The sequence below is a fragment of the Bufo bufo genome, chromosome 2, assembly GCF_905171765.1.
Source record: "Bufo bufo chromosome 2, aBufBuf1.1, whole genome shotgun sequence".
NCBI classification, from domain to species: domain Eukaryota; kingdom Metazoa; phylum Chordata; class Amphibia; order Anura; family Bufonidae; genus Bufo; species Bufo bufo.
The window spans coordinates 448,656,415-448,800,593 of NC_053390.1; the positions used below are offsets into that span (position 1 = coordinate 448,656,415).

General features: G+C 44.6%; 1 protein-coding gene across 7 annotated transcripts; it reads right to left on the reverse strand.

Moving 5' to 3' along the window:
• Positions 1-24,121: 24,121 nt before the first annotated feature.
• DAZAP1 (DAZ associated protein 1) lies at positions 24,122-66,974 on the reverse strand. 7 transcript variants are annotated; one of them, XM_040417540.1, is made up of 13 exons: positions 66,837-66,974; positions 54,549-54,589; positions 50,448-50,614; positions 47,977-48,042; positions 47,754-47,867; positions 47,427-47,475; positions 44,452-44,534; positions 41,914-42,067; positions 39,143-39,172; positions 38,907-39,038; positions 38,638-38,811; positions 38,263-38,324; positions 24,972-25,108 (listed from the first exon to the last, which is right to left on the reverse strand). In XM_040417540.1, exons 1-12 carry the CDS (start codon positions 66,863-66,865, stop codon positions 38,287-38,289), a joined length of 1,077 nt encoding a protein of 358 aa, XP_040273474.1. In that variant the 5' UTR covers positions 66,866-66,974; the 3' UTR covers positions 24,972-25,108; positions 38,263-38,286. The 7 variants fall into 7 exon arrangements, with proteins under 7 accessions (XP_040273472.1, XP_040273471.1, XP_040273476.1 ...); XM_040417539.1 differs by having other exon boundaries at positions 38,907-39,050; XM_040417538.1 differs by lacking the exon at positions 38,263-38,324 and having other exon boundaries at positions 24,122-25,108.
• Between the last annotated feature and the right edge of the window lie 77,205 nt (positions 66,975-144,179).

Genomic DNA, 144,179 nt, shown 5'->3' on the forward strand with positions numbered 1-144,179 from the left:
CATCCAGAATGTGGGCCTCCATGGATTCAGAATATACCAAGATGTCATCCAAATAGACCACCACACACTGCTGCAACAGGTCACGGAAAACATCGTTGATGAATTCCTGAAAGACTGCGGGCGCATTGCACAACCCAAAGGGCATAACCAAGGATTCATAATGACCGGTCCTGGTGTTAAACGCGGTCTTCCACTCATCGCCCGCCTTGATCCTTACCAGGTTATATGCCGCCCTCAGGTCGAGTTTGGTAAAGACCGTGGCCCCTTTAAGGCGATCGAACAGCTCGGAAATCAAGGGTATCGGGTAAGGGTTCTTGATCGTGATGCGATTGAGACCCCTGTAATCGATGCAAGGCCTCAACTCACCGCCCTTCTTTTTCACAAAGAAAAATCCAGCCCCTGCCGGGGACGAAGATTTGCGAATGTGTCCGCGTGAAAGCGCCTCCCTCACGTACTCCTCCATGGCCTCATTCTCCGCTACCGACAGTGGATAGACTTTGCCACGAGGAGGAACGGCACCAGATTGTAACTCTATGGCACAATCGTATGGGCGGTGCGGAGGTAGGGCAACCGCGCGCACCTTATCGAATACATCCCGGTACTCCTCGTATTCAGGAGGCAACAGAGAGTCCGAGGAAGTACACAGCAACTTGACAGACCCATGGATGCAACTAGCCCCACACTGCGGTGACCACGAGAGGATCTCGACCGATCTCCAATCGAAAGTCGAAATATGCTTCTGGAGCCAGGGGTACCCCAAGACCACCGAGTAGTGTGGAGACGAAATAACCTGGAGGCAGACCGACTCTCTGTGAACGGCACCAATGGCTATCCCCACTGGAAGGGTCTCATGAGTCACGTGTGGCGGCAGAAGGGGTCTGCCGTCTATCGCCTCAAGAGCCAGTGGGGAACCTCGAGCCTGCAGAGGAATGGAATTGGCGGCAGCGAACACACTATCAATGAACAAACCACCAGCACCAGAGTCCACCAACGCCTGGGTCGTCACCGAGCCCCCGACCCAGGAGAGGACAACAGTGATCAGTGGTTTGTCAACACGGGAAACCGGGGACGAGGAGACTCCACCCAAGATCTGCCCCCGACAGGATCTCAGGTACGAGCGTTTTCCCGGACGGTTCGGACATGCCAACCGAAAATGCCCACCGAGACCACAGTACATGCATCGGCCCTCGCGTCTCCGGAGTGCCCTCTCCCCCTCGGACAGGCGAGCAAACCCCAGCTGCATGGGTTCACCCCCAGACAAGTCATCCCCAGGAGGCGTGGGAGGAGAGGGAGGCACGGGTGGGACAGCAAACGTAGGCACCAATCTGTTAGAAGACCTCCGCAGGTTCTCCTTAAAGGAAGGTCTCTCCCTGAGTCTGGTGTCAATCAAAATCAGGAAAGAAATAAGAGACTCGAGCTCAACTGGTAGGTCCTTAGCTGCAACCTCATCCTTCAAGGCATCCGAGAGACCATGAGAGAAAGCAGCGACCAGAGCCTCATTATTCCAGCCCACCTCTGCTGCCAGGGTACGAAACTCAATGGCGTATTCAGCTACGGATCGTGAACCCTGTCTGATGGACATAAGGAGCTTCGCAGCAGAGGCAGCACGAGCCGGCACATCGAATACCTTCCGAAGAGAAGCAACAAAACCGGAAAACTCGGCAACCACCGGATTGTTGTTCTCCCATAAAGGGCTGGACCAGGCCAAGGCCTTGTCCGAGAGCAGCGAGATCAAGAAGCCCACCTTTGATCTCTCAGTAGGAAAGGCATGTGGCAGCAACTCGAAATAAATGCCCACCTGGTTAAGGAAACCTCGGCACTGAGTTGGCTCTCCCCCAAAGCGCTGTGGAAGAGGGGCAGAACCGGTCATACCCCGAAACACCGCAGGCGCAACAACAGGTGTCGGGGTAGACTCTGGCGCAACAACCGGAGCGGCAGTAGGAGCGAGCCCAGGAGCGACAACCGACCCATCGGCAACGGGAGCGAAATGAGCCGTGCGTTCAAGCAGGGTTTGCAACGCCACAGCGAACCGACCCAACAGGTGATCCTGCTGATCAAGTCTGGCAACCAGCGTGGGTAGCGAGGATGGCCCTGTACCGTCAGAATTCATGGCTTGGTCCTAATGTCACGGAACCATGAACCAGACGTACAACAAGAGATAAGTGAAAATAAGAAGGCTTTATTGAAAATAAAGCTGTAAAGCAAAAGTCCAAACGGATGGTGAAACCGAGCAGAGTCTTTGCGCAGCCAGAGGTCAGGAACCAGAAGGGTAGTCAGACGAAGCCAGGATCAGGAACCAGCAGGGTAGTCAGACGAAGCCAGGATCAGGAACCAGCAGGGTAGTCAGACGAAGCCAGGATCAGGAACCAGAAGCAGCAGCAGTCTTAGAAGCATGTGAACACAAGAGGACCAAGCAAGGAACTGAAGCCACAGACCTCCTATATATATGAGCTAGGCATCCAGCTCCTCCCAGTGGGAAGGAGGAGCCGCAGGGTGGAAGGCTACAAGAAACCCAGAAACCAAGATGGCCGCCAGCACATGTCAAACGAAGGAGAACAGCAGGAAGGTAAGACCATGACAGAGGGGCATGGCGAGTTCCTAGAATTTTTTATTTTTTGTCACAAGTTAGTGGAAAATGATGATTTTTTTTTATTTTATTTTTTTTCATACAAAGTCTCATATTCCACAAACTTGTGACAAAAAATAAAAACTTCCATGAACTCACTATGCCCATCAGCGAATACCTTGGGGTCTCTTCTTTCCAAAATGGGGTCACTTGTGGGGTAGTTATACTGCCCTGGCATTCTAGGGGCCCAAATGTGTGGTAAGTAGGTAAATGACCTGTGAAATTCGAAAGGTGCTCTTTGGAATGTGGGCCCCTTTGCCCACCTAGGCTGCAAAAAAGTGTCACACATCTGGTATCTCTGTATTCAGGAGATGTTGAGGAATGTGTTTTGGGGTGTCTTTTTACATATACCCATGCTGGGTGAGATAAATATCTTGGTCAAATGCCAACTTTGTATAAAAAAATGGGAAAAGTTGTCTTTTGCCAAGATATTTCTCTCACCCAGCATGGGTATATGTAAAATGACACCCCAAAACACATTCCCCAACTTCTCCCGATTACGGAGATACCAGATGTGTGACACTTTTTTGCAGCCTAGGTGGGCAAAGGGGCCCATATTCAAAAGAGCACCTTTCGGATTTCACAGGTCATTTTTTACAGAATTTGATTTCAAACTCCTTACCACACATTTGGGCCCCTAGAATGCCAGGGCAGTATAACTACCCCACAAGTGACCCCATTTTGGAAAGAAGAGACCCCAAGGTATTCGCTGATGGGCATAGTGAGTTCATGGAACTTTTTATTTTTTGTCACAAGTTAGTGGAATATGAGACTTTGTATGAAAAAAAAAATAAAAAAAAAAATAAGCATTTTCCACTAACTTGTGACAAAAAATAAAAAATTCTAGGAACTCGCCATGCCCCTCACGGAATACCTTGGGGTGTCTTCTTTCCAAAATGGGGTCACTTGTGGGGTAGTTATACTGCCCTGGCATTTTCCAGGGGCCCTAATGTGTGGTAAGTAGGTAAATGACCTGTGAAATCCTAAAGGTGCTCTTTGGAATATGGGCCCCTTTGCCCACCTAGGCTGCAAAAAAGTGTCACACATGTGGTATCGCCGTATTCAGGAGAAGTTGGGGAATGTGTTTTGGGGTGTCATTTTACATATACCCATGCTGGGTGAGAGAAATATCTTGGCAAAAGACAACTTTTCCCATTTTTTTATACAAAGTTGGCATTTGACCAAGATATTTATCTCACCCAGCATGGGTATATGTAAAATGACACCCCAAAACACATTCCCCAACTTCTCCTGAGTACGGCGATACCAGATGTGTGACACTTTTTTGCAGCCTAGATGCGCAAAGGTGCCCAAATTCCTTTTAGGAGGGCATTTTTAGACATTTGGATACCAGACTTCTTCTCACGCTTTGGGGCCCCTAGAATGCCAGGGCAGTATAAATACCCCACATGTGACCCCATTTTGGAAAGAAGACACCCCAAGGTATTCAATGAGGGGCATGGCGAGTTCATAGAAATTTTTTTTTTTTGGCACAAGTTAGCGGAAATTGATATTTTTAATTTTTTTCTCACAAAGTCTCCCGTTCCGCTAACTTGGGACAAAAATTTCAATCTTTCATGGACTCAATATGCCCCTCACGGAATACCTGGGGGTGTCTTCTTTCCGAAATGGGGTCACATGTGGGGTATTTATACTGCCCTGGCATTCTAGGGGCCCTAAAGCGTGAGAAGAAGTCTGGAATATAAATGTCTAAAAAATTTTACGCATTTGGATTCCGTGAGGGGTATGGTGAGTTCATGTGAGATTTTATTTTTTGACACAAGTTAGTGGAATATGAGACTTTGTAAGAAAAAAAAAAAAAATTCCGCTAACTTGGGCCAAAAAAATATCTGAATGGAGCCTTACAGAGGGGTGATCAATGACAGGGGGGTGATCAATGACAGGGGGGTGATCAATGACAGGGGGGTGATCAGGGAGTCTATATGGGGTGATCACCACAGTCATTGATCACGCCCGTGTAAGGCTTCATTCAGACGTCCGGATGCGTTTTGCGGATCCGATCCATCTATCAGTGCATCCGTAAAAATCATGCGGACATCTGAATGGAGCTTTACAGGGGGGTAATCAATGACAGGGGGGGTAATCAATGACAGGGGGGTGATCAGGGAGTCTATATGGGGTGATCACCACAGTCATTGATCATGCCCCTGTAAGGCTTCATTCAGACGTCCGGATGCGTTTTGCGGATCCGATCCATCTATCAGTGCATCCGTAAAAATCATGCGGACGTCTGAATGGAGCTTTACAGGGGGGTAATCAATGACAGGGGGGTGATCAGGGAGTCTATATGGGGTGATCACCACAGTCATTGATCACGCCCCTGTAAGGCTTCATTCAGACGTCCGGATGCGTTTTGCGGATCCGATCCATCTATCAGTGCATCCGTAAAAATCATGCGGACGTCTGAATGGAGCTTTACAGGGGGGTAATCAATGACAGGGGGGTAATCAATGACAGGGGGGTGATCAGGGAGTCTATATGGGGTGATCACCACAGTCATTGATCATGCCCCTGTAAGGCTTCATTCAGACGTCCGGATGCGTTTTGCGGATCCGATCCATCTATCAGTGCATCCGTAAAAATCATGCGGACATCTGAATGGAGCTTTACAGGGGGGTAATCAATGACAGGGGGGTGATCACCACAGTCATTGATCATGCCCCTGTAAGGCTTCATTCAGACGACCGGATGCGTTTTGCGGATCCGATCCATGTATCAGTGCATCCGTAAAAATCATGCGGACATCTGAATGGAGCTTTACAGGGGGGTGATCAGGGAGTCTATATGGGGTGATCACCACAGTCATTGATCATGCCCCTGTAAGGCTTCATTCAGACGTCCGGATGCGTTTTGCGGATCCGATCCATCTATCAGTGGATCCGTAAAAATCATGCGGACGTCTGAATGGAGCTTTACAGGGGGGTAATCAATGACAGGGGGGTGATCAGGGAGTCTATATGGGGTGATCACCACAGTCATTGATCACGCCCCTGTAAGGCTTCATTCTGACGTCCGGATGCGTTTTGCGGATCCGATCCCTTTATCAGTGGATCCGTAAAAATCATGCGGACGTCTGAATGGAGCTGTTATCAAAACAGCGTCTAATATACCTGTTAGGGGTTAAAAAAAACACATCTCCAGCCTGCCAGCGAACGATCGCCGCTGGCAGGCTGGAGATCAACTCTCTTACCTTCCGTTCCTGTGAGCGCGCGCGCCTGTGTGCGCGCGTTCACAGGAAGTCTCGCGTCTCGCGAGATGACGCGTATATGCGTGACTGTGCGCAGGGCTGCCACCTCCGGAACGCGATCCTGCGTTAGGCGGTCCGGAGGTGGTTAAAAAATAAAAATTCTTAAATTTTACTTTATTATAAATATATTCCCAAATACCTTTCATTAGTTATAATGGTTCGTTTTGTCTGGGGAGCAATCATTAGGAGAAACAAAATGGCCACCGTCTTATTAGTACACACAAAACCTGTCCTAATAACACAGCAGCACAAGTTACTTTGGAGCAATGTGGTAATGGAGACTGCATACAAGTGCTGCTGCTCATTATCCACATCCCCTCATCCTCATCTCTGCTCTACTTGTCAGGGATTATGAACAAGAATACAGTTTATTAGGAGACATGATGTACAGAGAGGAGGGTAGGGGATGTGGATAATGAGCAGCAGCACTTGTATGCAGTCTCCATTACCACAGCCCCACATTACCACATTCTGTCCTGTCCATCATCTCTGTACTTCATGTCTCCTCATGAACTCTATTCCCACAGAGATTCATTTGAAGATTTTATCATCTGTATTCAGGATTCTAAACCTTCACAAGTAGGAGATGAGGGTAAGGCAGATCTCCCTCTCACTAAACTCTTCCCCCTCAGTCTGTTCTAAATGCTGCAGCCAGGCTCATCTATCCATCCAACTGGTACACTGATGCTACTAGTCTGTGCCAGTCACTTCACTGGTTGTATCCACGACAGAATACAGTTCAAACTTCTCACCCTCACCCACAAAGCTCTCCACAGTGCTGCACCTCCATATATCTCCTCCCTCATCTCTATCTAACACCCGACTCATGCTCTCCGTTTTGTTAGAGACCTAAGATTAATAACTCCATAATTCGTACCCCTCACTCCTACTTCAAGACTTTTCTCGAGCTGCACCTACTCTCTGGAATACTCTGCCCCAGAATATTAGGTCAATTCACAGCTTCTCCACCTTTAAATGTGCCTTAAAAACACATCTTTTAAGGCAGGCTTTTCAAACTACCTAAAATAACTTTTCCCCGACTAAACTTCTCCCCCACCAACTCCTCTGGCCTAAACTCGATCCTCTAGCAGTCCCAAACCCGAAGCAGATCGGCCTGTACCATTCCTGTCAGTTCAATAATGGCTCGAATACTTCTTATCACAATCAACTACCTTATGTGTCACCCCCAATTCCTCATAGATTGTAAGCTCTTGCGACCAGAACCCTGACACCTAGTGTTCCAGTTGTATATTAGGCAGTTACTTTTGTTTTGTACATGAACCCTATGAATTTGTGAAGCGCTGCGGAATATGGTGGCGCTATATGAATAAATATTATTATTATTATCTTTGGCTCAGAGTTGTGAAGTAACTTGTCCTGTGTGATTAGGACAAGTTTTGTGTGAACTAATAGGATGGCGGCCATTTTATTTCCTCTAATGATTGCTCCCTAGACAAAACGATCCATTATAACTAATAAAAGGTCATTGGGAATATATTTATAATAAAGCAATATTTAGGTATTTTAATTTTTTTAATTTCTTGAGAACCCCTTTAACAAAATAGACAGAAAAAAAAGCTTGTGTGTCCTGTGTTTCTTATTACCCATAGACTTACAACTAACATCTGGTGCAAAAAACACCAAACCTGTGTCTGAACCCACTCTAATTGTGGCTGGTCAGTACAGCCACCAAACCTTGGATATGACATAAGAATTTCAACAGCGGTGTGAATGGGCATGTCATTATGAAGAAATGGGCCAGTCTTGAAGTGTTCCATCAAAAGGCTGGTGGCACAGTTTTTTTTTTCTGGTGTTATGGAAGGGTAATGTGTACACTGCGTGCAGAATTATTAGGCAAATGAGTATTTTGACCACATCATCCTCTTTATGCATGTTGTCTTACTCCAAGCTGTATAGGCTCGAAAGCCTACTACCAATTAAGCATATTAGGTGATGTGCATCTCTGTAATGAGAAGGGGTGTGGTCTAATGACATCAACACCCTATATTAGGTGTGCATAATTATTAGGCAACTTCCTTTCCTTTGGCAAAATGGGTCAAAAGAAGGACTTGACAGGCTCAGAAAAGTCAAAAATAGTGAGATATCTTGCAGAGGGATGCAGCACTCTTAAAATTGCAAAGCTTCTGAAGCGTGATCATCGAACAATCAAGCGTTTCATTCAAAATAGTCAACAGGGTCACAAGAAGCGTGTGCAAAAACCAAGGCGCAAAATAACTGCCCATGAACTGAGAAAAGTCAAGCCTGCAGCTGCCAAGATGCCACTTGCCACCAGTTTGGCCATATTTCAGAGCTGCAACATCACTGGAGTGCCCAAAAGCACAAGGTGTGCAATACTCAGAGACATGGCCAAGGTAAGAAAGGCTGAAAGACGACCACCACTGAACAAGACACACAAGCTGAAACGTCAAGACTGGGCCAAGAAATATCTCAAGACTGATTTTTCTAAGGTTTTATGGACTGATGAAATGAGAGTGAGTCTTGATGGGCCAGATGGATGGGCCCGTGGCTGGATTGGTAAAGGGCAGAGAGCTCCAGTCCGACTCAGACGCCAGCAAGGTGGAGGTGGAGTACTGGTTTGGGCTGGTATCATCAAAGATGAGCTTGTGGGGCCTTTTCGGGTTGAGGATGGAGTCAAGCTCAACTCCCAGTCCTACTGCCAGTTTCTGGAAGACACCTTCTTCAAGCAGTGGTACAGGAAGGAGTCTGCATCCTTCAAGAAAAACATGATTTTCATGCAGGACAATGCTCCATCACACGCGTCCAAGTACTCCACAGCCTGGCTGGCAAGAAAGGGTATAAAAGAAGAAAATCTAATGACATGGCCTCCTTGTTCACCTGATCTGAACCCCATTGAGAACCTGTGGTCCATCATCAAATGTGAGATTTACAAGGAGGGAAAACAGTACACCTCTCTGAACAGTGTCTGGGAGGCTGTGGTTGCTGCTGCACGCAATGTTGATGGTGAACAGATCAAAACACTGACAGAATCCATGGATGGCAGGCTTTTGAGTGTCCTTGCAAAGAAAGGTGGCTATATTGGTCATGATTTGTTTTTGTTTTGTTTTTGAATGTCAGAAATGTATATTTGTGAATGTTGAGATGTTATATTGGTTTCACTGGTAAAAATAAATAATTGAAATGGGTATATATTTGTTTTTTGTTAAGTTGCCTAATAATTATGCACAGTAATAGTCACCTGCACACACAGATATCCCCCTAAAATAGCTAAAACTAAAAACAAAGTAAAAACTACTTCCAAAAATATTCAGCTTTGATATTAATAAAAGTGAGTCTTGATGGGCCAGATGGATGGGCCCGTGGCTGGATTGGTAAAGGGCAGAGAGCTCCAGTCCGACTCAGACGCCAGCAAGGTGGAGGTGGAGTACTGGTTTGGGCTGGTATCATCAAAGATGAGCTTGTGGGGCCTTTTCGGGTTGAGGATGGAGTCAAGCTCAACTCCCAGTCCTACTGCCAGTTTCTGGAAGACACCTTCTTCAAGCAGTGGTACAGGAAGGAGTCTGCATCCTTCAAGAAAAACATGATTTTCATGCAGGACAATGCTCCATCACACGCGTCCAAGTACTCCACAGCCTGGCTGGCAAGAAAGGGTATAAAAGAAGAAAATCTAATGACATGGCCTCCTTGTTCACCTGATCTGAACCCCATTGAGAACCTGTGGTCCATCATCAAATGTGAGATTTACAAGGAGGGAAAACAGTACACCTCTCTGAACAGTGTCTGGGAGGCTGTGGTTGCTGCTGCACGCAATGTTGATGGTGAACAGATCAAAACACTGACAGAATCCATGGATGGCAGGCTTTTGAGTGTCCTTGCAAAGAAAGGTGGCTATATTGGTCATGATTTGTTTTTGTTTTGTTTTTGAATGTCAGAAATGTATATTTGTGAATGTTGAGATGTTATATTGGTTTCACTGGTAAAAATAAATAATTGAAATGGGTATATATTTGTTTTTTGTTAAGTTGCCTAATAATTATGCACAGTAATAGTCACCTGCACACACAGATATCCCCCTAAAATAGCTAAAACTAAAAACAAACTAAAAACTACTTCCAAAAATATTCAGCTTTGATATTAATGAGTTTTTTGGGTTCATTGAGAACATGGTTGTTGTTCAATAATAAAATTAATCCTCAAAAATACAACTTGCCTAATAATTCTGCACTCCCTGTAGAGTTGAGCGGACACCTGGATGTTCGGGTTCGACGAGTTCGGCCGAACTTAAAAAAAAAAGTTCGGGTTCGGGACCTGAACTTGACCCCGAACCCGAACCCCATTGAAGTCAATGGGGACCCGAACTTTTGGACACTAAAATGGCCCTAAAATAGTCCTGGAAAGGGCTAGAGGGCTGCAAAAGGCATCAAAATGTGCTTAAGAGCATGGCAACTGTTCTGCAAACAAATGTGGATAGGGAAATGACTTAAAATAACAATCTGGATCTAGGAGTAGGAGGTTGAGGAGGCGGTGGATGTGGCGGTGTAGGTTGACGTGGTGGTGTAGGTTGACGTGGTGGTGTAGGTGGAAGCGGCAGTGAAGGAGGAATAGGTAGCCAACACTGATTTGTGTTATTTATTATTTTTAAATTGGGGTATCCCCCAAAATATTGGGACATATAACAAAATAAAACAAAGAATAAGTGCACTTGAGTACAAGAATGGATGGTTGAGGCTGGTATAAATGTCTATTCTGCACAAGGTACGGACAAGTCCTGTGGGATCCATGCCTGGTTCATTTTAATAAACGAAAGCTTGTCCACATTGGCTGTGGCCTGTGATAATGCTCTCTGCCGTGCTAAACACACGTTCACACTATACACTGGCTGCAGGGTAGGTCAGCACCTCCAAGGCTGACAAAGCTTTTCCACATTTTGGCCATGCTAACCCTGCCTTCTCAGGTGCTGGTGGTGCCCCAGCTGCGTTGGCGACCTCTTCCTCTGCCTTTGCCTTGTGCTTCCACTGTGCCCCCGCTGTCAGGTGGGAATGCTATCATCAGCGTGCGCTTGTAGTCGCGCATCTTCCGATCAGTAACAGATGTTTTCACTAAATTTAGTTCCCTGTCAGCAATGCAGAGCAGGGGTTCATTCACGTCAAAAGGGGGTTCATGTCACCCAACAATAGAACAGAGGATTTTGAGAGATTTAGGCCCCTGTCACCCAGGCACAGCAGGGGTTCATTCACGTCAAAAGGGGGATCTTGTCACCCAGCAATAGAACAGAGGATTTTGAGAGATTTAGGCCCATGTCACCCAGGCACAGCAGGGGTTCATTCACGGCAAAAGGGGGTTCATGTCACCCAGCAATAGAACAGAGGATTTTGAGAGATTTAGGCCCCTGTCACCCAGGCACAGCAGGGGTTCATTCACGGCAAAAGTGGGTTCATGTCACCCAGCAATAGAACACAGGATTTTGAGAGATTTAGGCCCCTGTCACCCAGGCACAGCAGGGGTTCATTCACGGCAAAAGGGGGATCTTGTCACCCAGCAATAGAACAGAGGATTTTGAGAGATTTAGGCCCCTGTCACCCAGGCACAGCAGGGGTTTATTCATGGCAAAAGGGGGATCTTGTCACCCAGCAATAGAACAGAGGATTTTGAGAGATTTAGGCCCCTGTCACCCAGGCACAGCAGGGGTTCATTCACGGCAAAAGGGGGATCTTGTCACCCAGCAATAGAACAGAGGATTTTGAGAGATTTAGGCCCCTGTCACCCAGGCACAGCAGGGGTTCATTCACAGCAAAAGGGGGTTCTTGTCACCCAGCAATACAACAGACGATTTTGAGAGATTTAGGCCCCTGTCACCCAGGCACAGCAGGGGTTTATTCATGGCAAAAGGGGGATCTTGTCACCCAGCAATAGAACAGAGGATTTTGAGAGATTTAGGCCCCTGTCACCCAGGCACAGCAGGGGTTCATTCACGGCAAAAGGGGGTTCATGTCACCCAGCAATAGAACAGAGGATTTTGAGAGATTTAGGCCCCTGTCACCCAGGCACAGCAGGGGTTCATTCATGGCAAAAGGGGGATCTTGTCACCCAGCAATAGAGCATAGGATTTTGAGAGATTTAGGCCCCTGTCACCCAGGCACAGCAGGGGTTCATTCACGGCAAAAGGGGGTTTATGTCACCCAGCAATAGAACATAGGATTTTGAGAGATTTAGGCCCCTGTCACCCAGGCACAGCAGGAGTTTATTCACGGCAAAAGGGGGATCTTGTCACCCAGCAATAGAACAGACGATTTTGAGAGATTTAGGCCCCTGTCACCCAGGCACAGTAGGGGTTTATTCACGGCAAAAGGGGGATCTTGTCACCCAGCAATAGAACAGAGGATTTTGAGAGATTTAGGCCCCTGTCACCCAGGCACAGCAGGGGTTCATTCACGGCAAAAGTGGGTTCATGTCACCCAGCAATAGAACAGAGGATTTTGAGAGATTTAGGCCCCTGTCACCCAGGCACAGCAGGGGTTCATTCACAGCAAAAGGGGGTTCTTGTCACCCAGCAATACAACAGACGATTTTGAGAGATTTAGGCCCCTGTCACCCAGGCACAGCAGGGGTTTATTCACGGCAAAAGGGGGATCTTGTCACCCAGCAATAGAACAGAGGATTTTGAGAGATTTAGGCCCCTGTCACCCAGGCACAGCAGGGGTTCATTCACAGCAAAAGGGGGTTCTTGTCACCCAGCAATACAACAGACGATTTTGAGAGATTTAGGCCCCTGTCACCCAGGCACAGCAGGGGTTTATTCACGGCAAAAGGGGGTTCATGTCACCCAGCAATAGAACAGAGGATTTTGAGAGATTTAGGCCCCTGTCACCCAGGCACAGCAGGGGTTCATTCACAGCAAAAGGGGGATCTTGTCACCCAGCAATAGAACAAACGATTTTGAGAGATTTAGGCCCCTGTCACCCAGGCACAGTAGGGGTTTATTCACGGCAAAAGGGGATCTTGTCACCCAGCAATAGAACAGAGGATTTTGAGAGATTTAGGCCCCTGTCACCCAGGCACAGCAGGGGTTCATTCATGGCAAAAGGGGGATCTTGTCACCCAGCAATAAAACATAGGATTTTGAGAGATTTAGGCCCCTGTCACCCAGGCACAGCAGGGGTTCATTCACAGCAAAAGGAGGTTTATGTCACCCAGCAATAGAACAGAGGATTTTGAGAGATTTAGGCCCCTGTCACCCAGGCACAGCAGGGGTTCATTCATGGCAAAAGGGGGATCTTGTCACCCAGCAATAGAACAGAGGATTTTGAGAGGATTTTGAGAGATTTAGGCCCCTGTCACCCAGGCACAGCAGGAGTTTATTCACGGCAAAAGGGGGATCTTGTCACCCAGCAATAGAACAGACGATTTTGAGAGATTTAGGCCCCTGTCACCCAGGCACAGTAGGGGTTTATTCACGGCAAAAGGGGGATCTTGTCACCCAGCAATAGAACAGAGGATTTTGAGAGATTTAGGCCCCTGTCACCCAGGCACAGCAGGGGTTCATTCACGGCAAAAGGGGGATCTTGTCACCCAGCAATAGAACAGAGGATTTTGAGAGATTTAGGCCCCTGTCACCCAGGCACAGCAGGGGTTCATTCACGGCAAAAGGGGGTTCTTGTCACCCAGCAATACAACAGACGATTTTGAGAGATTTAGGCCCCTGTCACCCAGGCACAGCAGGGGTTTATTCACGGCAAAAGGGGGATCTTGTCACCCAGCAATAGAACGGAGGATTTTGAGAGATTTAGGCCCATGTCACCCAGGCACAGCAGGGGTTCATTCACGGCAAAAGGGGGTTCTTGTCACCCAGCAATAGAACAGAGGATTTTGAGAGATTTAGGCCCCTGTCACCCAGGCACAGCAGGGGTTCATTCATGGCAAAAGGGGGATCTTGTCACCCAGCAATAGAACAGAGGATTTTGAGAGATTTAGGCCCCTGTCACCCAGGCACAGCAGGGGTTCATTCACAGCAAAAGGGGGTTCTTGTCACCCAGCAATAGAACAGAGGATTTTGAGAGATTTAGGCCCCTGTCACCCAGGCACAGCAGGGGTTCATTCACGGCAAAAGGGGGTTCATGTCACCTAGCAATACAACAGACGATTTTGAGAGATTTAGGCCCCTGTCACCCAGGCACAGCAGGGGTTTATTCACGGCAAAAGGGGGATCTTGTCACCCAGCAATAGAACAGAGGATTTTGAGAGATTTAGGCCCCTGTCAACCAGGCACAGCAGGGGTTCATTCACGGCGAAAGGGGGTTCATGTCACCCAGCAATAGAACAGACAATTTTGAGAGATTTAGGCCCCTGTCACCCAGGCACAGCAGGGGTTTGTATACGCCAAAAATGGTAAAATGTCACCCGACAATTGAAAATAAGATTTTTTTCAATTTAGGGGACTAAAATTGGCACTTTTTTGCATTAAAATGGCTATAAAATAGTCCTTGAAAAGGCTAGAGGGATGTAAAAGGCAGTAAAATGTCCTTAAGAGCATGGCAACTGCCCTGTAAACAAATGTGGATAGCGAAATAACTTAAAATAAAATAAAATAACTAAAAATTACAAATTATTAACCTGCAACTGAGAGAAGGAGGTGGATATGGAGTCGGAGGTTGAGGAGGCGGTGAATGTGGTGTTGTAGGTGGAGGCAGCAATGGAGGAGGAGGAGGTAGCCAACAATGTTTATTTTTTATTGGGGTAGGTAGCCCCCAAAATATTGTGACAAATAAAAATAAAGTAAACAAAGAATCATTGCACTTGACTTGAGTACAAGAATGTATGTTTGATGGTGGTATAAATGTCTATTCTGCACAAGGTACAGACAAGTCTGGTTCATTTTAATGAATGTGAGCTTGTCCACGTTGGCTGTGGACATGCGGCTGCACTTGTCTGTGATGACGCCCCCTGCCGTGCTAAACACACGTTCAGATAATACACTGGCTGCAGGGCAGGCCAGCACCTCCAAGGCGTAAAGGGCAAGCTCAGGCCATGTGCCCAATTTGGAGACCCAGAAGTTGAAGGGGGCAGACCCGTCATTCAGTACGTGTAGGCGTGTGCACACATACTGCTCCACCATGTTGGTGAAATGCTGCCTCCTGCTAAGACGTTCCATATCAGCTGGTGGTGCTGGTTGTTGTGGCGTGCTGACAAAGCTTTTCCGCATGTCGGCCATGCTAACCCTGCCTTCTGAGGTGCTGGCGGTGCCCCAGCTGCGTTGGCGACCTCTTCCTCGTCCTCTGCCTTCGCCTTGTGCTTCCACTGTGCCCCCACTGTCAGGTGGGAATGCCACCAGCAGCGCGTCTACCAGCGTGCGCTTGTACTCGCGCATCTTACGATCACGCTCCAGTGACGGAATTAAGGACGGTACGTTGTCCTTGTAACAGGGATCCAGCAGCGTGGCCACCCAGTAATCAGCACAAGTTAGAATGTGGGCAACTCTGCGGTCGTTGCGGAGACACTGCAGCATGTAATCGCTCATGTGTGCAAGGCTGCCCAGAGGCAACGAAAAGCTGTCCTCTGTGGGAGGTGTATCGTCTGTGTCCCATGTATCCCCCCATCCACGCACCAGTGATGGCCATGAGCTGGTCTGGGTGCCACCCTGCTGTGAACATGGTTCCTCCTCCTCCTCCATCTCCTCATCCTCCAGAACTGTGCCCTGGCTGGACAATTGTGTACCTTGGGTTTGTGGGTGCAGGAACCCACCCTCGGAGCCACTGACTGTCCGGAAACCCTACGAAACGATCCCTCTTCCTCCTCCTGTGCCACATCCTCTTCAATCATCGCCATGAGCGTTTTTTCAAAGAGGCATAGAAGTGGGATAGTAACGCTGAGAACGGCGTTATTGGCATTGGCCATGTTGGTGGAGTACTCGAAACAGCGCAACAAGGAACACAGGTCTCGCATGGAGGCCCAGTCATGGGTGGTGAAGTAGTGCTGTTCCGCCGAGCGACTCACCCGTGCGTGCTGCAGCTGAAACTCCACTATCGCCTGCTGCTGCTCGCACAGTCTGGCCAGCATGTGCAAGGTGGAGTTCCACCTTGTGGGCATGTCGCATATGAGACGGTGAGCGGGAAGGCCAAAGTTACGCTGCAGCGCTGACAGGCGAGCAGCAGCAGGGTGAGAACGCCGAAAGCGCGCACAGACGGCCCGCACTTTATGCAGCAGCTCTGACATGTCGGGGTAATTTTTAAGGAATCTCTGCACCACCAAATTCAGCACATGCGCCAGGCTAGGGATGTGCGTCAAACCGGCTAGTCCCAGAGCTGCTATGAGATTTCGCCCATTATCGCACACCACCAGGCCGGGCTTGAGGCTGACTGGCACAAACCACTCATCGGTCTATTGTTCAAGGCCTGTCCACAGCTCCTGCGCCGTGTGGGGTTTGTCCCCCAAACAGATACGTTTTAAAACTGCCTGCTGTCGTTTACCCCTGGCTGTGCTGAAGTTGGTGGTGAAGGTGTTACGCTGACCGGATGAGGAGCTGGTAGAGAATGAGGAAGCAGAGTAGGAGGAGGAGGAAGCAACAGGAGGCAAACTGAAGCGCCCTGCAATCCTCGGTGGTGGAAGGACATGCGCCAAACTGCTATCTGCCTCAGGCCCAGCCGCCACTGCATTTACCCAATGTGCTGTTATGCAGATATAACGGCCCTGACCGTGCTTACTGGTCCACGTATCCGTAGTCAGGTGCACCTTGCCACAGATGGCTTTGCGCAGTGCACACCTGTTTTTGTCCCCAACTTGGTTGTGAAGGGAAGGGATGGCTCGCCTTGAAAAGTAGTGGTGGCTGGGCACGACGTACTGTGGGACAGCCACCGCCATAAGGCCTTTAAAACTATCCGTCTCCATAAGATGGAATGACAGCATTTCAAAGGCAAGTAATTTAGAAATGCTGGCATTCAGACCTAGGGATCGCGGGTGGGTAGGGGGGTACTTCCTCTTCCTCTCCAGCATTTGGGATATGGAGAGCTGAACGCTTCCGTGGGACATTGTGGAGATGCTTGGTGACCCAGGTGTTGGTGTTGCTGGCAGATCCTTTGTTTGTGGGGTGCCAGGTGGCACTGTCACTCCAGAGGTGGATGAAGAGGCCGCGACTGCAGCAGGAGGAGCCAGAGACCTTTCTTGGTTTTTGAGGTGTCTACTCTATGCAGCTCGTGCTTTGCACTTAAATGCCTGGTCATGCAGGTTGTGCTCAGGTTGAGAACATTTATGCCTCGCTTCAGGCTCTGATTGCACAGCGTGCAAACCACTCGTGTCTTGTCGTCAGCACATTGTCTGAAGAACTGCCACACCAGGGAACTCCTTGGAGCTGGCTTTGGTGTGCTCGGTCCCTTGCTGTGGTGGGCAGTAGGAGGCGTACTGTCTAGAGGACGGCCGTTCCGCTTTTGCACCCTGCTCCCTCTTCTGCTATGCCGGTTGGTTCTGTGCGACCACCGCCTCTTCCTCCGAACTACATCGGTCACTCGCATGAGCTTGATTCCATGTGGGGTCGAGGACCTCATCGTCCTCCACATCATCTTCCACCCAGTCTTCACCCCTGACTTCCTTGTCGGTCGGCACGCTTTCGAAAGCCCCAGCAGTTGGCACCTGTGTTTCGTCATCATCCGAGACGTGCTGCGATGGTCCTCTCATGTACTCATCTTGAAAAATAAGTGGTTGGGCATCGGTGCACTCAATCTCTTCCACTTCTGGGGCAGGGCTAGGTGGATGGCCCTGGGAAACCCTGCTAATAGAGTCATCAAAAAGCAGACGAGACTGCTGCATGACTTGGGGCTCAGACTGCTTGGCTGATTTGCAAGGGGGTGAGGTGAAAGACTGATGGACATCGGCTGCAGGTGCCAACTGTGGTCTTTTAGCGGGAGACTGGGTGGGAGACAATGTGAAGGAACAGGATCCACTGTCAGCAACCCAATCTACTATCGCCTGTACTTGTTCAGGCCTCACCATTCGTAGAGCAGCATTAGGCCCAACCAAATACCGCGGCCGGTTTTGTCGCCTACTCGCACCTGAGGAAGGGGTTTCACTTGTGCGTGTAGCTGGCACAGATCGACCACGTCCTCTCCCTGCAACAGGAGCTCCACCAGCAGCACCACGACCTGGGCCACGTCCCTTATTTGACGCTCTCCTCATATTTTTTTAATTTAGGATCTTGCCCTAAATGGGTGTTTAATTAATAGTAAAAAAGAACGACAGTATGTAAAGGGTGTATCTCACACGGCCTGAACCAGACTAGGCCTCAATTAAAGATTTCTTTGCACAAAATGGCTGTATTTCAAATGCCTGATTCAAACCCCTGTATGTAGGGGGGTATCTCACACGGTCTAAACCAGTGTAGGCCTGCCCTGAAGTAAATATATCTTTCCACAAAAAGGATGTATTTCAAATGGCTAATTCATACCCCTGTATGTAGGGGGTATCTCACACGGTCTGAACCTGTGTAGGCCTGAAGTAAATATATCTTTACACAAAAAGGCTGTATTTCAAATGGCTGTATTTCAAATGCCTGATACAAACCCCTGTATGTAGGGGGGTATCTCACATGGTCTGAACCAGTGTAGGCCTGAAGTAAATATATCTTTCCACAAAAAGGATGTATTTCAAATGGCTAATTCAAACCCCTGTACGTAGGGGGGTATCTCACACGGTCTGAACCTGTGTAGGCCTGAAGTAAATATATCTTTGCACAAAAAGGCTGTATTTCAAATGACTATTTCAAATGCCTAATTCAAACCCCAGTATGTAGGGGGGTATCTCACACGGTCTGAATCAGTGTAGGCCTGAAGTAAATATGTCTTTGCACAAAATGGCTGTATTTTAAATGGCTGATTCAAACCCCTGTATGTAGGGGGGTATCTCACACGGTCTGAACCAGTGTAGGCCTGAAGTAAATATATCTTTCCACAAAAAGGCTGTATTTCAAATGCCTAATTCAAACCCCTGTATGTATAGTGGGGATCACAAACGCCCTGAATCAGTGTAGGCCTGAAGTAAATATATCTTTGCACAAAAAGGTGGTATTTAAAAAGGCTGTATTTCAAATGCCTAATTCAAACCCCTGTATGTATAGGGGGGGATCTCACACGCCCTGAATCAGTGTACGCCTGAAGTAAATATATCTTTGCACAAAAAGGCTGTATTTCAAATGGCTGTATTTCGAATGCCTAATTCAAACCCCTGTATGTAGAAGTGGTATCTCACAGGGCCTGAACCTCTGTAGGCCTGAATTCAATATTGGTGCACCAAATGGCGGTATTTAAAATCTCTGAATGTAACCCAAATGTATTAAGGGTGTATCTCACAATGACATCTGCATCAAAGGCTGCCAACTAAATTTTTGGAGCCCAAATGACTGTTTGTTTAACAATTGAATTTGACAGCAGTATATAAGCCTGTAATTTCACACGTGCTGATGCTGCAAGGCCTGAAAATAGTGTTTTTTTGTCAAATAAGTGTGTTTTTCAACCCCCGGAAAATGATGGGTGTATTTCTAGCTTAAATTGCACATTGACTAATACAGATGTTGTAGATTGCCTAAAAAGTCTTTTTTTGCTAACAGAATATGAATGCTGTATATATTAAACTTGAATTTAACACTTGCAGATCTGTCAAATACTGTTTTTTGGGGAAAAAAGTGTGTTTTTCAAACCCCAGAAAATAATGGGTGTATTTCTAGCTTAAATTGCACACTGACTAATACAGATGTTGTAGATTGCCCAAAAAGTATTTTTTTGCTAACAGAATATGAATGCTGTATATATTAAACTTGAATTTAAGACATGCAGATCTGGAAAATACAGGTTTTTTGGGGGAAAAAAAATTGTTTTTCAAACCCCAGAAAATGATGGGTGTATTTCTAGCTTAAATTGCACACTGACTAATACAGATGTTGTAGATTGCCCAAAAAGTCTTTTTTTGCTAACAGAATATTAATGCTGTATATATTAAACTTGAATTTAACACCTACAGATATGGAAAATACTGTTTTTTGAAGAAAAAAAAAGTGTGTTTTTCAAACCCCAGAAAATGATGGGTGTATTTCTAGCTTAAATTGCACACTGACTAATACAGATGTTGTAGATTGCACAAAATATGAATGCTGTATATATTAAACTTGAATTTAACACTTGCAGATCTGGCAAATACTGTTTTTTGAAAAACAAAGTGTGTTTTTCAAACCCCAGAAAATGATGGGTGTATTTCTAGCTTAAAGGATAACTGTCACACTTAGACCCTAATTTCAGTTTTCATATATGTAGTTACTAATAACATGATATTCCAGAATCAGTTACTATTAGACTGACTTACCCCATATTTAATAAGATTCAGCCCTTAGCAACCAGTCTGCATAAAACTACAATTTCACTATTCAGTTAAGATGGCCGCCACTGCCCTCACCCTGAGGCTAATCCCACCTGCCCTCACTAGCCAGTAACAATAGCCCCCCTAAAGTGTCAGTAACCAGAGCCATCCCCCCTAAAGGGTTAATCTCCTGCAGCACAAAGGGGTCCTCTTACCACATGTTGCTTTCATTTATACACTGAGCAGACGGCAGATCTCCCTTCCCTGGTCTGCGCTGCACCAACTCTGCATTCTCCAGCTCTGCTGAGTGAGGGAGCGTCTGCCAAGCGCAGGGACAGGGAGAAGTGCCCACAGCCCAGGCACTGCTATCAGCTGCTGGGGAGGACCTGGCTTTAATCATTTACTTACAGTCCCTGGCTGTCAGTAATCTGACCTTGCACATAACCTGCTCCCGCATCCTCTGTCCTTCAACAGATAGACGGACCATGCCTAGCAACCCTATTTTAAGCACAGGTAAAAGTAGGCAGTACTGGGAACAAAACTGTGGAATTAAGGGGTAATTGAATACACAGTGAAAAGTTGAAATAGGGCCACCAAGGAGATATTAATCACCACAATCCAATACTCCAAAAAAAAAAAAATACGACAGTTATACTTTAAATAGCACACTGACTAATACAGATGTTGTAGATTGCCCAAAAAGTCTTTTTTTGCTAACAGAATATGAATGCTGTATATATTAAACTTGAATTTAACACTTGCAGATCTGGAAAATACATATATATTTTTTTTAAATGTGTTTTTCAAACCCCAGAAAATGATGGGTGTATTTCTACCTTAAATTGCACACTGACTAATCCAGATGCTGTAGTTTGCCCCCAAAAAATGGTGATTTTCAATATCCCAAAAGCTCAGATGCATAAAATGGCCGCCGCCACCCACCTAACTAACAGAATTCTAAAAATTAGTATTTTTGGTCAATGAGCTCAGGGCAGGGTAAAACGATAGTGCCCTGCACCCACACAACTATTTGTCTGTAGATCGCTGAGTTAGATTCTCTCCTATGCTCTCCCTGAAATCACAAGTCCAGCAGCATCCTCTCCCTACACTTGTAACAGCAGAGTGACGTGCAGCGCTACGTGACCCAAGCTTATATAGAGCCTGGGTCACATGCTGCTCTGGCCATGGCATGGCATGGCTGTGATGGCCTCTTGGGGCAAGTAGTATGACGCTTGTTGATTGGCTGCTGTACAGTCTTTCAAAAAGCGCCAAAAAAGCGATGAACCCCGAACCCGAACTTTTACAATAATGTTCGGGTTCGGGGTCCAAAAATCCTACAGTTCGGGTTCGCTCAACCCTAGTAATGTGTCTTCAGGTGCATTTTTTCTGGCTTTATTTACACCATTTTTAACGCAAATAAGCCTGCTCCTGATGTTTTAGACAAATTTTTTTACCCTTGGCACTTTGTCAAATTTATTTTATTTTTTCCTGACTACAGGACTTTTTTTCTGTACAAAACAACTGAATAAGCAGCCTTAGGGTCCATTCACACGTCCGTTGTTTCTTTCCTGATCTGTTCCATTTTTTGCGGAACAGATCTGGTCCAGTTCTGTACCCACTCATTTTCAATGGGTCCTGAAAAAAAATCTGACATTGAGCTGTCCGAATGCAATGCACATGCATTAGCAAAGCGCGGACAAGAATAGGACAGGTTATATTTTTTTGCGGGGCCGCGGAACGGAGCCATGAATGCGGACAGCACACGGCGGCTCGGATGCGGACCCAAACAACGGTCGTGTGCATGAGGCCTAAGAATGATTTTTACAAGTATTTGCAAATACATCATCTTTTATCCTCTAAGTCCCCCCATCAGGTGATTGCTAATAAGGAAATCCTAGAGTTTTGGTCAGCGTCAACCCATTCTCAAAAAGAGGTATCAAACCCCTATACTTAGCCCTAGGGGCAAAAGCTGGATTTTCTAAAACCTCACCCCTCCTGGCATAGGACAGGGAGCTCCAGTGCATTATCTCGGTGGCTGAGTGTCTGTCATCCTTTACGTTTATAGCAAATACTTTTCACAGTACCTCTCTATTGGAGGCAGCCACTAAAACTTGTCTGAGATGGTACTTTACCCCTGACAGACTAAGCGGAATGTATCCTGGAGCTTTGCATCTCTGTTGGAGAAGTTGTGGTGGGAGAGGCACTCATACATATCCTGTGGTCTTGCCCTCTCTTAACGCACCTATGGGATGAGATTTTCAGAATAGCCTCAAAATGCAGTGGGGTAACCTTTGACAAATCCCCAAATAGAGCTCTCTTCTTTAAAGATATTAACTCAGAACAGGATCCCAGTGGCATATATGTTTTTGACGACCAAATTGGTGATCACTAAATACTGCAAGTCTTCTACCATTCCCACTGTAGCGGAGAGCCTGTCCAGGGTGCATACTACTAGCTCATATGAAAAGGTCCTGGCTTATAAAGAACACAATATAGACAAATTTAAACTCCAGTGGAGCTTGTGGTTATTATATTTCGCTCCAAACAATTTTGCCCTACTTGAACTACATCAGTAAAAGCACCTGAGACCCTGTTTTTTGTTTGTTTTGTAGGTTACATCATGTTATGTTTTGTTACATTTCCTATCTTTATAGCTTATCGTATGACAAGTCAACACGCAATCGGATTTGACCATACCATGCTTACGTCTGTACGCCTGCCATTATAGGCCTCTTCCCAGCACATTTATAAAGGTGTACAATGTATGTACTATACTAATTATCCGTGTATGACTGATCATATGTATACTTTTATGTAAATTTCAAATAAAAATTATTGAAATATAAAATCTAGGGTAAACTAAACATTTTATTGGAAATTTTTTTAAATTTCACAGTCAAGTGTTTCTAAGTTGTATGAAACGCCTGTGGGGTCAAAGCACTCAGTACACCCATCTATAAATTCCTTGAGCAGTATAGTTTCCAAAATGGGGTCAACGGTTTCCACTGTAGTGATAATCCAGGGTCTCTTCAAATGTGCCATGGTGCCCGAAACACATTGCAGAAAAATCTGCCCTCCAAAAGCCATGTGTCGTTTTTTCCTTTCTGAGCTTTGCTCTGTGCCCATACAGCAGTTTATGACAACATATGGAGGAACAAATAGGTAAAATTGTGGGGTGAAAAATGTTCTAATTTATATAAAGTGACATCAGATTTGCAAAATTAGGCTTAGTCAGGAAGGTGAAAAATGGCTGTGTCTAAGAGAAATTATGGTAGCTGGGAAAACAAATACTACTTACAGGATTCATACAGATTATGTGGAATAGAAGAACAGGTCAGATGGGAATTATGTATGTACTGTATTTTTCACCCTATCAGACGTATACCCTTATGTGGCAAATACTAATAAGGAATTCCATTATGGAAGTGCTCATTAGTACACAAGGACAGGGAAGCAGCGACTTCAGCGCTCCACAGGCTCTGTACAGACTGCTTCCTGCTCCTTGGCCACCCACTGTACTGTTGACTGCACACAGTGCGAGGACGTCGGCGCACTGTGACCTCACAATGTGCTCGTCGGGTCACAGCATGTGGCAGACTGAACTAGAAGAATGTAGGTGAGGAGCAGGAGGTAAGTTAATTGTTTTAGTCTGTTCTGAGGTCTGCCTGGGGGTGTCATTCACATTGTGGCTGTGATCTGAGGTCTGATTGGGGGTCTGGGCTGAGGTCTGCTGAAATTTTTTTCTTATTTTCCTTCTCTAAAATCTTAGGTGTGTCTTATGGGCAGGTGCATCTTATAGGGAGAAAAAAAAAATAGGGTATATGTTTTATGCATGTTAGCACCCTTGCTTTTTATCTTTATCTTATTGATCCTGGTAAGAATTACACTTAAAAAACCTAAATGAAAGACACCACAAGTTTTAATCCAAAAGGATTTTTTTCTTTATTCAAACCAGGAGGTATTCACCAGTTAGTGCAAAATGCACTGCAAACCTTCAGCCTGAGGAATTTACATCGAGAGATGGCTCCATTTGCCCTGGAATATCTGCAAAAAGGATGCGACAGCCACGGGGCATAAATCAAGTCTCTACATAGGTGACTTTGGAGCAGGTGGCTGTTTCCTGCACTTTGCCTCATGTCAAGTAACAAAATTAAGAACTACACTCAGTAGGAACTCATTGGGTAACTCGGAGATGCTGACTTATTGCACTCAACAACCCACAACCCCCAAAAATAAAATTAAGGAAAATATATTCAGAAGCAAGGAGTTAAACGTTGTCTGAACTCCAGTGTCACCGGAAACCCTGCAATTAAATTAAAAAATAAACCTGCATACATAGTAGAAAATTTCCTTTTAAAAAATTCACAATCTTTAAATGTATATACTTTATATCTTTAAACATAAAAGTTTACAATGCATGGTAAAACAAAGGCTCAGAAAAAATATTTCCCCCAAAAAATAGGAAAACAAAAATGAACCAATAAACCTGAAGAGTTCTGTTAAAGCTGCAGATGTTTTGAAAACCCTGTTTGGAACCAGTGACTCATTGGCTTTATTTGTGCTGATGGGTCAAAAAAAGATGTAAAAACTGTAGTCCAAACACCCACAGCTTCTCCTTCAAACTTAGAATCTCCAAAAGTCTCTAGCAGGATGTGTCTTCACCAGGTGATTGTCACAAGTTCAGAGGTGGATGTATCCTCTAGTCTCCTCTGTGTATACGCTTCCCTGATGTTAACGTCTGTAAGGGTGGAATTGCACATTGTGATTCTGCCCTCGTCCCGCGCCACTTCCCCCAGCGGCCGGGCCTGCCGATGCTGGTGCAGTGGGTCCTGTTGTATAAGATTGGGGCTGTTGGCTTACGTCCGTGAAACTCTGTCCATACCCACTCATGTCCTGTCCATACCCTACAATAAAATAAATGGACAGGATTAGGTTACACAGAATCAGTATAGGGTCTTCAGCAGGCTGTTTTTTTTTTTTTTTGCATTTATCTGCCCAAGCTCTGAGATTTCAAGCTCCATGTCATTAGGAGTATCATTTTAAAATGTCAATGTAAGGAAAGTAAATACATGAAACCATTTAAGGGCTCTTTCACACTTGCGTTGTTGGGATCCGGCATGCACTTCCGTTGCCGGAGGTGCCCGCCGGATCCGTAACACCGCAAGTGAACTGAAAGCATTTGAAGACTGATCAGTCTTCAAAATGCGTTCAGTGTTACTAAGGCAGCCAGGACGCTATTAAAGTCCTGGTTGCCATGGTAGTGGTGGGGAGCGGGGGAGCAGTGTGCTTGCCGCCCGTGCGGCTCCCGGGGCGGCATCGGGGCGCCCCATGCGCATGATCCATGCGATCGCGTGGTCTATGCGCGTGGAGCGTCCTGGGGGCGGCGCGGACGGTGGGTGTGCTGCTCCCCACTACACTTTACCATGGCAGACAGGACTTTGGTTACCATGGCTGCCAGGACACTATTCAGAAAAAGCTGAACGTCGGATCCGGTAATGCGCCGAAACGACGTTTAGCTTAAGGCCGGATCCGGATTAAGCCTTTCAATGGGTATCAATTCCGGATCCGGCCTTGCGGCAAGTGTTCAGGATTTTTGGCCGGAGCAAAAAGCGCAGCATGCTGCGGTATTTTCTCCGGCCGAAAAACTTTCCGGTCCTGAACTGAAGACATCCTGAACGGATTTCTCTCCATTCAGAATGCATTGGGATAATCCTGATCAGGATTTTTCCGGCATAGAGCCCCGACGACGGAACTCTATGCCGGAAAAGAACAACTATATATATATATATATATATATATATATATATATATATATATATATATATATATATATATATATATATATATATATATATATAAAAATTCTCTCCCTGCCTTGCAAAAGCCCAAACATTTTTTGCTTTTCTGCTCACATAGCTTGTTCTTAGCGCAGCAGGTTGAATTTTTAAGGGAAAAACTTATCCTTATCATTTACTGTAAAAAAAAAAAAAAAATGGAATAAAATATAAAAAATAAACGCAATTCTGTCAGCGTTTTTTGAATATACGGCGTACACTGTGCAAAAAATGACACAATGACCTTATTCTGCAGGTAGGCACAATTATGGCGATACCAAATTTATATAGTTTGTTTTACTACTTTTAAAATAAAAAACCTTTGAAAAAACATTCAAAGGTTTAAATCTTTGGGACATTTTGGACACAGCTGTGGTAACTATTTGTGATTTGAATTTTTAATATTTGATTTATTTATTTTAAAAACTATTTACTTTCATTTTTTGTCTCATTAGGGGACTTGAATGTGTGATCCTCTGATCGCTTATACCATTGACTTCAATAGTATATCATTGCAGTCTATGGGATTTTTTTTCCAGCTCCCCATTTACAAGGTCCCAGGCTGCCATACCAGCTTATCGAAGCTCCATAATTTCACTGTGTGGGCTCCAAATGGAAGACAGAGGGAGCCTCCCCCTTCTGTTTAACCTCTAAGATTTTGCTGTGCCATTGACCCGACCATGAGTGGTTAATAGACCAGGATTGGAGATATGTCCGACTCCAGTCATTGCAGTCGGGTGTGAGCTTTAATACACAGCAGGCACCTGCCAAATGTGGTGCGGGCTCAGCTTGTGAGCCTGCTCCATACGTTTACAGCACACTAATGACATACAGTTACACTGTGGTGCGTGTAAGGGTTTATACCAAATACCCCACCGGATAATGGTAGTAAGCATGACCCAGGATGTTTAAGAGGAAGGAACTGTATTTAGGTGGCATGCTTTTAGGGAATGTGGCCATTTTGTTGGTTGGGATCTCTTAGTTACCAGTAGTAGTATGAGTACCAAGCAGCAGTATGCATAGTGGAATCAGCTGGCTGTACCTCACCGACTTTCAGTGGCACAGTGGAAGGCATTTCTGTGGCAGAACCATTGTACAATGGAAGAATGTATGTACCAAGTCTGGCCTCTGCTACAACTATGCAGAGGTTGCCAAATATCTTACCCAGACTACCGAATTCCAAATTAGCCTATTTATGTAGCGATAAATCTCCCCATATAGCTAAACTGACTTGAAGTTGGGGGTCCTGAGAAGGCTGGTTGATAACCGTGGTGACCATAGACCATGTTTTCCTGATTATACTACACACAATGGTCCACATTTACTAATGTGAGCACACCTAGGGTTCGTAGTAAATTGCACCAAAAAAGGTGTAATTGGGTGCACCTAAGAGTAGAGAAAGTTTGAGCCTAAAAAGAGGGCACGGCCTAAGATGCAATATATTGCACCTAAATTATGGTGCGAATTTCTGTCTCAAAATAATCCAACCACTAGCTGGTATGGAGTCAGAGAAAAGTGTGTATCCCTGTATTAATAGACACTTAGCTGTGGTTCACCTGAACAAAATACAGTTTTTTTTTGTTTGTTGATGCGAGGCTCTATCCCTTAGTAATGATACTTTTTCTTAATATACAAATTTGTCCTTTGGTGCCACAGCTGCTGTTGCACCCAAGCACCACTTCTCTGTGGTCAGCCCACCCTGGCTGCTTTGCCACTGCCTGCCCCCGTCAAAGAAGCAAGGGAGGCGCTGGCCACAGAAAGGAGCAGAGCTTGGTTGCAACAAGAGCAATGGTGATGCCCTCATTGCACCAAAGGCCTAGTTTTCATATTAAGAAAAAGGATCATAACCCAGGAATGATGCCTCAGATCAAAAAAAGAAAAAACCACCACACCTATGTGTCTATGCAAACATTTGGATAGGAGGTCGCCGGTGATAGACTTCCTTTAATATAAAGAGCCTGGGATTGTTGGGTCAGAATCGCTGTGGAGCTGTAATATGCTCATCTGCCTAACTATGCAATGATACCTCTTTCATACTGGAGCATAGCTAGGTAGCTGGGTAACAAACCACATGGAGCTGTAAGAGATCTGCAGGATACTAAATCTATCCAGATAAATCTCCCCCTGCCATAACTATGCAGTGTTGCCTTTCAGGAACATAGAAAAACTGAATATTCTTCCTCAAGATGTACAAAAAAAACAAAAAACAAACACACTGAACATATAACACTGCCTGTCCAAAAAAAAAAAGTCGCCACAAAAAAAAAGTCTTTATCTTTGATTACAGCACGCAGCATTCGCTGTGGCATTGTTTCGATAAGCTTCTGCAATATCACAAGATTTATTTCCATCCAGTGTTGCATTCATTTTTCACCAAGATTTTGCATTGATGATGGTAGAGTCTGACTCCTGCGCAAAGCCTTCTCCAGCACATCCCAAAGATTCTCAATGGGGTTAAGGTCTGGACTCTGTGGTGGCCAATCCATGTGTGAAAATGATGTCTCATGCTCCCTGAACCACTCTTTCACAATTTGAGCCCGATGAATCCTGGCATTGTCATCTTGGAATATGCCCGTGCCATCAGGGAAGAAAAAATCCATTGATGGAATAACCTGGTCATTCAGTATGTTCAGGTAGTCAGCTGACCTCATTCTTGGAGCACATACTGTTGGTGAACCTAGATCTGACCAACCCCAGATCATAGCACTGCCCCCACAGACTTGTACAGTAGGCACTAGGCATGATGGGTGCATCACTTCATCTGCCTCTCTTCTTACCCTGATGCGCCCATCACTCTGGACTCATCAGACCACATGACCTTCTTCCATTGCTCCAGAGTTCAATCTTTATGCTCCCCAGCAAATTAAAGCCTTTTTTTCTGGTTTGCCTCACTGACAAACATAGTCCTGAGTTCTACAGTTTTTCTTCGATTTGATTTCACCAAACGTTTAAGTGATCGCTGATCACCATTCAGGATTTTTTCCCCGCCACATTTCTTCCTCGAATACGATGGGTCCCCACTATTCTTCCAGTTTTTAATAATGCATTGGACAGTTCTTAACCCAATTTTAGTAGTTTCTGCAATCTCTTTAGATGTTTTCTCTGCTTGATGCATGCCAATGATTTGACCCTTCTCAAACAGACTAACATCTTTTCCACGACCACGAGATGTGTCTTTTGACATTGTTATTTAAGAAATGAGAAGCAACTCACTGCACCAGTTGGGGTTAAATAACTTATTACCAGCTGAAAGATAATCGCCCATGCAGTAATTATCCAATAGGAGGCTCATAACTATTTGCTTAGTTAAATCCAGGTGGCGACTTTTTTTGGCGGGACAGGCAGTGTATATAGCAACAGTTACCCAAAAGAAACTACACAAAGTAATCCCAGGTGAAATTTATCTCATGGAGCTGCACTTATTGCTAACTTCAGGTCTATTTATCATTGCCATGACTCCATTATATTCAACGTGGTCTAAGCCCCGCCCCTTTCTCCACATTATGTTAGTGTTCACTGCTGAAACCAACCAGTCTCCAGGAGGTGGAGGAGGCTGAGCGGAAAGTGCTCCTTTTTGACTGCAAGAAATTAAAATTATGTAGTGCTGGCTTATTAATGTGGGACATTTTTATGAATGCATTTAGTTTTCATGATTTTTGATTTAAAGGCTTAACATTGTGTGCAAAGTCTTATATATCTTTGTAACGTCCAGAGTTCAATTTTACTGATCAAGCACACAAACTGCTGCATATAAATATCCCAATTCTGGCTGCAGTCACTAGGGGGAGCACAGTCCTGCAAATTATTTATATTCTGAGATTAAAGTATAATTTGTTAATACAAGGGTGGTACAAGGGTTTGTAAGTGGTCCAGGGTTCGCTATAGGGACCACTGGTCATTTAAGTTCCCACATGGCATAACTGATGCAGATTTTGGTAGAGAATTCGGTCATGAAAATTCATAACAATTTACAGCACAATGCAAGTTAATAAAAATTTTTTAAAAAAATCTGTCAAGACCGCATGTAACATATGGTTCTATTTTTGCCATAAAGTGTAACTGTCATTTCGGTTTATTTGTAAGATACTGTAAATACAGGCATGTGAAACATTTGCGGAGTGTAGGCACAAACCTGGGAGCCCACAGAATGGGTCCTGTGCGTTTCCATGGGCTTCTGGGTCCATGCCTCTGCTCCACAAGATAGGACATATCCTGTGTTTCTGTATCTTGCAGATCGTGGAATCATTTGAGTCAGTGGGTCCGCACTGCGATACGAAGGTCACATGGCCGGTGCCTGTGTTTTGAGGACCGCGGTTTGCGTCCGAAACACGAGTACGGTAGCCCTATGGTGTGAATGGGGTCTTAGAAGAGCCCATCTTAAGTGTTCTAACTCCCCAGCCCCTTTACATGTGCCCTAACTAGCCCTGCCTATCTGAACTGATGCCAGTGCTGAACCCTGCTACCACAATTCTATAGCTATCTTCCCAGCACTAAACATATTGAGAAGATAAAACGAGGCTTGGGACTGCTGCACTTAGTCTGGATAGTAAGCATACAGGAAGATAGTAAGTATCCTATCAGAGGTAAGCACTGAAGATGGATTCTCCTTGGCAATGCTCAGAGACTTGCTAAGGAGACTATGACTGTAGCTATGACTGAATATATTATATTATAAATTAAATTTGGGCCTATTTAGATTTTGAAAAAAATATATTTTACGTCAGATGCACAAAGCTGTATCTTATTTTTCAGCCTGCAAAAAAATATAAAAAAATAAAAAGGATCCTTGAAAAATGAATAGCTTCCTCTGGCATTCAATTTTTTTCTCATTCCCATAAACCCAGATATAAGCTCCTCTTTATTCTTTTACTATATATATGAGTAGAACTCCCCTTGTCACACTGCATTGCAAGCTGGAGATGTACCGGGCTTCACATCACTATGCTAAGCAGAGACTCCTGCCTAGCAGTGAGGCCGGTGATGTTACCGACACAGATGCCTAGTCTATAGCACTGCCAGAGACTCTTTCTTAGGCAGGTACTATGCAAAGTAGCATAGTACCCACCTCCAAAACACCCTAGGGCAGCGCTATAGACCACACATCTGTGCCGGTGACATCACCGGCCTCACTGCTAGGAGGAGTCTCTGCTTAGCATAGTGATGTGAAGCCTGGAAAAGAATAACTTAGGGCTCAACCCGGAGAACCCCTTTAAATAGAAATAAACCAATACAAATGTGAAGTTTTTTTTTTCCTTGCAAGCTTCAATGGCAATAACTTTGTGGGCAAAAACGTGATTCAACATAAAAATAAAAAAAAATCCAATTTAAGTGACAGGACTTTTGACTTGTGCAACAAACATACAAGAAAAATACCTGTTAACATTGAAGGAAGTGGACATAGGGTACAATATAGTAACCAACTGTAAAGTGAAGTTGATACCAGTGCTGGTTTCTTTTCCATATATAGACAACCAACTACATCAGGGATCAGCCAAAATCACACACTCTCATGGGTACTTTCACACTAGCGTTGAAGTTTTCCGGTATTAAGTTCCACCCTAGGGGCTCAATACCGGAAAAAAATGGATCAGTTTTGTCCCAATGCATTCTGAATGGAAAGCAATCCGATCAGTATGTCATCAGTTCAGTCACTTTTACGGTATTTGGATGGAGAAAAAACCGCAGCATTACCTGAATGCCGGATCCGGCATTAATTTCCATTGAAATGTATTAATGCCAAATCCAGTATCAAGTGTTCCGGTAAAACTGATCCGGTTTCCAGGTCTGCGCATGAGCAGACCTTTAAAAATGTGAAAAATAATACCGGATCCGTTTTTCTGGTGTAATGATCAGGATCCTGATCAGTCTGCAAATGACATGCGTTTCCATACACAGTCTTCCTGATCAGGCAGGCAGTTCAGGCAACTGATCTGCCTGCCGGAATCAAACGCAAGTGTGAAAGTACCCTCACATATTATATTGACATGTTACCTGCACTTATAAAGTGAAGCTCCAGCTTTCAGGAATATTGAGTATATACACAAATACATAACAAAGGTGCAGCATTTTATATCTATTTTCTTTTGAGGTTACTACTTATATTTTAGTTGGCTCTAAGGTCTTACAAATAAAAAGAAAATATCCTACGGCTTTGTACTGCTAGCGCAGGCTCTCTGTGTATCTTTGTATGGTGCCATAAGACAGTTATTTTAGGCAGAAAACCCCCATAACATAGCATTTGATAATGTGACAATTTGTGTCATTCCTAAAGCAAGTGGATACAAATGGAGATATAGTAAGGTCCCATACACGTACAGTATGTGCTGAGCAGTAATTCCACTGTGCATAAGACCTCATTGTGTAGAAAACAGTCATTGTATTGTGGGCCTGTCCTGCATTTTGAATGCAGGGAGTTAAAAAAATATATATATTAAAAAAAATGCTAAAAAGAACCGGCACTGTACTCTAACAACGGGATCTGATTATACCTGGCCTTAGCCACTGCTGTGTTTTACCTTATGTGACACGGTGAGAGGTTTGGTCTGGGAAAACAGGTATTTTCCTCCCAGAATGTGCTGCTGGGCTGATTTACAGCCAGGTGAGGTCAAATACCGGACAGTATTTTAAGTGTCGGTTCGGGTTTTGGCAGCACCTGGCCGTCCTTAAATAGGCAGCTGGGCTCAGAAGTGAGGTCTCTGTGTTGGGATCTGGGAGCCTTGTGTCTGGATGAAGGCTTGCTACCTGTTTGGCATTTCAACAGGTTGGTGCTGCTATGCTCAAAGACCGAGGCAGAATTGCTGCATGGTGTGAATTACAACCAACACCGCAAGGTGACTTTTTGTTTGTTTATGACTGCTTGTTTTGTCACTTGCCTAAAGTGTGAATAAAACAACCATTTGATCCAAATAACTTGTTGTTGCCTCTATACTGCGTCCGCTAATCCCGTCTACCAGAGCGAAATCCCCCAATTGGTGGAGGATGCGGGCAAGAGCAGTGAGGCTGGCGTGAACTCCGATATTTTTGGGTTCTGCATTTTTCAGGTACGGTTGTATGTCCTACATTAAACCAGCTGTATTACAACCAGTGCCCCACGTCAAAATGGAGGATGTTGTAAAGGCCCTCATGGAGGCTAATCAGCGAGAGACAAACCTGCAGCAACGCTAATAAGTAGCAGCAGGAGACTAATCAGTTGCTGCTACAACACGTGATGGCTTTGCAGACAGCAGGAGCAATCCCGAGTGTCCACGATGACCGGAAAGCAGTCCGTGCCGCGATTCCTAAGATGACCCCCGCAGACGACATTGAAACCTACCTGGCGACGTACGAGAAAGTGGCCATCAGGGAAAAGCTACTTCATGACCAGTGGGCTGAGGTCGTCGCTCCGTTCCTCGCATCAGATTCCCAGCGGGTGTATTTCGTCTTGCTGGACGATCCAAGCGGCCGACTACCAGAAAGTCAAGGGTGAGATTCTGGCAAGACTGGGGGTGAATATGTTGGTCCGGGTGCATCAACTCGGCTGAGTCTGCAAGACCCCAGTATTATAACTTACTTCACCTCTCACAAAAATGGCTACAGCCTGACGTGCCGAGTCCCACTGCTATGCTGGATCGTTTGTTAGCAGATATGTTCTGGAGGGCTTTGCCATACTCTCTCCAGCACTGGATCGGTCAGCTGTCTCTTGACAATGCCCTTGAGATTGTGGACCTGGTGGAACGCTATGAAGCTACCAGGAATCTAAAGGAAGGTTCTGTCGGCGGGGGGGGAGGGGGGGTTGGCAAACCCGGGAAATCTCCAGGCCCGGATATTTGAGATGATAAAACCCGCCCGGGATGTACCCATGGCGGACCTGGCTCCGATAGTCTGCTGGCGGTGTCAGGGGCCCGGCCATGTAAGGGCTGACTGTCCCCATCGGGTTGAGCCCATGGACACTAACTATGGCTACTGTCAGTCGCTATATGCCAGGAGGCTGTGTGCAACAGGTACCCCAGATCATTTGTGCCAGGTGGAAGTGGGAGACACTCCGGCGGAGGCTTTGCTGGAATCAGGGAGTCTGGTGACCCTAGTAAGAGCTACCCTGGTGCGGTCCACTGAGTATACTGGCCGGAAAGTGGGGGTGATGTGCATCCTTGGAGACTTAAAAGACGACTCCACCGCGCTGGTATCTCTAACCACAGTGGCCGGTAGATGGACCCACGATGTGGCTGTCGCCCCAAATCTACATTATGAACTCATAATAGTAAGAGACTTCCCATGTTTCCCGGCACTGTGGCCTGCTATGAAAGTGACCGATACCCATGAGACCGGGGTAACCCTAGCAGAGAGGACCGGCTCAGGGGGGAGACCAGAACCCTGGGAACCTGAGAGCGAAGGGCCAGCGGTAGGGGTGACCGCCACTTTAGTGGAAGAGGGGGAGACAACCCCGCTAAGTGTGATGGTGGGAGACGTGGTGGACTTGCAGCCAGGTCATGAATTAGCAGACCTCAATGCCCAACGTCGGGACCCCACCCTATCCCGCACCTATTGTGTTAATAGTAGATGGTGAACCACAACAAACTGGGTCAGAGTCAGTGTTTCCCTGTTTTGTGGTTTATCAGGATATGTTTTACCGGGTAAACCAGCTACGGGGTGAGCCTATTGAAGAGTTGGTGGTCCCCAAGGCTTATCGCAAGCTTTTGTTAGATCTAGCCTACGAACACGTTCTCGGGGGTCACCTGGGGCTGCAGAAAACTCAGGAACGTATTCTACAGAGGTTTTACTGGCCCAGCATATTCAAAGATGTGGAAGTTTTGTAAGTCTTGCCCGACCTGCCAGATAACTAGCCCCCAACCACATTTCCCCCAACCTCTCCTGATTACCGAAGTACTGTTTGACTAAAAAGCTATGGACCTCATAGGCCCAGTACCGAAGTCCGCCAGAGGGCATAAACACATCTTAGTCATTCTAGAGTACGCCACTCGGTACCCAGAGGCGGTGCCACTGCAACATACCTCGGCCAAACTCATAGCTAAGGAGTTAATGGAGATGTTTTCCCCGAGTGGTACTACCTAAAGAGGTTCTGACCGACCAAGGGACCCCTTTTATGTCCAAGATGAGGGAACTGTAAGTTGCTGCACATAAAACTACGGACGTCCGTTTACATCCGCAATCGGGCGGTCTGGTAGAACGGGTTAACCAAACATTAAAAAATATCTTGAAAAAGGTAGTGTCTAAAGATGGGAAGGACTAGGACCTCCTTGTGCCCTACCTCATGTTCACAGTGAGAGGTACCCCAGGCCTCTACTAGGTTCTCACCCTTCAAACTGCTACATGGCAGACACCCTCACGGTCTCTTGGACGTGGCCAAAGAGTCGTGGGAACAACCAACTCCACCTAAAAAAGTGTCATTGGGTACGTTACCCAGATGCAAGATCGGATAGAGACAGTGTTGCCTTTTTGTGAGAGAGCATATGGAGGCAGCTCAGCGAGCCCAGAGTCGGGTCTATAATCGGCAGGCTCGGGTCCGGATCTTTAACCCGGGTGATCGGGTTTTGTGCCGACTGTGGACAGTACGTTCTTCGCTAGGTGGCAGGGGCCCTATGAGGTACTCAAGAAAATTGGAGATGTAAACTACAAGGTACACCAGCCAGGGTGCCGAAAGCTGGAGCAGGTTTACCATGTGAATTTACTCAAACCGTGGAAAGATAGGGAAACCTATACAGAAGAATGCCCACGGCCGGGTTTTCTAGAAGAGGCACCGGCCAATCTGTCTAATGCAAAAGAGCTGCCACAGTAAAAATTGCTGACAGCCTCTCCTCTGAACAGACTAAGGAGGCCAGGGAGTTCGTTAGTCAGAACACGGATGTGTTCTCGGACCTCCCCGGACGCACTTCCATAATCTAGCATTACATTGTCACGGAACCTCAGGCAAAAGTCTGATTAAAACCATACTGGGTACCCGAGGCTCGGCAACAAGCCATATCGGAGGTGGAGGAGGTGCAGCTAGACGTCATTGAGGAGTCAAAAAGTGAGTGGGCCAGTCCTATAGTATTGATACCCAAGCCGGACGGGACGTTGCGGTTTTGTAACTACTTCCGAAAACTATATCTATGCCCGTATATGCTCCTGATGACAAACTAGCTACAGATAGTTTAGAAACGCGTCGAGCAGGGCCAGTTGTGCTATATGAGATCGCAGTTTAGCGGGGGGGGGGGGAGTCCTGGGAGATCTAGATACCATAGATTTTTTTTTTACTCAGTGATTTGCCCTGAGTATAAGGTTTGTTTAAATAAATAAAATTGTGCAGGAATACCCATTTAACCCTTTGGCTACCGGAGGTTTTTTCATTTTCATTTTTTCGTCCATATCTTCCGTGAGCCATAACTTTATTTTATTTTATTTCCGGTCACATAGCTGTATGAGGGCTTATTTTTTGTGGGACAAGTTGTACTTTCTAATGCCACCATTAATTATGGCATAAAATGTATTGGGAATTGAAAAAAAAAAGTTCCAAATGGGGTGGGAATTGAAAAAAAAAAAAAAAAACACGCAATCCCTCCACCGGTTTTGTTCCCACGGCGTTTCGTTTACGGCAAAACTGACCCATGCCCTTCATTCTCTGGGTCAGTACGATTACAACGATGCCCCATATGTATAGATTTTTATGTCTAAATAGTGTAAAAACAAATTTTTTATTACACCACCATATTCTGACCCCCATAACTTTTTTATACTTATGTCTACTGAGCTGTTTAGGAGCTAATTTTTAGCGGAACAATCTGAACTTTTAATTGATACCATTTTGGAGTATGCATGACTTTTTGATCACCTTTTATAAAAAATATTTGGGGGTAAGAGAAACAATGAAAAAAATGGCAAATCGGCCATTTTGACCCTTTGTTTCCCCCCGTTACACCATTCGCCGTATTGGAATTTTTTCTTATTAATAGTATGGGCATTTTCGGTTGCGGTGATACCCATTGTGTTTATATTTATTGTGGTATTTATTTTTTAATTATACGGAAAGGGGGGTGATTTAAACATCTTTTTTTTATATATATTTAACATTTTTTATTTATTTTTATTTTGGTCTATCAGGAATTTTTTATTAGCTTATATTACTTACTTTTGCTCATTTCTTATCATGGCCTGCCATCTGGTGGCCAAAATAAGAATTGCAGCTTAAATACTGTTAGCCTCATAAGTAAGGCTTACAGTATTCAGCGCAAATGCCTATGTCCGGATTGGACACACGGGGCATCAGTAGGTTTTTGTGCATTTATTTGCCGTGATCTCACTTGATCACGGCATCTAAAGCATTTAATTACCGCGATCGGCATTATTAAAACAGCAGAGATCTGCCGGCCATGATGTCCGCTGCACATGCGAGCAGGCGCCATGTTTACACATCACACCAGCGCCGTACATGTACGGCGCTGGTAGTGAAAGGGTTAAAAGGGGTTGTGCAAGAATGGGGGGGGGGGGGGTTGACAAACCCCCTCACTTGACTGGACCTGTAAAGGAAAGATTGTCTGCCTCCTGAAGCTGGCTCCCCGCTCCTTCTCCTCCCGATCTGCGATGTTCCACTGGGCTCCCACGTTTAAACATCTGGTTTGACCAGGTCTGTGGCGGTGACCAGATCCCCTTGCGTCATGTGACCAGCTGTCATGATGTTAAGTGAGCTGGTCACCGCCACAGCCATTGATTGGCTGCAGGCGATGTCAAACTGGATGTATATAGCGAGGGAGCCCAGCAGAGCAGCCCAGGCCTGGATGAGATGGAGCGAGGAGCCCGTGCCAGGAAGCAGACCATCTTTCCTTTACAGGTCCAGCCAAGTGGGGGGGATTTGCTAAACTCCTCCCCCATTTCTAGCATAACCACTTTAAAGTATAGGATCACTATAAAAATGCTTCTGTATTAAAACAAGTCTCACAGGCAGTCCACAGTGGTAACTTGAAGTCTGAGGAGGAGACACACAAGATACCTAAGCTACCATAGTTAAAAGGCATTATACAGATACCAGCTATTTATAAGAAGCCATTTTAAAATGAAAAAAGTAAAAAGTAACTCTGTAAACGAATATTATGGTCTGATTTTAAGCAAAGGGTATAACTTTAAAAAAAAAAAAGAAAAAACCTGTGTGAGAAGGGACACAGCTGTAGATGTCCAAAAATATCAGTATCACAAACTGACTGGAACTGGCCTCCGAAATTGAGATGGAGGCTCTAACTCTACCTACCATTTCTTACCTTTTTATGTCCTTCACAGTGAGCTCAAATCCACTCGGACAATTTCACAAAGCAGGCATTTCCTGGAAAGAGTGATTTCTTCAGGCTTTTTAAGTGGGAGGGTTAAGGCATGCACTACTACCCCAACCTGACATCCCACCCAGCCAGGCAATAGGCATGTTTGTGCATGGCAAGGTTAGACACAGAGGTCCACTGGATGGGACATGGGAGTGTGGATTTCATATGAAGATGCAAGGAGATTACCATTACTTTGTAGAGACACTGAACATTCCAGTCAGTAGGTCAATGGGACATATTTCTAAAGACTTTGAACCCCCCTCCCAGGCACCCTCAAATGACATAGTGGGACAAAACTTGCACAAGGACACCACTTACCAAACTGGCTAAAAGCAAAGTCTTGCTGACCACCAGGGGGTTTACTGAGATCCTGAGCTGATTGCCCTTGTGGAGGGAACGCCAATGGCGCTGCTCCGGGAGTTCCAGGTGACGTTGGAACTCCTGATGTGACGAACTGATCAGGAGGGGGAGGGGGTGGGCCATAGCCATAGCCTGCAATAACATATTAAAAATATATAGGGATAGCTGGGGATTAGTTCTATTAGAAGAGCTCGAGGTAAATAGGTCTATATAAAGGTATTTCTTACCAAATGGAGGTGGTGTTGCATACCCTGGTGGAAAGCCTTGTGCAGGAAATCCTCCTTGTGGTGCTGACACTAGGAAGGAAAAAGGCGGAGGTGGAGGAGCAGCACCCCGGCCTGCAGGAGGCCCATAACCGCCTGTGGAGAAGACTACATTAGGAAGAACCAAAAAGTAGGAGATATTGAAGTGAACTGCCCCTGAGTAATAGAGTAGTTACAAAGACATATGGCCAGTAACTCACCAATTGTCTGCCCAGCTGGCATCCACATACCTAAAGACAAAACAGTTTACAAGCACATTAGACCAAGTAACAAAACTTCCATGTAGTAAATCTCTCAATTATACCTGTAGCAGAAACATAATAAAGGCCAGTGATTTTATAACTTAGGGTGGGGGGTTGCATAGTGGTGCCAATGCACCCAGAAAGGTTCAGCACATGCTGTTTAACCCGAACAATCTGGACAACAGAAGCTCTTAATGCCCAGTAAATTACCTTTGTAAACATTAAGATTGTGTGTCTTTATGGTTATTGGCTCCTGCTAGCTAGCTGCTACTAAACAAGCTTTGACAATTGCAGGTTATATGTTGGCCCAAGAAATCCTGCCAAAAATGCTAGAACAGGACAACTAGTTAATACTAAGGGCTTAAAGAACACCATCCATTTTACATGGTCAAATTTGGGTGAAGTAAGAGAACACTATTAGGACTAATAATATCAGTGTCAGACAGGAAGAGGGAGAAGTGTGCAGACGCAGCGCTCTTCCGGATCAGTAAAAAAGCAGTCAGGGAAGTCTGGCACTGCTGTCCTTGCTAAAAAGTGCATCTTGTACTCCAAGTAATCTAAATTAGATAACCTCTAAAGTTCATCCTACACCATCCTCACATTATTAAAAAATAAATGTGCTCATATTTCTATTAAACACAGAGGAAAATGTCAGCAAAGGATCTGACAAGATGCCGATTGCAGAAAAACAGATGACCTACATCTTTATAAAACCTCCCTCCGCCTCCACTATTCTTTGGGTTGTGAAGAGTTTTCGCACATGTGAATAGAGGTTAATTGGACATTTAAAGAGGACCTGTCGCCTCTCCTGACATGTCTGTTTCAGTAACTACTCGCATTCCTGATGTAATAATTCTACAGCAGTTATGAAGAAATTACCAGCAGTTTCCAATCATGGTCCAGATGGGCATTACCAGTCCAGGGGGGTGTACCTGCACAGTCTGACACTATCCAATCAGTACTGCCAGTGTCAGACTGTGCAGCCACCACCCCCCAACTAGTAAGACCCATGTGGACCTTCACTGCAAATTGCTAGTGTTTCTCTCATAACTTCTAGAAGAAATGACAACAAAGAGTCATAACAGATGCGCCAGAATTATTACAGGTCCTCTTTAAAAGGGTATTCTCGTCTCAGACATTTAGGGCATATTCACATGATGTGCTGCAAGGTGACCAGGTTTAGCTCACCAAGCTATACTATTCTATTGGAGCTATGGAAACAGTGTAGCACAGCAAGTTCAGCTGTTTCCATGAAATGAGCCACCTCTGCAAGCCTGGATGTGGCAGCCAGAGAGACTGGGTAAGATGGGACAGGGTCAGGAGACAGATATGGGTCCCAAAGGTCAGGACATGCCATAAGTGTCTAAGAGGAGAATACCCTTCAATAACATATTTCAGCGTCAACCCTATTAAGATACAATTTTTCAGGTTACAATTTGTACACAAAAGTACCTCCAAATGCATATTAAAAGAATGGAGAAGCATCTCATCGTAAAATGTACCTCCATCAACACTTCCAATTGAGGCTACTTTCACACTTGCGTTTGGTGCGGATCTGTCATGGATCTACAGACTGATCCGTTCAGATAATACAACCATCTGCATCCGTTCAGAACAGATCAGTTTGTATTATTGTCAACATAGCCAAGACGGATCCGTTACAATAATACAACCGCATGCATCCGTCATGAACGGATCAGTTTGTATTATCTGTTACATAGCCAAGACTGATCTGTCTTGAACACTATTAAAAGCCAATGGAGGACGGATCAGTTTTCTATTGTGCCAGATTGTGTCATAGAAAACGGATCCATCCCCATTGCCTTACATTGTGTGTCAGAACGGATCCATTTGGCTCAGTTTCGTCAGACACCAAAACAGCGTTTTGGTGTTCCCCTTCGAAAGCGGAATGGGGACGGAACGGAGGCAAACTGATGCATTCTGAGCGGATCCTTTTCCATTCAGAATGCATTAGGGCAAAACTGATCCGTTTTGTGCCCTGAATAGATCTCACAAACGGAAAGCCAAAACACCAGTGTGAAAGTAGCCTTAAAAAAGTCAAGTTTAAAAATTTAAAGCGTAAATGTCCTCCTATAAAACTAGATAAGTCATAACGACAAGTTAAAAGTTTTAGGAAAGGACTAAGGCTCCATTCACACGTCCGCAATTCCGTTCCACATTTTGTGGAACGGAATTGCGGACCCATTCAATTCTACGGGGCTGCACGATGTGCTGCCCAGATCCGGAAATGCAGACCCGTACTTCCGGGGCCACAGTTACGATCCCGAAAAAAATAGAACATTTCCTATTCTTGTCCGCAATTGCGGACAAGAATAGGCATTTTCTATTAAAGGGGTTCAGCAGTTTTTTTAAACTGATTATCCATCCTCTGGAACGCACATTGCTGGTGTCAGTGTTTTGCGGAACCCCCAAAACACACACGGATGTGTGAATGGACCCTTAGTCTGGAAATCCAGAACTATGGAGTAGATTAATGCACATGTATTTGCACCGTTCCGAAGCAAGCGGTCTCTGCTATGTAATAGGGGTGTGAATGAAGGTGCTAGTAGAGACAGAGACGACTGCAGGCTCCACTATTTGGGTATCATGGCAGACAATCTCTGACATGTCCAGGGCGACATTCAGCAGTCTGAGGCGGCACTGCTGGAGTCATGACACACAGCTCGAGCAGGCCGATCCCCACAATTCTACTCAGGAGTCCATCTCACCTTGGGGGCTGTAGCTTTGTGGCCACGTGGCAGCAGGCTGTCCTGTCCATCCATTGGCAGCATTCTGCATTCCTCTACTTCCCCACTGGTTAGAAGCTGCATCTCCTGGAGATTGGCTTTTACTATCGCGAGGCTCAGCGCGTTTCACTTCCACCTAAATAAAGACAGAAACTGGTCAGAAAATAGCTCAGTGGTTACTGCCCACTCCCCACCCACTACACCCAGAGTTATATTTCTAAATAAGCTTAGCATTCTAATACTTAACTTTAGTTATATTAAGGACTCTATATGGGTCTCGGAAAAACTTGACATGTACAGTATAAAGCATCTATATATAGATATATATATATAAATATTCATATTACTTACTCTATGTGGACAACTAGGGATTCTTAATATAGTTCTTAACTTGTACCAAAAGGTTCCCTTATATTTTTCAAAATGTTAGAAATTGGCAAAATAATTTTTCTAATATAGTTTATTGATTTTCTCATTTTAATCACAAAAAGAGGCCCCGTGAAGTTGCTGCCTTCTGAAGCGCTATTCACTACAGCACACAGAGAATCCGTACACTGCACCCATGTATGCAGTCTATGGATACTTCTATGCGCTGCCAGGATGGAAGCACGTCTCCCTTTTCTTGCATGTGCCCCCCTCTGAAAGCTGTCAGTGCATGCTACACTGCCCCATGTTCTATGCAGTGAGCAGTAAGTACTGGCAAAGGTTCTGCACTGTCCACGCCGTGCGCCGCTGAAATGTCTGCAGGGCATCCTGCACCCATATTCTATGACAGTTTTCATCAGAGGGCACAGAAAGGAGGAGGATGATGTGCTCCTGTCCAGACCGTGCTCATTGCAGCACATTTAAATATTCTTACACTGTATAGATGGCTGCAGTGTACGTATTCTCTATGCACGGTAGAGGCAGGAATTTCAGGGGCTTGTTTTTGTGATAAAATTAATAAACTACATTACAAAAATGATTTTTAGCTCATTTCTAACACTTTGAAAAAAAATTTAAGTGAACAATTAGGTATACTTTAAATTGAAAAAATAAAAAGAAGCAAGAAAGCAACGCTCTCGTCCGGACTGTAGGGCCATGTCAGGACAGTTTTGTATTGCCGTTCACCAGAGTGGTGTACTTCGTGTGAGCAGTAGTCTGGGCTCCCCTCACATCTGACAATCTCAGGGGGCAAGGCCGCTGCTACAGAGGCTGCTTCAAAAGTAGCTAATGGAAGATAAAGACTTACCTTCCCCAGGCTAACGCTTTAAGAATCTCAATTTAATTAACTCGCAAATAATGTCAGAGGGAATGGATGTGGTAAGAGAATCTTACACTATATCTAACAAAAAAGTAAACAAAACATGCAGTAATACAAAATGGACAGTTTGGTCAATAAGAAGCATATTCTTCATACTGTGTTGTTAAGATCCATCGCACTAGCCTGCTCTTCACCCAGCTTCATTTTTGGAGCATTGTATTTCAGCTCCTATATCGACTGTACTTTGCTATAGACATAATATAGATATAGACTACTGGGTATGAGACACCATCTTAACACTACATTTGATCTAGCCTATTTCCCTTGTACTTGACAATTCCATACAAGAGACCATTCAGTCCTAAATAATTGCCATTTGCTGGATCCCGGTGTTCAGACTGCCTAGCAAGAGTATGACATAAAAGGAACGAGGATTAGAAAAGTTTCCTACTCACTCCTCGGTCCAGCCAGTGTGCTAAACTATCATGATGCTGTCCACCATTAAAACGTACCAGCCAGTCAGTCTGGACATCAGAGACTTAGGTTTTTATGCCCGTTTTATAAATATGGAACTTTGCATTTAACAAGGTTCAGTTCTGCGGATAGCGTCTCAAAGATGTATACATACAGTGCCCTTCGGCAGATACACTCCAACCATGTGGCACCATTAGCTGAGCTAAGGTTCTCTCTCCTACACGGAAATACTGAGCACTTTTCTAACCATTAACTAAATGTGGATGATTGCAATCTTTTAATTCTACTTATGCAACATTACTGGCAACCCCTTGATACCCTCCCAGACATGACAACACAGTATGAACAGATCACTTTACTGCGGAATGGTTAAACTACTGAGAATATGGTTTCTGTACCAAAGATTCACAGTAAGTGACCCAGTAATGAAACAGTAACAGCAACCAGTCCTTCAAGAAGTCTCATGATTGCCAAATGCAGATCATTATGGCGATAATCCCTACTCCCATAAAAATTTGAAACACCCATGACATCTGAAGGAGTGGCATCAAACCGAACCTTAGGCAGCAGAGATGTCCTTGAGGGCTCAGTGACTTGGGAGCAAGAAAATGAGAACCACCAGTCACCGAATTTAACAAAACCCCTCTATTCTTCATAACACACAGTCACACCTAGTCTTCACAACGGAGCTACCACTGCTGCCCCCGCCTCCTCACCTACAAAATTAATAATTCATCAAGGACATTGACTGCTGCCCAAGACTTGGCTTCGTCTTAAGGTAAAATAAAACTACAACTACACACTTTTTTGCCCATGATGTCGTGAAAATGCATGTTGACAGCCTGGTCCACTGATTGTTCGTCCTCGAAAGTTATAAATCCAAAACCTAGCCAACGACGAAGAGTGAATCAAGGTAGCAGGGTGTTGTGACACAAAACAGGATGATGAACAGTATTAGGAGCAAACCCAAGACCTCAGCAGCAGGATCAGGTTCTAGCAACTGCAGCAGCAAGAGCATGAAGACAATAGGAGAACTGTGGAGGTGCAAATTATTATTCTGACCACAGTTAGACCTTAAAGGGGTTCTGCATATTTTTTTTTAACTGATGATCTATCCTCTGGATAGATCATCAGCATCTGATTGGCGGGGGTCCAACACCCGGGACCCCTGCTGATCGGCTGTTTGAGAAGGCAGAGGCGCTGGCAGTGCCGCGGCCTTCTCGCTGTTTACCGCAGGCCCAGTGACGTCATGACTAGTATCACTGGCCTGGGTGGGGCTAAGCTCTGTTTACTTGAATGGAGCTTAGCCGCGCCCAGGCCAGTGATAATACTCATGACGTCACTGGGCCTGCGGTAAACAGCGAAAAGGCCGCGACACTACAGCCAGCACCACTGCCTTCTCAAACAGCTGACAGGCAGGGGTCCCGGGTGTTGGACCCCCGTCGATCAGATGCTGATGATCTATCAAGAGGATAGATCATCAGTTTAAAAAAAAACTGCAGAACCCCTTTAGTTAACCCAAACATCACTAATGGCTTATTAGAGCCAAGGCTGGACAAACATCTGGACAGGAGACAGAAAACTAGTGGTTTTTAATGGTTACTAATGTTTTTTTAATTTTTATTGAGAAATACCAATGCGTCCAACATCCTTTTAGTTGTGATCACCTTTCTACTTATTTGCACTGTGCTGAGAAAGGTGCATGCGCTGTGAAGTTGCTTGCAGTCCTGCTGCTTTCTTCTCGGGGGCATTTTGCTTTGCAGCTAGTGCTGACAGCAGCCATATATTTTTCTAAAGCGTTAAACAGAGATACAATATCTATAACAGCTAAGGACTACCAAAGCTTTTCCAACATTGTTGAAAAAGCCCAGAGTCTAAACTGGAGAGAAAGCTATATGAATACACAAAGATACAGGCCAAGCTGAGATCCAGCAGAACAATTCCTGCCGTCAGCAGCACGAGCAAGACACTGTAAAGTCTAAGAATTCAAGGTTTTCATTTTCCAAACGAGTGGAGTGTAAACGAAGTGTCAATCACCATCAGTAGTCCTTCCATCAACACTCACCAGAGACCAACTATGCTCAACAGGGAGAGAGCCACTGTCAAGAGTCCTCTGACAGTGGCCTATCTCCTGGAGAAAATTCAAACCAAGGTTATTTCTGCGCCCATATAAAATGTTGCAATTCTCATCACTAGGGACCTATGAAACTGGTAGTTTTGGCTGCCATCAGCCCAAATCATGTGAAGTAGGCCTAAAACTGACCGGAACATTTAAAGAGTCATTAACTTTTTAAAAAGCGCTCAGACCCCCACCGAACAAAACATTTGATAGGTCTCTATGATATATTGAAAGTTTTTGAAAAGTTAAGGACGCTTAGACCTCTTGAACGTATTAGGAAAAGAGAATAGGACTCCAGAGATAAAAGCACATTGCTATTGTTGCAAAAGGGCCTGTGATAAGAGTACAAAAAATATCACCACCACTCAAATATTTTTTTTTCTTATGTAATCTGAGCGGGTATTTCCTTTATCATCTTGGGGAAGATGTGGGGGAATTTTTTATTTATTTTTTTAAAAAGAAAGCGTATGTGTTTTAAATGTTACCTTCCATGGAAAAAAAAAATAAAAAATCAGGCATTGAACTTCAGCATTTCTGATCTTTTTCCCCAGACATCTGCCAAGGGAAAGCTGGGAGCACCCGAAACACATTAAGCCAATTTCACATTAGCATTTACAGATGCGGCAGGCTGTTCTGGTCCCATTAACTGTAATGGGGTCTGACAGTGATCCAGACAAAACCCTGCATATATGCTGAGAATCTGCTACAAAAATAACGCTGCAAGCATTCTATACCAAAAGGCAGTGTTAAACCAGCCTATCTGCCAGGTTCTAGCAGAGCTGGATGTTTATAGGGTCCTTAAACATAACGTGACCAAACTAATGTCTATTACCAAATATCTAAACATACAAATAAGTAATGACACTTTGTTTACACCTCAAACATACTGTGTATCACCCATGGCTTATCTAACTAAACTGGCCTGTACCTGAGTGATAGAGCTTAAACACCTAGAGAAAAGAAAGCTAGAGATAACATTAATCACAGTCAAACAACAAAACAACTTAACAATACTTTACTGTAACTTAAAATGGATAAGAATGGAAAAAAACTAAAAATATACCTTAGCTTAAAATGGAAAGGAACACTACAGTATATGTCTTAATGGTGAGATGGATAGGAGCACACTCAGATGGCAAACAATTTTGACGGTATGTATGAAGCAGGCAATGGATGTTCTGTGGCCAGCACCAGCACGTGACCTGGGCTCTGGAGAGGGACACTGAACTGGACAACAGGACACAATGCACCGGCACACAATACAGAACACCCAGGATTCTGATTGGTGCACTGGCATTACTTCAGAAGGACCATACATGTGTAACAAAGAAAAAGTAAGGATGGCAGTTTGAAAGAAATACAGTTCATGTAAAGTGCAAACGTCACAGCTTGCAAATGACCCAACATGCAGCACAATAAGGCTGGCTGCCGAGACTTATTTTTTTGGAGGGGGAACAATTTGAGGAGATTCAGACTCGATTTACAAAGGCTGTCAGTTTGCACACGATACTAAAACATCTTCAATGCAGTATGGAGCAAGCAGTAAACCCCTGAGAAGTGAATACAGGTAATGTGTGAAGCTCGGTCACTTGGAAAACTGTTTGCCATCTAAATGAGAAGCACGACAGATTGGAAAAAGATGGATCAGCTTTTATTTACCTCTCGGCCTCTGCTTCTCTGCATCATAAATCATCACGACTTCGGTCACCTGTAAACCAGACACAACCCTTTACTACAGAAAGTGCAGGTACCAAAGGGAGCTTGGCTCACTCCTATTCATTATACACTAAGGCTCTATTCACACGTACGCAATTGTGCGGACCCATTCATTCTCTACGAGGACAGAATGGATGCAAACATTTCCGGAGCGCGCCGCCGATCTTCCGGTCCACGGCTCTGGAAAAAAACTAGAACATGTCCTATTCTTGTCCGCAATGCACTACGGACGTGTGAATAGACCCTAAGCTGAAGGCCTGCTGGACTTACCACTCCAAAACGCTTGAAGTATTCTCTCAGCTCAGCTTCCGCACAGTTATGTGGAATTCCACCCACAAAGACCTTGTTAGATTTATTGCTTTCAGTTCTAGGACTCTTCGGCTGCTGTGCAAACAAACGAGACATTCTGTGTCAGAACCAAATCGGGCCCCGTGTTTGTATTACGCATACAGATCCCCTCTATATTTGGATAGTTCATATGTCACAGCCTTACCCATCCTTCTCTTGGCCTGGTCCTTTCAGGCTGCATGCCTCGGGGTGTGCAAGGCTTTGGATCAATCTAGAAACAGGACAGTCCAGTGAATAAGTACCTTCAAGCACCAGTATATCAACAGAAGCAATATAATGCGTTTAGTGACAGACCCCAAGTAAAATCTAAAATTGGCAAACAGGGGAATCGCCTATCTGTAACTTTAAATAAATGCTGATCAGAGGTGGGAGTTCAGCAAGGAAACCAATGAAATGCTGTACACAGCAGGAGTATAAGGGCAGATTTATGCACAGTCATATCGCAGTCAGGAAAAGACTGATGGAGGAATATGCTACAAATTTATTAGGAGGAACAGGCCTATTCCAGTAGACTGTGCGCCAGGAATTTACATCTGCCATAGGTTTGAACTATAATTTAAGTCAGCGTAAATTTGGTAGGCCTTGGCTGGTCCCCTCCCTAATTTGCAACTTTGTACGCTACAAAAGTTTAGTAAATACTTTAGCAAATCTGCAGACTTACAACCCCAAAGGGTATGTTCACACACAGTGGATACACAGCAAATTTCTGGGTGGACCATTAGCAAGATATTCGAGTGGCAGCAAAATGGAGGACATTTTGAAAAATCTCATCTACGTGCTGTGGTTTCTAGATCCACGACACCAATTTCTGCAGATTTTTTTTTTAACACTCATCCTGGGGGGAGATTTATCAAACTTGGTGTAAAGGAAACTGGCTTGGTTGCCCACAGCATCCAATCATATTTCACCTCTCATTTTTCCAAACACCTTTGGAAAATGAAAGGTGAAATCTTATTGTCAGTTCTCCTTCACACAAGTTTTGATAAATCTCCATGAGGTGAAATCCACAGCGAGTTTGTGACAAAATATGCAGTATATTTATTCCATCATATCTGGGGATGTACTTGTAAAAATTGTTAAAGGGGTTTTCCAGGAATAGCCAGTCATTTACTGATGGCCTCTAGCCTGCATCGCAGGTATATTGAAAGATTCTTACTTAGCTGCTCCCCGCATCTCTGGTTCTGCACGATAGCTTTAATTCATCTTCTGGTCGCCCACCTGTTTTCTTCTGGCCGTGGTATGGACATAGTCACTGGCGCCACTTCAACCAATGATTTGCTTTGGGCATAACGTGTCCCCAAGCGACATGCCACTGCTGACATGTACATACCCTGGTGGGTAAAGAACAAGCCGGGGACCAGAGTTGTGGGGAGCAGAAAAGTATAAATCTTCCAATAGGCAATTCAGGCTATGGGTCATCAGAAGTTTATTATTCCCAGAAAACCCCCCCCACAACTTTAGGACTACATGGACTTTAGGACTACATGAAAACCAGGTCTTGTAGAGCATTGGTGAAGCAGTGATGTTATTTTGCTAAATTAAATATACTGTTAAAAAGATAAAATTCAAATAACTGTGCTGCACTGTGCTGTGCTCCCTGATCATCATTTCCTGACCATTACAATTAGGCTGCATTCACACGTCCGTGGTGTGTTGCGGACCGGCAAATTGCGGGTCCGCAACACACTAGCCCGGCACCCCCATAGAAATGCCTATTCTTGTCCGCAAGCTGCGGACAAGAATAGGACATGCTCTATCTTTTTGTGGCGTTGCGGACCTAAAGAGCGGGGCCGCGCACCGCAAATGCGGATAGCACACTGTGTGCTGTCCGCATCCATTCCGTCCCCATAGAGAATGAATGGGTCCGCACCCGTTCCGCAAAATTGCAGAACGGATGCGGACCCATTTTGCGGACATGTGAATGAAGCCTAATGACAAGTAACTAGGGATGAGAGAACTTGTGATTTCAAGTTTGGCGTACAAGGTTTGGGTTATCTAAGAATTCCGGTATGGATTGCGCATATCATTTAACTTATGTCTGTGGTAGCGGAATCCATAATGAAATTCTTAGATAATCCTAACCTTGTACGCTGAACTTTAAAACACAAGTTCGCTCAACACTACATGTAACACATTCCAACTAATGGACTTCCATCTTGAAGTGCAAATATGATTTTGTCTCTGATCATTCGGAATCCATTGGGTAGTGTATAATTATTCTTACCTCTGAGTGAAGACTATTTGGCAATGTTTGTATTTGAATAGTTAAACTGTATCCTTGTTATTTGTCTTAACTGTTTGAGACCTTGTATATTTCTGTCAGATGAAATGAAACTGGTCTTGGTTTGTTCATTTTATCTGATAGACTGAGAAAAGAGGACAGGTCTGAAATCTGTACTCATTTAGTAGAAGACCTCTAAATGAACAAGGACTTTGTTGTAAATGTGTGCGCACGATAGTTAGCATTGTCTGCATAGTTTGTCTTGGGATTCTGATTTATTGCAGATCTGAGAACTAGCCACTCCAAGGTTCAGAATAACACCAGAAAACCAAGATATGCACAGTGACAATTATGGAGTGTGTAATCTAGCTACATTCCATTAGAGGTATACTTACATTCCTGCCGTCCAGTGTGTGCGGTCTACTGGCCAAGACTGTGCCAACACAGTTCGGATCTTTGAACTTTACAAATCCAAATCCCCTTGACTGATTCGTTGTTTTGTCTTTCATTATCACACAGTCGACGACTTCTCCATACTGGGAGAAGTAACTGCGCAGGGTTTCTGTGGAAATTACAAGCATGTATAATAGGTATGATGTTTACAAAGGAGCCCTTCACATAGTACTAAAATTGTTGCTATCTGCCGCCATGTTCCTTAAAGTGAAACTGCCATTTCACTACCAAAAATGAAATTCCTAACATATGTGATGCTGAAGGGAAGATATTCATGAAGCTTTATTTTTCAGTTACTTTTACCTTTCTGATGTCTGTATTCAGCCATTAGCAACCCTGTTTCTCTGTGCTTGTATTTCAGCATCTTCCTAAGATGGCATCTGCTGCACTTCCTGTGGTGATGTTTGCCATGTCCTTGAGGCCATCCTGTATTTCCCTCACTTCCCATAACCCCTTGCTCTCCTTACATGAACTAGCAGGACTAATCAGAATGCAGATTACCTCCCCCACTACCCCAGAGCAGTGTGTATACTCTCACATACAGCTAACCAGAGACAAGCCCTGCAATTACATGCAATCAGTAAGCATTTGTTTTAGCCTCTTAATAGTCACATTAAAAGTTTTTTTAGGAACCATTTTGGGGTATATATAGTGTATCTTTTTTTTTTTTTAGGGAAAAAATATTTAAAAAAGCAGCAATTTTTACATTATTTTGTGGAATTTTTTTTACGGTGTTCGTTGTGTGGTAAAAATACCTTTTTTTTTTTTTTTTTTTTTACTATCCTTCTCTCCTCCTGTCAGCTATGCAGCTGCTCGCTCATTCTCCTCCAGACTGCTTTAGCTGCTCATATGCCTGGTTTGGTACCAGCTAGAGTTATGGGTTTGTATTGGTTTGAAAGCGGACATTCCAGGTTTTCAGACAATACCAGAATGACAGCAATATGTTCAGTACAAGGGAAGATATAACTGAAAGAAATCGGGATGAAGTGAATGCAGCTGAAAGTGAAAGTAAAAGTGAAAGCAGGTTTTATCCGCGATTATTCCCAACTCTATGTCTAACAGTGATTTCTCCTCTGTTGCTTGGACTTTAGCAGGAAAGCCTGGAATGTCAGCTTTCAAACAAGACCAGTTGCATGTTTCTAGCTGCTACCATTCAGGAGATAGCAGCCCCCCCCCCCCTCCACTTTCTGCCAGATACCAGGCACTCAGGGCTGTGCTCCTCCCAGTTCTCTTGTTTATAATACAGAGAAGACGGCCTGCACATGAAAACTGTGAGAAGAGGCTGCAGAAAAGGAAAGTAGCACACATTTTTAGGTGTTATGAGGTCAAACTGAAAAAGATTAAAATTATAAAGCACAAAAGCATTTATAGAGCAGGGTGTACTATACCATTAGTGTGTAAAAAAGGAAACGGCAGTTACACTTTAAACATGAATGGCTACCTTTTCACAACCTGTCATTTTTAGTGCCAACAGTCTGATAGATTTTAGAATATATCCTTAGGCTACTTTCACACTCGTGTTTTTTGCGGATCCGTTCAGATAATACAACCGACTGCATCCGTTCAGAACGGATCCGTTTGTATTATCTTTACGGATGTGTGACTGGACCCTTATAGTGAGATAGCTGCAGCAGAAAGGACACCCCCACCCAAGCTGTGATACAGAGAAAGATGACAGCCTAAAAGAAATCAGATCCAATAGCAGATCAATTGGAGGAATGAATGGGGAGATCTCTAGATCCATGTGAGGCACAGGGCTTCTAGCTTTGTTAGAACAAAAAGTCATATCTATATGATGTCTGATTTCTATTTTTTACAACAATCATGACATAACCCCTTTAAAGGGAACCGGTCACCTGGATTTTGTGTATAGAGCTGAGGACATGGGTTGCTAGATGGCCACTAGCACATACGCAATACCCAGTCCCCATAGCTCTGTGTGCTTTTATTGTGTAAAAACCAGATTTGATACATATGCAAATTAACCTGAGATGAGTCCTGTCCCCGACTCATCTCACATACAGGACACATCTCAGGTTAATTTGCATATGTATAATATAGGTTTTTTTTACACAATAAAAGCACACAGAGCTATGGGGACTGGGTATTGCGGATGTGCTAGCGGCAATCTAGCAACCCATGTCCTCAGCTCTATACACAAAATCCCGGTGACAGGTTCCCTTTAAAGGGTTATTCCTATTTGATAAAGTGATCACTTCATCATACATGGATGTCAGTCTCCTGAAACCCCCACGACCCCTCAGATTGAAGGAGCTGTGCTACAGTTCCCAGCACAGCAGGTGGCCAGGGCACTGCTGCAAGGTGAGAAATTACCACTGTCGGCGTGTTCAAGTGATAATTTACTAAGATACAAAAGTGACAAATAACATGGCTGGATTCCCTGTTGCCAATCTGCAAAACATGGCCACAACAAATCATTCCTTTTGGAACTAAATACACTAGAATTACACAACTTTGGCTATTTCTCTAGCTTCACGTTTACTGACCATTAGCAATTTTTACGTATTTTGAGAAAATTATATAAAAAAAAGCAACTGCTCAGAACAGAGAAGTCAAAAAATATGCTGGAACAGGACTGTGAACAATCTATGGGATTAAGTTACAAAGGAGCAGGTCATGGTGACACAATGTATTATTGTGGGATGGCAGTATTTTATGTGTGTCCACGTAAATGAGGTGACTGTGGACAGAAATAACAGGCATTTTTAGTGTTCCTGGTCATCACTTAACTGTAGTTTAAAGAGTATCTGTCAGTATGATCAACCTTATTAAACCATGTATGATCCCCGGTAGGGTTCTTCATGCTGATTAAAACGATATCTCTTGTTTTTAGCTTGTACGGCTGTGGAGATATCATTACTTTTACATTTATGTTAGATAGTTGGAGCATGGAGGGGCTGGCTGTAGCACTAGGAGCACCACAGCCACGTCCATGTGCTTGGTACATTCTCTCATATCATATGAATGACAGGGAAAAACATCTCATCTTGCCCTGTGTCCTGGCACCTACAGCTCACAAACTCTGCTCCTGCACTCTAGATCTGCTGCATGCCAACATCATTCCACCATCAGAGACAGAGGAGGAACACTTCCAGGTGCAATGACATTGTTGGCACAGATCTAGAGTGCAGGGGCCGAGGTTGCGAGCCACAGCACAGAAGACAGCTCTTCTTGCCCTGTCAATCAAATGGGAAGGGGGATTCTACTGAGCACCAAGGTGTAGCTGTAGCGGTGCTCCTAATGCTACAGCCAGCCCCTCGCACTCCAACTAATTTACATAAATCTAACATTAATTAATACTTCACAGCAGTGCAAGCTAAAAACAAAAGATATTATTTAAAACCAGCATGATCAACCCTACCAGGTTGTAGTTTGTGGTCTTATGTTAAAGGAGAAAGAATACATACCTCACTAAGGACAAACACTGACATTTACAGCTCAGTAAATACATAAACCACATCAAAGCCTCAAAGAGAAGCACAAACGCTCATTTACCTGGGTGACTTTCTTCCCTTTCTGTGGGAGGGTAGTAGCTTATGAAGCACCTGGCTCATCCCTAACCCCTTCCTCCCAACATATAAAATGGTCCCCGACATAATTCCAGAAAAACATATGGTATATAATGCCTCAACAATTTCCTTTTTCACTGTCTACAGAGAGACATTGCAATATACTTCTATGAATTTAGATGTAGGGATGAATGGTGTCTTCTCTATGAGGCCAATAAGTCAGCTCTTAGGGAAGAGGAAGGGACTCTGACTTCAGCTACTGCTGAAGATAGGTGCGGGTCCCAGAGGTGGGACAAACACCTATCTGACATTGGTGGCATATCCTAGAGATCAAATCTCTAAGCATTTACAAGGTCATTTGCACAGAGGGGGTAAAAGATCTAGACATTAGACTGTAAAGTTTAACATACCCTACCCTCCTTTCCCCATTTCCTATGAATACTAAAAAAAGGGAAGGAAAGAAATGTCTGCAGTGCGAGAACAACCCCCAGTGTTCATTTGGCATCAACTTACCCTGCGTTGTACTCCAATCAAGGCCACCAACAAAAAGTTTCCTGTAAAAGAACATGCACGTTAGTCACATCTAGAAATTAACTGGTGGGCGCATTCACACTTAGATATAAATCCTACACTAAAGTCTCCCATACTTCAGCTCCCCGCTAAACCATAAGCATATATATCGTCCAAGCGTGCGTGCTTTACTTCAGAGAGGAAAAGGGAAAATCTACTGCTAGAGTAGACACCTTGAAGCCCAACATGTCTGAACCTGGAAACCGGCCACTGGAGGACAGTCACAAAGTCCCCATAAACATGATATATGCCCACCAAAAATTGTTGGCTCCAGCCTACTTTTATATGATAGTTTGCTTTCTGACAGATTGACTCCTGCTCCATGTTTTACCCATGTCAACGTGGGCAATTTTATGTAGCCACAAACGCATATGGATATAGTAATGTATGGTGGGCAATTCACCTGAGTCCGCAGAGCATTCCCCAGTCGGTGCAGATTTTTTGCTACTTTCTTTTAAAGCAAATGGAACTACATAAAAATGTGCACGTCCTTTAACCCTTTCAACTCCAAAGATTATCATCTTCAAAAACTTGCCACACATAGAATATAAGATTTGAGTCTTAATATAAGTCTTTGAAAAAATTAGACCCACATTGATCACGAGAACGGGCACTCCATGGCCCTTGGAGCCCACCAAAATATAAAGAGTGGCAGGATGGGCATGCAAACTGATGCTCCATTCATCTATATGGGAGTTTCAGAAATAGCCGAGAAGAATGGGGCAGCAGTGCGCACGCTCAAACTACTGCTCTCTTCATTTTGGGGGCTCTGAGGGGAATTGGGTCCCTGTTCCCACCATCAGTGATTTTCCCTGCAGTAGGACCCCAAAAGATCTAATAGGGGATAACCTGTCCCAACCAGAATACCCCATTAAGGGCCAGATCTTACTTTTTATATTATACCAATCTCAGCAATACTTGAAAGGGGGGGGGGGGAGTGTACTCGACTGACGTCAGGAAGATGCATGAAAAGTTACTTCCTGGGTCCTGAATACAACCTCCTGTGACCCCAGGGGGATACAGCCACACGCATCACATTTTAGGCACTTGTTTTTACAAAATAATACAGTTTAATACAAAATTGCACGAAGGCGCTCATGAGTGTAAATTGCAGGGTGGCATTTTCACAATGTGCCAGGTGTCTACTTTTGAAAATATGAGGGTATGAGAGTATTATATGAACTGTATTTTATAATTCAGGTTTTGCTTCAGTTTGTCAAAGGTGCAAAAATGGTCCTAGCATCGAGGGGGTTAAGCCCATGATAATAGGATTCTAGCACCCACACATGAATCTTTAACTTATCCTACAAGCCTAAATAAGTACCGCTCCATACAAATAAGGCCTCCTGCACACAAACATGTGCGCTACGGTCGTGTGAACGAGCCCTAAGGATGCAAAGGGTTTGTTAGCTTATCTCCAACAGGAATCAGTCACACAGACTCTGCACACTGCCTAAGGCCCCTTTCACACGAGAGAGTTTTCCGCGCGGATGCGTTGCGGGAGGTGAACGCATTGCATCCGCACCGCACGAAATCCTGACCCATTCATTTCTATGGGGCTGTTCACATGAGCGGTGATTTTCACGCATCACTTGTGCGTTGCGTGAATCACCATGGTAAAAGATCATGTGACGTACCATGTGATGACCGGAGTGACGTCATCAAAGGTCCTTGACCTATAATTATTGCTCACCACAGGTCCTATTCAGTAAAGGGGACAGAAGGAGATGCTGGGCCGCGATCAATTGGACTAAGGCGAGTTAAATGATTTTTTTTTTTAAATTAACCCCTCCAGCGCTAGTTTACTATGCATTCTGTATTCAGAATGCTATTATTTTCCCTTATAACCAGGTTATAAGGGGAAATAATACAATCTACAGAACACCGATCCCAAGCCGGAACTTCTGTGAAGAAGTTCGGGTTTGGGTACCAAACACGCGTGATTTTTCTCACGCGACTGCAAAACGCATTACAATGTTTTGCACTCGTGCGGAAAAATTGCGGGTGTTCCCGCAACACCCGTGTGAAAGGGGCCTAAAGCTGATGGCTGTGTGTACACAGTCCTAGTTTTTGGTTGTGCATGAAACATTTAGGGGGTCATTTATTAAAGGGTTTCTGTCATGGGAAAAAAATGTTATGTAGCTGACATTAGCGATGGGCTAATGTCAGCAGTACATAAATGTTAACTCCCTGCCTGCCGCCGTTCTCTTAAAAAACAAGACTTTAAGAATATGCTAATGAGCCTCTAGGTGCTATGTGGGCATTGCTGCAGCACCCAGAGGCTCGGTCTACTTGCCTTTTGGCACGCCCACTTGATTGATGTCCTTCTCCGCATCGTCCTCAATTTCACACCGTCCCGTTTAACATTCGGCGCAGGCGCAGTGAGTTAAGGACACTCGGCTGCTACCAGGCAGGCCTGTGACGTAATCTGTGCAGGATTATGAGGACGATGCGGAGAAGGACGTCAAACAAGTGGAACTGGGCGTGCCAAAAGGTGCTGCAGCAACGCCCTCATAGCACCTAGAGGCTTCATTAGCATATTATAAAAGTCTTTATTTTAAGAGAACGGCAGCAGGCAGGGAGTTAAGCATACGGTTATGTACTGCTGACATTAGCCCATCGCACTGGAGTTTTAGATCTAGCCTCTTACACAGAGCAGCCATAAACACAGATAAGACCGCTGATGAAGGTCTTACTGGACCAAGACGTAAGGCGCAACATTGTGGGAAAAGATACTAAATAATTATTACTGGATCTTGCACTGTACAATAAACTGACCCGCTGAATTAGCATAGGAGTGCGGCAAATTTTTCAAAACATTTATGCGATTGCCAAGTCCTTCGCGGGCACCTACAAAACAGTGTGCAGAACCCCAATACACACTACTTTTCTAACACAACTATAAAATGCTATAAGGGTCAGAATATGACCATGCAAAGAAAATAGTTTTATCAAAGTTTTTAATTTTTTAAGTAGTATATAGGATTATGAAAGGGGTTGTGTGGAAATACAGAAATCAGAGTGATTAGAACTGAAGGGGTCCGCTGCTCTTGGATCTATACCCGCAGAACAATAACACTAAGGCCCTATGCACACGACCATTGCGTGTTTTGCGGTCTGCAAATTGCAGATCCGCAAAACACGGATGGTATCCGTGTGCGTTCCGCAATTTGCAGAACGGCACGGACAGCCATTGATATAACTGCCTATTCTTGTCCGCAAAACAAACAAGAATAGGGCAGGTTATATTTTTTGGCGGACCACGGAATGGAGCAACGGATGCGGACAGCACGCGGAGTGCTGTCTGCATCTTTTGCGGCCCCACTGAAGTGAATGGGTCCGCTGGATTTTGAGAGAATGTCTGAGAAGTCGTGCCTCCCTGTTGTAACCAGCAAATACAGCATGGTTGCATTTCTTGTGACTGATCACAGTCAGGCCAACTTGCAGATTGCAACATGACCCTGTTCAGTTTTGCTAGCTGCAATGCAGGCTGTGCTATACCCCACAATCTTTCATTACGCAACATATGCTGCTGACAAAGCTGCTGTGTAGCCTTGGCTTAAAGGGCTTCTGTCACCCCCCATTTAGCAATTTTCATTATCGGACATTAGCCATTTGCTAATGTCAGATGAGTCCATATATATCACTGTTACCTGTCTCTGTGCTGTAATTTCTGTAAAAATCGTACTTTTATAATATGCTAATTACTTCACTACCATTAAGTTGGGCGGTTACTTGCTGGTAGCCGCCGCATCCTAGGACTATAAACACGCCCCCTCCTCCACTTGATCGACAGGGCCAGCGAGCGCTCTCCTCCTCTGCCCATAAAATCCCGCGCCGGTCCTCATTCGGCGCAGGCGCTCTGAGAGAAGGACGCTCGCTTGCCCGCTCCTTCCTCAGTACACCTGCACCGATGACGTCAGCCTACACCCGGAAAAGAAGCATCGCTTGTCGATCAAGTGGAGGAGGGGGCGTGTTTATAGTCCTAGGATGCGGCAGCTACCAGCAAGTAACCGCCCAACTTGCTGGTAGTGAAGTCATTTGCATATTATAAAAGATTTTTACTGAAATTACAGCACAGAGACAGGTAACAGTGATATATATGGACTCATCTGACATTAGCAAATAGCTAATGTCCGATAATAAAAATTGCTAAATGGGGGGTGACAGAAGCCCTTTAAAGGCTTTGTTTAACCCCCAAAACAAAAAATAATTACCGCAGTGATTGTGTGTAAAATTAAGAAAAGGAGCGCCATTCATCTTTTAAAGAGGACCTTTCGTTAGTTTGTACTTTCTAAAATCAGTACCTCATGTTGCAGGCCAAGATTAGGAGAGGTCATTGCGCTATTTTTTTCAGATACACTCCTCAGTAGCGGCGCTGTACCCAGTTCTGTTTGTGCGCCCTGTATGTTAATCAATAGCATCGGTACAGAGAGGAGGAGACAGCCGTGTTTCTCAGGGGGCGTCTCCTTCTCCATGGCTATGGCGTGGTCTGCTGCGATTGGGCAGCTCACAGCCAGGGTGAAGGAGACCTCCCTGAGAAACACAGCCGTCTCTTACTAATTAGCATACAGAGCAGCAGAAGTGAACAGAAAAAATAGCGCAATGACATCTAATCTCAACCTGCAACGTGAGGTATTTATTTTAGAAAGTACAAACTGATGAAAGGTCCTCTTTAAAAGCAGCTCCAGGGCCAAGGACCCTGCTGCTTCCAGAGGACGGAAAGGGACACGTCCCATCAGTGGTCACACTGCTGTAGCCATTCATTGCCCTCTGCGGTGACGTGTCTCTGAGGTGGTACATATGACTTCATATTTCATGCAAATCACTTACTATTTGACCAAACATCATAAAGTGCAAAAGTCTCAAAAATGTCCAAAGTATATACTGAAAGGAGACTGTTCACATGAAACATGCAATTTTTCCTGCACACGACCGTATGGCTTTTTCAGTGTTTTGCGGTGATGGGTCCGCAAAATACGGAACGGAAACGGAAGACATATGGATGCATTTCCGTATGTGTTCCGTTTTTTTGCGGACCCATTGACTTGAATGGAGCCACGGAACGTGATTTGTGGCCAATAATAGGACATGTTCTATCTTTAAACGGAACGGAAAAACATTATGCATACGGAGTACATTCCGTTTTTTTTTTTGCGGAACCATTGAAATGAATGGTTCCGTATACGGAACGCAAAAAACAGCCAGTAAACGGGGAAAAAAACGGTCGTGTGCAGGAGGCCTAATACTGATTACATTATGTATTTTTGTAAAATGCTGACTGTACCATGTAGATAGTGGATAGTTTTGTATACAATAGGTTATTATTTTAACTATAAAAGAGTATAGTAAATGGAATAATATGTTTGAAATGATGAGGTTGCTCAGGGCAGGGCTCCAGATGGCGACCAAAATGGTCGCCAATGCGACTTAGAATTTACAAATGGCGACAAGATTTTTTAGTCGTGTCGCCATTTGCAACTAGACCCGCCGCAACTCTGCAGTTGAATACAGCGGCGGGCACAGGAGATGATAGTTCTCTGCCCCGCCGCCGATGTTCTTCTCAGCAGCACAGTGGAGAAGTAGTCTCTCCCTCCCCCCTGTGCTGCTGCCGCCGCCTCCAATAAGAAGAGAGACGGGAGGAGTATAATAAACATTGGTAGCGCAGTGCGCCCACCCCCCCCCAGTATAATAAACATTGGTGTGGCGCAGTGCACCCCAGGCCCCCCCCCCCCCCCCAGTATAATAAACATTGGTGGCGCAGTGGGAAGTGCCAATGAGGGTTAAAAAAATACAAAATAAATTAACTCACCTCCTCCAATTCATCGCGTAGCTGCCGGTCTCCTGTTTTTTCATCAGGACCTGTGGTGATGTCACTGAGCTAATCACATGGTCCCTTACCATGGTGATGGATCATGTGATGTACCATGTGATGAGCACAGTGATGTCACCAGAGGTCCTTTGACAGGTCCTGAAGAAAGAACAGGAGACCGGCTGCTACGCGATCAATTGGAGGAGGCGACTAAATTTTGATTTTATTTTTTTAACCCTCATTGGCACAGCCTTCTCCTAGGCTGTAGCGCTGGCCAATAGCAGCGCAGAGCTCACAGCCTGGGAGGTTTTTTTTTCCCAGGCTGTGAGCTCTGCGATGCGATTGGCCAGCGCTACAGCCTAGGAGAAGGAGACGCCCGCAGAGCAAGAGCAGACTCCTCCTACTATAACCAAGTTCCCGAACATACCGGAGGACATAACGGGAGAACGGAGCGGCGCCCAGGGATAATAGTAAGTGCAGTGAGATCCCTGGGCGCCGCTGTATATGTCATGATACTTAGTTCACAATGTCAGGATCGGTGAAAGGTCCTCTTTAAATTATTAAAAAATATCTCCTATGCGGTGAGCATTCGCCATTTTTTAGTCACCTTGTCACCCCAAAAAATAGGATAGGACTGTTCTATTATGGGCCGAACGTTTCATAAAATGCGAAATGCACGCGTTTTTTTTGTTGTTGTGGTATTGAGTATCGCAATACTTTATGGTGACGAAAGCGAATCTAAATTTTGGTATCCAAACAACCCTACGCCGATCTGATCGGTTTCGATTCGGCGACTAAAAATTTAATTTGGCTCCTAAATTTTTCAGTTCGGGAGCCAATGGCTACTAGGTATTTTTTTCCCCGTCTGGAGCACTGCAGGTGTTAATATTTTTGGCTCTGCTGGGTATTTAAGGCATATGGAACAATACCACGCATGCTTTAGAAAATGGTGGACTGGTCCCTAAAACGCAGCTTAATGTGTGGGCATGCTGACCCTTCACTTCCAGCGTCACTGATAGTATATATTGTTGCACTTTAGGACTTTTGATCCTGATTTCTACACTTTATGCTGTTTGGACAAATGGTATGTGATTTACACAAAATATAAAGTCATGTGTACTACATGGCCCTACTCACACACGTTGGTACATTATAATGGTCACTGGTTTGCTATTTTTGGTGGCATGTCCCCAAACACCATTCAACGGCCTCCGCGGGGGCACGTCTCCCAGCAGCCATTCAACTGCCCCTGTGGTGCTCAAGGAAACGTCACCGCAGAGACGAGTGAATGGCTACAGCGGTGCATGTCACCACTGATGTGATGTCACACTTCCCGTCCACCGAGGACTGAAAGCAGCAGGGATGAGACCCTTGGGGCTGGAAAGGAGCTGCTTACAAGAGGTAAATGGGGCGTTTTTCTTCATTTTACATACATTCCCGATGGTAATTTATCTTTGCCTTTCACACAACCACTTCAAAAGGGGTTCTCCAGGATTTTGATACCGATAGGCCATCAATACGAGCTTGGTGGGAGTCTGGGACCCTTTGAAGTGAACAGGAGCAGCACTGCAGTTAACAGCTCCGTCCACTACACAATGGACAGAGCTGTGTAGTGCTGATCGGTGGAGGTGCAAGCTTATGCTGATCTGAGGATAAGCCAGAGAGTAAAATCCTGGACGAGCCCTTTAATTCAATTTACTACCAGGCAATAACTAGGAGCAGGGCTGAGGTCAGAGTGCCCTGTACCCTTCCTGCTGTCAAGACAAAATCCAATTAAATGGCCCGCTCACTGGTTAGGTCGATGGCTCTGTGGAAGCACGAACAGCTGACTGCTGGCAGATATTTTTTCAGAGGCTGGGTAATCATGTGAAATCTCACTTGGCTGCTCACTGCCTGCGGTGATGTGTGTATGTCCTATTTTTCAGGCACAAGCAATTTTTTTGTGTGTCCTTGCTACACTGGCCAAAACTCTGAAAATGGGCATACAGATGTGCCCCCCGCTGAGTTAGGTTAAGGCCTCATGCACACGACAATATTCCCCTCCCCCCCCCCAAATCCACATTTTTTGCAGATTGGATGCAGACCCATTCATTTCAACACGGGCTGCAAAAAAATGTGGACAGCGCACCATGTGCTTTCTGCATCCGCATGTCCATCCCGCAAATAAATAGAAAATGCCCCATTTTGTCCATTTTACAGACAAGAATAGGTACTTTGATAATGAAGCCCATGGAAACTACAGTATGCAAATAGATGTATTTATTGTTGATATATTTTATATGTAACATTGGGAAAGGTGGTGATTTATACTTAATATTTTGGTGTTCTTTTCATCCCTTGTCCTATTCACCCTGATGGAGCTCTATAAGGGTAAATAGGACTTTACACTCTCCCTAATGCCCTGTGCATAGTACACACAGCAGCAGGGAGCTGACTATGGCAGCCAGGGCTTTAGTAGCGTCCTGGCTGCCATGGTAACCAATCGGAGCCCCAGGCTTACACTGCTGGGGCTCCGATCAGAAGCTGCCTCTGCACCACCAATGAGAGGAGGTGAGGGGACTCTGTGGCCACTGCCACCAATGATTTTAATACTGGGGGGCGCACTGTGCCAACAATGATAATTAACGTTTAATATATAAGTTCAGCCAGCGGCAGAAACACATTGCCTCTGACGGGCGGCACCTGAAGGGTTATTGCCGCTGATCGCAGCGCCCTGTCAGAGGTCAGGTGCCGACAATGTGTTTCTGACGCTTGTATTTGTAATGTATTAAACATTAGTTATCATTGGCGGAGTGGCCACAGCCGCTCCCCTCCTCCGCGCTCTCATTGGAGGCAGCAGTACAGGGGGGAGGGAGAGACTGCTTCCTCCTCTCCGTGCTTCTGAGGGAACATGGCCACGCTGAGAGAAGCATGATCCATGTTCTCTGATACTGGGCTGTGCAGTAGCACAGCCTAGTATCGATAAAAGACAAATTCCAGTATCGCATCGATACCGGGCTAAAAGTATCGAATGGGTATCGAAAGTTCGATACCCAAAACAACCCTATCTGAGAGTTTTAAAAATCTTCAGTGGAGCAGTCATATAAAACAAAAAACAGCTTCATTCGCTAAAGGTCCCTGTATACCAGCTCTGCCAGTCCGAGTGCCGTTAGGACAGAGACAATAACGGTATGTCCATTGTTCACATGACCGCTTAGCACAGTGATTGGCTGCAGTTATGAATAAATTGCTATTAGCCTTCAGTAAGGACAGAGGGGAGGTAACCAGTTGGGGGCTGTACCTGCACAGACTCATTATATCCAAACTGTGCAGGTACAGCCCCCAACTGGTTACCTCCCCTCTGTACCCTTACTGAAGGACAATAGCAATTCATTCATAACTTCTAGTAGAAATAATAAAGGAATGGCACATCATAGAGCCATAAGAATAGATGCTCCAGAATTGTTATTGCATGGGGAATGCATGTAGCTATTAAAACCGGCATGTCAGGAGTGGTGACAGGTCCTCTTTAACCGAGGGGAGCACATAGATGTTTGGTGGCATGTGGCATTGCACTACTAAGTCTTCAGGATCCCTGAGGTTAGCGCTACACGGCACCACCCTAAGGGCACGTTCACACGAACGTGTGAAGCCCGTGCTGTGGACCGCAAATTGCGGTACGCAATGCACGGGCACCGCCCGTGGGGCAGGCGCATGGGGATCGCAGACCCATTCACTTGAATGGGTCTGCGATCCTTTTGTTCTGCAAAAAGATAGAGCAAGTTCTCTTTTTTTTGCGGTGCGGAAGCACGGAACAGAACCCCAGAAAGCACTCCGTAGTGCTTCCGTAGTGTTCTGTTCTTCCAGTGGGACCCGCACCTATAAGACAATGGGGGCATATCCTAGCGATATGCCCCCATTGTCTCAGATGAGGAAAACCCCTTTAATGTAAATCGTAGAGACTGATGTGGTGATAATAGCTCAGTAAGTGAAATCCAGGTAACACTGTCCCTTTAAGTAAATGGGAAAGGACTGCAATACCAAGCACAGCCCCCTCAAACAGCTGATCAGCAGGGGTACCAGAAGTGCCATGGCCTCCCCAAGAGCCGATCACCCAGGGAAGCTGGAAGTCAGATGCTGCTGATATAATATTGTTGCGATATCCTGAGGATAGGTCATCAATATTAAACTGGACAACCCCTTTAAGACCCTAGATTGTGAGCCCCACTGGGTACAGTGAGTGATGCTAATGTCTGTAAAGCGCTGCGGAATAGGTCAGCGCTATATAAGTGAGAATAATAAAAAGACCTCTTTCACATGTCTTTAAAGGGTTTCTGTCACCTGAAAAATGGGTATTTAGCTGAACATAACTATATTAGTGCCATCTCACTGCCTAAAGCCTTTATTGAGAAAAACTAACTTTGATAATATGCTAATTAGCCTCTAGGAGCGGGGGGGTTGTTCATGCTCCTAGAGGCTCCGTTTGCCCACCTCTTTTCACGCACTTCTTCTCTTGATCGACAGTGTCAGGCAGCGCTGCTCTCCTCCCGGCGGCCATGTCTGCAGTGTAAATCTCGCACCGTTCAGTATCAGGTGCAGTGAGGAAGTCAGCAGCCACCACCGAGCACCCTTCCCTCACTGCGCCAAATACTGAACGGGACTGGGCAGGCGCGAGATTTTCTTAGTAGACACGGCCGGCGGGAGGAGAGCACCGCTGCCCTGGCCCTGTCAATCAAGAGAAGGGCATGAAAAGAGGTGGGAGAACGGAGCCTCTATGAGCAGGAACAACAACCCCCCCCCCCCCCCCATTCTAGAAGCTAATTAGCATATTATAAAAGTTCATTTTTCTCAATAATGGCGGCAGGCAGTGAGATGGTACTAATATAGTTATGTTCAGCTGACATTAGCATATCACTAATGTCAGTCAGCTAAATACCCACTTTTCACGTGACCGGTTCCCTTTAATGTGTTTTCACCGGACCATGGGTCAGTGGTAACACCAGGAAGCATGCCGTATTGTTGCCTGTGATTACTGATCCCTCAGGCAGATTAATCTGTGGTTTGGAGAAAACCAGACACCTTAAAGGGAACCTGTCACCGTGATTTTGTGTATAGAGCTGAGGACATGGGCTGCTAGATTGCCGCTAGCACATCTGCAATACCCAGTCCCCATAGCCCTGTGTGCTTTTATTGTGTAAAAAACCCGATTTGATACATATGCAAATTAACCTGAGATGAGTCCAGCGTGAAGGAGCCCAGCTCCGCCCTGCATCCTCACAATCTCCTCCTTGCTCCCCGACGTCCGAAAGCCAGAGCGTCGTAATTTCACAATGCACGAGCTAGCGCATGCGCTGTTCCTTCCCTGAGGCTGATGCCAGCATAGGGAAGGAACACTGACGACACTGCGCATGCGCTAGTTCCCGCATCGCGAGATTACGGCACTCTAGCTTTCTGACGTCAGAGAGCAAGGAGGAGATTCGAAGGATGCAGGGCGGTGCTGGGCTCCTTCACGCTGGACTCATCTCCGGGTAATTTGCATATGTATCAAATTGATTTTTTTTACACAATAAAAGCACACAGAGCTATGGGGACTGGGTATTGAGGATGTGCTAGCGGCCGTCTAGCAACCCATGTCCTCAGCTCTATACACAAAATCCCGGTGACGGGTTCCCTTTAATGTGTTTTCACCGGACCATGGGTCAGTGGTAACACCAGGAAGCATGCCCTATTGTTGCCTGTGATTACTGATCCCTCAAGCAGATTATAATCTGTGGGTTGGAGAAACCCAGACATCTTAACGAATGCACCACTGCCAATCTGGTCACGTGTGTGATCGAGGCCTAAAGGAGGAACAGAGCCTTGTACATTTTCCTTCACACCCGAGGACCACTTCCCTCCCTCCTGGTGTATGTGACGAGACCCCCGCCCACGGCTTAGCCACAGATACATATCAAAAAGTATGACCCCAATGCACCTAGGGAGCAGGTAAGTGATAATTGCCATAAGTACTAGCGCTGGAAATAGCGCGCCCCCCGGGACACCCCTGAGATGGCAGCAGCATCATATGTGCAGACACCTCCAGCTAATCCGAAAAATACCCAGCAATTACCTGACAAAGGCTGAACCCGTCCAACCGGTTCTCAGGCCGAACCACGCTCCCTGCCGCTACTGGATCTGTAGGCCTGTGGTACCGGACAGGAAGCATGCCACGAGTAATGCCAGGCGGCGAGCACACCTGCCCAGCGCTCACGTGACCAGCCGGCGACCCGCGGACACCCAGAGCCCCAGCAGCTGCTACCCAGCCAGCCGCACTATGCCCGCGTCCAGCCTGCACTTCGGTCCACACATGCCCAGGCCGCAGCATCACCCACTTCCTCAGGGTCACCTCACTTCCCCCCACTCAGGGTAAGAAGCCCTCCCTAACCCGCCCGGCCTCTCACCCGATCTCATCGCCGTTCTGGTTGTTCATTTCTGTGCGGCTCGTCTGCTGCCTCCGCCGCTTCTTTCAACACCTCCGACCAACGGTATCACAGCGCGAGGCTACGGGGTTTCCAGGCAGGGAGGCGGCGTCAGCGTCGCTACGCACGTAATTGCTTTCGATACGAGTTTGGGCACTAGAGGCAAGGTCATCGTTACAGGAAGAGTCGCCATTTTGCTGGAGTCAAATCTAAGGCGAAAACAAAGCCCTCCGGGCGACACATCTGTTCTCTTTTCTAACACGGGCATTGCATACCTCATAGGTGTCCATTTACTTTGTTTCCAAGTTTTCCTTCAGTGTTTGCTCTTTTGGAAGACACATATGATATCTGTAATTATGCAACACTTTTTTGCAATTTTCACTTGTGCTGGTTTAAGACCTATAACATTTTATTGTTTTATGCTATTAACCCCTAAGGCTGGGCTCACATTACATTTTATGCCTCCGTTTGATGTATACACGTTAGAAAAAACTAATACAAAAACGCAGCACACCACGTTCTTATATCCTGCACAGTCCAGTAAAAAAAAAACATACTTTTTTATATTTTTTTACAATAGAACTGTATGGTGAACGGATGCCACTGTATGACATCGGTCTGAGGCATCCATTTAACGCATACGTTTTTTATATGTTAAACGGATGGGAAAAATGCGATGTGAACCCAGGCCTTCAATATTAGATTGGCGGGGGTCCAAAACCCGGTGCCCCTGCCGCTGTATGAGGAGATGGCGAGCTGAGTGTGCACCGCTGCTTTGCCATAGACAACAGCAGCGAGCAGGAAGGGAGATTTTTGGGAGACTAGTATTTTTGGGAGACTAGTATTTAATAGTTTTATGTTTTATTTCTTTTGCACACTAAAACACTTAAAAAAATATCTGTTTTGGGGTACATACATTTTTTGACCATTTTTATTCTTTTTTGGGAGGCAGGATGAATAAAATGCAGCAATTCTGAGGTTTTTTTTCTTGTGGTGTTCATTTAGCAGGGCATTATTGTATGGGTCATTGCGAAAGTAGTGAATTATGTATCCTTGATTTTTTTCATTTCCAATTTTTTCCCCCAATAATAATAGACTTAGTAATGGGGATAGGGCAATTTTCTTTTTTACATCCCAGTAGGGGACTTACAGGAAGCGTGTGACCACAAATTAGATCTGCCAGTTAAAACCAGATAAGGCTACTTTCACACGAGCGTTCGGAGCGGATCCGTCTGATGTTTCATCAGACGGATCCGCTCCGATAATGCAGACGTTTGCATCCGTTCAGAACGGATCCGTCTGCATTATAACTTAGAAAATTTTCTAAGTCAGAAAGTTGTCTGAGCGGATCCGTTCAGACTTTACATTGAAAGTCAATGGGGAACGGATCCGCTTGAAGATTGAGCCATATGGTGTCATCTTCAAGCGGATCCGTCCCCATTGACTTCCATTATAAGTCTGGACGGATCCGCTCGCCTCCGCACGGCCAGGCGGACACCCGAACGCTGCAAGCCGCGTTCAGGTGTCCGCTCACTGAGCGGAGCGGAGGCTGAGCGCTGGCAGGCGGATGCATTCTCAGTGGATCCGCCTCCACTGAGAATGCATTAGGGCCAGACGGATGCGTTCGGGGCCGCTCGTGAGCCCCTTCAAACGGAGCGCACGAGCGGACACCCGAACGCTCGTGTGAAAGTAGCCTAACACATATCCTTTTTGTCTAATCTGTTTTTATTTTCTGATAAAAGATTTATTTATTCTATTTAGGCCTCTTTCACACTTGCGTTGTCCGGATCCGGCGTGTACTCCACTTGCCGGAATTACACGCCGGATCCGGAAAAACGCAAGTGTACTGAAAGCATTTGAAGACGGAACCGTCTTCAAAATGCTTTCAGTGTTACTATGGCACCCAGGACGCTATTAAAGTCCTGGTTGCCATAGTAGGAGCAGGGAGCAGGGGAGCGGTATACTTACAGTCCGTGCGGCTCCCTGGGCGCTCCAGAATGACGTCAGAGCGCCCCATGCGCATGGATGACGTGATCCATGTGATCACGTGATCCATGCGCTTGGGGCGCCCTGACGTCACTCTGGAGCGCCCGGGGAGCCGCACGGACGGTAGGTATACTGCTCCCCCGCTCCCCGCTACACTTTACCATGGCTGCCAGGACTTTAGCGTCTTGGCAGCCATGGTAACCATTCAGAAAAAGCTAAATGTCGGCTCCGGCAATGCGCCGAAACGACGTTTAGCTTAAGGCCGGATCCGGATCAATGCCTTTCAATGGGCATTAATTCCGGATCCGGCCTTGCGGCAAGTGTTCCGGATTTTTGGCCGGAGCAAAAAGCGCAGCATGCTGCGGTATTTTCTCCGGCCAAAAAACGTTCCGTTCCGGAACTGAAGACATCCTGATGCATCCTGAACGGATTTCTCTCCATTCAGAATGCATTAGGATAATCCTGATCAGGATTCTTCCGGCATAGAGCCCCGACGACGGAACTCTATGCCGGAAGAAAAGAACGCAAGTGTGAAAGAGCCCTTACTGAACATGATTATGGGGGCGGCCATCTTACCTGAGCTGTTCTTAAAAGGATTGTCCGGATTCAGAGCTGAACACTGACATACCTCCATTTTCACCCAGGCAGCCCCCCTGACTTGAGCATCGGAGAAGTTCATGCTCCGATGCTCTCCTTTGCCCTGCGCTAAATCGCGCAGGGAAAAGGCATTTTTTGGAGTTCCGGTGATGATCTGGGCTCTCCATGGGGCTGCCAGGCGGAGGCACTGATGGGCGGGCTTTAGCGCTGATTGTTTTTTTTAATCCCTAAGGTTTTTTTCTTTAACCCCTAAATGGCCATATAGATAAAGTGTACCCGTTTTTAACAGCCATTAGATGGGTGCAATCCTGTCAATCGGCCATTAAATACTTTCCCATTGATTTCAATGGGGTCCGTCTGGCCGTGGAAACCTATTTTTGGACGGACGCTATTCACTGGTCTTTAAAAGAACGGCCATGTGAATAGCCCCATAGACTTTCATTGGTGCTAAAATTGGCCTGTGCATGAGGCCTAAGACTAATTTCACACTAGCGTTTTTAGGCCGCATTCACACATACGTGGATTTTCATGGACCTCAGTCCGTGAAAACCTGGCCTGCCGTCCTGCTGAGTGCAGGAGCGCATGGCGTCATTGGTTGCTATGACGCTGTACAGTAGTACGCTCGTATAGATCATATGAGTGTATCACTGTACACCAAAACCTCTAATGTTGTCACCGCCAGCTCTGTAAGAAGATCTGGCAGATGTTCTTCTCTACCTGTTGTATGATGTTCTTTGTTTTGGTTTCACTTTCTCATCTCCTTTCCTTCTCCCAGCTGTCACCTATTTGCACTGATTGTCTCCCTTTATATTCCCTCCCATACTGCCTCACTTTGCCGTTTATACTTCTTCCTGGATTGTGTTCACTGCTGGAGGCTGCTTCTCCTGGTTCCTCAAATAAGTCTGTTTCCTTTATTTGTGTTTCTTGCTGGCTTGATTGTAGGTGACCCTGACTCCGTCCATATTAAGTGCAGGGAGCCGGTGGTCGTGTCCCCTCACTATTATAGGGTTTTCAGGTGTCACACAGTATAAGGTACATGGGCATGCAATCGTCTATCATAAAGATCTTTGCATGGGCATAGCAGTCAGGGAGAGCTCTAGGGGTTTTATAGGGCTCACCCATATGCTCCTTAGTTTGGGATCAAGCCAGTCGGATATTTATTTATAAGTTCCAGCTTTCTGCAACACCATCCGTGACAAATGTCCTCTGGACTACATTACACCTCTTAATCATACACCTACTTATTACTAAAACTTAGCTTTTAATTGATCTAACTAATATATTTTCCTTTGTCACAGTTAAGACAATATCCCGTCAGAGGGAGAATAATTACGGATGGTATGTATAAATTGTATGATCACGGTACCACCTGCCTTAAAACGTAGCCTTTATTATATAATACGTATAAAATAACAAACTCCCATTAGAACAAACAAAGAAAAAGAAAAAACAAAAATCGACAATCTATAGATGGACCAGCAGTCAATGCTCTGAACCAAGTTATCTCTGTGTCTTGGTGAGATCCCTAAAGGACGTTGAATTCCAGGCAGGATGATGACTTCTAGAATGGGCCTGTCCCTAGATATGGCCCTAAGTTATTTATTCCTGCCTAAAAAACGGAATGGCCGCCCCGAAAGGGGCGATCCCGTGTTCAGGAACCTCCTTTATTACCCTAGTATACCCCTATCGATGATAGTTGGACTGGGTCTGCTCGCAGTATCCTAGGGAGTGACCTAGGCTAAATACAGAAAATAATAAAGATATATTCACAGATCATTGCATCATATAAATACATGCTGGGTCCAAAGTGTCGTTTAGAGTGAAAAAAGAGAGGTATTCTATGATACTGTCACTACCAGAGCTTTGGGACGTTCTCACAGCTCTGTTTCTCCACCCCTGTGATGATGTCACTACTAGAGCTGGGAGGAGTTTTCTGTTTCCTTCCTCCCAGCTGTTTCTCCTCCGTTTGATTTCCCTGCCTTTATATTCCCCCTCCTCCTATTGTAGGTGTGGATTATATTTCTCATTTGGGTTGTAGCTCTTGCTTGAGTATCTTCCCTTGTATGCTATCCTTTCACTGGACCTGTGTTCTGCTGCAGCAAGTACTCCGGATATTGCCAGCCTGTCTTTGGATCCGTCTTCACTGCGGCTGCAGCCCTTCAGCTAAGTGTGCAGACATTGCTGTGTATCTGTGTGTTTTCTGACTGGATCCGAGGCGACCACGGTTCCCTCCATATACTGAGCAGGGCACCGGTGGCCGTGCCCCTTCCACTATTGTAGGGGTTACAGTGGTCATCAGTCTTAGGTACGCGGGCATGCCTCCTTCCACCATTTGGATCCGGGCATGGGCTTAGCAGCATAGGGAGAGCTTTTGAGGGTCTGACAGGGGTCACCCTTTATCCTCCCTAGTTTGGGTCCGGTCAGTAGCTCTTTTTTCTGTGCATGCTCTTGTTGCTCACATACAGCCGTGACAGATACATATTCTACACGGCTGCTTGATGCTCACAGTGGTGCATTATTGTAACGCAACCGTTCATTACGATGCCAAGCGTACTATTGGTATATATATATGATTCCAACGCGTTTCGCCCATACCAATAACCTGGGCTCATCAGGGGATATATAATAGGCATCAATATTAACATGAACAGGACACAATCTTCCTCATCATGGATGACAGTACAATAGAATTGTCACCAGTGTTGGGCTTTCAATATTTTCAGCCCTAAACCACCAGTCCACACTCTTTGACGGTACAGTCAGAACCACACATAACAGGGTAACAACCCTATATAGACTTAGGGGATAGATTTATTCCCCCTAGAGACACAGACATCTGAACACTTCACCATATCCATGTTAGCTGGTAGTGTGTCTGTCGATAATACACAACAATGGTCACATTAATTCATCCATGTGCACCAAAACATAGATAATAGTTGTGATATTTATGGTACTTGCGTGCCCAAAATGACTATATGGGGCTGGTTAAGTGCGTCCATGTGATGATGTCGCAGCCCACCATGTTCCGGCTCGACCAGTGATAGTCTGCGCGGGTGCCCCAATGGATCCAATGCGGTTCAGAGCATTGACTGCTGGTCCATCTATAGATTGTCGATTTTTGTTTTTTCTTTTTCTTTGTTTATGTGTTTGTTCTAATGGGAGTTTGTTATTTTATATGTATTATATAATAAAGGCTACGTTTTAAGGCAGGTGGTACCCTGTGATCATATAATATATTTTCCTAAAAGGTCAATTCTAAAATTGCTAGCTAGCCGCAGCTTGCACTTCTAGGTATAAATTGCAATTCCTGCTATAGTTTCCTAGCTAGGTGTAACATTGTTACTTAACTGGTTGCGTGCTGCCCAGGGCCGTCTTTAACAAGGGGCAAAAGGGGCAGCTGCCCCGGGCCCAGTTGCTCCTGGGGGGCCCAAGGCAGATGCTTCTTGAGCCCTGCTAGCCACTGCCCCGGGTGTCAGGCTGTCAGCTACACAGGGGGTGCCGCCGGCACTCCAGGCAGCGTACTGTGAGAGCTGTGATTCTCTAGGACCTTAGATGACATCATCACCATGTGACCAGTAACCTAGCAATATTACTGGTCACATGGCTATGAGGTCATCAAGGTCCTACCAGGAGTGTTGCTGTAGAAGTTTGCCTTAAAGGGAACCTGTCACCAAGATTTTGTGTATAGAGCTGAGGACATGGGTTACTAGATGGCTGCTAGCACATCCGCAATCCCCAATCCCCAATCCCCATAGCTCTGTGTGCTTTTATTGTGTATGTATACTGCATACTCTGGGGTGCACTGTAACGCTAGGGTGAGCCGAGCCCTTGTCTCCTTCCTGCAGAGCGGTGCCCACTTCCAGCCTGAGCCCAGCTGCCCAGAGCACTGATCCTGAGCCGCTGGAGTCTTCAGAACTGGAAGTATTTACAGTAATTCACTGGACTCTACCAGATGTGTGGATTTTTTGTGTGTGTGTTGTGGTGGAGGGCGTGATTGCCTGCTAAGGTGTGGGAAGGCGGGATACAGGGGGCCCAAGTACATTTTTGCCCAGGGTCCAATCAATATTAAAGACAGCCCTGGCGCTGCCAGTATAATTTGTGGGTACAATGTGTCCTTTACTTGCTGTTATATTGTCATACTAGTGCTTTGCTGAGGGCTAAGCTGAATTAAAACATGAGAGCAATGCTGCCCCCCGACATGTTTCGCCGAGTAATCGGCATCTTCAGGGGTTAGGGCAGAAGACTTACATCGTTTTTTTCGTAATTTACGCCTGAGAGCTCATTTTGGTGGTAATGAAAGCATCTCTCAGTTGAATGTGGATCAGGTGGATGATTCCTCCCTCACCCACGCATTGACTGTGAAACAATTTAATTTGAAAGTGAGGAGTAACTACACACCACCGAAAACACACCATCCGATTGAGACTTTTGTTAATTTAGTGCAGCGAGATGTGGATACATTGTTGCAACAATGCAAACAAGGAATGTTTCATATACAGCATAATTTACCTGTGGAAGAGAAGCATGCCCTTGATCACTTGTTAGATAAAAAATCTTTAATATTTAAACCTGCTGACCAGGAAGGGGGGCCTATTGTGGTTTTAGATAAACAATACTATGTCGCTGAAATCCTGCAACAACTACAGGACAGCAGTACCTACCAAATATTACAAAATTACCCTGTTTACCGTATTAAAGAGATTCTACAGAAGGTGGTCGATGAAGCTGAAGAGAGTGGAGTTGGGGATGCCAAGTTGGGTGACTTTCTTAATAATCAACACCCGATTACTCCTGTTTTTTATACTTTGCCAAAAGTGCACAAGTCACTTACTAAACCTCCTGGTTGTCCCATTGTGGCGTCTACAGACTCTTCTCCTGCCATTCTTCTTGAGAAGGTATAACACCTTTAACCCAACAAGCACCGTCATATATACGTGATACCGGCCACTTTCTGTCAGAGATTGGCTCACTTCAGGTGGATGAGGGCTGCATACTTGTCACTCTTGATGTGTGCAGTCTTTATACGTCAATCATACATGAGAAGGGTATTAGAGCAGTCGCAGGTCTCTTAGACACTAGCGTTTATAAAAAAACTGAGAGATTTTTTTTCTGAAACTTTTGAGAATAGTACTTGAGCAAAACTATTTTTGGTTTCAGGACTCTTTTTATCAGCAGTGCCGTGGGACCGCGATGGGATCGAACGTCGCACCGCCATACGCAAATACATATATGGCGTATTTTGAGAGCCAGTTTGTTTATTCAAATTTATTGTATCAGCAACATTGTATATTTTGGCGTCGTTTCATCGATGATATTTTTTACGTGTGGCGTGGCGACGTTCGATCCCTCACAGAATTTACTACGTATTTGAATTCCATCTGGGAGGAGCTGAAGTTTACAGTACACCATGATATGGATAGGATTTCATTTCTAGATACTTGGGTGGTTAAGGGGGCAGATGGTAAGGTACAGATTTATTCACTAAAAGTACTGACAGAAATAGTTTGCTTACTTTCTCTAGTAGTCATCCAGCATCCATCAAACAATCTATTCCCTATTCTCAATACCAAAGGGTGAAACGCATTGTTAGTAACATGGATACATGTCAAAAAAGACTAGATGATATGACTAATAAATTTAGAGAGAGAGGCTACCCCTTGGAGTTATTATGGAGAGATAGGGTAGACAATATACAGGTGGTTAAAAATAAAAAAAAATCACGGATCCCTTTAGGCTGGGTTCACACCTGAGCGTATTCGATAAGCGCTTTTTACAGGCGTTTTTATAGGGTGTTTTTTGGGTGTATTTTGGGGCGTTTTTGTATTTTGGAAATTCGCGTCGTACGCGCGTTTGTGTGATTAATCCAATGAAAAACTTCCACAATACGCGTGACAATACGCCCCAAAGAAGCTCCTGTACTTCTTGGGGCGTAGGGCGTTTTACAGCGCTTTCGTACGCGCTGTAAAACGCTCACGTGAGAACCATGCCCATAGTGAAACATTGGTTTTTGCCTGTTGAGGGTTTTACAGCACGTAGGAACGCGCTGTAAAACGCTCAGGTGTGAACTCAGCCTTAGTGGTTGAATACCACCCATGGACCCAACGCCTGAGGACTATTGTCAATAAACATTGGCACATTTTATCTAAATCCTACCCACAGATAGGTGAATTTCAGAGACCACTCATGATGTGTTATAAACGTGCCGATAACATCAGAGATAAAATAGTTCGGGCCGACGTGGGCAGTAACAGAACAGAAATAAGACAAAGTACTTTGTCTTCCCCTAGACAAGGTACATTTCCCTGTCTCAACTGTGTAAATTGCTCTAGTGCAGGGGTGCACAACCTTTTCTGGTTGGGGGCCAAATGTTCAGCCTGAACCAATTCCAAGGGCCAAAAATAAAACTTAAAATGGTATTACCAACTGAAATACTATATTTATGGCATATTGAACATACCATTAATGTCTATTTACACTTCTAGTACTCCCATCTAATGGGAGAATACATAAAAGATACATATGAGCATTCAAAAGACATAGACATACATGTCTTTTACCAGATGGTTGAGGGCCGCACAGAATGGTATCGAGGGCCGCATGTGGCCCCCGGGCCGCAGGTTGTGCACCCCTGCTCTAGTGTCATCAAGGGCTCATGTTTTTCTCCCCCACACATTTACATATGATAGTAGATTTGTGATTTACATTCTCAAGTGTTCATGTGGATTGTTATATGTGGGGGAAACCTCAATGAGAATGAAGGACAGACTGAGTAAACACAAGTCTACTATCAGAAAAGGTAATTTATTACTTCCAGTACCCCTTCATTTTCACCAAAAAAAAAAAGCATAACATTGCACAACTGCGGTATCAAATTATTGAGGGTGTTTCGTTACCCCGTTGTGGGGGTGACAGAAATAAATTGTTACTAAAGAGAGAGGCCTACTGGATCCATCGTTTACAAACGATGGAACCCAGGGGCCTCAATCGTGAATACAATGTATCTTGTTTTCTTTGATGTATCCTGTCTTTTATTTTTTATTCTTTATTTGTAATAATTAAGTATACAATTTATAAATGTATTTCCCTTTTTTCCCTAGCGGAATTGAATAACCAAATGGATTGGATAATATCCTTCTATATACTTTTCACTATATTGCCTATTGTCATCACTGAGGGGGAGGAGTCTTGCTGATGATGTCAGTTTCTCTGTATTTCATTTGTCTATTTAAAAGAGCCTATGTGAGATGTCTGTGCATAGTCTGAAGAAAGCACATTGGTGCTGAAACGCGTCACTATGACATAATATGTGACCAAAATATCCATTCACTGTACACCGGTTGACGTAGGACGTCGCGCTCTCCCCTTCTCCCTTGGCTCGGCTTCCTCGCTCTCTTTGAGCGTCTCTGCGGCCTCTCCCTCTCTCCCTAGACCCGGGGACTCGTGATGTACTCCCGGTCCCTGCTTTAGTTGTGTCCCTGCCTCTGCCTCCGAGCGTGTCTCCTCCTCTCCCTCCCTCCTTACCCGATTGTCTCTTCATCTTACCTCGCCCGGATTGTGGGCTCCGCTTTGCTTTGTACGTCTGCCTCTACTACGGCCCATTCCTTCCTGCCTCCTTGGCCGGCGGTGCTCGGCGCGGCTTGGTCCGCGGTTCCTCTGGCGACTCCCGGTTTCCCTGTGCCCGCTGGTTGCGGTGCTCCTCTCCTCCTGGTGGATCTTCTCCGTGCCTGTGTCCTGGGCTGCTTGAGGTGGCCGTCGGTGCCTGGTCGGCTGCTCCTCCTGAAGGTCTTCTCCGGCTGTGTCCTGTGTCTCCTGCTCCTTTCCGGGCTGCCTGTGGTGGTGTTCTCAGAGCTTGGTCGGCTGTTCCTTCTGGCCATCCTCTTCCGCTGTGTCACTGTGCCTCCTGGCTCCCCTCCTGTCATCCGGCTGTTCTTCCAATGCCTAATGTTTCCATGATTGTCCGGTCTTCATGTGGAAATTGGTGAGACGGTTCCATTTTTTCGTTTTTCTCTTTGGCTCTTCTATTCTCCTACTAATTACTAACAAAGTAACAAACCAACCAAAGCTAATTGAAGGATACTAATGTAGTTTTAACCCTTTATCTCACATGAATCATTTCTGAGGGAGGACAAGGAGAAAAAGATAAAGAAACTGTCACGACCCCTGGTCATGGTCGTGACTCCTGTGACCGCATGCAGTTGCCTGCGGTCTTGGTGTTGTTGTCAATCACAGGTGAGGGCTATAGTATGTTGCCTCACCTGTGGTTGCTGCTGGCAACATTGTGTATGTGGCAGCAGAGCAGCCTGAGCGGTGCTAGGCAGCTTGCTGCAGTAGGCATGCGGTTGCACATGGCAACCTCTCTTTATAGGTGTGCCTTTTATCGGTGTGCACAGGATGTTATACGTGTTGTGTGCACTTCCCCTTTAAGTTGTTGTTTTCCCTTCCCTGGTGTTGGAAGGGTTAACTTCCTTCCTTGTGTGTGTGTGCACTGCGTGTGTCTGACTGTGGGTGTGGCTACTTGGCCCTATAAAGCCTCAGTGGAAGGCAGTAGTCAGAGAGGGTGCTTCAGCCATGCTTGCTGGAGACATCCTCCTGCTTATTTACCATCTGCCTGTGAGGGCCACCCTGGTTGTCATAGACTTATGTTAGACTTTATTGTTCTTATTTTATTATATGTCTACTGGTGTCGTTATGTTTATTGCAGCGTGTGGTCCAGGGTTCCTGTGTGATGTTTGGTGTGTGCTGTGTCCGTTTATCTTATTGTGGACAGCAGCACCTGTGCACGGGTTCCTGGCTGTTGTGTCTGTGGCAGGTAGTTATGGTATTTGTTGCATTACCTGCCATTGCCATATGCTGTATTTGTTTCCCTTACCTTTGCAGCTTGGCCAGTGAGACTCCTGTTCCTCCGTGCCTAGGAGGAACAGGTCGTCTTACCCTGCTCCTTCTTCCAGGGCAATCCTGAGGGCTAGCAGGGATCATAGATTCCAGTGTATGAGCCCTCCCACCATCAGGGTTGGCTTCTATGGTTAGGAGTCAGGGGCAGAATTAGGGATGTGATAGGAGGTGACCTGCTCCCTGATTCCTGTCCTGGCCTAGCAGCTATATTTCAAATTGACACCGCACGGCTGAGGGTTTTCCCCATCCTCAGCCGTGACAGAAACAGGAAAAAAAGGGGGCAGGAGAGCAAAAGAAAGAGAAAGGAGGGAAGAAGGAAAAAAATAAAAAATTAGGAAAAAAGGAAAAGGAGAGAGAAGGAGAGAAAGAAGGAAAGAGGAAAAGACATATCTAGAAAAGAAAAAGAAAAAAAAAAAGAAAAGGAAAAAAAGAAAAATAAATTATTAAAAAAGAAAAAAGGAGGGAAAGGGGGAAAGGAGAAAAAGGAAAAATAAAAAGAGGAACGCGGAATGGCCCCAAAAGCTAGTAGGCGCTCAGCAGATCTCTCTGCTCAGAAATCCTTTGAAGCAACAAAAATAGACCAATTCTTAAGGTCTCCAAGGGTTAATACCAGAGGTGGTCAAAAGGACATTAGTTCTAAAAGAATTGATAATACTGAGGTGACGGAAGCGGAGGCACAAAAAGTTTCTGGGTACCCTTAAGGGGAAGGGGAAGGGACAGAGGGAGAAGATATGTTTAACGTCAACTCTACCTCGCTAAAAGAAATACTATTGGCATTAAAACGGAATGGGGATTCAATACAAGGCATTACAACCCAACTCGGGTCAATTCAAGCTGATGTGGGACTGATTAGAGATGATTTGTCAAAGATCCGAGATAGAGTTAACAATGTGGAGAGTTCTATGGCTATAATGCAAAATTAATCCCAAAAAATAAATACCGAGGTGTCCACCCTGAAGATAGATCTTAATTCTCTTAAAAGAAAGGTGGTGGACCTCGAAGACAGATCACGAAGATATAATGTGAGAATTTTGGGGGTTCCAGAGGGTGTGGAAGATAAGAACCCTACCCAATTTATACAGACGATAATCCTGGAGAATTTTGGGAGTTATCTTTTTTCACCTATGTTTATGGTAGAAAGAGCCCATCGGGTCCCAGGTGGGAAACCAATCTCTGGGAAAGAACCACGAACACTCCTTGTTAAGATGCTGGTTTCAAGAGACAGAGATATGGTACTAAGAAGAGCGAGGGAATGTTCCCCCATTTTATATGATGGGAACAGATTGGCCTTCTTTTCTGACTTCTCAAAGGATATCCAGGAAAAGAGACGCTCGTTTATGACTGTTAAAAAGAGGCTAAGAGAAAGGGATATTAAATACTCACTTTTTTTCCCAGCAAAACTTCGGATTATTTTCAAAGATACAACTTTGTTTTTTGATACTCCGGATAAAGCCGCTGATTGGCTTGAACGAAACAATATGTGATGTAATTGTTGTAGGGTTGGTTGGGAATAACAATGGTTAGAGGGTGTTTATATTTTCCACTTTCTTTGTTTTCCCAGCAGGGAGGTGCCGAGCAGGGGGGGGAGTATGGGAAGGATGGTCATAGGTTAGAGATCTGCTGCAATATGTGGTGGATTATTTGTATGGGGGGGTTGGGTTTGGGCTGCGATGCGTGTTTTTTTTTTCCTTCTAATTATTGCTTATAATGTCTATCAGAATTCTTACCTGGAATGTTAGGGGTTTGGGGGACAGAAGAAAGAGACAAGCGTTTTTTGATATGATGCGTATACATCTCCCAGCAATTGTATGCCTGATAGAAACACATCTTACTGGGGAGACTTCCGGGGTGGTCACCAGGGGATAGGCTGCGCATACATATCACTCGACCTTCTCTAGTCATTCTAGGGGAGGGACAGTTTTCATTCATAGAACGATTGAATTTTTTTGCGAGGCGTCCTCTGTTGACCACCAGGGAAGATTTGTTTTCTTATACTGTAAGTTGGCCGGGAAGATGTGCATTTTGGCATTTGTTTATATTCCACCTCCATTCTCTTTCTCAGTGCTTAACTCTTTGTTAACATTTATTGACAAATGGCCGGAATGCCCCACATTGATTATTGGGGATTTCAATTGTGTTATTAATCCGACAGTAGATAGGGTTGCTATGGGTGTGGAGGGAGACGCCCCTGTCCAGGGGTCCCCCCTGGCACGTTTCTGTTCCGAGGCCGGGTTCGATGTTTGGGGAGGTCTGGGTCAGGGGAGAAGAGTCTTCTCATGTATGAGTAAATCAGGTAGATCTATGTCCAGAATAGACCATGCATTGATTAATAAAAAATATGTACGATATGTAACACGAATGAAGTACGAGACTAGGTCACTTTCGGATCACCTACCGATACTCCTTGAGTTCTGCCCGGCCCAGGATAAACAAATAGGGAGGTCTCCTTTTAGATTAAATCCTTATTGGCTATCACTAATAAAGAATCATGAAATAATACAAAAGGAAATAAACCAATTTTGGGTAACTAATTATGGGTCAACTAAAATCCAAAAAATCCATTCACTGATTAAAATCCTGCAAAGTGCCGGTCTTCTTGTTACATTGTTTCTCTGGACGCCAATCCACTGACATGTGCACCGCAACTCCACAATAAGGTAGTGTCATCCTGTTATTTATTGAACTGGTAAAATGGAGTAAAAAAAATCTTTTTTATTTATAAAAAAATACAAAATTTGCCCAAAATTTGGAAAAATTTGCAAATTTCCAAGTTTCAATTTCTCTACTTCTATAATACATAGTAATACCTTCAAAAATAGTTATTACTTTACATTCCCCATATGTCTACTTCATGTTTGGATCATTTTGGGAATGACATTTTATTTTTTGGGAATGTTACAAGGCTTAGAAGTTTAGAAGCAAATCTTGAAATTTTTCTGAAATTTTCAAAAACCCACTTTTCAAGGACCAGTTCAGATCTGAAGTCACTTTGTGAGGCTTACATAATATAAACCACCCAAAAATGACCCCATTCTAGAAACTACACCCCTCAAGGTATTCAAAACTGATTTTAAAAACTTTGTTAACCCTTTAGGTGTTCCACAAGAATTAATGGAAATAGAGATACAATTTCAAAATTTCACTTTTATGGCAGATTTTCCATTTTAATAATTTTTTTCCAGTTACAAAGCAAGGGTTAACAGCCAAACAAAACTCAATATTTATGGCCCTGATTCTGTAGTTTTGAGAAACACCCCATATGTGGTCGTAAACCGCTGTACGGGCACACGGCAGGGCGCAGAAGGAAAGGAATGCCATACGGTTTCTGGAAGGCAGATTTTGCTGGACTGGTTTTTTGACACCATGTCCCATTTGAAGCCCCCCTGATGCACCCCTAGAGTAGAAACCCCAAAAAAGTGACCCCATTTTAGAAACTACGGGATAGGGTGGCAGTTTTTTTGGTACTATTTTAGGGTACATATGATTTTTGGTTGCTCTATATTACACTTTTTGTGAGGCAAGGTAACAAGAAATACCTGTTTTGGCACCGTTTTTATTTTTTGTTATTTACAACATTCATCTTACAGTAGATCATGTAGAATTTTTATAGACCAGGTTGTCACGGATGCGGCGATACCTAATATGTATACATTTTTTTTATTTATGTAAGTTTTACACAATGATTTCATTTTCGAATTTAAAAAAATCATGTTTTAGTGTTCCATAGTCAGAGAGCCATAGTTTTTTTTTCAGTTTTTAGGCGATTATCTTGGGTAGGGTATGATTTTTGCGGGATGAGATGACGAATTGATTGGCACTATGTTGGGGTGCGTATGACTTTTTGTTCGCTTGCTATTACACTTTTTGTGATGTAAGGTGACAAAAAATGGTTTATTTAGCACAGTTTTTATTTTTTACCGTTCTCATCTGAGGGGTTAGATCATGTGATATTTTTATAGAGTCGGTCTATACGGACGCCGATATCTAATATGTATACTTTTTTTTATTTATGTGTTACACAATGATTTCATCTTTGAAACAAAAAAAATCATGTTTTAGTGTCTCCATATTCTGAGAGCCATAGTTTTTTCAGTTTTTAGGCGATTATCTTAGGTAGAGTCTCATTTGTTGCGGGATGAGATGACGATTTGATTGGCACTATTTTGGGGTGCGTATGACTTTTTGATCGCTTGCTATTACACTTTTTGTGATGTAAGGTGACAAAAAATGGTTTATTTAGCACAGTTTTTTTTTTTTTTTTACGGTGTTCATCTGAGGGGTTAGGTCATGTAATATTTTTATAGAGCCGGTGGATACGGACGCGGCGATACCTAATATGTCTACTTCTTTATTTTCCCCTATTTTTTTACCAATTTTTTTTACTTTATTTGGGAAAATGGTGTTTTTGTTTATTTTTACTTAAAACTTTTATTTTTTTGGGGGAAAAACTTTATTTTTTCAACTTTTTTTCACTTTATCTTTTGTCCCACTTTGTGACTTCAACTTTTGAGGGTTAATCCTTTACAATACATTCCAATACTTCTGTATTGGGATGCATTGGCTGTATGAGTAATACAGTGAGTATTACTCATACAGCTTCTCCGGCCTGTGAGATCCAGGGGGCTGGATCTCACAGGCTCGCGCTGCCTTCCATGCCATCGGGTCCCCCCTACAGCCCCATGGGGACCCGATGGCACCGCCGCCCACCGCTGCAATAGGTAAAAGCCGCAAACCGCAGGTCTGAATTGACCAGCGGTTTGCGGCGATCGCCGACTAGGGGGGGGGGGGTCACGGGACCTCTTCGCGCATTTAGCCAAGGTGCCTGCTCAATGATTTGAGCAGGCACCTTATTCCGATCACCGCCCGCCGAGCAGCGGTGATCGGAAATACATAGGACGTACCGGTACGCCCTGTGTCCTTAAGGACCGGGACATCAGAGCGTACCGGTACGCCCTATGTCCTAAACAGGTTAAAGATAATACAAACGGATCCGTTCTGAACGGATGCAGACGGTTGTATTATCTAAACGGATCCATCCATGACGGATCCGCACAAAACGCGAGTGTGAAAGTAGCCTAACACCAACCTCAGGCTTGGGTCTGACCGCCAGCTGCAAGACAGCGAGGACATGAGAGGGAGACCCTCAGGGCAGATCATTCTATTGTCCCGTAGCCAGAAAAATAAAGGGGGAGGAGCAGTACCCGGTGCAGGGCCCAGCGCAAGCCTCCTGGCTGATACACAGATGTCACAGCATGACTGACTTACAGATACCCCTACTCTTATTGCCAATGCTAATCCTGGAGATAGCAGGGGGAGAAGAGAGGATGCTGCAAGCACCATGAAACAGTAGGCTGCATGAGGGGTAGGGTCGGGTTCACACACAGACAGTAGTGGCCAAGAGAAAGCATCACTGTCCCACTATATACCGTACACTATTAAACTATGTGCACTATAGTCCAGGACACTATCATACTATATACTATATACTGTATCACTATGAACACAGTATATACAGTACATTATCACACTATGTACACTATAATAGTATAACAGTACACAATTACACTACATTTCACTATGTGCACTACATACAGTACATTACCACACTGTGCTACCCTAAGCCTACCACCCTGACCCTGCAGAGCCATGTGCTACCCAAGCCTACCACCCAGATCCTGCAGAGTCCTCTGTGCCACCTCAAGCCTACATAGCCTCATTCTGTGCCACCCTGGCCCTGCAGAGCTCTCTGTGCCACCCTAAGCCTACATAGCCTCATACTGTGCCAACCTGACCCGGCAGAGCTCTCTGTGCCACCCTAAGACTACATTGCATTAGCATCCAATCTGAGTCCGCTGCAGAGGGGAAAGCCCTCATGTGCGCGGTGCTTTGTACCAAGTTGCCCCTAAACTCCATTTCCGCTGAGTGTAACAGTGTCCCCAGCTTTAGGTGTTGGAGGAATGACTGTAATAAGGAGTCTACTGTTCACATCTATACCGCCAAGAACTGGCAGCACTGTTTAGGTGGCACAAAGTAAGACCACAGCACTCATCCACTAATGGCTTATGTGGGTGCACGTCCCAAGTTGATTCCTTCCACCACAGAAATCTATATATATTGTTCCTATTGAATTTGAGACAGCACGCCAAAGGAGTGATATTTAAGAGTTGAGTTTTTATTCCTTCAAATTTCAACACCAGTGGTACATTTCTTACATTTATTACAACGTTTCAGGCCCAATTTTGGTGCCCTTCTTTAGGCTACAAAAAGATAAAGACACACCATCAGAATACATAAAACATAATCATTATACATAAATTACTTAGAGAAAGCTTGAGAATACATGTCATTTATGATTACTCAGCGCCCAATGACATACCCCAGGTATTTTGTCTCCTCTAACCCTATCGCGCATTTTTTTGGGTTAGCGCTTAGTCCAGCTTTTCAAAGGCAGTCTACTACAGCCTGCACTTTAGGCAGGTGACTTTCCCAGTCGGTACTGTGGGAGACAATATCGTCCAGGTAAGCCGAAGCGTACCGACGATGTGGTCGCAGCACAATGTCCATTAGCCTTTGGAAAGTGGCGGGGGCGCCATGCAGACCAAAGGATAACACTTTATACTGATACAGCCCCTTCGGTGTGATGAAGGCCGTTTGCTCTTTGGCAGCCTCCGTTAAGGGTACCTGCCAAAGAGGTCCAAAACAGAAAAATACCGGGCTTATCCTAACCTCTCAATCAGCTCGTCTACTCGGGGAATGGGATACGCGTCGAACTTAGATACCTCGTTTAATTTTGAAAAATCGTTACAAAACCGCAACGTCCCGTCCGGTTTTGGTATCCGTACTATAGGGCTGGCCCACTCACTTCTAGACTCCTCAATGACGTCTAGTTGCAGCATTAGTTGTACTTCCTTAGAGATGGCCTGTCGCCGAGCCTCAGTGAGATTGTCATGCTGGATTATGGAAGTGCGTCCAGGGAGGTCTGAGAACACATCCTTGTTCCTACTGATGAACTCCCTGGCCTCCTGAGTCTGTTTAGAGGAGAGGCTGTCAGCAATCTTCACTGTGGCAACTGCTTCCCTTACATCAGACTTAGGGGCCAGAACCTCTCCCCCTAGAAAACTCAGCTGCGGGCTATTGTCAGTACTGGTCTCCCTATCCTTCCACTGTTTGAGTAAATTCACATGGTACACCTGCTCCGGCTTCCGCCGCCCTGGCTGGTGTACCTTGTAGTTTCCTTTTCGAGTACCTCGTAGGGTCCCTGTAGCTGGCCAGCTAAGATCTGTCCTAGGTTGCTAGTTTAGCTTATATGTGTATAAAGCTAGACCTGCTAATAACCTTAATATAGTTCCTATGTTTATGTGTTAAAGACAAAAGCAGTTATTTACTGTGACATCATGTTTTGGATTTCATATAACTATTTTATTTTGTGTTCACAGAAGCAGAAAAAGATAATATGCCTTTAAGATTCATTTTGTAATATAAGGTAAGGTCAATGACACAGCAGAAACAACAGAAAGCATAGTGTTAATCTGTTGTTGCTGGTCAGAAGTCTAGACCCATCATAGCCAGCCTCACACACAGCTTGTCTGGGAATTCCCCTAGCAGGAGCTGCTAGAATCATTATTCACCAGAGACATGAGCTGAAGAGACATTCACTCCACTGAGAGCTGTGTTTTTATGGAAGCAGAGAGGCCAAAATAGGTATTTAAAACCGTTATATAATGTTCCTACTGTTAGTATAGTGATTAGAACTGTATACTGAACCAGTTATATGTGTGTTTACTTACAGTTCCACCAAATCAAATTGCAAGCTACAAATTGCAAGCATACAAACCAGATTCCATCAGAGAGATCATAAAGTGCTTAAATAACTTAAAGTGAGAGTACAGATGCTCAAGAGAGAAATATATCCACCATTTGATGTTGAATGACAAGATTGAACCGTTGAACCACCATCTTAGGCTACTTTCACACTAGCGTTCGGGTGTCCGCTCGTGCGCACCGTTTGAAGGGGCTCACGAGCGGCCCCGAACGCATCCGTCTGGCCCCAATGCATTCTCAGTGGAGGCGGATCCACTGAGAATACATCCGCCTGCCAGCGTTCAGCCTCCGCTCCGCTCAGTGAGCGGACACCTGAACGCTGCTTGCAGCGTTCGGGTGTCCGCCTGGCCGTGCGGAGGCGAGCAGATCCGTCCACACTTACAATGTAAGTCAATGGGGACGGATCCGCTTGAAGATGACACTATATGGCTCAATCTTTAAGCGGATCCGTTCCCCATTGACTTTCAATGTAAAGTCTGAACGGATCTGCTCAGGCTACTTTCAGACTTAGAAAACTTTCTAAGTAATAATGCAGACGGATCCGTTCTGAACGGATGCAAACGTCTGCATTATCGGAGCGGATCCGTCTGATGAAACATCAGACGGATCCGCCCCGAACGCTAGTGTGAAAGTAGCCTTATGCATACCGCCATTTTGTTATACCTTTTCAACACGTGTTTTGTACATGGACTATCTGCTGCGGAGGCAGCAGTGTTATATATGAAGAAAAGTTGAAGTTAATAAAGAAGTTATTTCAAGCATTTGGTGTGCTCTTTAAACCTACTGTTTCCATAGAACCAAAACCCAATCTCCCGGATTAAAGATCCAGACCCGAGCCTGCCAATTATACACCCGACTTTGAGCTCGCTGAGCTGCCTCCATATGTTCCTTTACCAGCGGCAACACGGTTTCCATACGTTCCTGCATCTGGGTGACGTATTCAACAACACTTTTATATGGTGGGGGTTGTTGCTCTTACACCTCTTTGGCTATGTCCCACAGACCACGTGGATGTCTGCCATATAGGAGTATGAAGGGCGAGAACCCAGTAGACGCCTGGGGCACTTCTCGCACTGCGAACATAAGATAGGGCAGAAGGAGGTCCCAGTCCTTTACATCCTTAGCTATTACTCGTTTTAACATAGTTTTTAACATTTGATTAAACCTTTTTACTAGGCCGTCAGTTTGCGGGTGATAGACGGATGTCCGTATCTGTTTGATATTCAGCAACTTACAGAGCTCCCGCATGACCTTGGACATAAAAGGAGTCCCCTGGTTAGTCAGAACCTCTTTGGGTATCCCCACTCGGGAAAACATCTCCATTAACTCTTTTGCTTTGAGTTTGGCCGATTTATGCCGCAGTGGCACCGCCTCCGGGTACCGAGTGGCGTAGTCCAGGATGACCAAGCTCTTCTGGTGCCCCCTAGCGGACTTTGGTACTGGGTCTACGAGATCCATAGCGATTCTCTCAAATGGTATCGGGAGGGGCACTAAGGGACTGTGGAGCAGGTGCTGGGGGCTAGTGGTTTGGCAGGTCGGGCAAGACTTACAAAAGTCATCCACCTCTCTAAAGACACTGTGCCAGTAAAACGATTGTAGTATCCGGTCCTGTGTCTTCTGCAGTCCCAGATGACCCCCGAGAACATGTTGGTAGGCTAACTCTAACAAAAGTTTTCGATAGGCCTCTGGCACCACCAACTGTTCAACAGGTTCACCCCGCAGCTGGTTTACCTGATATAGCATATTCTGGTGGACCACAAAACGGGGAAACATCGACTTGGCCCCAGGTTGTTGGGGTACACCATCAAGTATTACCACATTCTCCCAGGCCCGGGATAGGGTTGGGTCTCGGTGTTTGGCTGTATCGAAATTCTCCCCGGAGACGTTGAGGTCTGCCTACCCATGACCCGGTGGCAACTCCTCCACGTCTCTCACCATTACCCTACGTGGGGTTGTCTCCCCCTCTTCCACTGAAGTGGCTGTCACCCTTACTGATGGCCCTTTGGCCTCAGGTTCCCAGGGTTCTGGCTGTCCCCTGAACAAGGCCAATCTCCTGGGTTTATTCCTGTCTCAGGGGTATCCTTAACTCTAGTAATAAAAATAGAATGGGCACTCATATACCTGGTACACTAGGTAGGCAATGCGACTCAAACAATGTAATAATAATATATTAATTTATTGATAGCGATTGTGTATATCAATATACAATTAATACCCTAATAGTTATACCCTCTAAATAAACCTAATGGTTAAAATACACATAAAACTAATTGATAAAATGAGCATAAATCTATCCACTGTTGTAGCTAATGGAAAGTCGGTCCAGCGTTAATAGAAGGCACACACTAGTAGATCTTCCGTTATCTACAGCAGTGGCTGACAGCAAATGTGACTTCAGTGAAAATATAAAATGTGAATTATATAAATAAATAAATGAAAATTCAAGAGTGAAATTACGTGGTATAGCACAGTGACTTGAAATGTCCAATAGATAAAATGTGGCAATCTACTGGATCAGCATAATATAGTGCAAATGGTTAATAAAATAGTGAATATATAAATATATAAGTGTATAAATATCTCTGAGAAATCAATACAATCGCTGTCTCCCACTGGTAGTTCTATTCCTAAAATAGTCCTTCTTAATATTAGAACGTGTGACCTGGATTACGGCTTCATCCACATATTTGTCCGCAGGTAAGCTCAGTTTGAGCTGATAGGTTGTATAATTGAACAGCCGCAACAAACACGGCAAGATGCTTGCACAGTAGTATTGAAGTGTCCAATGATGTTGCAATGCAATCAAACAATAGTGCCAATGTAGCAAACAGTGTATCAGAATAGTTAAGCAGCAATGAACATATGTCCAGCAATATATTAGGCCGATTCACATATATCGGAGCTGATAGCTCTTACTTACATATACTCCCACCGTGGCGTCCCACGTGGTGTAAGTTTCAAGCAAACTTGCCTTTCTGTAGCGCAGCTGAGCTGTCTGTTACGGTGCTGTATCCTCCCGACTGTGAACTGGAATGCTGGCTGTGTCACGCTGCAGGTGCACGTCCGGTTCCTTTTGGATATTTCACCTGTTTGGGTCAGTACTAATGCTGAAATCTTTAACCCATCAGTCTCTGTATTGTATCCGAGGAGACCCGCAGTTCAATAGTCCTTAGAACCGCAATTTTTGGCCTCCTTTAGAAATCCTTTAGAAAGCGCTTTCTCAATCCAGTATAGTAGAGAGTTGTTGCCGGTATATTGTCAGATCCAATTATTCCTCACCAGACGTGTTTCAAAGGCTACCTGCCTTCTTCCTCAGTGGCTAATTTGGAACTGACTATGCCGGCTTTTTATCCTCCATAAGGCTCTTGATTAAACCTGAAATGGACCTGAAGGATCTATCTATACCCTATACACTCTGCCCGAACCATTGAGGGGATGAGCCCCATTAGATACAGTCTGCTGTGTATTAATGAATATGAATATTTATATATGCATATAATACCAAAATAATATTTTTAATTTTATTTTTATATTTATATTTTTAGATTTTTTTATATAAAATATATATATTTTTTAGTCCTAATATAGAAGCTCTCTACTATTTAATATGTTTTTTAATATAATAAAGGTTTATAAGCTTTTCTCTATATATAGCATTTTAGTAAGAATAATGTGTTTTTAACAATCCATGAGATAGGATGATATTATCGATATAAGTTTTGGATTTTTACCAGGTATAACAAAAATCTTATATGCATAAGGATTCTGGTGGACCTAGGAATATATAATATAGAAAAACGCATGGGTATATAGAAAAACCGCAAACATACTGCAACATTACCGCAATATAAAACAATTGTACTTGTGAAACCCAGATCCTTCAGGTCCATTTCAGGTTTAATCAAGAGCCTTATGGAGGATAAAAAGCCGGCATAGTCAGTTCCAAATTAGCCACTGAGGAAGAAGGCAGGTAGCCTTTGAAACGCGTCTGGTGAGGAATAATTGGATCTGACAATATACCGGCAACAACTCTCTACTATACTGGATTGAGAAAGCGCTTTCTAAAGGATTTCTAAAGGAGGCCAAAAATTGCGGTTCTAAGGACTATTGAACTGCGGGTCTCCTCGGATACAATACAGAGACTGATGGGTTAAAGATTTCAGCATTAGTACTGACCCAAACAGGTGAAATATCCAAAAGGAACCGGACGTGCACCTGCAGCGTGACACAGCCAGCATTCCAGTTCACAGTCGGGAGGATACAGCACCGTAACAGACAGCTCAGCTGCGCTACAGAAAGGCAAGTTTGCTTGAAACTTACACCACGTGGGACGCCACGGTGGGAGTATATGTAAGTAAGAGCTATCAGCTCCGATATATGTGAATCGGCCTAATATATTGCTGGACATATGTTCATTGCTGCTTAACTATTCTGATACACTGTTTGCTACATTGGCACTATTGTTTGATTGCATTGCAACATCATTGGACACTTCAATACTACTGTGCAAGCATCTTGCCGTGTTTGTTGCGGCTGTTCAATTATACAACCTATCAGCTCAAACTGAGCTTACCTGCGGACAAATATGTGGATGAAGCCGTAATCCAGGTCACACGTTCTAATATTAAGAAGGACTATTTTAGGAATAGAACTACCAGTGGGAGACAGCGATTGTATTGATTTCTCAGAGATATTTATACACTTATATATTTATATATTCACTATTTTATTAACCATTTGCACTATATTATGCTGATCCAGTAGATTGCCACATTTTATCTATTGGACATTTCAAGTCACTGTGCTATACCACGTAATTTCACTCTTGAATTTTCATTTATTTATTTATATAATTCACATTTTATATTTTCACTGAAGTCACATTTGCTGTCAGCCACTGCTGTAGATAACGGAAGATCTACTAGTGTGTGCCTTCTATTAACGCTGGACCGACTTTCCATTAGCTACAACAGTGGATAGATTTATGCTCATTTTATCAATTAGTTTTATGTGTATTTTAACCATTAGGTTTATTTAGAGGGTATAACTATTAGGGTATTAATTGTATATTGATATACACAATCGCTATCAATAAATTAATATATTATTATTACATTGTTTGAGTCGCATTGCCTACCTAGTGTACCAGGTATATGAGTGCCCATTCTATTTTTATTACTATTGTTTTCTGGTGATTGGGTACAACATCTGTTTGGAGCACCGTGCCATCCTAAAATCAGAGGTGAGCCGTCCCCTACTCTCGTTTTCTCATGTATCCTTAACTCTCCCAACCGGCCATAGGGCAGGGAAACCTGGAAAGTCTCTCCCTATTATGAGTTCATAGTGGAGATTTGTGGTGACTGCCACTTCGTGGGTCCAACTGCCGGCCACCAAGGTTAGAGACACCAGCCCGGTGGGGTAGTCTTTCAAGTCTCCATGAATGTACATCACCCCAACTTTCCGGCCAGTATACTCAGTGGACCGCACCAGGGTAGCCCTTACCAGGGTCACCAAGCTCCCTGAGTCCAGCAGCACCTCCGCTTGACTGTCTCCCACTTCCACTTGGCACAAGTGGTCTAGAGCATCCGGGGTACCTGTGGCACACAGTTTCCTAGCATATAGCAATTGTCGGTAACCACAATTGGTGTCCATGGGCTCAACCCGATGAGGACACTGAGCCCTGGTGTGGGCAGGTTCCTGACACCGCCAGCAGATTAACTGGGTCCGGACCATAGGGGGAACCTCCCGGTGGGTTTCATTGGCTCATACCGGTGGGCCTGGGGTGGGGACTTCTGGAGTTTGCCTGTCCTCCTGCCAAAAGAAAACCCCTTGAGACTCTTGGTGGCCTCATAGCGTTCCACCAGGTCCACCATTTCCAGGAGATACCTGGCCGATCCAGTGCTGGAGAGGGGGTGGCAGCTTCCTCCAGAATATGTCAGCCAATAGTATATCCAGCATAGCTGTGGGACTTAGCACATCAGGCTGTAGCCACTTTTGCAAAAGGTGGAGTAAGTAATATTACTGGGGTCTTGCGGGCTCAGCCGGCTTAAACCCCCACTGGGCCCGGACCAACACATTCACCCCCAGTCTTGCCAAAATCTCACCCTTTACCTTCGGGTAGTCGGCTGCTTGATCATCCGGCAAGTCAAAATACACCTGCTGGGACTCTGATGCCAGGAAAGGAGCGACGACCTCAGCACACTGGTCTCGGGGCAGCTTTTCCCTGGTGGCCACTTTCTCATACATCACCAGGTAGGTTTTGATGTCGTCTGCGGGTGTCATCTTAGGGAATCGCTGCACGGACTGCTTTCTGGGCATCGTTGGACACTTGGGGTTGCTCCTGCTGTCTGCAAAGCCATCACGTGTTGTAGCAGCAACTGGTTGGTCTCTTGCTGCTGCTTATTAGCCTCCCATTGGTGCAGGTTGGTCTCTCGCTGCTGCAAATTAGCCTTCATGAGGGCCTTCACAACAGCCTCCATTTTGTCGTGGGGCACAGGTTGAAATGCAGCTGGTTTGATGTATGACATACAACTGTGCCCAAAAATGCAAACCCAAAAATATCAGCATTCACGCCAAAACTCCCAATTGTGGGGATTCGCTCTGGTAGTTAGGACTAGCGGATGCAGTATAGAGGCAAAGTACACAGTTCTTGAATCAAACAGCGGTCTTTATTCCCACATTGGTGTATAACAAAATGCAGATAAGGTGTATCACAAAATGCAGGTGGCTTGGTGTTTGTTCACACACAAGGAAAGTCCATAAACAATAAAAGTCACCTTTTCTCCTGGTGTTAATTCACACCCTGTTAGCAATTTAGCCTCATCAAGTCCATAGGCGACCTGTTTGCCTTTAGGGGGGCCTGAGTCCTCCAGCCCAGCTCAAACCTCAAATCCCAGCACAGCCCTCAGTTCATAGCATACAGACTCCTGAGCTCCACTGTCAGAGGGAGGTAAATCCACAAACCTGGCAGTGCTTGCTGGTTTTTATGCCTGGCAGAACCCGGCCTGGAACATGGGGAGTAGTCACCCACCCAGCACTTTGACTACTCCCAGTAAGAGCCGTCCTGGATCAGCTATGACAGCCATGCTAAATCTCACGGTGTCAATTAGCAATAGCTGCTGTTGACACATAACATACCGTCTCTTACTTCACCGAGGCCAGGAACCTCGGTGACACATACCTTCCATCCACGATGATTCCAGGTACCTTCTTACACTAGCTACAGAGGGCTGGAAGGAAGCAGAAGGTTAATCTCCAGAGAAACTATCTCTGCTAATTGCATAGAATACATTAGATTTTATACATTAGCACATAGGAGACGGTAGCAAGGTGTCAAAAGGAGTGGTAATGGCACTCTGGGTCATTACACCACCAATGAAGATAACTAACCTTTTAATACAAATACAGGTGGTGGGTGCCTGCAGCAGAATCACATACCCGGCACCCGATCTCTATGTTAAGGCGCTGCGATCTGCGGCAGTTAACCCCTTAGGTGCGGCACCTGAGAGCAGCGCGTGCCATGTTCTCTGATACTAGGCTGCGCAGTAGCACAGCTTAGTATCAATAAATGGCAAATCCCGGTATTGAATCGATCCTGGTACAAAAGTATCGATTGGATTTCAATAATTCGATACCCAGTGCAACCCTATTATAGTCACATAATGCGGTGAGTACAGTAAAGAAGACCTGCTTTCAGGCAGGGACTCTCAGCTGTACAAGTCATTATGATGCTGTGAGGGTCAGAGGAGCACATAACGCACTTATGTGACACTGTGGTCTGGAGAAGGGTCATGCCCAGGATACCCTAGGCCACTTACACAATGATACTCTATAGGTAAACTGTAATGTGTGGGCACCGACACCCCTTTGGCCTATTGTACATGAGAGTATTGGTAAACGTCTATAATACGAATCAGCAGTACAGACATTACAGATTAAGCTGCATTACTTACCAGGGCTTATTATTACTTCTTGAAAATTGAACTACATAAGACAGCCACTTAAAAAAAATGGCTGAAATGCAGATAACTTGACAACGTGACATTTTTTTTTATTCTTTTAGTTAAAGGGATTGGACACTTTCTGGTTATTGTTGACCAATGAGTTTGTGAGATGATTATATGGCACTTACTAATATAGTCTTTGTTGAAATTCTGTGCCAACTACTAGGGTATACCCTATAAAGTCCTTTGTGTCATCCATGCAGAGGCCCTGTCCATAAGATGGCCGCTGATGGAGGGTCATGTGAGCAGGCAAATCACCTCCATGCAATGTCTTCTCCATTCAAATACACTGCACCTGCACCTGCACTTGTTATGTTGGGATTGTAGTGGTGGTGCAGTGTGCTTGATCAGAAGGAAGGTGGATTTCACCATTCTGTTTCTGCAAGGCAGGGGTTAATTTCCCTTGCTTGCTGTGTGTTCTGTTCCATGTAGAGGTTAATCCCTCTGTTTGTGTGACCTTGTTGGTGCTTTGGGTTAATGATCTCAGCTACGGTATATCGTCTGTCTGTGTATCCTGCCCCTTGGCTGAGCAACAGCAATAGTTCCTGTATCTGAGACTGTAGTTCTGTTACTCTGTTGTCTGTCCAGTCCTGATCTGTGTCCGTTGTAATGTCTGACCTGTTCCTGCTGTGGTCTATCTGTGTTAGGCCTCCTGCACACGAAGGTGTGCGCCCTGTTGCCGTATTGCGGACCGCATTAGCGTGCAGCTGCAATCTCTGAATGGATGTTCCAGAACGTCCATTCAGAGATAAACCAACCACCCAAGGACGTTTATAGTCAATGGGCGGTTGGGAAGTGGTTACAGAATAAGGAGCTATACTGTAGTTTGAAAAAAATATACTTTTTAAAGTATTTTTTCCAAATAAAACTACTACAAATTTTATTATAAACCCCTATGTGTCACGTAGAAAATTGTTGCAAAAATTATTTTGGTAGTCCAACAAATAAGATAGTTACAACCGTTTGAACCACCACAGGAGCTAAATCACAAAAAAGTGTCTGGTCATCGAGGCCTGGTCATTAAAGCGTTAACCAATGAGTGTTTTCCCCACTAGCAAGGTAAAGTGCTTACTGGTTATTGCATAGGAGGTAGGATGGAAGGAAATGTCGCCACTTCGCAATTGTTTAACAACTTCCAGCAGCATGGCCCCTGAAATAGAAGATTCATACTTACCTGCATCATGCTGCACTGCCCCCGCTGCCTCCATTTTCTGGTTCCCACGCTGTTTACACCTGGCAGTGCATGGCCATGGTCACATACACCGCTCCAGTCAATGACTGGCTGCAGTGGTGACACGCTGCTTGTGGCCACATTACCGCTGAAGCCAGTCATTGGCTGGAGGGGTGTACGACCATATCCATGCACTGCCAGGTGTAAACAGCACAGGGACCGGAAAATGGAGGCAGCGGGGGGGGGGGGGGGGGCAGTTTGGAGGACCAGAGCGGCGGCGAGCAGGTAAGTATAAGGCCTCCTGCACACGAACGTTTGGTTTTCCATTTACGTTCCGTTTTTTTGCGTTCCGTATACAGACCATATACGGAACCATTTATTTCAATGGATCCACAAAAAAACGGAAGGTACTCTGTATGCCTTCCGTTTCCATATTTCCGTTCCATTCAAACATAGAACATGTCCTATTATTGCCCGCAAATCAGGTTACGTGGCTCCATTCAAGTCAATGGGTCCGCAGAAATAAAAGGAATGCATCCGGAATGCATCCGTATATCTTCCGTATCTGTTCCATTTTTGCGGAACCATCTATTGAAAATTTTAAGCCCAGCCCAATTTTTTAATGTACTTACTGTTCAAACGTTATTGTATGCTTCCGTTTCCGTTTGCGATCCGAAAAAAAAACGGATCACAAACGTAAACCAAACGGAAAAATGGAACAGAAACGGAAACACTACTGAAACAAAAAAATGGAAAAACGGATTCGTTTAAAACGGACCGCAAAACCATACAGTCGTGTGCAGGAGGCCTAAGGCCCCTTTCACACGGGCGAGTATTCCACGCGGATGCGATGCGTGAGTTGAACGCATTGCACCCGCACTGAATCCCGACCTATTCATTTCTATGGGGCTGTTCACATGAGCGGTGATTTTCACGCATCACTTGTGCGTTGTGTGAAAATCGCAGCATGCTCTATTTTGTGCGTTTTTCACGTAACGCAGGCCCCATAGAAATGAATGGGGTTGCGTGAAAATCGCAAGCATCCGCAAGCAAGTGCGGATGCGGTGCGATTTTCACGCACGGTTGCTAGGAGACGATCGGGATGGAGACCCGATCATTATTATTTTCCCTTATAACATGGTTATAAGGGAAAATAATATCATTCTGAATACAGAATACATAGTAAAATAGCGCTGGAGGGGTTAAAAAAAATTAATAAAATAATTTAACTCACCTTAATCCACTTGATCGCGCAGCCGGCATCGCTTCTGTCTTCTTTCTTTGCTGTGTGCAGGAACAGGACCTGTGGTGACGTCACTCCGGTCATCACATGGTCCATCACATGATCTTTTACCATGGTGATGGTCCTGTTCCTGCACACAGCAAAAAAAGAAGACAGAAGCGATGTCAGCTGCGCGATCAAGGGGATTAAGGTGAGTTTAATTTTTATTTAATTTTTTTAACCCCTCCAACGCTATTTTACTATGCATTCTGTATTCAGAATGCTATTATTTTCCCTTATAACCATGTTATAAGGGAAAATAATACAATCTACAGAACACCGATGCCAAGCCCGAATTTCTATGAAGAAGTTCGGGTTTGGGTACCAAACATGCGCGATTTTTCTCACGCGAGTGCAAAACGCATTAGAATGTTTGCACTCGCGAGGAAAAATCGCGCATGTTCCCGCAACGTACCCGCACCTTTTCCCGCAACGCCCGTCTGAAAGAGGCCTAACTCTTTGGTTTTAGGGGCTATGCTGCAGCACGATATTTGGGACAATTACTGGGAACAAGTGTTAGGAAACATAGGAGCGCTCATATCTGTCCGGTATAATCGTGCAACTATCAGTTGATAAACAAGGAATAGCTCGTTTGTTGGCTGATTTGCATATTTTATCAAGATGAAATATGTATGATTATCTGCAGAACATCTCTCTGTGTAATTAGTTATGGGCTACCAATAATTATTATATCTAAATGAAGGAGGAATGACTGTGATAGTGATCGTTCCTCCCCAGTCAATTTGCACTGGTTTGTGTAAAAGGCCAATGCAAATGAGCTCCGATTAAAAAATTTTTTATTTGCGTCCCCTTGAAATAGAGCGATGTGACAATGCGGTCCCCAGGCCAAAAAAGGTTGTGCACTCCTGCCTTAGGGTGTGGCCCAACGTCAAACCAGTTACTTTGCACAGTAGTTTCACATTACTACTGATCTGTAATCTGCGGATCAATAACAGTCTGTCTCTAAAGAGCTGGGATACACGTCCAAGCAGTATTAACCAGATGAAAAACCACAGAGCACCATTAAAGGGGTCGTCACATGAAAAATATTTTACAGTTTTCAAACCAGCACCTGCATCTTAATGCTTTTGTAATTGCATGTAATTAAAAAATTAGCCTAGCCACTGAGTTATTCAACAAAATGTATGTGTCACGCTTCGGTGTGGGAGGGAAACCTACACCGAACGTAGGAGGGAAAGGGGTGAGGGGAAAAGGCCTGGAAACTAGGGAAAGGAGCAGGTCACCTCCTAGAGAAACTCTAATCAAAGTCCTGACTGACTGCAAGTATGAACTGACCCCGAAAGTAGGTGAGTTCATACACCGGAACCTAAGTCCTAACTCACCCTGTAGGACACTGGTACTAATGTCAGGACAAGAGACAACCTGTTCCTCCAAACAGGAGGACGAACAGGAGTCTCCCTCAGGCCTAAACACAAATTACAGGGAAAAGAGCAACACAAGTAAACCCACACCATAAACAAAAGGGAAGGAAGACACTTAACTTCAAATGGCTATGGAAGCACAGGAACTCCGCCGAGATCCGAACACCAGCACTACACAACAAGACTGAAGCTGAAGCTATAAACCGCCAGCATGGTGGGAGAAGCCACAATAAATAGGGAAGGTAAAATGACCACATAAGCAACACCTGAAGCAAGGGTTGTGGCCATTACCAGAAACAACACAGACACAAATTGATCCACTAGGAACCTGTCAGATCAAACCACATGTTCAGGGGCGTAACTAGAAGTGACTGGGCCCCATAGCAAATTTTTGTAAGGGCCCCCCCCAGCGCGCTTTACACCTCCCTCCTCCTGTGTAAACCCCACTCCTTTGGCACAGTGTAGCGGTATACTGTATATTGTGTGGCACAGTGTATGCTATATGTGTATAACATAAACATATTTCATATGAAAACTTACAATTACTTGGCTTGGCCTTTGGGATCTCGGACGCCACTTCCACACTTTGGCCGGGGGCTCGGCGGAGCTCATGTTGTGCTTTATCCTAATGAGAAAGATTTCATAATAAGGATTTGGAGAAGGGGCAGAGGGATAGCAGAGCAGGGAGAGGCTGGTGCTGCTACTAGGGGGCTCATACCATGGGGGAGTAATAAAGGCCACCATAATGCCCCCCCAGTAGAAATAATTCTCCTTATAATGTGACAGTGCAAAAAATACCCCCTTGTAATGCCCCCAGTTGAGCTAATGTCCCCATAGTGCCCCCATAATGTCCCAATATAAAATACCCCTATATAGTGCCCCCAGTAAATTCCCCCATAGTGCTCCTCTCCCCCCCTTCCTGCTAGTGCCCCACATAATGTACCAGTATAAAATGCCCCATATATAGTGCCCCAGTAGATGCCCCTTAGTGTCCGGCATCTGATAGGCCCCCCCCCCCCCCATGTGCCAGTATCAGGTGCCAACCCCTCTCCCCCCCCATGTGCCAGTATCAGGTGCCTCTCTCCCCCCCATGTGCCACTATCAGGTGCCAACCCCCCCATGTGCCAGTATCAGGTGCCAACCCCCACACATGACAGCTGCACCAGCACACTCAGCTCTACTATATCTCTATATATGACAGCTGCCCCATCACACCCAGCTCTGCTACATCTATATATCTCTAAGTATTGCTTATAGCTGAGTGTGCTGGTGTAGCTGTCATGTGTATTAGATGTAGCAGAGCTGGGTGTGCTGGGGCAGCTATCATATATAGAGATATAGCAGAGCTGAGTGTGCTGGGATAGCTGTCATATAGAGATATAGCAGTGCTGGGTGTGTTGGGGCAGCTGTCATGTGTATAGATGTACACTTAGCCAGCTATAACAGTAGAAGTCTCATATTTTTTCAACCAGTGGCAATGCAGCCCTTTTGGCTGTGAGGGTAAATGCTTTGCCTCTGATACATGGAGGTTGTGGGTTTGAATCCCAGACACATCAGGAGACTTCAGGAGACAGTAAGATTAGATCACATTAGCGAGGGGGCCTGGTCCGCATCTGCCGCTGCTGCTGTGAAGGGGCCCTGAACATTAAGACAAGAATCGATCATATTTAACTAACTTGAAAATAAACTGTCACACACGCTGCCGCTTCCCCTGCTTCCCCGGTAGTTACGCCACTGCACATGTTGCCAGTCTAACTGATCTCCTGGCACCTGTCATGAGAACTTCCGTGACAGTATCTGTATAGCGCCTCCTGCTGTTAGTTATTTTCTTATTTCTTTGTCCGGCTCACTGAAATGGCCGCACATGCTCAGTTTCAAGGACAAGGACACACACCCTTAGCTACAGCAGAAAAGACACTCCCCTTGAACTGTCAGCTTAATATAAATCTAGCAGAGCAATGAATGGGGAGATCTCTGGATCCATGTGAGGTACAGGGCTGGTTCTAGCTTTGTTAGAAAGAGGTTGTCATGTACTGATGATTTTCATCTTATATATTAGTCATGGGATAACCTTTTTAAAGGAAATATATCAGCAACATTTTTATTTGGCAGTTAAAACCAGATAGTAACACCTTTTTTCTAATCAGTTTTTATTTTCTGATTACAGATTTTCTTATTTTGTTTACTGAACATTAGTATGGGGGCGGCCATCTTGCCTGAGCCTGAGCTGTTCTTAACAGCATTTACAAAGTATTAAAACATTGCTTTATGGCAGCCCCATGGTCCATAGACACAATGGTCAGGAGATGACCCTATTGATTTAGGCCTCATGCACACAAACGTATTTTGTTTACGTGTCCGTTCCGTTTTTTTTGCGGATAGGATGCAGACCCATTCATTTCAATGGGTCCGCAAAAAATGTGAAAATAAATAGAACATGTCCTAATCTTGTCCGTTTTAGGCGTTATTACAATGGATCCGCCAAAAAAAACGAATGGCATACGCAATTTGTGAACCGCAAGACACATACGGTCGTGTGCATGTAGCCTAATTACATGGGAAAGTTTTCTAGGCAATCTCTGTGACCTGTGCAGAGGTCATTGTACAAGGAAAGAATAGATAAGATTTGACAATCACCTATTGTGAATGGATCCTGTCTTATCTATACACAGAGGTGATATCACTACAGGCAGGATTAGAATGAGTTAGGCCTCTTTCACACGGGCGTCACGTTTTGGCTCCGGAGGCGTCCCGGGTGCAATGCGGCAAACCCGCGCGAGTAGGTACCCAATTGCAGTCAGTTTTGACTGCGATTGCGTTCTGTTGTTCAGTTTTTATCGCTCGGGTGCAATGTGTTTTGCACGCGCGTGATAAAAAACTGAATGTGGTACCCAGACCCGAACTTCTTCACAGAAGTTCAGGTTTGGGTTTAAGGTTGTGTAGATTGTACAGTATTATTTTCCCTTATAACTGTCACGGGATTCCGAAGGTGCACTCGGTCCCCCATTGCCCGCAGAACTGTTGCTTAGCTTTTGGAATGAGGTTCTGTGTTTGACCTCATTCCCAGGGCGGCTTTACTAGCTGGGTGGCTCCCTGCTCCTAGTCTGCTTTGAGCGCCGAGCTGATCACTCGGTGCTCGACTGGTTGGTCTGTCGGTCATGTGACGCTGGCCACGTCACATGACCCTCACTCCCCACTATAAATACAGGCAGCCTGCTGGCTACAGGTTGCCTGTTAATTTCTAGGTTCCTGGCTATTTGTTGGACTGCTGAATACTTACCTGATCCTGTTCCCTGACCATCCTTTTGCCTGCTCCTCTCTGTACTGCGCTTCCGTCCTGGTATTGTGACCTCGGCTCCCACCTGACTACTCTCTTAGGACTCCTCTTGTACTTCTCTGCTCTCCTGGTATTTATGACCCCGGCTTCTCCTGACAATTCTCTGCTTGCTCCATTTGTACTTTGCAGCTTTCCTGGTATTGACTCGGTCCGTTCACGTCCTGTTGTTTGTCTGTCTGTCATCCCTGCACTTACTCCAAGTTAGGGATTGCCGTCCAGTTGTCCCCTGTCATTAGGACTCGCGAGGCAAGTAGGCAGGGCCAGGGGTAAGGGTGGAGCGCAGTGGTCACTTCCCTCCCCCCTGTGTGTGTGTGTACGTGACCGTTACAGATTAACAGGCCCAATAACCACTGTATTATGAATCCTCTGGTGACCCTGACTGACCATGTCTCTAATCTGACGCAGAGGGTGCAGGAGTTAGGGGAAAAATTCAGTTCTTTTGAGTTAGGGCAAGGTTCTTCCACTCCTCAGGCCTCCAGTCTGCATTTTGAGCCCCAGATTAAGCTCCCAGAACCCTTTTCTGGAGACCGGAGGAAGTTTCTCTCTTTTAAGGAGAGTTGCAAACTTTACTTCCGTTTGCGCCCCGTGTCCTCTGGCCCCGAGAGTCAACGCGTGGGCATTATCATTTCCCGATTACAGGGTGATCCCCAGGACTGGGCGTTCTCTTTACCTGCTGGCACCAGTTGTTTATATTCTGTGGAGGGGTTCTTTCAGGCCTTGGGTACCCTCTATGATGAACCAGACAGGGCTCTAGTAGCCGAGACGGCTCTAAAGGCACTGGTTCAGGGCAATTTACCAGCGAAGGATTATTGCACCCAATTCAGAAGGTGGTGTGTCCCCTCAGGATGGAACGAACCAGCCCTGAAGAGTCAGTTCAGGTCAGGTCTGTCTGATAAATTAAAGGATCTTCTGGTCAGTTATCAACTTCCAGAGACCTTAGAGGAGATGATGACCCTTGTTGTCCGACTTGACCGACGGGTTAGAGAGAGACGACAGGAACAACAGTTCTCTTCCCAGATGGTGGTCCAGCCAGAGGCCTATCCCAGAGACAATGCTGAGGTCTCCACCGAGGAACCCATGCAGGTTGGCATGACCCGAGGGAATCTTCGCCGCAGACGTGGAGAATGCTTTTACTGTGGAGATCCTGACCATTGGATCAACCAGTGTCCTAAGAAGGTCCTATCTGTCAAGTCTCCTAAGGCAAGGCAACCTAAAGACCAGGTACACCCTGAATTTTCTAAATGTAAGCTTTCAGTACCCATTACGATTTCTCTGGGAGTAGATAAATGGCCGGGTAAGGCCTTTATTGATTCTGGCTCAGCGGCTAGCTTTATTGACTCTGAGTATGCTGTAAGATTGGGTATTCCTATGTTTGCCTTACCAACTCCTATCCATGTCATGGCTATTGATGCTACTCCTCTTATTGGTGGTACGGTGAGCTTATGTACCTCGGAGATTTCTCTAACCGTGGGTGTGTGCCACTCAGAGAGATGTTCGCTTCTAGTCCTGGAGAACCTACCTGCTGAGGTGGTACTAGGGTTGCCTTGGCTCCGACTACATAACCCCACTATAGATTGGTCCAATGGGGAGTTTGTGAGATGGGGGCCTAAGTGTGACTCGTGCTTGTCCGTGGTACAGCCTGGGGTCTCAGTAAAGTCTGATACTTTACCCTCTGTTGTTAGAGAATATTCTGATGTATTCTCATCATCAACCCCGGAGGTTCTACCCCCCCATAGACCTTATGATTGTACCATAGAGCTAGTAGAGGGGGCCAAGTTTCCTAAAGGACGGATTTATAATCTTTCTATGCCCGAACGCAAGGCCATGGAAGATTATATTAAGGAGAGCCTTGGTAAAGGGCATATTAGACCTTCTGTCTCTCCTATGGGGGCGGGGTTTTTCTTCGTTAAGAAAAAAGATGGTGGTCTTAGGCCATGTATCGATTACCGGAGATTAAATAAAATCACTGTCCAGAATAGATACTCCCTCCCATTGATTCCGGATTTATTTAACCAGGTTCTGGGGGCAAACTGGTTTTCCAAAATTGACCTGAAAGGGGCATACAATCTAATCCGAATCAAGGAGGGAGACGAATGGAAGACGGCGTTCAATACACCGGTAGGACACTTTGAATATCAAGTGATGCCTTTTGGACTCAGCAATGCCCCAGCTGTGTTCCAAAACTTCATGAATGACATTCTTAAGGAGTACTTAGGTAAATTTGTTATTGTCTATCTTGACGACATTTTGATATTCTCTCCTGACTTCGAATCCCATGTGTCTCATGTTAAACAAGTATTAGAGGTGTTGAGGGAGAATCAGCTGTCCGCTAAACAAGAGAAATGTGTCTTTGGTGTACAGGAGATTCTGTTTCTAGGGCATGTTCTGACTCCTCACGCCTTCAAGATGGATCCTGGTAAGGTACTAGCAATTAAGGAATGGGTAAGACCTTCATCCTTAAAGGCCTTACAACGGTTCTTAGGTTTCGCCAATTACTATCGTAAATTTATTATGAATTTTTCCGTAATTGCTAAACCGTTGACCGACCTTACTAAGAAAGGGGCGGATTTGGAGAATTGGTCTACTGAGGCCATTTCTTCATTTGAAAAATTAAAAAAGGCCTTTAGTAGCGCTCCCATTCTGATCCAGCCTAATCAGGAGAAACCTTTTATTGTGGAGGTGGATGCGTCCGAGGACGGCGTAGGAGCAGTCCTTTCACAAGGTCCTGCTAGCCTCACTAATCTGAGACCATGTGCCTTCTTCTCCAGAAAATTCTCTCCCACGGAGAGAAACTACGACATAGGGAATAGGGAGCTGCTAGCCATTAAATGGGCATTTGAGGAGTGGAGGCATTTCCTGGAGGGGGCAAGACATTGTGTAACTGTTGTCACTGACCATAAAAACCTTATGTTTCTCGAGTCTGCTAAGAGGTTGAATCCCCGTCAAGCCAGATGGGCTCTGTTTTTTACTCGCTTTGATTTTTCCATCACGTTCAGGCCGGGAAGTAAAAATATGAAGGCGGACGCATTATCTCGGAGCTTCCAGGCTTTTCAACCTACTGAGGTACCACCTGAATCCATCCTACCAGCAAAAATCTTCTTAGCAGCTCTTAACCAGGATATCTCGGTTCGCATTAGGTCTGAACAACATCTGGCACCGGTATCCACCCCAACAGATAAGTTGTTTGTTCCCGTACAATTTCGTCTCCAGCTGTTGGGTGAGTGTCACGATTCTGCCTTTTGTGGACATCCGGGTGTTGAGGGCACTAAGGATCTGGTTTCTAGATCTTATTGGTGGCCCACTCTAACTAGGGATGTCAAGTCCTACGTGTCAGCCTGTGAGGTTTGTGCCAGGTCCAAGACACCTAGGACTCGCCCTGCTGGTAACCTACGACCCCTACCCATTCCCAGTAGACCCTGGTCCCATATCTCGATGGACTTTATAACTGACCTACCGCTGGCGGAGGGTAAGACTGTGGTTTGGGTAGTGGTCGATAGGTTTAGCAAGATGGTTCATTTCATTCCCCTGTCTAAACTTCCGAATGCTAAAACCCTGGCGTCTATTTTTGTGAGAGAGATTGTTCGTTTACATGGCATCCCGGAAAATATTGTTTCTGACAGGGGTGTGCAGTTTGTGTCCAAATTCTGGAGGGCCTTCTGTCAAAGATGTCAAATTTCATTGTCTTTTTCTTCCGCCTACCATCCTGAGAGTAATAAGCAGACTGAACAGAGGAAGATGTTCTAAGTTTGCTGTCTAAGGTGAAGACAAATAAGTCACAGGGGCCTGATGAGATACACCCAAAATTATTAAAAGAGCTTAGTGGTGAGCTGGCAAAACCGCTAACAGATTTATTTAACCAATCATTAGTAACAGGAGTCGTCCCGGAAGATTGGAAATTGGCAAATGTCGTGCCCATTCACAAGAAAGGTAGTAGGGAGGAATCGAGCAACTATAGACCAGTGAGTCTGACATCAATAGTAGGCAAATTAATGGAAACCCTATTAAAGGATAGGATTGTGGAACATATAAAATCCCATGGATTGCAAGATGAAAAACAACATGGGTTTACTTCAAGGAGATCATGTCAAACAAATGTTATAGATTTTTTTGACTGGGTGACTAAAATAATAGACGGTGGAGGTGCAGTAGACATCGCATATCTAGATTTTAGTAAGGCTTTTGACACTGTCCCACATAGAAGACTTATCAATAAACTGCAGTCATTGAGCATGGACTCCCATATTGTTGAGTGGATTAGGCAGTGGCTGAGTGACAGACAGCAGAGGGTTGTAGTCAATGGAGAACATTCAAAACAAGGTTATGTTACCAGTGGGGTTCCACAGGGATCTGTACTGGGACCAATTTTGTTTAATATCTTCATAAGTGATATTGCAAAAGGCCTCGATGGTAAGGTTTGTCTTTTTGCTGATGACACAAAGATATGTAACAGGGTTGATGTTCCTGGAGGGAAACGCCAAATGGAAAAGGATTTAGGAAAAATAGAAGAATGGTCAGAACTCTGGCAACTGAAATTTAATGTGGATAAGTGCAAGATAATGCACCTGAGGCGTAAAAACCCAAGGGCAGAATATAGAATATTTGACACAGTCCTGACCTCAGTATCTGAGGAAAGGGATTTAGGAGTAATTATTTGAGAAGACTTAAAGGTGGGAAGACAATGTAATAGGGCAGCACGAAATGCCAGCAGAATGCTTGGATGTATAGGGAGAGGTATAAGCAGTAGAAAGAGTGAAGTGCTTATGCCGCTGTACAGAACACTGGTGAGACCTCACTTGGAGTATTGTGCGCAGTACTGGAGGCCATATCTCCAGAAGGATATAGATACTCTAGAGAGAGTTCAGAGAAGAGCTACTAAACTAGTACATGGATTGCAGGATAAAACTTACCAGGAAAGGTTAAAGGACCTTAACATGTATAGCTTGGAAGAAAGAAGAGACAGAGGGGATATGATAGAAACTTTTAAATACATAAAGGGAATCAACTCGGTAAAGGAGGAGAGAATATTTAAAAGAAGAAAAACTACCACAAGAGGACACCGTTTTAAATTAGAGGGGCAAAGGTTTAAAAGTAATATAAGGAAGTATTACTTTACTGAGAGAGTAGTGGATGCATGGAATAGCCTTCCTGCAGAAGTGGTAGCTGCAAATACAGTGAAGGGGTTTAAGCATGCATGGGATAGGCATAAGGCTATCCTTCATATAAGATAGGGCCAGGGACTATTCATAGGATTCAGATATATTGGGCAGACTAGATGGGCCAAATGGTTCTTATCTGCCGACACATTCTATGTTTCTATGTTTCTATGTTTCTATGAACGCCTTAATCAGTCTGTGGAACAATTCTTGAGGTTGTATGTTGCTGATGACCAGCAATTATGGGTCAAATTCCTTCCGTTGGCTGAATTTGCTTTGAATAACCGTGTCAATTCTTCTGCTGGGGTCTCCCCTTTCTTTTGTAACCATGGTTTTCATCCCCGTTTTCATTCTGGGTCGTCCGTCTCCTCCTCTAACCCTGAAGCGGATAAACTCTCCTCCGAACTGTGCACAGTTTGGGCCCGGGTTCAATCGAACCTAGAAAAGGCTCAATGTTCTCAAAAACTCAAGGCCGATAGGAGACGTTCAAGGGGGGTAAACTTTCAGGTTGGGGATAAAGTATGGTTGTCCTCCAAGAATCTATCTCTCAAGGTAACTTCTAAAAAATTTGCTCCTCGTTTTATTGGACCATATAAGATCACGGAAGTGATTAACCCGGTATCTTTTAGGTTGGAGCTGCCTGAGTCATTCCACATTCATAATGTGTTCCATAAATCTCTGCTTAAAAAATATTTTGAACCGGTAGTACCATCAAAAGCCTCGCCTCCACCGCTTCTTGTTAATGATGCTGTCGAGTATGTGGTGTCTAAAATAGTGGATGTCAGGAAGGTGCGTAATTCCTTGCAGTACCTGATTCACTGGAAGGGGTATGGACCTGAAGAGAGATCTTGGGTACCTGCCAGGGAGGTTCATGCTCCTAGACTTGTTCGTAAATTTCATTTAGAACACCCTGAAAAGCCATCGCCTGAAGTCTTGGGTCCGGTGGCCCCTCGTAAAAGGGGGGGTACTGTCACGGGGTTCCGAAGGTGCACTCGGTCCCCCATTGCCCGCAGAACTGTTGCTTAGCTTTTGGAATGAGGTTCTGTGTTTGACCTCATTCCCAGGGCGGCTTTACTAGCTGGGTGGCTCCCTGCTCCTAGTCTGCTTTGAGCGCCGAGCTGATCACTCGGTGCTCGACTGGTTGGTCTGTCGGTCATGTGACGCTGGCCACGTCACATGACCCTCACTCCCCACTATAAATACAGGCAGCCTGCTGGCTACAGGTTGCCTGTTAATTTCTAGGTTCCTGGCTATTTGTTGGACTGCTGAATACTTACCTGATCCTGTTCCCTGACCATCCTTTTGCCTGCTCCTCCTGTACTGCGCTTCCGTCCTGGTATTGTGACCTCGGCTCCCACCTGACTACTCTCTTAGGACTCCTCTTGTACTTCTCTGCTCTCCTGGTATTTATGACCCCGGCTTCTCCTGACAATTCTCTGCTTGCTCCATTTGTACTTTGCAGCTTTCCTGGTATTTACTCGGTCCGTTCACGTCCTGTTGTTTGTCTGTCTGTCATCCCTGCACTTACTCCAAGTTAGGGATTGGCGTCCAGTTGTCCCCTGTCATTAGGACTCGCGAGGCAAGTAGGCAGGGCCAGGGGTAAGGGTGGAGCGCAGTGGTCACTTCCCTCCCCCCTGTGTGTGTGTGTACGCGACCGTTACAATAACATGGTTATAAGGGAAAATAATAGCATTCTTAATACAGAATGCATAGTACAAAAGGGCTGGAGGGGTTAAAAATAAATAAATAATAATTTAATTCACCTTAATCCACTTGTTCGCGCAGCCGACATCTCTTCTGTCTTCTTCTTTGAGGAATAGGACCTTTGATGACGTCACTGCGCTCATCACATGGTCCATCACATGATCTTTTACCATGGTGACGGAGTGACATCACCACAGGTCCTTTTCCTGCGCAGAGCAAAGATAAAGACAGAAGAGATGCCGGCTGCTCGAACAAGTGGGTTAAGGTGAGTTAATTTATTTTTATTTTTTTTAACCCCTCCAGCCCTATTGTACTATGCATTCTGTATTAGGAACGCTATTATTTTCCCTTATAACCATGTTATAAGGGAAAATAATAATGATCGGGTCTCCATCCCGATCGTCTCTTAGCAACCGTGCGTGAAAATCGCACCGCATCCGCACTTGCGGATGCTTGCGATTTTCAAGCAGCCCCATTCACTTCTATGGGGCCTGCGTTGCGTGTAAAACGCACAAAGAGGAGCTTGCTGCGATTTTCACGCAACGCACAAGTGATGCGTGAAAATTACCGCTCATCTGCACAGTCCCATAGAAATGAATGGGTCCGGAATCAGTGCGGGTGCAATGCGTTCACCTCACACATTGCACCCGCGCGGATATCTCGCCCATGTGAAAGGCGCCTTAGGCTACATGCACACGACCGTATGGGTTTTGCGGTCCGCAAATTGCGGATTCGCAAAAAAAAACGGATGACATTCTTATGCCATCCGTTTTTTTTTTGTGGATCCCATGTAACAATGCCTAAAACGGACAAGAATAGGACATGTTCTTTTTTTTTTGCGGAGCTACGGAACGGACACATTTTTATGCGGACCCATTGAAATGAATGGGTCCACATGCTATTCGCAAAAAAAATGGAACGTACACGGAAACAAACAACGTTCGTGTGCATGTAGCCTTAACTGCATTAAAGTGATCTGTACAGACCAAGAAGTGGCACCAATTATTGGCCATAGTGGCCAGTGCAAAAACTGCAAGATTTTTTTTTAAAGTTTAAACTAGCAGAAGGACCCAGCTTCGCACGGGTATATTTCATCTATTTCATTTAATGCTTGTGTGTGTCGTTAAAAGATATCGACAGTATCCCCAATAACAGTTACCTCTACAGCACCCCGCCCCTTTAACAGTGAACTCTGTAATTCTCCACCCCTTAAAACTGACCTCTCCACAGTGCCCTGCCACTTTAAAATAGAACCTCTACAGCAGCCCATCCCCTTAACTTTGACCTTCACAGCAGCCCGCCCCTTTAACAGTGAGTTTCACAGCACCCCACTCCCTTGACAGTGACCTCCTCAGGGGTCTGCCCCCTTAACAGTGACCTCCACAGTACCCCGCTGCCTTAACAGTGACCTCCACAGCAGTTGCCACTTTAATAGTGGCCCCTGCCCCCTTAACATTGACCTCCACAGTGAACGCCTCTTTAACAGTGACCTCCACAGTGCCCGCCCCTTTAACAGTGACCTGAACAGCACCCACCCCTTTAACAGTGACCTCCACAGTGCCCGCCTCTTTAACAGTGACCTCCACAGCTCCCTGCTTACCATGGTTAAGCAAACATAACCCTACCATCGACTGGCAAGCGAGACAGATTCTCGATTGGAGTGATTTTTGCATGGACAACTGTCTTAACACGTCTTTCTCTGTGGTCAGCACTAAAACTGTACCCTCGTTCATTTCCGAATTTTCTGATGTGTTTTCTGAGAGTGGTAACTACGAGTTTCCCCCGCATCGGGAGTATGATTGTCCCATCAATCTTATTCCTGGAGCTAAACTTCCCAAATCTCAGTTGTATAATCTTTCGGAGTCCGAAAGAAAGGATATGTGAGAGTATATCACGGAGAGCTTGGTGAAAGCTCATATCAGACCATCCAAATCCCCAGTGGCTGCTGGGTTTTTCTTTGTAAAAAAAAAAGATGGTGCCCTTAGACCATGTCTGGACTTCCGTGAGCTTAACCATATTACCGTCCGTGATCCTTACCCCCTTCCTTTCATTCCAGATTTGTTTAATCAAATTGTCGGTGCCAAATTGTTCTCTAAATTGGATCTGAGGGGGGCATATCATTTGGTAAGGATCAAAAAGGGGAGCGAATGGAAGACGGCCTTTAATACCCCTGAGGGTCATTTTGAGAATCTAGTCATGCCTTTTGGGTTAACCAATGTTCCAGCAGTTTTTCAACACTTTGTCAATGACATCTTTCATCATCTGGTGGGGAGATTTGTTGTTGTATATCTGGATGACATACTAATTTATTTTCCAGACATGGAGACTCATCAGGATCATGTGAGACAGATGTTACAGATCCTAAGAGAGAATAAATTGTATGCGAAGATAGAAAAATGTGTTTTTGCTGTTCAGGAAGTGCAATTCCTTGGTTACCTGCTCTCATCCTAAGGTTCTCGTATGGATCCCGAGAAAGTCTGTGCGGTGTTGGACTGGGATCAACCCAAAAAATCTGAAAGCGCTTTTGCGGTTTTTGGGATTTACCCACTACTACTGTAAATTCATCTTGAACTATTCAACTGTGGTTAAACCTTTAACAGACATGACTAGAAAGAGGGTCGATTTCTCTGTTTGGTCTGAGGCAGCATTACAAGATTTTCTGCTGTGAAGGAATGTTTTGCTTCAGACCCTATTCTGGTGCAACCGGACGTGTCTCAGCCATTTATTGTAGAGGTTGACCCATCCGAGGTAGGGGTGAGAGCAGTTTTGTCGCAAGTTACTTCACCTAGTAAATGGCGCCCATGTACTTTTTTCTCTAAAAAACTCTCGACTGCTGAAAGAAATTATGATGTGGGTAATAGGAAATTGCTGGCCATTAAGTTGGCTTTTGAAGAATGGCACCATTGGTTGGAAGGAGCAATTCATCCTATTACGGTAATTACTGATCACAAAAATCTGGCTTACCTTGAGTCGGCTAAACGACTTAATTCCAAGGCAGGCCAGATGGTCGCTGTTTTTCACCAGATTTAACTTTATTGTCACCTACCGCCCTGGGGTTAAGAACGTCAAGGTGGATGCCCTGGGGTTAAGAACGTCAAGGGGGGGGGGGGGGGGGGGCATGATTCTAAAGATTCTAGTCCTATTTTGTCTGAAGGGGTAATTATATCTGCCCTATATCCTGATCTTGAGGCTAAGGTATTGGAGGCCCAACAGGATGCACCGGACTCTTGTCCTCCAGGGAAATTGTTTGTTCCCTCAGATTTACGTCACAAGGTATTCGAGGAACATCACTGTGCTGTCTTGGCTGGACACCCTGGGAGTAGATCCACTGTCGATCTCATCTTGCGCAGATTTTGGTGGCCGGGGTTGCATAAGTGTGTTGAGGACTATGTGTCGGCTTCTTGTACCTGTGCTCGTGCTAAGGTGACACATACTTGGCCTTCTGGATCTCTTCTTCCGTTACCCATCCCATCCAGACCTTGGACGCATTTGTCCATGGACTTTATCACGGATTTACCAAATTCTTTGGGAAAAACCGTGATCCTGGTGGTAGTTGATCGGTTTAGCAAAATGGCGCATTTTATAGCATTGCCTGCTCTACCTAATGCCAAAACTATCACAGGTGCTTGTCGATTACATCGTGAAACTATATGGCATTCCCTCTGATGTGGTGTCTGATAGGGGGACTCAGTTTGTTTCCAGATTCTGGAAAGCATTCTGTACTCGACTGGGGGTACAATTGCCCTTTTCTTTGGCTTTTCATCCTCAGTCGAATGGACAGACGGAGTGCACCAATCAGAATCTGGAGACCTATTTGAGATGTTTTGTTTTGGAGAACCAGGAGGAGTGGTCTTTATTCTTGTCGTTAGCTGAGTTTGCCATTAATAACCGTAGACAGGAGTCCACTGATAAGACGCAGTTTTTTGGGGCATACGGATTCCATCCACAGTTTGGCACATTTTCTGGTCCTCAAACTTCCGGTATTCCTGAGGAGCAACGATTTTTCTCTTCTCTGTCTTCGATATCGGCAGAAAATTCAAAATAACCTGAAAAAGATGGGCAACATGTATAAGCGTGTGGCTGACAGGAGACGTATAAATGGCCCAGACCTGAGAGTAGGTGATTCTGTGTGGCTGTCCACAAGAAACATTAAGCTTAAGGTACCTTCTTGGAATTTGGGCCCAAGATTTATTGGTCCATATAAGATCACTGTCATTGTTAACCCTGTAGCCTTCCGTCTTGAAGTTCCTCATGCTTTGAAAATTTATAACGGATTTCATAAGTCGTTGTTGAAGAAATGTGTCAAACCTGTTGAGCCTCCTTGCCTCCGCTCCTGTCATGGTGGAAGGTAATTTTGAATTTCAAATCAGCAGGATTGTGGACTCCCAAATTCTCTGTAGATCACTCCAGTATCTCGTCCACTGGAAGGGTTGCGGACCAGAGGAGAGGATGTGGGTTCCAGCGGCCGAAGTTAATGCGAATCTTCTGGTGAAGGCCTTTCACAGAGCCCATCCTGATAAGGTCGGTCCTGGGTGCCCGGAGGTCACCCGTAGAAGGGGGGGTACAGTCACGGTCCCTCAGGTGACTGATGTCAGGAGATCAAGGAGACTGGCTGAGTGTGGAGGAATCTAACAGCCTCCTTGATTTCTCTTGATTCAGTGTTGATAGGGTTAATGACCACTTCCCTTGTCTTAGATGTTGCTGAGTGGTCATCACTTCTACCCTTTATAATCTGACCCTACCCTTCTAATTATGTGGTAGACTGCTTTATTTGGTTTTGGAAAGAGCTGGAGTGTGGTTCTCTCTGAGTTCCTGCTCATCCTTCTACAACAGAAGCTAAGTGTCTCGCTTGTTTGTATTTTGTCTTTTCCCCTTAGTTATGGTTACTAGGCCTCAGGGAGACGCTTGTTCCTTGAACTTGGAAGGAACGGGTTGTCTCAGCCCTGCCAATATCTTTAGGGATCCTCAGGGTCTCCAGGGCTTCCAGGTTCCTGTGTATGGGCATTTCTACCTTCAAGGGGTGCCCATACGGTTAGGAGTCAGGGCCAGGAGTAGGGTTCTTTAGGTGGTGACACTTTCCCTTCCCTAGCGTTGAGGCCTAGCGCATTTTTCCTTCCCCCTTGTTGTCGGTGGGGTGCTTGCTCCTTTACTTCATCAGTGACACCACCCCTTTAACGGTGACCTCCACAGTACCCGCCCCTTTAACAGTGACCTCCACAGCGCCCTGACCCTTTAATGCTAGGGCTACATGACGACATGTGTCACGCGACATTTTGTCTCAACAATTTTTATAATGATAGACTAAGGTGTCACACTGCGACATGTGACATGCTGCGACTGCGACACGACAGTTGCAAAAAATCCATCCAAGATGGATTTTTCTGTGACTGTCGTGTCGCAGTCACAGCATGTCACATGTCGCAGTGCAACACCATAGACTATCATTATAAAAATTGTCGCGCGACATTCGTGCAACATCAATGTCGCGCGACACATGTAGCAGTGTAGTTGTGCTCTATGTGTAGTGCGACTTATTGTCGTTGTGTAGCCCTAGCCTAAAGCTGACCTACAGCAGTGAAGAAAAATGGCTGGGTTGTTATGGAAACCTGGAGTAAAATAGTGTGTATGTGGAGACTAAGGCCCCTTTCACACGAGTGAGTATTCCACACGGCTGCAATGCGTGATGCGAATGCATTGCGCCCACACTGATTCGGGACCCATTCATTTCAATAGGTCTGTGTTCATGAGCATTGTTTTTCACGCATCACTTGTGCGTTGTGTAAAAATCGCAGCATGTTCTATATTCTTTGTTTTTCACACAACGCTGGAACCATAGAAGTGAAAGGGGCTGCGTGAAAATTGCATCGCATCCACAAGCAAGTGCGGATGCGATGTGTTTTTCACGGATGGTTGCTAAGAGATGTTGTTTGTAAACATTCCGTTTTTTATCACGCGCGTGCAATGCGCATTAAATCGCATTGCACATGTGCTATAAAAACTGAACAACTGAACGCGATCGCATACAAAACTGAATGAACTTGCTTGCGAAATCGCGCATTTTTCACTGAACGCATCCGGACCTAATCCACTCACGCTCGTCTGCAAGGGGCCTAAGGGCCTGCGAGCTTCTATTGGCTGATAAGGGGCATGTGACTGTCTGTATGGCAGTTGGGAAATGAAGAGAAAGACTTGCAGGCTTGTATTGGCTAATGCAGGTCATTTTTTGGGAATATCTCAGGAACGGTACGTCCTAGCGAGCTGTGACCCCCACAAGACTTCTTTCCAGGCAGCAAAGGCTGTGTATACCAAGTTTCGTTGAAATCGATGGTTGCGTTTTTGAGTGATCGCGGGACATACACACATATATAAGTCCTTCTTTATATATATATTTAAATATAAAAAAGTGGTATGGAAAATTAAAAGTAACATAATCAAAAATGATTTAAAAATATTATAAGCATAAAAAGTGATTTAAACAGCAAGTCATTTTCTGATGACACATTCCCTTTAAGTGGAGAGTGGAATATCACAAAGATGCAATTTTCGGAGATTTAAATAGTATGGTTTTTTGATTTAGCCATTATGCGCTACACATCTCACCAGAAGCCTGTAAAGCCCCATTCACACATCCGTGTCCGTGCTCAAATTCGTGAGCAGGTGGTCAGTGATGCATCCGTGAAGCTGCCTGTGAAGGATCCATGTTGGGTCCGTGTGTCTGTTTTTTGCTGTCCGGGTTGCACCCGTGTTTCACTGACACTGAACAGCTGAAAAATAATTTTCAAAGCATCTCTTCTTAATGATTCTCAAAACACGGATGCTATACGGATGGCATCCGTGTTGCATCCATGGTTTTCACAGACTCATAGACTATAATGGACGTGATGGATCCATGAACACAGACAAAATAGAGCATGTATCCGTGCTAAAAACACTGATGTGTGAATACACACATTAAAATGAATAGGGACGTGTGCTGTCCTTGGAGAACACGTACAGCACACGTCCGTGAAACACTGACGTGTGAATGAGGCTTTAGTCTGGGTCAGTCCCAAGAGATATGCAGAATTGTACTGTGTTCAGTCCCACATCATTACCTATAGGGGACACTGACGTCATTCATGCATGGAGTTTGAAGGGCACTATTTTCCATGCCTCTTGGATAGATGATCCATGCATCAAAAAGTAAATAAGCTCTTTCTGTTTGGTAGATAAAGTCCTAAATCCTGTTCCCAGCTAAGTATATCGGATGAGCAGGGTGTGTTGGTAGTGGATACAAGTAATCTGTAAGTACTGGATAGTGCATGACAAAGTGCTGTTTTATAGCTAATATGTTCCGACGTGGAAGACAGAGATGTCCAAAAATGTCTAAGGGTCTATTCATACTTCTGCAAAATGGGTCCGCATCCGTTCCGCAATTTTGCGGAACAAGTGCGGACCCATTCATTTTCAATGGGGCCGGAATGTGCTGTCCGCATTTGCGGAACCGCACTTCCGTTCCTCAAAAAAATAGAACATGCCCTATTCTTGTCCGCAATTGCGGACAAGAAAAGGCATTTTTTATGAGAGTGCCGACGATGTGCAGTCCGCAAAATACTTAATGCACATTGCCGATGTCCGTGTTTTGCGGATCCGCAAAACACATACGGACGTGTGAATGGACCCTAAGTTGCATAATCTGCCAGGCAGACAGAGGAGTGGGATCAGTATTAGGCTACTTTCACACTCGTGTTTTGGGCGGAACTGTCATGGATCTGCAAAAACTGATCTGTTACAATAAAACAACCGCATGCATCCGTCATGAGCTGATCCGTTACAATAATACAACCGCATGGATCCGTTTGTATTATCTGTAACATAGCCAATACGGATCCGTCATGAACTCCATTGAAAGTCAATAGGAGACGGATCCGTTTTCTATTGTGCCAGATTGTGTCTGAGAAAACAGATCTGTCCTCATTGACTTACATTGTGTGCCAGGACGGATCTGTTTGGCTGCATTCTGAGTGGATCCTTTTCCATTCAGAATGCATTAGGGCAAAACTGATCAGTTTTGGACCGCTTGTGAGAGCCCATGATGGATCTCACAAACGGAAAGCCAAAACGCGTGTGAAAGTATCCTGAGATGCAAGAGCTTGAACGAACATACTGTGCATTTCCTGCCCTGCATTAATTCCCCCAAGATGGCAGATAGTGTTGGGCGCGAATATTCGAATTGCAAATTTTAATCGCGAATATCGCCACTTAGAAAATTCGAGCAGATTTAGAATATAGTGCTATATATTCGTATTCGCGAATATTCTAGATTTTTTTTCATCTGAACCCATGATCCCTTCCTGCTTCTAGCTTGTGGGCCAATGAGAAGGCTGCAATGTCTTTGTCTGAGCTTAGCAACATCCCTAGCAACCAATAGGAAAGTTACCTACTCCTTACTATATAAGAACCCCCACAGCAGCCATTTTCTGCTGTGCTTTCCACACTACATTAGTTAGATAGTTAGTTAGCTTATATATAATACAGATAGTTAGTCGGAGATAGTCAGTGTAGGTTAGATAGTGATATAGTGTAGCTAATAGGTTCCAGTGCAGGGTGTTAGGTAGTGTGATAGGAATTGCTGTTTCTCTGCTGTCCATACATACATGCTACATACATAGTGCTGTGATGTACAAGTTCACAACAATACTTAGTGCACCAATCAGTAATATGTAGTCAGACCTGCTAAAATGTGAAGTTGCACGTATTGCGCAAAAATATGTGCATCATTAATTGCCGATTTGCGCAATTGTGAATATATTGGAGCACTCTATCTGCATATAAAGCTATTGTAATGGTCTGCAGTGCCAACCATTTTCTCCAGTCTCAGGAAACTTATACCAGCTTGAAAAATGTAGCAACAGTGACCCACGCCTGTATTGCGCGTGCAATACGCGCATATTACATTGGCGATTTTCGCAATAAATAAAATAATGGCGAATTCTCGAATTCATGACGAATATTCGCGAAATATCACGAATTCGAATATTGCCCCTGCCGCTCATCACTATTGGCAGAGGGGCAGCAGTTCTGATGGTCAAGTCTTATCACAAGAACTAGAAGCTTGCACATTCCAGGAAGCTGAGGTCATAATGTGTTATGTGCCATATGTTTCTGTAGGTCCTTTTTGCAAGACTGATTATCAGTTTTCTGATAGGCCTCTCCGACTCTAACACCAGGCGGGCTATCTAAAGGGAAGCTGTCACCAGTTTTATGGTGTCCTAACTAAGGGCAACATAAATAAGTGACTGATTCTCTTAGCAAAATGCTGGGTCACTTTCTTTAATTGACCCAGTCAATCTGCCAACATCTTGTATTGAAAAGCTCCAGCTCATAATGATAATGTCACGGATGGTGTAACAGAAAACTAGAAGACACAAATGAAGATCCGACTGACTTGATCCAAAACTAAGGAACCAACGGGTAAGCCCTGTAACAACGCTAGCTCTCTCCCTTACTTCTCAGCCTATGCAAAAATCTCAATGGTAGAAATTTGCATACCCTCGTTCCTCGACAGTATGACACCTGAACACCCTATAATAGTGAGGGGACACGACCACCGGCTCAATACACTTAATATGGAGGGAGTCAGGGTCACCTCGGATCAAGCAAACAGGAAAACAAAGATAAATGAACAGACTTATCTGTAGAAGCATCAGTTGTAGCATCCAGCATGTACACACTCCAGGAAGTTGTATAAACCGCAAAGTGATGCAGTATGGGAGGGGATTTAAAGGGATGCAATCAGTGCAACTAGATAACAGCTGAGAGAGGGAAACGAGATGACAAAACGAAAGCAAAACAAAAGAACCTCAAGCAGGAGGTTCTAAAGAATGTCTGTCAGAGCTTCACAGATGTCTGGCGGTGACAGATAAGTCATGAATATTTATGAGCTCCTGACTTTCCCCGCCTACCTGCTGCTGATTGACAGTTTTTTTCCATATGAATCAGCAGCAGTTGGGCAGGGGAGTGGCTATATCTCTGAATTAAAAAAACGCTGGACTCACTGACATCACGCTGGACTCAAATCAGCTCATTAGCATGCGGCATGTGGCATCTTTGTGTGTATATTATGAGGTAACCATCTGTCACACCAGTAAGTGAATACATCTAAGGTACTTTTTAGTAGTTAATGATTGTATATAATTAGTTAGATTATAATCAAATATCCACATGACAGGTTCCCTTTAAATCATACCCTGAGCAGAAGCCAGCGACCTCACATTGAATCCACTGAGGCGCCGGCCTAGGTAGGTTCTCAGGAGCACAGACGATCTGAATCTTTGGGCAATAAGGTTAGTAGCATGGCTAATGTGATGACTAAATCCTCCATTATTCCCTTTTCTCCTACAGACCACCAATGGTGAAACCGGAATGTTTTTGGCTGTCATACACATCAGTGATCATATGGGACCATCCCTATTTAGCCATTTCCGGGCACGCAAGTAACATTGTTTACTTTATATGATGTGGTACACATCAGCGATCATATGTGACCACCCCCACTTGGTTATTCACGGGCATGCTACTAGCACTGTTTACCTTGACAAGGTGCGGTACCTCTAAAGCACCTTGTCCTTGTTAGCTCTTGACTATATGGGAATCACTTCTACCAAGAACAAGTGTGTAGGGGCTCAATCTGGTCTATTTGTCTGGCAGGACGTTATATTATATCATAAAAGTTATCTGTCGTGAATGATTAATGTACTGTTGTAACTAATGACAGTCTGTTATGGATGACAACTTTACTAGTGTCATCAGTGAGAAGGAATATTGTGTTATCTTCACTTAAGCATTGATGCCTATTAGGACACTGAATCGGGTGTCCCCTGATGAGCCCAGGTTATTGGTGTGGGCGAAATGCGTTAGGAGTGAGGCACCTATGTATGTGTTGTTGCTTTAGGGCAGCAATCCTAGGCGCGTAAAATATTGCATCTAAACCAATAATGTGTTTGCCATCTTGATAGTGTAACGGTCGCGTACACACACACACAGGGGGGAGGGAAGTGACCACTGCGCTCCACCCTTACCCCTGGCCCTGCCTACTTGCCTCGCGAGCCCTAATGACAGGGGACAACTGGACGGCAATCCCTAACTTGGAATAAGTGCAGGGATGACAGACAGACAAACATCAGGACGTGAATGGACCGAGTCAATACCAGGAAAGCTACAAAGTACAAATGGAGCAAGCAGAGAATTGTCAGGAGGAGGGCGGGGTCAGAATACCAGGAGAGCAGCAAAGTACACAAGGAACAGGCAGATGATCGTCAGGAATTCAGCAGGAGGTAAGTACACCAGGAAAGACCAAATCACAGGTGGAACCTAAATTAACAGGCAACCTGTGGCCAGCAGGCTGCCTGTATTTATAGTGGGGAGTGAAGGTCATGTGACGTGGCCAGCGTCACATGACCGACAGACCAACCAGTCGAGCACCGAGTGATCAGCTCGGCGCTCAAGGCAGACTTAGGAGCAGGGAGCCACCCAGCTAGTAAAGCCGCCCTGGGAACGAGGTAAAACACAGATCCTCGTTCCCGAAGCTAAGCAGCAGGTCTGCGGCTAATGGGGGACCGAGTGCACCTTCGGAACCCCGTTACAGTACCCCCCCCTTTTACGAGGGGCCACCGGACCCAAGACTTCAGGCGATGGCCTTTCAGGGTGTTCTAAATGAAATTTTCGAACAAGTCTAGGAGCATGAACCTCCCTGGCAGGTACCCAAGATCTCTCTTCAGGTCCATACCCCTTCCAGTGAATCAGGTACTGCAAGGAATTACGCACCTTCCTGACATCCACTATTTTAGACACCACATACTCGACAGCATCATTAACAAGAACCGGCGAGGCTTTCGATGGTACTACCGGTTAAAAAAAAAATTTAAGTAGAGATTTATGGAACACATTATGAATGTGGAATGACTCGGGCAGCTCCAACCTAAATGATACCGGGTTAATCACCTCCGTGATCTTATATGGTCCAACAAAACGAGGAGCAAACTTTTTAGAATCTACCTTAAGAGAGAGATTCTTGGAGGACAACCATACCTTATCCCCAACCTGAAAATTCACCCCCTTGAACGTCTCCTATCGGCTTTGAGTTTCTGAGAACTTTGAGCCTTTTCTAAGTTCAATTGAACCCGGGCCCAAACTGTGCACAGTTCAGAGGAGAACCTATCCGCCTCAGGGTTAGAGGAGGAGACGGATGACCCAGAATGAAAGCGGGGATGGAAACCATGGTTACAAAAGAAAGGTGAAACCCCAGCAGAAGAATTGACACGGTTATTCAAAGCAAATTCAGCCAATGGAAGAAATTTCACCCATAATTGCTGGTCATCAGCAACATACAACCTCAAGAATTGTTCCACAGACTGATTAAGGCGTTCAGTCTGTCCATTACTCTCAGGGTGGTAGGCAGAGGAAAAAGACAATGAAATTTTACATTTTTGACAGAAGGCCCTCCAGAATTTGGACACAAACTGCATACCCCTGTCAGAAACAATATTTTCCGGGATACCATGCAATCGAACAATTTCTTTCACAAAAATAGACGCCAGGGTTTTGGCATTCGGGAGTTTAGACAGGGGAATGAAATGGACCATCTTGCTAAACCTATCGACCACTACCCAAACTACAGTCTTACCCTCTGCCGGCGGTAGGTCAGTTATAAAGTCCATCGAGATATGGGACCAGGGTCTACTGGGAATGGGTAGGGGTCGTAGGTTACCAGCAGGGCGAGTCCTAGGTGTCTTGGACCTGGTACAAACCTCACAGGCTGACACGTAGGACTTGACATCCCTAGTTAGAGTGGGCCACCAATAAGATCTAGAAACCAGATCCTTAGTGCCCTCAACACCCGGATGTCCACAAAAGACAGAATCGTGACACTCACCCAACAGCTGGAGACGAAATTGTACGGGAACAAACAACTTATCTGTTGGGGTGGATACCGGTGCCAGATGTTGTTCAGACCTAATGCGAGCTGAGATATCCTGGGTAAGAGCTGCTAAGAAGATTTTTTCTGGTAGGATGGATTCAGGTGGTACCTCAGTAGGTTGAAAAGCCTGGAAGCTCAGAGATAATGCGTCCGCCTTCACATTTTTACTTCCCGGCCTGAACGTAATGGAAAAATCAAAACGAGTAAAAAACAGAACCCATCTGGCTTGACGGGGATTCAACCTCTTAGCAGACTCGAGAAACATAAGGTTTTTATGGTCAGTGACAACAGTTACACAACGCCTTGCCCCCTCCAGAAAATGTCTCCACTCCTCAAAAGCCCATTTAATGGCCAGCAGCTTCCTATTCCCTATGTCGTAGTTTCTCTCCGTGGGAGAGAATTTCCTGGAGAAGAAGGCACATGGTCTCAGGTTAGTGAGGCTAGCAGGACCTTGTGAAAGTGAGGCTGCGAATCCATTGAAATTAACGGTTCTGTATACGGAACGCAAAAAACGGAATGTAAACTGAAAAAAAATCGTTTGTGTGCAAGAGGCTTTAGGGCTCATTCACACGACTGTGTGAAGCCCATGCCCGTGCTGTGGACCGCAAATTGCGGTCCGCAATGCACGGCACCGACCGTGGCCCAGCCGCATGGGGATCGTGGATACATTCACTTGAATGGGTCCGCGATCCCTCCGTTCCGCAAAAAGATAGAGCATGTTCTATCTTTTTGCAGTGCGGAGCCACGGAACGAACCCCAGAAAGCACTCCGTAGTGCTTCTGTAGTGTTCCGTTCCATGCTTCCGTTCCGCATCTCCGGATTTGCGGACCCATTGAAGTGAATGGGTCCACATCCGTGATGCGGAATGTACACGGAACGGTGCCCGTGTATTGCGGATACGTAAATGCGGTCTGCAATATGGCAATGGGCAGCACACATTCGTGTGAACAAGCTTTTAGGGTACATTCACACAACCGTATAATTTTATCCACGTCCGATCCGCATCCATTCCGCATTTTGTGGAATAGATGCGGATCCATTCATTCCTATGGGTGAATAAAACATGCAGACAGCGCTCAGTATGTTGTCCGCATACTTGTTTCCGCATTTCTAGTCCGCAAAAATATGAAGGTTGTACTACTATTGTCCGCTCAGATCAGTCCGCAGCCCCATTTAAGTCAATAGATCCGCAAATTGTGGATGACATACGGAATGGTTTACGTATGTCATCCATTTTTGGCGGATCTGTTTCCGTATTATTGAAGCCCTTAATATTTCTTTTTTTTTCTCTCTCTCTTTTTTTTTTTCCGGTACACAAAAACGGTAGACATACGGAACACAAACGGAAGTCATTCGTCCGCAAAATGCGGACACACAGTTCCATTCTTTGCAGACCGCAAAATGGAAAGGATTACACACCGTGTCTGTGCCTCAAGTCTTGCACTTCAGCGCACGGCATCTTGTTGGGCATTGTCTGTCAGACTGGGAGGCCTAAGCCTCAACCTGACCTATTTCCTAATTGCATCAGGGTGATTTCCCTGACAATGGAAAGGGCGAGAAAGAAACATCTGCTTTCAAGAAAACACTATAGGCAGTCCTCAATATCATTCAAATTGTGGAGTGCAGCTGCGCTTCCAAGGGAACACGAAAGAACATTTGTTCCATAGTCACCCACTGTTTAATATCCCCATGTCTACACCAGCCAACAATTCTAAGAAGATGGGAGACTTGATGGTAGGATTTGAAATACAGCAGTACAATACCCCCTTTATTATTAGGGTGGAAAAATGGATTGTCCTATGTAAGCTGGTTTACCCACCAAGATGAACGTAGTCAGGGTCAATAAAAGGGTTTAAATCTGTCAGCAGATTTGTATCTATGAAACTGGCTGACCTGTTACATGTGCGCTTTGCAGCTGAAGACATCTGTGTTGGCCCCATGTTCATATCTGCCCGCATTGCTGAGAAAAATGAAGTTTTAATATATACGCAAATGAGCCTGTAGGAGCAATGGGGGCATTGCTATTACACCCAGAGTTTCTTTTTTCTCTGCCAGAGCCGTGCCCTCTCCACTTTGATTGACAGGACCAGGCAGTTAAAACGTAATCACACCTTGCCCTGTCAATCAAAGTGTAGAGGACGTGGTAGTTGCAGAGAAAGCAGAGCCTTTAGGTGTAACAACAACGCCCCTGTTGCTCCTAGAGGCTCATTTGCATATATTCAAACTTTATTTTTCTCAGCAATGCCAGAACATATGAACATGGGACCAGAACAGATGCCTTCAGCGGCCAAGTGTACATGCAACAGGTCAGCCAGTTTCATAGGTACAAATCTGCTTGGGGTGTAAAAAGTAAACATATGTTTTCAATAAAATGTAGTTTTAGGTCAAATGGCAATAACCAATATGTAGTCATAAACAGGAGGGAAGAAGCGCCATTTGGCATTTGAAGCCCTGGTTTTGCTGGAATGGGTTTGGGCACTATGTAGCACCGCCAACACCCTTGAGGTACCATTACAGTGGGAACCCCCAAGAAATTACCTCGTTTTGGAAACTACAGATCCAAGGAATTCAGCTAGAGGTGTAGTAATAGTTTTGGTCTCACATGTGTTTCATAGATTTTGTTAACAGTAGTCCATGAAGTTAAAAAGTCATGAGGTCATTTATCAAACTGGTGTAAAGTAGAACTGGCTTAGTTGCCCATAGCAACCAATCACATTTCTCCTTTCATTTTCCAAAGGAGCTATCAAAAATGAAAGGTGGAATCTGATTGGTTGCTATGGGCAATTAAGCCAGTTCTGCTTTACACCAGTTTGATAAATGACCCCATCAATTAATAGTATTTTGATACAGCCCCAAATTTTGCACTTTTAGAAAGGAGAAAAAGCAAAGCAAAAATTATACATATTTCTTTCGAGCACGTTAAAACTCATATGTGGTCATAAACAGCTGTTTGAGTAAACAAAAGGGCTCAGAAGAGAAGGAACGCCATTTGAATTTAGTAGTGCAGATATTGGTGACATGGGTTTTGGGCTCCATGTCACATTTGCAACATCCCTGAGGTACCACTACAATAGCAACCCCCAAGAAATTACCCTTTTGTAAATCACCCCCTCCTAAAGAATTCAACTAGGGGTGTAATTATGTTTTTGACCCCCAATTGTTTCATAGAATTTATTAACATTGGACCATAAAAATGAAATGTTAATTTTTTTTCAGTAGTACATTGCTTTAGCCCACATTTAGAATTTTTACAAGGGGTAAAAGGAGAAAGAGCACCCACACACTGTTAGCCCTGCACATTTAAGATCTGAAAACAGTGAATATATGGATACCAGCTGTGTGCATGCCGTATTTTCCTAATAGAACTGTATATTTGTGTCCTCAAAACAGACAAAACTAAGATATGCTGTATAAATTGCAGAATGGCCACCCTGATGCGGATAGCACATGGATGACATCTGTGTGCTGTGCGCATTTTTTACGGACCCATTGAATTCGATGGGTCCAAGTGCGTGGATTGGATGTGGAACGTGGACCCAAACAGTCATGTGCATGAGTCCTCAAACAGTTTCTCCCAAGTACAGAAATACCCCTTACTGTTTGGGGACACGGCAGGTCTCAGAAGTGAAGGAGTGCCACTTCGAATTTGGAACATGGATTTTGCTGAAACGATTATTTAGGAGCCAAAACATTAAATTTTTTGGTTGACTTTTGAGGGCTTGGTTATTGCAGAGCAAGCTTTTGTTTAATTGGTACCATTTTGGGGTTACATATATCTTTTTTATTGCTTTTTATTTCATTTGATTTATTTTAGGTGGGCAAAATTGCAATTCTGTCCGAGTTTTTATTATTTTTATGGGGTTCACCGTGACATACAAATGACATGTTTTATTTATTGGTTTAAACTGATTTTATTAACAGAAGTAATTAAACAAACATTACATTAACAGTTCCGCCAATGACATATACAGGCAGTATAATAGAGATGTAGATATCAACAAAAGTCCAAGTTACAGGTTAAGTTGCTTGAGAAAAGAATCTGAATTAACCAGAAAATGGATGAGCAGAGGTCCCACTGGCTGTAGCTGGCCAGCTAAGACCTGTCCTAGGTTGCTAGTATAGCTTATATGTGTATACAACTAAACCTGCCAATAGCCTTAATACAGTTCCTATGTTTATGTGTTAAAGACAAAAGGAGAGTTATTTACTGTGACATAATGTTTTGAATGTCATAAAACTGTTATATTTTTTGTTCACAGAAGCATAAAAAGATAATATGCCTTTAAAATTCATTTTGTAGTGTAAGGTAAGCTCAGTGACACAGCAGAAACAACAGAAAGCATAGTGTTAATCTGTTGTTACTGGGCAGAAGTCTAGACCAATCACAGCCAGCTTATCATACAGCAAGAGTTTTCACCAATCCCAGCGAGCCTCACAGACAGCCTGTCTGGGAATTACCCCAGCTCCTGCTGCTAGAATCATTATTCACCAGAGACAGGAGGTGAAGAGACATTCACTCCACTGAGAGCAGAGTTTTATGGGAACAAGAGGCCGATATAGGTATTTAAAACAGGTTATATAATGTTCATACTGTTAGCATTGTGTTTAGAACTGTATACTGAACTAGATATATATGTGGCTAAAATCAAAATTAGGGTGAGCACTCAACACTTGGACCATAGTAGCAGTTTAAATAAAATTTAATTAAATCACAATAGTATAACACGTGTATATTTATACCATAAAATCTACAATTAACATATAAAATCTAAAGTTAAAATGCATAGTATTGAATTCCACAGATAGGAGTGGTTATAAAGTCAATCTCTTATGTTCAGAAACGCTAAAATATAAATGTATCTGGATCAAAGGAATTGTTAGTATTGTTGCGCTTCACTGTCCAGTGCGCACACTCGAATAGTTAATGGAGTTGCAAGCTCTTGTGCACTAGTCCAATGTTAATATAGCAATTAGTCAAATGAGCCAAGCAGCTCCTGCTCATATGAGAACGCGTACCTCAATGTCCTTAGGTACAGGTAGTACAAAATACAGTTACCGTACTCGTTCAGATGGCATGCCCATCACATACGGTTCACAGATGGAGTCTTCCTACCTTCCCCTCAATGTATCTCGTAGGCGCCTCTATGGACGTGAGCGGTAGGTAAGCGGCGTGAGACACTTCCAGCGTCTCGCTTGTGGCTCCTGTAGTTTGCTAATCCCGAATCTCGCGGGATTTCGGATGTGGTCTATGTCCGGACAATGAAGAGCAGTGATTAACAGATTCTATGCTCTGCGTCCTCAATATCCGAATTCTTCCATTATGATGTTATTTGCATGGCCATGCATAAGGTGCGGAGGTGCTTCTTTCACAGGTGTGCAGTCCAGACGCGTTTCGGGAACTCTTTCCCTTCGTCGGTGGTACGAGTACGGTAACTGTATTTTGTACTACCTGTACCTAAGGACATTGAGGTACGCGTTCTCATATGAGCAGGAGCTGCTTGGCTCATTTGCCTAATTGCTATATTAACATTGGACTAGTGCACAAGAGCTTGCAACTCCATTAACTATTCGAGTGTGCGCACTGGACAGTGAAGCGCAACAATACTAACAATTCCTTTGATCCAGATACATTTATATTTTAGCGTTTCTGAACATAAGAGATTGACTTTATAACCACTCCTATCTGTGGAATTTAATACTATGCATTTTAACTTTAGATTTTATATGTTAATTGTAGATTTTATGGTATAAATATACACGTGTTATACTATTGTGATTTAATTAAATTTTATTTAAACTGCTACTTTGGTCCAAGTGTTGAGTGCTCGCCCTAATTTTGATTTTAGCCACATTTATTACTAGAGGGGGGGGGGGGGGGTGTTCCTCTATACTGGGCTAGAAGCACCTAATCCAGAACCCTGCCTGAAGTGAGCCACCATTTTGAGTCTATAGATATATATGTGTTTACTTTACTTACAGTTCCACCAATTGCAACCATACAAATTCAATTGCAAAGTACAAATACAAATTGCAAATTGCAAGCTACAATTGCAAACTGTGAACTACTACAAATACTATACAAACATATTGCAATCCAAATTGCATACAACCATACCAGATCATACTCAACTAATCTGCAAATAGTCACTGCTAACTGCATACTGCAAGTGAACTATTAGTTAGACCTCAAATATACTTCTCAGAGAGATCATAAAGTGCTTAAATAACTTAAAGTGAGAGTATAGATACTCAAGGGAGAAATATATCCACCATTTTATGTTAAATGACAAGATTGAACAGTTGAACCACCATCTTATGCATACCGCCATTTTGTGATATCTTTTCAACACGTGTTATGTACATGGACTATCTGCTGCGGAGGCGGCAGTGTTATATATGAAGAAAAGTTCAAGTTAATAAAGAAGTTAATTGAAGCATTTGGAGTGCTCTTTAAACCTACTGTTTCCAAAGAACAGCGCTAGAGGAATTACAGAGTAATAGACAGTCTGTAAATTTATGTGTAAAAACCGGCACTCTTCACTTGGTTAGCCACACAGGGAGCAATATGGGTAAATAAAACATGTATTTATTTAAACCTTGATCATAAAAATATATATTGGGAGTGATGTCCCTAAATGATAGTGATAGGAATACATACAAACCCGCAACAAAATCATTAACTTGATTTGATTTTTGAATATCTTGGAAAGCGCTTCCAATCCCAAACCTTCCACAAAAACGCTGACAGACCCGAAACACGTGGGACGCCAGTGACGTCACCCACACGTGGGACGCCGAAGGAGAAAATCCACAGGATACAACCCTGGAAGGCGCATCGGCAGCTGTAAAGAACGAAACCACCGGCGAAGGTATTTTGAGTCAGAGTGTGAGCCTTAACAGTGTGTGGGACACCACACCAGGCGCAACAACTGACTGATAGATACATTGTTTTTTACCCCGAATGTTAACAGTGACTGGTATACATTCTTAACTTAAAAATAAGGAGACAAACTCAAACCATGGGCGTAGGAAGCGGGTGTCACAACCAGACAGCTGAGAAGCTCTGACAGGAGCCTTCCAGATCCTCCTCCTTGAGTTTCTTTGTTTTGGTTTCAGTTCCTCATCTCGTTAGTCTATCTCAGCTGTCATGCAGTTGGACTGATTGCTTCCCTTTAAGTTCCTCCCTATAATGGAGTAGTGTGCGGCTTATACAACTTCCTGGAGTGTGTGTGCATGCTGTTCCTTATTTCCCAGTCCTCTGCAAGATAAGTGCTGTTCCTTTATTTGTGATTTTCTGTCTGCTGGATTTCAGGAGACCCTGACTCCCTCCGTGTCTAGTGTAGGGAGCCGGTGGTCGTGTCCCCTCACTATTGTAGGGTCTTCAGGTATTAGATAGCCGAGGTACGTGGATATGCGCCCATCCACCTTTGGGGTGTTCGCATAGGCTGAGCAGTCAGGGAGAGTGGCAGGTCTCATGCAGGGGTCTCCCTTTTGTTCCTTAGTTGTGGATCCAGTGAGTCATTGAATATATTGCATTGTCTTGTTTCCTGTACACCATCCGTGACAGCGGGGGGACGGATCCCCCCCAGGAAATAATGCGGGGGGACAGGTTTGGTTAAATCCCCCCAGGCTCCAGCCAGGCCAGCGACAGTGTCCGTGTGCGGCGGGCCGGCGGCGGCAGGCAGTGTGCGGCGGCGGCGGGGCAGGCACTGAGATGAGCGCTTCCATTGGGGAAGCTAAGCGCTCATCTCCATGGTGATTCGTTTCTGTTTATATTGCTGTCCTCAGGACAGCGATACAAACAGAAGGCTGCGGAGGAGCAGGGCAGGGAGGTGTGTCCCTTTCCTGTTCCTCTGATAGGCTGCCGGCACTACTAGGCCGGCAGCCTATCAGAGGCCGGCGTAGGCGGCGCGATGACGTCATCGCACCGGACTGAGCCGTACAGAGCTGGAGTCAGGACACAGGCTGGAAGAGGCCTGCATTGCATCGCTCCAAAGAGCCGAGGTAAGTATAAGTATTCTTTTTTTTTTTTTACTATATACAATAATTAGTTGGCACATAAAAGGGGGGCACTAGTATTATACTGGCACATGATTGGGGAATTTGGGGGGGCCCTGGTATTATACTGGGCTGGCACATGATTGGGGAATTTGGGGGGGCCCTGGTATTATACTGGGCTGGCACATGATTGGGGAATTTGGGGGGGCTCTGGAATTACTGGCACAGATTGGGGGGGTGTCTGGTATTACTGGTGCCACATGATTGGGGGGTCTGTCTGGTATTACTGCCACATGATTAGGGGGGGTCTGGTATAGTGGCATATGATTGGGGGGGTCTGGTCTGGTATTACAATACTGCCACATGATTGGGTGGGTCTGGTATTACTGGCACATGGGGGGGGTCTGGACCGTCTGGTATTACTGCCACATGATTGGGGGGGTCTGGTATTATACTGGCACATGATTGGGGAATTTGGGGGGTCTGGTATTACTGGCACATGATTGGGGGGGGTCTGGTATTATACTGGCACATGATTGGGGAATTTGGGGGGGCCCTGGTATTATACTGGGCTGGCACATGATTGGGGAATTTGGGGGGGGGGGGCTGGAATTACTGGCACAGATTGGGGGGGTGGGTCTGGTATTACTGGCACATGACGGGGGGGGGGTCTGGACCGTCTGGTATTACTGGCACATGATTGGGGGGGTCTGGTATTACTGGCACATGATTGGGGGGGTCTGGTATTATACTGGCACATGATTGGGGAAGTTGGGGGGGTCTGGTATTACTGGCACATGATTGGGGGGTCTGTTATTACTGGCACATGATTGGGGGTCTGGTATTACTGGCACATGATTGGGGGGGTCTGGTATTACTGGCACATGATTGGGGAATTTGGGGGGGGTCTGGTATTACTGGCACATGATTGGGGGTCTGTTATTACTGGCACATGATTGGGGGGGTGGTCTGGACCATCTGGTATTACTGGCACATGATTGGGGGGGTCTGGTATTACTGGCACATGATTGGGGGGGTCTGGTATTACTAGCACATGATTGGGGGGGTCTGGTATTATACTGGCACATGATTGGGGAATTTGGGGGGGGGGCCTGGAATTACTGGCACAGATTGGGGGGGTGGGTCTGGTATTACTGGCACATGATGGGGGGGGGTCTGGACCGTCTGGTATTACTGGCACATGATTGGGGGGGTCTGGTATTACTGGCACATGATTGGGGGGGGGGGGGGTCTGGTATTACTGGCACATGATTGGGGGGGTCTGGTATTACTGGCACATGATTGGGGGGGTCTGGTATACTGGCACATGATTGCGGAATTTGGGGGGGTCTGGTATTACTGGCACATGATTGGGGGGTCTGGTATTACTGGCACATGATTGGGGGGTCTGTTATTACTGGCACATGATTGGGGGGGTCTGTTATTACTGGCACATGATTGGGGGGTCTGTTATTACTGGCACATGATTGGGGGGGGTCTGGTATTACTGGCACATGTTGGGGGGGTCTGGTATTACTGGCACATGATTGGGGGGTCTGGTATTACTGGCACATGATTGGGGGCACTGGTATTATACTGGCACATGATTGGGGAATTTGGGGGGGGGGTCTGGTATTACTGGCACATGATTGGGGGGTCTGGTATTACTGGCACATGATTGGGGGGTCTGTTATTACTGGCACATGATTGGGGGGGTATGTTATTACTGGCACATGATTGGGGGGTCTGGTATTACTGGCACATGATTGGGGAGGGTCTGTTATTACTGGCACATGATTGGGGAATTTGGGGGGGGGGCCTGGAGTTACTGGCACAGATTGGGGGGGGGGGGGTCTGGTATTACTGGCACATGATGGGGGGGGGTCTGGACCATCTGGTATTACTGGCACATGATTGGGGGGGTCTGGTATTACTGGCACATGATTGGGGGGTCTGGTATTACTGGCACATGATTGGGGGGGGTCTGGTATTATACTGGCACATGATTGGGGAATTTGGGGGGGTCTGGTATTACTGGCACATGATTGGGGGGTCTGTTATTACTGGCACATGATTGGGGGGGTCTGTTATTACTGGCACATGATTGGGGGGGTCTGGTATTACTGGCACATGATTGGGGGGTCTGGTATTACTGGCACATGATTGGGGGCACTGGTATTATACTGGCACATGATTGGGGAATTTGGGGGGGGTCTGTTATCACTGGCACATGATTGGGGGGGTCTGTTATTACTGGCACATGATTGGGGGGGGGTCTGGTATTACTGGCACATGATTGGGGGGGTCTGGTATTACTGGCACATGATTGGGGGGGTCTGGTATTACTGACACATGATTGGGGAGGGTCTGTTATTACTGGCACACGATTGGGGGGGGTTCTGTTATTACTCGCTGATGAGAGGCGCCCGGGGGGGCTGATGAGAGGCACTGGGGGCTGCTATGAGGCATGGGGCTCTTATTTGAGGTCTGATTGGGGGTCATTCATATTGGGGTCTGAGCTGAGGTGTGATCTGAGGTATTATTAACATTGGGGATCTTATTGGGGCTGTTAGCTGAGGTCTGATTAACATTGGGGGTCTGATTGGTGGTCTGACCTGAGGTGTAATGAAAAATATTTTTTTCTTATTGTGCCCACTTCCAGCCCGGAGCCCAGCTGCCCAGAGCACTGATCTGGAGCAGCTTGGAGAAAAAGGCCTCACAGTCTCCCACACTCCTTCTGCCCGGTCAAGCCAGCACCCCTGAGTCTTCAGAACTGTAAGTTTATACCCGGCGAGCAAAAATGCTGTCCCCCCCAGATTTTTGGGGGTTCCTACACCCATGACTCAAACATCCTACTAATTTTCCAATTAAGGAAATTATCTCAATGAAAGCCATCTTGATCTACATACGGATCCCCAATTCAGTGATCACAGAACGACATCTATTATCGAATTACCTATCGGGAGATGAATGCATAGGGACATATGTTAGAGATAATCACTGATCACTCTACCACCTATATATATATTTTTTTATATCCACATACCTGTGACTATTCACAAAAACTATTTCACGCCTGATTATAGGCTACCATCAAGGAAATTTATATACACTTTTTACTAACGCGGGACTGCAAACACGAGGAACCTCCTTGCCCACTAAAAGGGTGAAACCAATACATGCACCGCATAATATATGCATTTTTTCATTTTTTTATTTCTCATTTTTAAAAATATCCTCTTAACCTGAAATTTTGCATCATATTTTTTATTCAACTTTTTACGTATTTATTACATGTACTATTTTTCCAGTCCAATTTTGGAAGGGTAACACCCCCCCTCCCCCTTTTTTCCGTCAAGTGATAATTTAGGGACATCACTCCCAATATATATTTTTATGATCAAGGTTCAAATAAATACATATTTTATTCACCCATATTGCTCTCTGTGTGGTTAACCAAGTGAAGAGTGCCGGTTTTTACACATAAATTTATATCCTACTCTTTCTGATTGGGTGAATCAGCCAAACCTGAGCACCTACACACGGTATTGGTTGGGTGAGCCACCAGTAATTTACAATAATAGACAGTCTGGTTAGACTAAAAGTCAGAGATATCAAAATTCTTTTAATGCCACAGCGCAAAAGGCATTTCATAGTGCTGCGCCTGCCACACTGGCAGCCATTAAAGCGTGACTCATTCTCAGAACAAAATATGTGTGTGGAGAACTGCACCACAGTCCCCAAATTTTAGCACATTTTTGGGGTACACTATATGGTAATATATGGTTAAGCTGTGTCTTTCATATGCTCAGTGTGGATGTATTGGGGCTGTACCAAGGTAAGGATATGCATTTACAAGCAATAAATAAGGATTCTCAGAGAAGGATTATCATGTAGTAATCCCATTGTTCTACTTCTAATAGACCTAAAAGACACAGCTCAGCACAGCACAGCATTCATACATCTGCAAAATGGGTCCGCATCCGTTCCGCAATTTTGCGGAACAGGTGCGGACCTGTTCCGCAAAATTGCAGAACAGGTGCGGACCCATTAATTTTCAATGGGGCCAGAATGTGCTGTCCGCATCCGCATTTGCAAAAAAAAATAGAACATGTCCTATTCTTGTCCGCAATTGTGGACAAGAAAAGGCGTTTTCTATGAGAGTGCCGGCGATGTGCGGTCCACAAAATGTGGAACGCACATTGCCGGTGTCCATGTTTTGCAGATCCGCAAAACACATACGGACGTGTGAAAGGACCCTAATGGAGATGGACAACAGTCCATAACTTCTCTCCCATGTTTTATTTTTTTAACCATAAAATCCCTTTAAAAAAGTAGTTTTTTGCAGTGTCATATTCTAAGAGCCATAATATATTTTTTTTTTTTCTGTTGACAGAGCTATGTGAGGGTTTGTAAGGGGACAGGCTGTAGTGTGTATTGGCACAATTTAGAGGCACATTATTACTTTTATTTAAATTTTTTGGGATGCAAGATGAACAAAAAAAGACTAATCTGTCAATGAGCTCTTAACAAGCTTTCTCTCTATTGCTACCATGAACATGTGGAGTCACTGTGGGTAGAAATACATGGAGACAAAAATAATAATAAATTACTAATAGGAGTTTATTATAAACTACCTAATATACCAGAGTCCACAGAAAATCTACTACTAAATGAGATAGACAAGGCAGCAAATCATAATGAGGTGGTTATTATGGGGGACTTCAACTACCCAGATATAGACTGGGAAACTGAAAGCTGTACATCTCATGAAGGATAAACACCAAAAAACGAGGATGCTATTTGTATAAAAATAATTAATTTTATTAAATTACATAGAACAATAAATATCAGTGTTAGTCAAAAGGGATAGGACATGAAGAAACGAGCCTCTAGAATAGGGCTTAACAATGCGGAAAATCGCACTTGAGGGAAATTGCACCCTGAGCAGCCACAGTTGCAAAAGTGTTAAAGAGTCGGATGACAATAGAATGAGTAATAGGTAGTGATGAGAATACCATATCCCCACAAACATGTTACATGACCATTCAAACTATCCTGGCATCCTCCTCATTGAAACCCAGGTTAATAGTAAGACTGCGGCTGTATAATGATATAGCTGGTGGCTAATGACTACTAAATGATAACTAATACCGCCAGTCCAACCCACACTGAGTCTCACATTACATACCCATATTGCTGCTGCTCATGGTGTCAATGGATCCCCAAATGCCTCAACCTTGACACGTGTTTCGACACGTAGGCTTCGTCAGGAGGTACATTCAACACTAAGACAAGTTGGGCATATATAGACGAAAGAGGAGGGATCAATCATTTACCTACCACGATCACCTGCATTGGGGGACGTTCTGGCGCGGTCCCGCCCATGATGTGTGACTGCTTCCTTCAGCGCCTCCCCGTCGCCCAAACAAGCGACCTAATTGGAGCACATCCGGACAGCAGCCACACAGCGCATGCGCCGGCCGCGTCACCCCCAACCACGTGATCACGAGATGGTCACCTGATCCCGACGTCACCGTCACATGATCACCTCAAAGGTCCTTCAATCCCCGTTCTCAAGTCATACATCCTAGGACCTTGTACACTTCATCAGCTGCCAGCCGATCATGACGCCAACATCATGTGACCATCCCGAAAGGTCCTACAGTCCCTATTACAAGACCCTCAGGTGCATAATCCTTTGACCCCATACATATTCAATATAATATCACCAGCCAAACCCTAAGGATCACATGATACAGTCATCAAAAAAGAAACATCCCATAATACCATCATCAAAAGAAAAATACATATATATATATATATATATATATATATATATATATATATATATAAATTATTTCATGAATTATAAAGGAAACAGGTTCTTGACAATAATCAAAGACAATTACCTTTCCCAACTGGTTCAGGACCCTACTAGAGGGACGGCCATACTGGACTTAGTATTAACCAAGAGACCTGACAGAACAACAGATGTGCAGGTTGGGGGACACCTGGGAAATAGTGACTATAAAGTAATAACCTTCCAATTATCCTTCAAACTAGCGTTTCTACAGGGAGGAACAAAAATATCAAACTCAAAAAAAGCTAACTTTGTCCCAGTTAGTTAGGCCTATGGCCTCTCTTAGTTGGCTAAAGTCCTCAAAAATAAAAATACCGCCACAAAATGGGATATTTTTAAAAGCATCCTAAAATCTAATTGTGAGAGGTACATACCTTATGGGAATAAAAGGTTAAGGAACAAGAAGAAACCAATGTGGATAAATAGAACTCTAAAAAAGGCAATAAATGACAAAAAGAAAGCATTAAAATCACTAAATCAGGAGGGTAGCGAGGAAGCGCTGAAAAACTATAGAATATGTAAAAAACGAATAAAAGCCGCCAAACTAGAGACTGAGAGATTAATTGCAAAAGAGAGCAAAACTTACCCTAAAATGTTCTTCAATTATATAAATGGTAAAAAGTATAAAACTGAAGGTGTCGGCTCTCTACAGAGCAATGAGGGGGGAGTTGCAGAGAGCAACGAGAAGAAAGCAAAGCTATTAAATATATAATAAATCGTCGGATGAAATTGAGAATGTAAAAGTAAATTCCCGATTAAAAGCGCCCTGCCTGAACCAGGAAGAAGTACAACAGCGACTTAAAAAGATTAAAATAGACAAATCGCCAGGGCGATGGCATACACCCCCGTATCCTAAGAGAATTAAGTAATGTCATAGCCAGACCCTTATTTCTGATATTTACAGACTCTATACTGACAGGGAGTGTTCCACAGGATTTGAGGATTGGCGCATAGCAAATGTGGTGCCAATATTCAAAAAGGGTGCAAAAACTATAGGCCAGTAAGTTTAACATCTGTTGTGGGTAAACTGCTTGAAGGTTTTGTAAGAGATGCTATCTTGGAGGATCTCAATGAAAACAAGCAAATAACATCATATCAGCATGGCTTCATGAGGGATAGGTCATGTCATACTAATTTAATCAGTTTCTATGAGGAGGTAAGTTCTAGACTTGACAGCGGCAAATCAATGGATGTCGTATATCTGGACTTCTCTAAAGCATTTGACACTGTACCACATAAAAGGTTAGTATATAAAATGAGAATGCTCGGACTGGGAGAAAATGTCTGTATGTGGGTAAGTAACTGGCTCAATGATAGAAAACAGAAGGTGGTTATTAATGGTACACACTCAGATTGGGTCACTGTCACTAGCAGAGTACCTTAATATATTTATTAATGATCTTGTAGAAGTCTTGCACAGTAAAATAGCAATTTTTGCAGATGACACTTGTAACGGATCTCCTGGCACCCCGACTGGGTACCTCCGTTGATGGATGCTCCTAGTGCTTCCCGAGGGCTCCAAGCACTCCACTTGACACCATAACCACCACAGACCCCACCAACCGCTGCAGCTTGGTTGGGGTCTTGCCGTCCTCCACCCACGCTGGATCCAAGACCGGGCTTCAGCTTCCAGTGGGTGAACCTCTCTTCCTTCAGAGACCGATGCAGGAACAAGGAACAGCTCTTACAAGAGCTAGGGATTATAGCCAGGGGAGTAAACAGCGTATAGCAATCCCCACACACATGAGACGAGGCTCTATGTGGAAAGTAAAACAGGAACTCTTTAATGACCACACAAGCATTGCCTTTTATACACATTTTCCAACAAGGTTACCACCCCCGTGGACCTGGTTGGGAACTGAGGACATAACATAGCAGCCAATCCTTTACAGTTTTACAGTTTAAACACAAAAACTTTACATTCAACAAACACAATGACATTACCTGTGATGCAATCAATAACAGAATAGGCATTGTCTGTGACGCAATTAACAACACAATGGCATTGCCTGTGACATATTTAACAAACACAATGGACTCTGCCTATGATATATTTAACAAACACAATGGACTTAATCACTCACAGGTAGAAAACACACATTTTTCCCAACCACAGAAAACACCCCAAAACACCACATATCCCCATAAAAGTCACATCCCCTGATAGCCTCGATCTGGGTGAACAACCTATCCAAAAATTACCCAAATTGGTTCAGGGGTTCAAAAATTTCCTGGAAGTCTTATTTTTGCCCCACCGTGCACATGGTCCCATGCCCCAAATAGTTCCAGTAAAAAGTCCAAGGGGCAGAAACAGTGCCTTTGAAATCCAATGTGGCCAAATAGTGTCCCAGGGCCATAGTCACACGGTAAGAGACTGGCAAGCAGGTCTCTCCAACTCCCAGTGACGAAGGTGCTTTCGTCACAACACTAAACTGTGTAAAGTAATTAACACTGAAGAGGACAGTATACTGCTACAGATGGATCTGGATAGATTGGTGGCTTGGGCAGAGAAGTGGCAGATGAGGTTTAACACTGACAAATGTAAGGTTATGCACATGGCAAGGAATAATGCAAATCACCCGTACATACGAAATGGTAAAACACTGGGTAAGGCCTCATGCACACAACCGTATTTTGTTTCCTTGTCCGTTCCATTTTTTTGCTGATAGGATGCGGACCCATTCATTTCAATGGGTCCGCAAAAAATGCGGACAGCACACCATGTGCTGTCCGCATCAGTATGTCCATTCCGTAGCCCCGCAAAAAAAAATAGTGCATGTCCTATTTTTTTCTAGTTTGCGGACAAGGATAGGCATTATTACAATAGATCCACAAAAATGATGAATCCGCAAAAAAAAACTGATGCCATACGGACGTCGTCCGTTTTTTTTTTGCTGACCGCAAAACACATACGGTCGTGTGCATGAGGCTTAACACTGTCATGGAAAAGGACCTAGGAATTTTAATAAACAGCAAACTAAGCAGTAAAAAACAGTGTCGGACAGCTGCTGCCAAGGCCAATAAGATAACGGGTTGCATCAAAAGGGGCTTAGATGCCCGTGATGAGAACATGGTCCTACCACTTTACAAATCACTAGTCAGACCACACATGAGTACTGTGTACAGTTCTGGGCTCCTGTGAACAAGGCAGACATAGCAGAGCTTGAGAGGGTTCAGAGGAGGGCAACTAAAGTAATAACTGGAATGGATGGACTACAGTACCCTGAAAGATCATCAACATATGGGTCCATTCACACGCCCGTGTGTGTTTTGCGGATCCACAGATCCGTGGGTCTGCAAAACACGGACATCAGCGATGTGCGTTCCGCATTTTGCGGACCGCACATCGCCGGCACTTAATAGAAAATGGCTATTCTTGTCCGCAATTGCGGACAAGAATAGGACATGTTCTATTTTTTTCGGGATCGGAATTGCGGACCCGGAAGTGCGGATCCGCAATTCCGGATCCGGGCAGCACATCGTGCTGCCCCCTAGAAATGAATGGGTCCGCAATTCCTTTCCGCAAAATGCGGAACGAAATTGCGGACGTGTGAATGGACCCTTAGGGTTATTCACTTTAGAAAAAAGACGACTGAGGGGAGATCTAATGGTGTCATATTCAACAATAAACAGACCATATCATAAATAACCTATAAATAATGACAAAATTCATTGTGGATGAAAAGGCTGCGGTCTTTATTAAATTTTGGGGGTAACATAAACCAAAAGCAAATAAACCATTATGAATTTAAAATACCCATAATAATAAAGTCCGTTACCACTTATCATTTGTCCACCCAGAAGGCTGGACGACTAACCCCAACAGGCAAGTGCAACATTAGACACACTTGCCCCCCCCCCCCAACAAAACCGCGGCCCTTTCAATGATAGACTGCAAACCATTGTTAAAAATGTCAAGACCTATATCAGATAGGTGAACCAAATCTTCACGGTAAAGACCTAAAACAGAACCATCTAGCTCTGCATGACGAAAGGACCAACCATTAACTGAAGGCGTACATTTCTGAAGGCCCCTATTAATTCTTTTGCGAATCTTTAAAAAAAAATTTAAATGAAAATTATTCCATAAAAAACACGGGATAATTTCAGAAAAAACTATAACAATACCTGGAACCAGCTGACTAATAGAAATCAGATCTTTTTTCATTTCCGCCAACAAGGCCAACGTTTTGTTCCTACCCAGATCATTACCCCCAACATGGAGTATAATAACCTGAGGAGGAAGACAAGACTGTAATTGTCCTTTTATAATAGGAATCACCTGTTGCCAGCGTAATCCTCTGAAACCTAGCTAATACAAACAGATAGAAGGAAAATAAAAAAACATTTGCTGAGAATAGTTACGAAAAGAGGCTCTTTTCTCTGCCCAGAAAATGAATGAATGTCTGACAATCCAAACTCTGATCTGCTCAGAATCTGAAAAAGAATTATAATTATAAAACTAAATTAGGTCTAACATACATCTTGTAACTATCTGACTCCCATCTTCCAATTCTTTTTATCAAAGCCTTATCCAAACCCATTCTAGAGGCTTCAGTAGCCTCCCCAATACGAAATGAATGGGATGAGTAACGCTCGGATCCTAGTCCCAAAAATGACAAGCATTTTTTAAACACAGCATTAAATTGAAATTTTGATAAAGAGGTACCATCCTTCCAGCTGGACGAACCTCTAAAAATTCTTTGACTGCTAACACTGGGCAGACTTCAGAATCACAGATCTGATTTAGTGAGACAATTGAACCTTTACCTACTTGATCCGTCTTGGATCTCCTAATTGTAATCTTAACTGAATTTTTAAACAATTTAATATCAAACAATAACAATGACGAATTGGCACGAACATTGGAGGCGACCAGCTCACTAACTCTGAGTGCTCCAAAAAATGCCAACACAAATGCTGATCTGAACAACCTAAACTCAAAAACTGACGAAGTAGTATGATTTGCAGCAACAACCAACTTAGACAATAAATCCACTGTAACTGGTCTACGAACATCAGCAACAAAACTACCCTTCTTAAAACCTTTCATAAACTGCTTTACCGCAAAAGAACTATTTATAGGAGAAAGACCTGCTAACCTAAAAAAGAAAGATACGCCTGCCAACGACTTCTGAATAGCTGAAAAACCCAAACCAGCTCTAACCAATTGACAAATAAACTCCATAACTGACCCCACTTCGATATCAAAAACATTTTAATTATTCCTAATACAAAAAAACTCATTTATTCCAAGCTACAGCATACCCGTTCCACGTATTAGGTGCTAGCGAATTCCGGATCTGCTCAAACATCAGTGCCAGATTATTTCCCATAGGTAAGGTAGACACGGGATACCTTCCTTCTCTGCGTTCGGAGCCAGGGCATAGAATTCCTTCCACTGTGCACGAGAAAGAGAGTCTGCCATAGTATTAACTTTACCAGCTATATGCGTAGCTTTCAACCATATATTTCTAAAAAGACAACACCTAACCACCACATGTAATAGCTTCACTACCATCCTATTGTTAGAAGATAAACAATTCACTGCAAATAATACCCCTTTATTATCAGTATGCAATAATACTCTTTTATCCGCTCTTTACCCCAAATAATCAATGACACCACCAATGGGAATAATTCCAATAAAACCAAATTTCGTGTAACTCCTCCTGCTCTCCAAGACTCAGGCCATGGCTCAGCTGACCACTGACCCTGCAAAAAGGCTCCATAGCCCCAAGAACCAGAAGCATCAGTGAATAAGCCAAGTGTATCCCCATCTATAACCTCCCATTGCCAAATACTAGTACCGTTAAAATGAATCAGAAACTCCTCCAATACTCTGAGGTCATCTTTTAACTCCCTAGATAATCTCACATGCGATGATGGAGATTTAAGGCCACTAGTAGCCATGTATAACCTTCTTGAAAATATTCTCCCAATATTACTCTAGAAGCGAAAGCAAAAAGCCCCAAAAGACTCCCGATAATTCCCGCAATGTTGTTTTCTTAACCACTAACATCCTTCTGATCAATTCTAATAACCTGTTCACCTTTTCAACTGGAAGCCTAAATTCCAATGATGCCGTATCTATTGTTATACCTAAACATTCTAATAAACGACATGGAAAAACTGTTTTCTCCTCTGCTAAAAGGATACCAAAATGCCTACAAACTTCATAAAAACGATTCAATAACAAAAAACAAACATCTGAACTAGGGGGACCGATAAACAAAAAATCATCAAGATAATGTAATAAACCGCCTTCTTTAACTAAATACATACAAACCCAATGAATGAAACTAGAAAAGGATTCAAAATAAGAACATGATAACGAAAATCCCATCGACAAACACTTATGAAAGTAATATTGTCCCTCAAATTGGAAGCCTAGTAAATTAAACCCTTCTGGACACACTGGCAATAAACGAAAGGCTGATTTTATATCTGCTTTGGCCAATAAACAATCCTTACCAAACAAATTCAATAATTTGATTGCTTCATCAAAAGAACTATAAGAAACAGAACATAACTGACTATCTATTTCATCATTAAGCAAATATTTCTCAGGGTAAGATAAATGATGGATCAACCTAAACTCATTGGAAGCTTTCTTAGGTACTAGACCTAGAGGGGAAATACGAAAATTCTTGAATGGCGGATCCGAAAAAGGACCCGCCACTCTACCTGCTATCACTTCTTTATTAATTTTGTCCCTTACTACTTCTAAATTTAAATGGACCGAATTTAAATTCTCAGTCCAAATACATCCTGGGCCTTTAAAACCGGGAACCACGAAACCCTTACTAAAACCATTAAGCAGAAGCTCCGCCTTCTCCCGATTTGGATATGTTCCTAACCACGGAAGCATGTTTGTTAAATTCACCGGAGTCTGCGCTTTTTTAAAATTCCCTATTGAAGGTCTGTTGAGGTCCAGAAGCCCTTTTAAAACACCTGAACATAGGGTGTTGACCCGAACAGACTGAACATTCGTGCTTATACCTACAGTCAGGTCCATAAATATTGGGACATCAAAACAATTGTAAAATTGTTGGCTCTATACACCACCACAATGGATTTAAAATGAAACGAACGATGTGCTTTACCTGCAGACTGTCAGCTTTAATTTGAGGGTATTTACATCCAAATCAGGTGAATGGAGTAGAAATTACAACACTTTGCATATGTGCCTCCCACTTGTTAAGGAACCAAAATTAATGGGACAATTGGCTTTTCAGCTGTTCCATGGCCAGGTCTGTGTTATTCCCTCTTTATCCCAATTACAATGAGCAGATAAAAGGTCCAGAGTTCATTTCAAGTGTGCGATTTGCATTTGGAATCTGTTGCTGTCAAGTTTTAAGATGAGATCCAAAGAGCTGTCACTATCAGTGAAGCAAGCCATCATTAGGCTGAAAAAACAAAACAAACCCATCAGAGAGATAGCAAAAACATTAGGCGTGGCCAAAACAACTGTTTGGAACATTCTTAAAAAGAAGGAACGCACCGGTGAGCTCAGCAACACCAAAAGACCCGGAAGACCACGGAAAACAACTGTGGTGGATTACCGAAGAATTCTTTTCCTGGTGAATAAAACACCCTTCACAACAGTTCGCCAGATCAAGAACACTCTCCAGGAGGTAGGTGTATGCGTGTCAAAGTCAACAATCAAGAGAAGACTTCACCAGAGTGAATACAGAGGGTTCACCACAAGATGTGAACCATTGGTCAGCCTCAAAAACAAGAAGGCCAGATTAGAGTTTGCCAAACAACATCTAAAAAAGCCTTCACAGTTCTGGAACAACATCCTATGGACAGATGAGACCAAGATCAACTTGTACCAGAGTGATGGGAAGAGAAAAGTATGGAGAAGGAAAGGAACTGCTCATGATCCTAAGCATACTACCTCATCAGTGAACCATGGTGGTGGTAGTGTCATGGCGTGGGCATGTATGGCTGCCAATGGAACTGGTTCTCTTGTATTTATTGATGATGTGACTGCTGACAAAAGCAGCAGGATGAATTCTGAAGTGTTTCGGGCAATATTATCTGCTCATATTCAGCCAAATGCTTCAGAACTCATTGGACGGCGCTTCACAGTGCAGATGGACAATGACTCAAAGCATACTGCAAAAGCAACCAAAGAGTTTTTTAAGGGAAAGAAGTGGAATGTTATGCAATGTCCAAGTCAATCACCTGACCTAAATCCGATTGAGCATGTATTTCACTTGCTGAAGACAAAACTGAAGGGAAAATGCCCCAAGAACAAGCAGGAACTGAAGACAGTTGCAGTAGAGGCCTGGCAGAGCATCACCAGCGATGAAACCCAGCATCTGGCGATGTCTATGCGTTCCAGACTTCAGGCTGTTATTGACTGCAAAGGATTTGCAACCAAGTATTAAAAAGTGAAAGTTTGATTTATGATTATTATTCTGTCCCATTACTTTTGGTCCCTTAACAAGTGGGAGGCACATATGCAAACTGTTGTAATTCCTACACCGTTCACCTGATTTGGATGTAAATACCCTCAAATTAAAGCTGACAGTCTGCAGTTAAAGCACATCTTGTTCGTTTCATTTCAAATCCATTGTGGTGGTGTATAGAGCCAAAAATGCTAGAATTGTGTCGATGTCCCAGTATTTATGGACCTGACTGTACATGAATTCAACCATTTAAACGCAGACTCATTAAAGGCAAAACATAAACCCTTCTTGATAATATTTTGAGCTCCCCCACTCTGCTGTTTTGTTGAAACAGCTGACCTCTGAGGAAGCATCAAACTGAGCCATAATCCTACATCCTTGCTTCCCCACTTCAGACCTGGGTGAACTGCTAACTTCTGGCGAAAAGTTTCATCATATTGAAACCATGAAAACCCACCGAAGTTACGGTAAGCTTCCAAAATCTACTACTAAAATAGAAGCATATATACAAAATGCTTGCAACCAATTGTTTAAAGATCTAGGTACGATTCTCCTTCTTTCATCCTCTGACCTCTCATCCAACTTTTTATCAACTCTATAGGTCTCTTTGGCTGACGGGAGAAGCGATAAAATGTCCACATACTCGCGTCGCCAAATCTTTTCTTTTACAGCACTAGTTAGATGAAAACCCAGGAGTGAAGACTCGCATGACAAAGCTTCAAATAAACCTCATTAACCCCTACTGCATTCTCAAG

Coding starts and splice junctions, on each gene's coding strand:
- DAZAP1 (XM_040417537.1), bottom strand. CDS start 66,865: ATGAACAACCAGAACGGCGATGAGATCGG. Junction 50,615..54,548: donor TGATTGGAGTACAACGCAGG/GTAAGTTGATGC, acceptor TAATTTCCACAG/AAACCCTGCGCAGTTACTTC. Junction 48,043..50,447: donor ACACACTGGACGGCAGGAAT/GTAAGTATACCT, acceptor TCCTGTTTCTAG/ATTGATCCAAAGCCTTGCAC.